Source organism: Apus apus, chromosome 13 (genome assembly GCF_020740795.1).
Source record: "Apus apus isolate bApuApu2 chromosome 13, bApuApu2.pri.cur, whole genome shotgun sequence".
NCBI lineage: Eukaryota > Metazoa > Chordata > Aves > Apodiformes > Apodidae > Apus > Apus apus.
The window spans coordinates 7012204-7151855 of NC_067294.1; the positions used below are offsets into that span (position 1 = coordinate 7012204).

Genomic DNA, 139652 nt, shown 5'->3' on the forward strand with positions numbered 1-139652 from the left:
ACCCCTGGCAGGAAGCCGGGAGCACCCCCTGCAGCCCACTAGCATCCTGCATGGTTAAAATAAATTGAAAATAGAGACAGCAAAGTCTGCTCTGCTAGCTCAGAGCCCTTGCTGGTGGAGACAAGAGAGTGGTCACACGGATGGGGTTGAGTTGTCCCCAGAGGCATGGTTGGGGCTGCAAAGCTGGGGCTAGGCTCTCGTTCAGTGCTGTGTGATTTTAGGAAACCCAAGCCTTGCCACAGGAGCACACAAGGGCTGCTGCAAGCAAGTAGAGACTCTCTGAGCCCACAAGTGCCTCGGAGCAGGAGAGGAGGTGGTTGGAACCCGCTGGGGATGCTGATGATGCAGGATCTGAAGCCCCTGGTGCTGACCCCCCAGCAAACATCTCTCTTTTGCTCCCTTCCTTTCCTCTACCTGGAAGCAGATGAGGACATTTCTCAAACAGGGGCCTGGGGAGAGGGAGGGAGCACCAGCACTGACACTGTCAGTTCCCAAAGGACAGCCCATGCAGGGAAGCCCATCATGGCTGCACAACTTCTTGTGCTGCACCAGCATCTGCTGGGGTGGGAAATTCCCCCTGTCAGAGACAGCCCCCTCTCTCCCTTGCCAGCCTTGCCTCCTGGGGTGCTGTGTTATCTCTGGCACTGGTGTCCTGGGTGCCTGCATCACCCCACCCAGCCTGGCTCACCAGAGATGCAGTTAAGAGCTGGGGCTGCCCTCTCCTGATTACACACATGGGTGCTGAAGCTTTTATCATGGGCAAAGCCCTGCTGGCTCACTCAGTGCCTTTGGCTGCTCTCAAGAACCCTGTGCTCAAAGCCTGGCCTCACTATCTCCTCTCTTCATACAAACCACACAACTTACAAGCTGCCTATCTGAAAAGCAACGTGGAACAGGACAGTGTCCCTGGTCTCTGACCAAGGGAAAGTGCCATTTGGTGCTACCTGGAGAACTGGTTCTTCGAGGGAGGGATGGATCCTGGTAACTCTCATGCTGGCATTGTGACCCTCTGAACAGCAGCAGCTTCTCCTGGGACAGGTAGAGTCCAGGAGCTGGCTCCAAGCCCTGTCCTGTCCCTGGGAATGGCATGAAGGGGCAGGATTGCCCTCCTTGAAGTCGGGATAAAAAGAGTTATCCAGTGTGTTAGAGAACGCTTAAATACGAGCATCCAACCTCACTGCAATTTCCCTGGGGGTTTTCCTGGTGTTTGGACTATCACACAGCCAAGCAGGTCACTAGAGGGTTGCATGGAGAACATCTTCACTAGGCAAAGCATCCAAACCAGCAGAACTTGGCAGAGCTCCACGGGAGCATCTCCCACTGCCCCATAAAGGATGGAGCCATCCCACATAGTGCTCAGTCAGCCCCTGCATCAGTCACTTGATCCCCTGCTTGGAAACGGGACAACACGGAAGTATTTGGTCCCCCAGGGAGCATGGGGGAGGGCAGACAGGTTGGAGAGCTCTGGGCAGAGGTATCTGTGTTTGAAGATCAAGCAGATGCCGTGCCCAGATGCCCTGCAGTTGGTGTGAGCATCAGCAGCTCAATGCTCTGGCCTCTGCCACTGTTATCAGCAATTGTAAGGTGCTGTCACCATGTGCAGAAAGGCAGCAGGTGTCTTAATGAGGCTCACTAAAGTCAATTATTAAATTAGCAGCTAAAGCAGCACAGATGTAGACATGACTTGTGCCGGAGCAGGAACTGTAGCAGAGCAGGAAGGCTCAAACCTGCTGAAGGGAGCATTTCAGAGAAAACCACCTTGGGACCTGCTGGGAAGAGGAACAGGGGAGCGGGTGAACTGGCAGGTGCAGGAGGGGAGGTATGTGTGCCCAGGGACTGACTCTGCCCTGTGTTTTGCCCTCTCTGCTGGCCCCACCCCACCAGGCAGGAGGGCAAGTCAAAAGCAGCCTCTAACATGGCTTTTGTCCTTCTCTCATGTTGAACTGGGGAGGTCTCGTTCCCCACCACTGTTAACCTTCCCTGGCTGCTCTGCAGGCTCCAGCTGTCATCCTGCTCCAGCCTCTGGGACACCATCACATGCTGCTCCCTGCTCTGATAAACTGCGCAGATGTTTTGGTTTGGCACGAGCTTTGGTTTTGTTTCTTTAGGAGAGGAACTGCAAAACAATAAGATAAGGCTGTGGGCTGGAAGCAAGCTTAAAACCCACTGTTTTAAGTGTGAAGAGCTTTCTCCTGCTTGCAGACTTGTAGGGGGATCTTGGTTTAGGACATAAATTGGTGCCGAGGGTTTGTGGCCTCAGTGCTGCCTTGGGGTGGTCCTGTGCTGACCTTCTGCTGGCTCTGCTGAAGCAGAGAAAAGATTTTGCTGTGGGAGCAGGAGCTGAGAAGTAACTTGTAGGGGTGAAGAGGGGCAATGTGTGCTTTTCCCCTGTTGTTGGCTGGGATTTTTTTTTTTGGGGGGGGGGCCAGGGGAGGTTGGGTTGTTTTTGTTGTTTTTTTCTGAGGATGGAGAAGACCTGAAAGGTGTCTCTCTCTGAAGAAGGTGAGGTCCTATCTGGCTCCTGTTGTTTCCATTCTGAAGTCCTTGCCCTGTTTGCTGCCAGATGAAAATGTGCTTATGCACAAACAGGGTTAGCTGAGAAGCATGAAAATCAAGCAGACTGAAACACAGGCGAGAAATTCTGGCTCTGACAGCATGCAGCTTCACGTTGCATTTATTTTGCTCATGATTTAACTTCAAAGTTTAACCACCAGCCTGGCAGGAGGTCAGAGTCCCTTACAGTTCAGCACCATCTCTCTCTGGAGGAGTGAAAGCTCCTGTATCACTGTGAAATCTGGCAGCGAAAATATAACAAAATCCACTTGTAAATTCTGCATTTCTGGCCTGAGATCCCTTTCACGCAGCACAGCTGGAGCTGGTCAGTAGCTGCTGCCACTGCAACAGCTTCCATCAGCTGCCATCATAATGACTTCTTAATTTGCTTGATATAATTGTAAAAACGAATGCATCAATGCAGAACACAGCCACTGCATCCCCAGCTTAGTAATTAACTTCCCGTCCCACACTCATTTCCACTGGCAGCGCTGGAGGCAGATGATGTCTCGGATCCTGGGGGTGGGTGTCTTTCAGGGGTAGGTTCCTTTTTCCCTAGTTACTCACCGGGCTGTCAAGAACCTCAGGAGCTCATTGGGAAGTGCAGGGGCAGAAGAGGCAAGGGCAAGAATAAAGTCACAAAACACAGTCTCTTGCAGCCTGGACTCCTGGTTCACTGGCTGTCTGAGGGCAGTGGATTCAGGATCCTCCTGGAAGCTTTACAGGAGCGTGTCCATGAGCATCCTGTAGTCTCGCTTGCCCCCTGGAGCTGGGAAAGCAGACATGACATGCTGCATTCTGGGGTTAATTAGAGGTACTCTGGTTGATGCCTTGCCAGCTGCTGTTCTCAGTGAGCCTTTCCTACAGCAAGAGCTTTGGGCTGACTTTTTAAAACCACTGATGGTGCAACTCCCTTCCATCATTCCCATTTCCAGGACCTGGTGAGATTTTCCAGCCTCCTGAGAGCCACTACAGAGCCAGGGAGCTCCTTACAGCCTTCCAAGCGCTACAGGATTATTTGACATCCCCAGTCCAGGTCTCTGCAAGGAGGTGATTGGGGGCTTCAAGGGTTCCCGTTGCCCAGGTCAACCTCACTCTGTTGTCCCCAGCCCTGTCACCCCTCTGGCTGCTCAGCCAAAGCAAGGGCTGACACTGATGCTGCACGTTCACCCCTCCACAGCTCATTCCCATCCCTGATGACATCGCTGGGGACAAAGCATGAACACGAGCCCTTTTAGCTGCCATGTTTGTATACACAGGCCTGCTGCTGACACAGATCTCTTAATCCCCCTGCCTGTGTCCCACGGGCCGTGCTTGTACAATGATGGCCATGGCTGGGTGCTGGCACTGCACTTTACTGAAGCCCTTTTACGTCTGATTCGCTGATCAGCTGCTGACAGGGTGTTATCAGGAGGCTGCAGTGGACTCAGTGGCTGTGCCACTGTCCTGGTGAAGGGGACTGTCCCCTGCTTGACTTGGTGGCACCAGGACAGGCTGACAAGGACACACACTGGTGTGTGCTACTCTGTGCTTTGATATTGCTTTCCTTCCAGTTTGTCATCTCTCCCACTTCGTGAGCCTTCAGCTCGGAGGTGGAGGTGGCTCAGCTCACAATCCAGCAGGCTGATGTTTCCTTTGCACCAGCAAAATATTTGGGAAAGCAAACACAAAGCTGGCAAGGCTGGGTGGGAGTTACGGCCAGAGAGCCCTGCTTGCAGCAGGGCACAGCTGAAGAGGAGAGGATGCCTGTCACACCGGGATGTGTTTTGCACACAAAATATAAAGCAGCTTTTAACTTTTATTCACCCTGTTTCTCAGTTCCCTGGCTATTCCAGGAGGACAACAGCAGCAGTGGGATTTGTACATATCGGTGCAGAGCACAGATCCCACCGTGCTGCCCAGCAGAGAGACACCTGGCAGAGATGCAGTTGTATTGTGGCTCAGGGTGATATTTGGATGGCAAAGGCCAGGGCTCTGCTTTGACTGCAGGGAAGTAAAACAATACTTAAATTTCATAACTTTGATGGTTGACTCTAAGCCTTTTTGCCGTTAAGTGTCTTTGGGTGCTTAGAGGAAAATATTCCAGCAATTCCACCTGTAAATCTTACTGATTCTCACCTTGAGCCTCTGGGAGCTTTTAGAGCACCTGCACAAGCTGCCAGTGCTTGAATTAATTGAGCTCTGTGAAGCAGCTGCTGGTTGTTGTCTCCTGGTACAGCAGGCATGAGGCAGGAAGATGTATGTCCCCAGCCAGCTCTGGTGCAAGGTGTTGATGGCAAAGAAACACAGACTCCTGGGACTCACAGCACGTGGCCAGTATGCTTTGTTTCTCCATGGGAATGGCACATCCCTGGCTGGGCTGAGCTGGGGGTTTCCAGAGCTGCTGTGGGCAGCTGGGAGCTGGGAGGGATGAATCTCTCACAGAGAGCTTAAGGCATTTTGAGGAAGGATGCTAGAGTATTTATACCTTGTTTCTCTTTGTAAAAGTCTCTGAAATATTTTTGCTTAAGGGATGGCATGGAGGGTAAATATCCATTGAAGAAAATATCAGCCTCAGTGATCAACTTATGCCATGTTTTCTTGAGCATCTGGAAACTGAAATGACTTAGGGGACATGTAAAGCAACTGGGGGCTAATATGTCTACAGTAAAACATACATGGTGGGAAATCATTGGCTGCAGAAGGCAACACCTCCTCCAGACCATGTCATCAATAACTAGGAAATGGGGGTGTTTTCAGAATTTCTCTTGAGCAGGCAAGGTTACTTAGTGACTTTGAGAGAGTCCTGCAAGAACTGTGGCTTTTGGATTAAAAACTTGTGATGATAAAAGCAGTCATGTATCCTTAGATATCCCCCCTTCTGATCCCTTTACCAAAAGCATGCAAAAAACTGCATAGCAGGTATCAGATTTCTAATTCTGGGATATTAACTCTTATTTAAGTCTAACTTCCTAATACCAGGGAAGTCCATGCACTCTCGACAGGAACACATTTGCAGCACCACTTCCCAGTGGAGCCAGCAGCTCCACGGGGCTGATGGGACCTGGTTTTTACCCCACGTGTGGTTTGAGTGGCGGCATCAAACTGCTGAGACCCTGAGCTGTGGAGTCCTGCTAGGTGAAAGCACTTTTTAATGGGGATGTAATGGAACTCATTAGTGTCTGCTGTTTTATTACACAGGTTGAAAATTACTTATTAGTGTGACTGCATTCACTCTTCATGCTGATTGTTCATATGCTTTGCTAGAAGGGTCCATCCAGGTGCATATATCTTGGAGCCAGGAAATATCTTCCACCTGTCCAGGTCACATGGCTGCAGAGAGGAAAAGCCTACAGGACTGTCCGTGAGCACTTGGTGTGTTCCCATCCCCTTGCCCTGGCAGGAGAAGCAGAGAGTTTGGTGCTCTGGCTGTATGTCATGTTTTTGTGCATGCTCCCTCTGCCCAGAGCAGAGTAGCAAGCTCTGGGATTAGGAACCACAAGCAAGGAGAGGTTAAAATCTGGGTTGAGGAAGGAGGTGTTGCAGGATGTCTCTCTGACAGAATCCTGCAGGAGTGGGTGCTTTCTTCTGGTTCTGAGCTAAGGTGGGTTGAAATAGCATTACTCGGGGTAGTAGAATAAGAGGTTTGAGGTATAATTTTAAAAATACTTGAGTCCTTTGTGATGACCGTGATGTGCCACTAATGTGTCTGCTGAGGTTGGGAGTCACCTGCCCTCAGCTCCAGTTACTGCTGGTGCTGCAAACTGAGACCAGCAGGGTGGGAGAGAATCTGATCCAGATTGAAATGGTTGGGTCAGAGTTTCTTGATGACAATCATAGAATGAAGAGCCAGGTATTTTTCAATGGCAAACTGTCAGGTTTTCTGAAATTGAAAATTCCCATTTAGGTCCTAGCATTGTAACTGGTGGCCATGAGACTTGGGAACGGTTCTGCAGCAGCACGATATTTCTCTTACAGGAATGAGCTCTGGGTGCCCTTTGCAAAGCTGTTCCCCCATGGATGCCAGAGGTAGCCCTGCCTTGTGGTGAGTCACGCTGCATTTGCAAGCCCCTCGGGAGCAGGACTGCTGGTTCAGCCCCCCGGGCAGCTGGGTTTGCTGGAGGGCAGCACTGCAGGGCTGCTGGAGGAACGTTTGCCCGACCTGGAGCACTTCCTCCCTGTCTGAGTTCCTGCCTGGCAGGATTCTTGGAGCAGTAAGGACTACAAAAAGAAGTCAAAGCACATGACTCAGGAAAGGAAGTTTGGGCTTTTATTGGCAAAATCCCCTTTCTCTTTGGCAAAGTGTTAAAAGCGCCTGAGCCTTAATGTTCTACCGTCCACGTGTAAAGCTTGGGCTTACATCACCTCATCAGGGAAGAGCGTGACCAGGGCTGGCTGGCAGTGAGAGAGCTGGTCCAAAGGTGCTGGGGAGTAAGAAGATTCCCTTTGGAAGCACACTCCTGGTCAAAGCTGGCTGTGAGGTCAGCACAGCCCTCTGATGCAGCAAGAAGAGATGTGACCAAGAGTGCTCATGTGAATAGAGACAAAATTAGGCAAGCAGAACCTGAGAAAGGAGTTGAGCTACCATCCAAACAGGATGGTGGGGTTCTCAGGGGTCTATCAGTCACCTTGGCCGTGTGGTGCTTCCCCCCATGCACAACACTTGCTCCAGGCCACTGAATTAAAGCTGTTCCCAAAGGGAGGGTCAGGACCCCACGTGAGGTCGCCAGCCTGGCAGAAATGAAACTGGGAATATTCAGGGCTAGGAGGGACCCAGAGATGCTCAAAGAGGATAAACACCACCATGAAAACATCTTTAAACCTCCAGGCCAGCATCAAAGAAACCAGACAGCTGTGATAAATATGCAAGCCACGCTTCAGTCAGGGAGAAAATAAGTAAGCTGTTGTGTACAGAGGAAGGGAGGTGGGGAGCTCCTGCCTAAATCATTGCTCAGCAGAGGAGTTTCCCTGGAGACTGCTTCCTCAGAGTCTGTGCAGCAGGCACAGGGCTGGGAGGCAGCACCAGAGCTGCTTGGCATGGCCTGGGTAGGCACAGGGACACGTCTGGGGTGAGGAGTGAGGTGGGGAGGCAGGTTGGGATTAATGGTTAGGTGTTTTTGTTAAATTTGGGGAAAGCAGAGCTGGATTCCTTCCTGGTGAATTGTGCGGCACAAATGTGGTGACTTAGCTGCTTCTCAGCAAGTCTCCAGAGCCAAGGAGTGGAATATCCCAGTGCTGCAAATGCTGGGCAGAGCAGGGGGAGATGGGCCTGGCAGAGGTGAGGACACCAAGGGAGGAGCGGGGTGCTTCGAGGTTGCTGGACACGGCCGGTGTGTTTGCACCGGCTGGAGATGGTGCACCCTGAGCTTCCCTTCAGGTGAAGGCTGGGTGTTTGGGAGCTGACCAGCCGAGGTGGTTTTCCCTGCGGCTGATGCAGAAACTTTTCACGGATTCTTCCCTTTCTGCCCCCTCACCCATCCATTTATTTTCTAACATTTAAAACTCTGAGGTTTGGCCTGGCTAGCCGCCGAGCGAGCGTGGGTGAGGCCTGCCCAGCTCCCTCCTGCCTGGCAGCCTTGCAGCCAGTTTGGCTCTCAGTCCCGAGCACGTGGCAGCAGAGCAGCATCCCAAAGGGACCAAGCAGCAGGAGTGCAGCAGGGGAAAGCACAGGGACCCCATTGGACTGCATGTCACATGCTGCAGCCACCTTCTTCAACCACACTGTGGGCCCCACCTGGGGATCCCCTCCTAGAGAGGGTAAAGGTGCAAGCCTGGCTGCCGGGGAAGGTGGCCCAAATGGGTGGGATTTGAGCAGCTCCTGAGCCGTGCTGGTGAGGGCCGCGGTGACCCCCTGGCAAATGTGAGATCAGGCTTTATGCAGTACAGGACATGCCTTGTGATATTGCAACTCAGGTATCAGAGCATCCCCATGGGACATTCGGTCAGGCAGCCAGGCCACTGGCCAGCTCTTCTGGAATTATAATAATCTTATATAAACTTATTTTTGGGATTTTACCATTCAGATCCTTAAATGTATTTGGGACGTGGTGATCCCCGTGGCTGCAGCCCATGAGGGTGCTCGCTGAGCCTCGGCCTGGGGAGCGAGGAACACAGGGAGCCAAGACGGTCCCACTGGAGCACCCCTGGGATTCCCTCTGGGATCCGCCAGGCCCTTTATGCTGTTGCTCCCCGAACAGGGTGCCGAGTTTGCCCCTCGGCTTCTTCTAACATCTGCCCTGTGTAAATCGGATCTTCATCCTTCTCCGTGCACCGTCAGCACTCTTCCCGCACCTCCCACCGGAGGCAAAACCACCCACAGCTGCCCAGTCCGTTATCCCCGGGCGTGGGCACGCGGGAGCATCCTCATCCTTCGGCTCCGGGTCGGGAACGGCGGGAAGTCCCGGTGCCCCCGATCCGGCCGCGCGGCCCCGGGACGGGCGCGGTGCCTGGGCCCGAGCGGCCCCTTTAAGTGCCCCCCCCGCCCCCCCGCCCCCCGCATCGCCCCCGCCCCGCTCAACCGGGCGTTGCATCAGGCACGTGCGCGCCGCCGGACGGCCCGCGGAGACGCGCCCCAGCCCCGCCCCGCCCCTCCCCTCGCCGGCGGCGCGCGCGCGCGTGCGGGCCGGCCGGCGCGCCCCCGCGGCAGTCGCGTGGTCCCCGCGCGTCTCCATATTGCGGCGGTAAAAGCGGGGGGGGAGGGGGGGGCGGGGAAGCGGGCAGCGCGGCGGGGCTCGGGGGGCGCCGCGTGGGGAGGGGAGTTCCCCAGCGGGGCGGGGGCGCGCAGATGGCGACGCAGGTGGAGGCGCTGCTGCCCGGCGCCCCGCTGCTGCCCGCCGAGGAGCGCGCCCTGGTGCTGAAGCCGCCGCAGGACGGCGGCCGGGAGAAGGGCGAGTCGCCCATGGGCCCCGACGGCGGCCCCGCGGCGTCGCGGCCGCCCAGCGCGAAGCAGCAGAAGGAGGAGAGCAACAACCAGGAGAAGGAGAGCTTGCTGAGGGCGGGCGGCGAGGCGGAGGACGGCGGCGAGGCGGGCGGAGCGGGGCGCCGGGAGTTCATCGAGGCTCCGCCGCCCAAGGTGAACCCCTGGACGAAGAACGCCCCGGCCGCCGCTCCGGCGGTTAACGGCCAGTCGCCTCCAGGTGGGTGCTGGGGCTGGCGGGGGGGGGTTGGAGTGAGGTTGCGGGGAGGCCGGGGGGCTGGTTGCGCCGCCGACCGCGCCCCGGCCGGCCCCGCCATGCGGCACGGCGTGGGGACGCGCGTGCGGCCTGCCGGGGAGCGGGGCCGCGGCGGGCGCGGGGGAGCGCGGCGGGGGCGGCGTGAGTGAGTGTGTGTGTGTGTGTGCGCGCGTGTGTGTGTGCGGGGGGCTTCCCTGGAAGTAGGAAGCGGCGGCGCCATCCCTGGCCATGAGGCGGGGAGCGCGTGTGCGGGGGAGGGGAGCGCGGCCCGGCCCGGGCAGCGGCCATGAGGCGGCGGTGGCGGCGGGGGGGGGAGGCGGGGGACGTTGAGCACCCGGCCGGAGGCGGCCGGAGGAGCCGCGAGGCGGTGGGGTCCTGTCGGTGGGCACGCGGCTCCCCCCCCCCCCCCCCCCCCCATCCCGCCCCGTTCCCGGCCGTGCCCCCCCCGCTCCCAGCATTCCGCCGCAGCGCAGGCAACGTGGTGGCTCCCCCGGGAGCGCGGCCCGGCCCCGCCGCTCCCCCGGAGGGCCCTGGCGCTGCCCACGTGTGCGGCGGCGGCTCCCCCGGCGCGCAGGCCGCGCTGCCTTTTCTCTGCCGACTCATGGCGGCGGGGCCGGGGGCTGCGGTCGAGAGCGGCTCTGCCCCTGCACGTTTGCAGCCGTGAATAGAGGTTGTCAGCAGCGAAACGTGCGCGGCTGCGGCGGCGGGGTGGGAGGGTGTCCCCGCAGAAAGGAGTCGCTTGGGGAAGCGGAGGGGCAGCGTCCCGCGGAAGGGACGGGGTGACGCTGTCCAAATCGCGTTGTAACCCGCTGCAGTCGTCAGCAAAGGCTGAAAAGTGCAGAACACCATTTCCTCGGAAGCTGGGCTAGGTGCTGCTTTTATCAGGAGGGCATCGCTCGTACCTGCTTCAGGTGAATCGTTACTAAGAGGAATGCAGAGAAGTTTTTACAAAGCGTCCTGTTTGGGAAAGACACTTCTAATTTTTCCAGCCTGCCCCATTTAACTCTGACATTGCACCGTCAGATACATCACATTCCCAGTTACTGTATGTACTAGTGTTTTGCAAGAACTGTTTCTGCTTAGTGTGATGATTCATCAGAGGTATTGATCTTTGGGAGATGGACAGCTCTGCAGTTTCCACCTGGAAAGCTGTCGTCTTAGTGGGGAGTGCAGAGGAGAAGTTAAATGTGCCAGGTAAAAGTGCGTGTTCAGATTGTTTGGTGGTTTGTCACTGGGTGCACCAACATAAGCAAAGCCTAACGAAATCCAGGACAGCGTTGCTGGCTGCATTTGCCTCTTGTGGTATGACACAAAACCAGTCACATTGCTCCTTTGTGTGAAAGCTGCACTCCATCGTGCTGCCTTCTGGGGTAACAGTCTCTAGAAATAAGCCAAAAGATGCAGAACAGCCAGACTGAACGTTGCTCTTTGAGGCTCATGTCTGAGGCGCGTCCAGTTTCGTTACCAGGCCTGTCGCAGAGGTGGGCGACTCGTCGGAGTGAGCAGAGGCAAGGCCATCTGTCCAGCACGAGGAGGGGGCCCTTGCGACCCCTGAGATGATTTTTTGAGGGAGAGATATCAGTCGTGTGTCTAGCTTGAGGTAGGGTAAGAGAGTAAGGCTGCAATGCTCAGGATTTTATTGGACCCAGTGCCGTTGTCCCAGGATTCCCAAAGGTGCTTAAGCTCTGAAATTGGTTAGTGGTGTGTTTGGGGACGCTTGGCAGCAGTGACTGGTTCCTGCAGTGCCCCAGACGCTGCCACTTGGTTCTCCTCTCTGGGGGCATTGTTTCTCTTGCTGCCTGTTCGTTAGCAGAAGAGAAAACGTGTAAAATAAACACGGCTGGTGAACTCCCACGAGAGGCAGGCAGGCAGCTGACCTTGCTTGGAGGCCCCTTGGCCCAAGTACCTTCTTGCAGAGTTTACAGCCTTGTGTCATGTCTTCGTAGCTTTTGGTGGAGGATTTCTTTTGGCAGATGCTTATAAAAAGAGACCTGGAGTTCAAATTTGTTACAAAGACAGTGCTGGTGAGGTGAGTTGTCGTGTTGTGACCTTCAGGAGGATTGCTGAAGGAAAGTCAGTCCTTTATATACTTGAAGTGGATTGAGAGCTTTTAAACTCTGGAAAGTCACCATTAGATGTTTTTGGTTTTTCAGCAGAGCTTAGAAAGCAGTGGCTCCACATCAAGCAGTGTTCCCAGAGCAGTGCTTGTGTGTTGGAGACAGTAGATGTTTCCAGCCCTGATCCTGCCAGAGGCAGTGAGGAGACCAAGGAGCCTAGTGTGGGCAGCTCTTGAAAGATAAAGGGATCCCTCTATGACTTGTTTTACAAGCTCTGAAAGCCCTAATTTTTTATAATTATTATATTAATTACAGGCCCGCCAATTTAATGTCCAAGACCTGCTCCTTAGGTGTTCACCCATTCTTTAATGGTCTGAGTTGGTATTGGTGCTTATAAAAGTAAAGACACTGAGCTCTGGCCCAGAGAAAATGGCCACCTTCAAAATCTTTGGGAGTTTCTGCTGTCTGTGTTGGAATATGGATAGCAAAGAGCTTAATAAATCCACCTCTGCTTCTTATGAACTCTTTGACTCGCTGCTGCTGGGAAAGTTGAATGCATTGGGGGGCTGATGTGGGGACTGAAGAGTGTCCTTTTTTGACAGACTAGGGTTTTTCTTCAGAATTTGATGTCTTGCCTGCTTGCTGCAGCATTTTTACTCTCAAGGTTAACATTGAGGTCTGTAATAGGGCGTTTTGAATAAATGTTTCTGCTTTTTCAGGAAGGAGGACTACTGAAGCAAAGCCTCTCCTTCCTTCTTAACCCCTCCTACCAAAAGTACAATGGCGTGGCAATAAATGGAGCAACCATTAGATCAAGTTAGACAACAGTGATGCTGCTTGTGCGGAGGCTGAGGCTCAGCTGGGCTGGCACACCAGAAAAATTTCGTGGTGTCTTGGCAAGATGCATGTTATGTTTCAGAGTCAGGGTGCAAGAGAGCAGAGGGCATCCTTTGAGCCCTGAGATAATGCACAGTCCTGTCTTGTAAGGCTTGTGCTTGACACTTTTACTGCTTGTGAGGGGTGCTGGCAGAGCTGGTAATTAATGATGCCTCATTTTTACTCTCTAGTGATCTAGTAACGAGGGCTGTGTGACTGTCCCCAGTTATTGCACATTTTCTTCTTATCATGCAAATAAATGCAGCCAGCAGCCTGACTGGCGAAGGCATGATGGTAGTGTGTGTGTCTGCAGTAGCAAAGGAAATGTTTTCTGGCAAAAACAGCTTTGCACTTTTGGCTGTAAACCAAATTAAAAGTATTTTCTCAAATTCTTCTATGGAGGAGAAGTGTGGCTTGCAGTTAAGACAGCTCGACCTTCTGGAACACGTTGTACTCCTCCGCTGTGCCCTGCACCAGGGCTGGTGCTGATGCAAGCGTTGGTGCAGACAGGTGTTAACAGCACCCCAATTTGAAAACCAGCTGGATTTATTTCAAGAAATGTTGCATCAAGGCACTTGGCACTTCTTAATTTTTGCAGCCATTTACATCTTGGAAGTAAGAACACGCAGACCAACGCTGCATTTGCCGAGCCTTGCCTGCACTAACTTCTGTGCCCGTTTTCATCCTCATTGCAAATGCTCAGCCAGGAGAAAGTGGTGCATTTCCTAGTGGAGATGCAGGAGGTGTTTTAGTTTCTTGAGTGTAGAGTTTCTTGTGTGCCGTTTGGCAAGCACACTGGGTGGATAAGCAGTAGTTTCCAGAAGGCACACCTTAGTTGCTAGCAGCAAGCACCAGAGGTTAGCTGACTATTGTTCAGAGAGCTTGCATGTTGCTTTATGCCAGAGCAGAGACTGGGTTGGCTACCCGTACTGAGGAGAAAGCAGGGGAAGATTCATTAGCTTCTCACCCCTCACTGAGTAACTCCCCATAGGGCTTTCCTTGAAACCAGCCTCTAGTACAGGGAGATAAGATACATGGGAAGCTTACTTTACCTTTGGTGTTTCTTTGCGTTCAGAGTTAGACGTGTTAGGTATCCTGCTCAGTAGTGCTGCACACACCTATTTCCAGAGTGTTGGGCAATTCTCTTTCTGTCATGGCATGTTATTGTGGAGCTTTTCTGGCTGCTTGTTGCAACAGAGCTATCACAGCAAAAGTCGTTGTCTTGGTCCCCCCCCCCAAGTTTGCTCTCTGAAACACTGTTTTGTTCCAATCCCCAAACTCCTGTTGGAGTAACTCTTCCCATCTTGTCAGAGAGGACGAGGGTAACTGGAACTTTCGGCTCCAAAAAACTGTGAAGGTTAGTGTTTTACCTCCCCCACATACCTTTGCCCTTCAGCTTTGTGCTGGACCTTTGCCCTGTTCTGCACTGTTTGTTTCGGGAAGGCTGGGGAATGAATGCAACGTAGCTCCTGAGAGCTGACTCACTGGCCCTGGTTGCTGGGCTTCAGTCGTTGCTTCTCCTGCGACCTCCAGTTTCAGATTGCTAGGTCTGAGGCATTGCTGGAGGATTTTCACCAGTCACCTCTTTACTTCCGTAACTCTTCCTTTAAGCTGTTCACTGCCTGTCGTGCTGTGGGGATTTCCACCAGGATTTCATCTGAGATCCCTGGATTGGGCAGCAGAAGGACAGACTTCGGTCAGATGTGAGGACAAATCAAGTGCAAAAAGCAGGGCTGGGAATGGGGGCACTGAGGCTGCAATGCTTTGCTCTTCCTTCCAAATTATGGCACCTGATCCTTTCGCTGTGCTCGAATAGTGTGAAATTATGCTCAGGGGCATGCCAGATGCCAACTTGGGTAGAGTTAGGTTGCTCTTTGCATACTTGAAACTACTTTGTAGCGAAACTCTGACACCATCTCAGTGGTAGTGCTTGTTTGGCTAAATAAGGAATTTTAATAGAAAGCTGTGTTGCTTAGACCAGGTTGGATGTTTTTAATCCTTATAGTTACTATGGCTACGAAGAGCAAGGGTTTTAAAATAATATTTTAATGAAAACTTAAATACACTAGTATACTGCCTGAGGATTGTGGTGTCCTTTGCGGCGGTGCATCTCCCAGCGGAGTTGTGCTCCCATCTGAGTGACCAGGTAAGCAGAGGTATGGTGGCCTCACTGTAGGTCTGGCAAATAACTGATAAGAGAGTTGGGAAGGCTTTTCGCTCCACTCTTACCGTAAGTCCAGTTGGGATTGGTGAGCTTTGTTCTTTCCCAACCACCATACTAATTTACATTATGGTCTTTAAAATATTATTTATCCTCTGGTCATTTTGGCATTGGAACATTTGCTGACTTCCAGCAAGGGCTTAAGTCTACACACTGCTTGCTCTGTCAAATCCCTGGCTTGCTGTGCACACAGGAAGCTTGGGGAATGGGGCGGTGCAATCTTGGTGTTATCTGTTGGGCTGTCGCACGATGGTAAAAGTTGTCTTGGTGTAGCTTTGCATGGGCAAGAAGTCATCACCTGGGATTGGGTAGAGCTCTGGGTACTCTTTGTGAGTGTGTGGTCTCTGACATGGCCAGCTCTGTATTTTTTCCCTTTATTCACTTGAGATTGGGCCTCAGATCCAAACTCCTCCTGCAGGTTGAGGTCCTTGTTAGTGATCTTTGAGTGGAGTTGAGAGACTTCACTTTGCATTGAGGTAAACGCTAATCTGAACATCTGGTAGCAAATGATACACCTGTGTGACTTGAGCAGGGTAGAGGAGAGGCAAAAGAAAGGTTTAGAGAAGTTTAATGCAGTGCCATGAGAACTTAAAGCAACGGCTTGTGTATTCAGGAAGCAACAGTTGGTGCCTAAAACAAATGGGAACTGAATTTGGCCTTGAATAAATCAATTACCAGACCTCTTTGTGGAGATAGTCCCAGGTCAGGATTGGTCTGGATTGCTTGGCAGAAAGGAGAAGTGAAAGCATGTGCAGGTCCTGCAGCTGTGGAATAAAAACTGGCATGAGGACATGAAGATTTGGTGAAAATAGATTTGCTCATGGCAATTCTAATACTGCTCTAGATGTAATTTTTTTTTTTTTTGGGAGGGGGGTGGGGGGGAAGAAGGATTGTGAGAACAGTGGTCAAGTATCAACATGTTTCTAAACAGAGGGTCATTCTGTAATTGCAGGTTCCCAGAAGATCCTCCAAACTGAACTTTCCTCTATCAACGTTGCATTTAGTTTGAGGGGCTTTTGGGGGCAGGCATGAGTGGATGACCTTTTTGCTGAGCAAATCTGCATATGATGTGTTGTAGCTCTACTGGTTTCAGTGTTGCACTGTGCTGCTGCTGCCACCCTTAGCAAGTTGTCCAGCCTAGCTTCGCTGTGGCACTCGCTGTGGGTTTTGCCAGGATCAAGAGCTCTTCCTACAGCATTAAGCTACATGTGCTGGGGAATATTCTTCCGTGACGTCCAAGGAGAGGGAGGAAAGGCTGTGAAGTGGCTGATGTAATACCTGCATCGTCAGTGATTTACCTTCACTGTCCTTCTGGAGCAAAGCTGACTTAGGAGCAGCAGCTTGTCTTGACTCTTCTGTGTATTGTAGCACTGTACGGGAACACGCAGTGGGCTTCTGTTCTCTTCAGTGGTTGTGATTTAATTTTTGTTTGTTTTTTGGTTTGTCCCAAGCCAGAAGGTTTGGTAGAGATCTCTGCTGCAAATAGCTTGGGACTGGTGGTATATGGTAGATGACTGTGGTGGCCGTGGCTGGGTTGGATGCTCTAGCACGACAGGTCAGGTGGAAGCCTCGGTTTGCTTTAGAAGTGGCCAGTGGAGGTGGCTGTTGGTGCGACTGAGGTCTGTCAGTGCCACTCAGTCTGGTTCTTGAGGCGCTCAGAGGTGACACATGCACCCCTTCTTAGCTTGTTCTAGAAAATGGCACTTAGGTTTCCTTCGGAGCATGTGTGGCACACACAGTGTGCTGGCAGGCACAGCTTGCCCTGACCTGTGCTCCTGGGGAAGCACATTCACTTCCTGCCGGGCACCTCTTGAAGTGGCTGGAAATGGGTCTGAAACTTGCAGCTTGAGCAGGCAGAGCTGGCCTGTGACCTGGCCACATGCCCACAGGTGCTTCTCTCCACTTCTGACTTGCTCCCCAAAGTGTTCCTGGCCACTGTGACGGGATCAGGAGAGATATCCCTGCCTCACGAGGAAGGTGGTGGAGGAGAGCCATCTCTGGTGTTCCACAGTGTTACTTGTTTGGTCTCTGGCAGGCTCTGCAGACATCCCTTGGTGACAGTGAGAGCCATAGCCGGGGGGGCACTGGGGAGACACTGGGGCTTGGATGGGCCTTGTGGACCTCACGTGTCCTTGACACACGAGCCAGAGTTAAACCATGATTGGAAAGCTGGGCGGGTGGGGGTGGGGGGCGGAAATGTGCTGTGTGTCCTTCCTGCTGGGCAGCAGTGCAGCCAGAGGGGCTGTGTAAGCCTGGGAGCCTGGTGCTGCTCCTCTCTTCCTTGCCCAGGTATGGGGGTGCAGCCCCGGGGGCTCGGGGGCGGTGGGAGGAAGCAGAGTCCCTCCCGAGCACTGCTGAGCGCGTTTTTCCAGCTGAGCAGCGGCGTGTGCCGTGCTCCTGCAGAGTGACTCTGCAGTCTGCAGGGCATGGCTGCTGGAAGGGAGCTGCTGGCAAGAGGGAGGGCGTGGGGGGCTTCTTATCTCTTCTCCTTTCCTGGTAGTCATTTGACTTTTTTGACTCACCTGCTTGGATTCGTGTGTGGAGAGAACAGAGCGTTTTCAGGGCTAGGTATGTTAGGTTTTAAGAAGTCTGTAACACTGAGAAAAGAGGTGAGTTTTTCCTGACCAAATATGTGGGAAAACAAGTATGAAATTGGAAAAACCACAAAAATGAGGAAGGGGTAGGGTTTTGTTGATGGGAAAGTCAGAGAAAAGGTGTGTGGGGAGATTGGTGTCTTACCTGCCTGGTAACTCAGAGGTGCTGCCAGAAGGTGGGTATGTTGCTAAATACTTAGCACTGTCTCTATGCAGATTATTTGTAATTCAGCCTTCACACTAAATTAACTTTGTTCTTTTTTGTTTTTACTTACAACTGTGCTTTTGAAAGCTTCTAGTTGGTGCAGATGGGTGATTATTAATTTACCAAATGTTAGTTACCAAACTATCTGTTTTGCACACTTACAGATAATGAAGCTAGTGGTGGGATGAGATTGTGAGAACCTGTGATTAATAAGGAACGCTCAAATCTTTGATAAGTCAACATTCACTTCACTTCAAACTACAAGAAATAAATGTCTTTAGATTCTCCAAGGTCACATCTTCCATTTTTGTATTAAATGTTGCAAAAGAAGCACTGAGATTATTCCTGCAAGACACACAGGATTCTCACTACAGTAATTTTATACGTTCACTGTAGCCCTTCCAAATAGTCACAAAGTCAGCATAGCTCAGGAGCAGTGTCTGTCTGTCAGCTCTCAGCCTCACAGAACAAGTATACTGAAAATAAAGACTTGACCTTAATAACAAATAGCAGTGCTTTTGGCCTCATCTAGCACAAAAAGAGGTATTTAGAGGAGTGACAAGCATTTGCCCTACCTGTGTAGGCCCAGATGGGCTCATGTTTACAGTTAAACTACAGGGCTTTGCAAGGGGGCAAGTAAAGAGAAAAACAGCGAAGAGTTAAGTGTAAAGAGTGACACCAGTATGCACAATGCTGAGAAATCATGTGATTTGTAGCAGCAGATATTGAAATGTGAAGAAATAGGTCCCAAAAATAATGTTGGTAGGTTTTACTCTGACTGAAACAAAGTGATAGGATGTTTGTGCACAAGATCCCACCCAACAAGACAGAAAAGCAAATCACAGAAGTGCCTCCACCATGTGCTTAGATGACAAAGCATGAGACTTTGCTGGCTGTAATCATATTAAATTTCGCTTCCCAACTCGCAGATAAACCTTGAGAGCTTGGGGGAACACCCAATACGATCTAACACATCTGAGTGCTTAGAAATCCTGTCAGTGCAGAGGGGGTCTTGCACTGAACAAAAGGGGGACTCATTTATTTTGACTACCTAATCTTAGATTAACTCTTCTAGCTCCCCTTATTTTAATCAGAGAATGACGGAACATTTGCGTGCTATGCAGGAAGGAATTAGCTGTAAGAGACCCGTTTTTTTTTTTTACTAGGTAAAATTAAACCTGTGAGTACAACTGTGAAGATGATATAGAAGGGACATGGCAGATTACAGGCAGACAACCTCTTAACTTCAGTTGAAGCTGAAATCTGAGTTGATCTAATTAACAGCAGAGAATTGGAACCAAGTGAGGATGGAGTTTGCAGGGTGATTGGAAAAGCTGTGTGTTTGATTAAAACCAACCAGATACCCTGGACCGGAGGGGGGAACATCTCAAATTGTGGGTCTGATGATTTCTAACTCAGTTAAGAGATTTAATTATGTTGTCTTCACTGTGCTGCCTTGTGTATCCTACAGAGCCCCTGCTTGGCGCTCTGCCCACAGTCCTAAGCTGGAGAGTGCCTTGCAATTTTCAGTTCCTGGGGTTTTCACATGGGTAGATGGCATCCCTGCCTGATATTATAGGGCATACCTATGATACTGGTGTTTTAAAGGAGGTAGGGAGAGATTCTGGATTTCTGGCTACAGTAATGGATTTTCCTCTGTAGGGAGAAGGATCCATCTTACCCACTGCTTATTGAGTGGGCAAAGCTTCACTCTGGTGTCTGAGACTGCCTCCCTGGATGTGCATGTAGAAAATAATGTTGCAGCGCAGTGTGCCATAACTCTGTCAGAGGGAAACACCATCTTGAATTGCTTTCCACAGTGTGGGATCCACTTGGCTATTGGGCCACACCAGAATGGATCCTGAAATTTTACTGCCTGTTCAATATCCAGTAGCTTAAAGAACAATTTAGGAAGGGTGACTGTATTCATTGGGCCCAGGTTCATGTAGGGTTGGTCTCCTGAAAGGCTGGAGACTTCCAACAGTGTCACTTCAGGCTTATTGGAGATGAAAGGATATGAGGCAGAGAGCTGGGTCACCAACTGCTTCATGGGAACCGTAACCAAGCACCTTTAAGGTGCCTTGCTCTTCCCCTGCATCTTTTTGGCAGGTTTGTGATTAGGAGCATTAGGACTCATGCTTAAAGCAGTGCTGCTTCTCCATTTTGGAGATTGAGAAGAAGGGGTTAATGGGAGAGAACACCCAGTGTTTGTTCTCTCCAGTGCAAGCATTGATAAGTGGATGGGAGAAAAAACAGCCATGACCTTACAGTTATTCCTTGTGTGCCTGCACATATGTGAGTGTTGGATTCATAGGACTATCTGTTTGGAGAACTCTCATTTTTTTCTGGTCAGGCTGACCAGATGCGTTCCCCAGAACCCCACTGCTATCTCTGATGCTTGGAGAAGAGACTTGGACCCTCTTCTAAGAGGTTGTCTGAAAGGTGCCGGTCCCACTGGCACCACTGACTGTATGTTGTGCCAGAGTAACAGCCCTACTCGGTCAACTCTGCTCCCTTCTGTCCAGAAGAGACGGAACGTCAGCATTAAGGTACTAATTTAGTTCAGTGTGTGGTGTGAAGTCAAAGCTAGGGAGCTTTCTCAGGCAGATAATGCTCAGATTTTGGAGTAGATGATTTTTTTTTTTTCCAGGGGAGTTTCTTCTTGCAACTTGGTGATGCTGGAAATCTTAATTCGAGTACATAAAGTTAGCACAGGCACCCCAGCTGGACTTCACCAAAACCACAGTCGTTAATACACTGGAAACCTATTTCAAGTATTTGTTTCCATGTGATTTGTGGGAAATCTATGGCAGAGCTCACACTGGCTGCAGCTCTTTAGCCAGCGTAGGTGATGGAGGTGTCTAAGAAGCAACCAAGCCTCTCTGGATGGAGAGTACACCAGATACCAGGGTCCGGTGGTCTGGATACCCTTGCAGAGAAATGGATTTGGGAGCTGATTAAAGCTTCTGTAGCTTTTTATAATTTTCTTGTTCAGACCTTATTGTTGTCCTAGTGCTTAACTAGCATCAGGTTAGGGTTCATCCATCTGGCTTGGATCTTTCACCTGTCTCCAGCTTCAGCTTGTCTTTGAATAGGTAAAGATACTTATTACAGTAGCCGAGCATGGTTAAGAGGCATGGGAAGTGTTTGCCTGGACCTGGCAGCTGGAGAGGGTTGGGAAGTTCTGGGTGGCTGGAAGCCTGACCCTCCCCAAGCCTGCTCAGCAAGTAATGAAGGAGGAGGAGCAGGAAGCAAGCAAGATCTCGGGAAAGACATAATTGGCCATGCTAATTTTTGGGGTTTGGGGTTTCTTGCTTTGCTACTTTTTCCTAGCAGACCTCGCCCCTTACTCCTCTGAGCATTGCTTTGAAGAGGCATGTAACTGTCTCAGGAACCTGTACAGACACTGCCTTGTCTTCTGAGGGTAAGCCAGGTGATAGAGATTTGATCTGAAAAGTTGCCTGTGACAGGGGAGAGATTCAAGCAGCACTGCTCTCTTTGCAGCAGACATTGGACTGTGTAACTTGGACCTCTTCCCTGCCTGTGCTGTTTGCACTGGGAGCATTGCTGTTGTAGCCAGAGGAGCAGAACTGAATCCTATGTGCTGGGCAGCAGGTCAGGTTAGGAGGAGAGATCCCTGGAGATACTGCTGTCCTCCAGCATTTCCCTTCCCCATCCCTTTCGTGGGCAGCCAGTGGAGCCCTCCAGGTTTCGAGCCATCACGACTGAGCTCTGGTCACGTCTCTGCTGCCGAGTCCCTGCATGACCTTGCAGAGGTCATTTTTTTGCTGACGTCCAAGTCTTTTGTCTGCAAAACGTGGAGGATGATTTAGTTACAACTTCATGGGTTGAAAGCCAGAACAAATCAGCTAGTGTCTTCCCGTGGCAGCGGCAGTGTGGATGGGCCCTGAGTCCTGTTGGGAGCAGCCGAGGGCTGTGCTGTCATGTCTGTTTGAACCTGTGCAGAAGGAGCAGTCCTTGCTTGGCACCACACCGGTGCAGCGATACCAGGCAGTGTCCTTTAGCGACAGGCAGGTGACATAAAGCACACCGAGGTCCTATTTCCCTCTGTTTGGAGAGCAGAAGAGTAATTGCAGGTGGTGTGCAGGGAGCTGGCTCTCAGCCTGCGGCCGTGCTGCCCCTCTCGGCAGTTGGGGCTGCGGGTTGTTGTAATAACGAGTCAGCGTTTCTCTTGCGTCAGGGCTAATGAGCTGCTCTCCAGCCACTGCTGCCTGGGCCCTGCTGAGAAGAGGCAGCATCTGTGATGGGATAATGGTGCTGGTGGCAGCGGGGCTGGGGACAGGCAGTGGATGGCAGAGGTTCCCCTTCTGGCCATAGCTCCTAAGCAGGGAGAAGGCAGGGTTCCTGTGAAGGGGTTTGGATTCCACACAAGTGTGGCTGGTGGAAGAGCCCGGGTGGCAGTGTGCTTCTGCAGTGAGCAGAGGAGCAGTGGAGGGGAGATGTGGGCTTGTAAATGGGGTAGCCTTTTTGGACCTGTCCCAGATACCTGAATAGCAGCAGTGGCCAGATGGTCCCTGGGGAGAGGGTATGTGTGTGAATGCATCAGCTTTTCTCTTTAAATGTCCCATTTTAACATACGCTCTCCTTGTGCATTTAAAAATACCATCAGGTAAAAATTGGGATTCTGTATCCATCCCCAGCACCACCTAAAATAAGGACGACTGCCCTCAATTTAGTTATGTCTCCTGGGCTTCTTGTGCAGCAACTCTGGATTTTGGTGTTGAGAGCAAGCACCTCTGCACTGTGTCTGCACCTGTGCATGACAGTCCCGAGAAGGATGCTCCAGGCCTATCCTGACCATGCACCCTTCACCTTCTCCTGCTCACTCCTTCTTTCATCTCTGGCTGCTGATAACAGGGAGACTCACGAAACAGTTTCTGCTGAGATATTGTAGGCTGTATGAATAATGTATAAAGCTGAAGATGGTGAAGAGCTTGGGAACTACCTGGCTTGGCAGAGACTGGTACTACAAGGAAGAGCTCAGCAGTTCTTGCAGTGGTTGTCATCCCTCTATTTAGATGCCAGTTCTTCTCGGTTTGGGTTCACACTGTGAAACAAATTGTCTGTGTGCAAGAATGGGAAGAAAATCTGATATCACAGGCCACAAATTTCATTATTCTTGCTTGCTTGCATTGTGATATTGTTAATTCTTGCTCCTTACCATTTGGCTGCCCAGGGCCTATTCTGTGTTGGCCCAGCTGGAGGCTGGATTTGACTGGGAGGTTGACAGGCATGGACAGAGCTGCTGCAGAGCATCATCCTCCACAGCATCTGGATTGCATCTGGATACTTGTCTTTGGGCTGTCTTTGGGGGAAAGCAGGTGGGAAGGCAGTGTGTGTGGTGGGAAGAATTGGTGGGATTGGTTTGCTGGCTTTGTCTTTTCATGTTGGGCAAAATCCCAGCCTGGTCTCTGTGCTTGGATTCTTTGGGTTTGATTTTAACCTTGGGAGTGCTGGAAAGGGAGCTGACCTGAGCAGGCAATCTCAGTCCTGCAGTGTGATAGATGAGCTCCTTGGAGAGCAGCCCTAGGGATTTATCTTTGCCTAGCTGATCATGTGTTTTTCTGCCTCCTTACCCACCATGGCTTTCTTGGGAAAAGAAAGTGCTGCCTGTTTTAGATGTTTCTTGGGCATCTCAGGTGCTGCCCTTAATTGTCAGGCTAATTTCTAATATAGTCACTTGTGCTTGCAAGTGATGATGGCGTCCCAAAGGGTCATTGTGCCTGGTGGTCCATAACCAGCCCTGCCTCGTATGTGTCCTCCCAGCAACCCTTGTTTTTCAGAAGAGCAAGTCCAGCTGTGGTGAGTTGGGCAAGCTCAGTCTTTCCTGGACAAGAGGGCTGAGGACAAGAGGCAAGTGCTCTTCATGGACAGGAGTTACACTGGCAAACCTCTTGGAGTGAATGTGAGCAGTATGTGCCACTGGCCACCGCATGCGGTCCTTGCTTGCTACTGACCTAAGCCACTGAGGAGATTCCGTTGCTTTTCTGGTAAATGTGGTGGCAAATAAGCTATCAAGATGATGTGGCTGAGCTCAAGAAAAGCCAGGTGAACCTTGCTGCACATCTCTAGAGCCAGACAGGACAGTGGGGAATATAGCAGTGAGCTGAGCAGAGGTTGGAGTTGCATTGGTGGCATGACTGATAGGAGACATTCCTGAGGAGTCACCTGCAGTTGCTACCTCATTTGGTGGCATTTGTGGTTTCTAGAATGGGATAATCTGGACCTCTCGTGGATGGCTGGTTGTGCAGATGGCTGACCAGGCTGCCTTGTGCATTTGATGCAGAGTTGGTTGGACAGCTTAGCAGGAATTCAAACTAGAGAACTGCACCTGGCAGGGGTATAGCAAGGGGAATGGTTGCCAAGGGCTGTAATTCTTGGCCAGCAAAAAGAAATTCCTTTTCTCAGCCACTGTATTATTAATTAAATTTTGTTTCTTGGTAATAGCTGTTACAGCTAGCTGGTCCAAACAGGTGGGCTGTGCATTAACTAGTGGTTCCGCCTTGTTTCTCTGTGGAGCAGTTGTCTGAGAGTTGCCCAAGCAGGGAAGTGCAGAAATTGCCACTTACTTGGTTCCTGTTGGATCAAGTACAGGATATTTCTGCTCTCTATTGTAGGAGCCTGACCGTGTCAGCCATCAAAGAAACAAAAGTTTAGATTTGTCTGAGTGATGTGCTGATGCAAAGTTGCAGTAGAAGACACAGTCTGCAAAGGATCCAGACTGTTGCTTGGAGGCTTTTCTGGATGTGTTGGCTTTTACCAGTGATTGTACATTCAGCATGGCCTCAGACCATAACCCTGGGTAATGGTGGAGGGATTTGTGATTTATTTCCCTCTTCCCACTTGCACTTGCTGCTGCTCTGTGAGATTAAGTATCCTTGCCTGAGGGTGCCTTGAACATGGTGCACTGTAAAAAGGTAGATAAATAGGAGCTTTTTGGTAGAGGTGTGTTTTTGCTGTTTCTGCATTGGTTGGACCAGGCCAGAGAGCATTGCCCTGTCCAAGGGGTAGTCCTTGCTGCAAGTCTTGTGACTATACAGCTGAATGTGTGTTTTGGGCAGCTGATAAGCAGGAGCCAGGGTCCTGCCCCTGGCCTAGGAGGACCTTGGCTTACTGGCAGCCTCCCTTCCCCCTGTTACAAGTTCCTTGAAGAAAACACTGTGTTGCTCTCTCAAAAGTGCTGTTTTCATAGCTTCTTTCATAGCTTCTTTTATCAACACGGTTTCTCCAAACATGGTCCTTTGTATCCCTCAAAAGAACAAAACTTGCATCTGATCCTTCCCAGCTACTTCAGTGAATATCTTCCAGCAATAAATAGGGTCCATCTGGAGAAGGACCTGTAACTCTAATGGGAAAAAGAGCTTGGGGGTGGAAAGGTTTCGGGATATTAAATCCTCCAGGCTCCAGCATCTCTGCACAGTGGCCTTTGCTTGCTGGGAGAGCCAATGTAGATGGGAAGGTGAAGGCCTTCTCCCCAGATGATGCATAATGTGCCAAGGCACCAGGTGCCCATTTGGATGATGGATGTGTGCTTCTGGCTGCCTGTTCTCTGGAATAGGTGCTGTGTTGGAGGCAGGCACAGCTGTTGATCTCCCTTGTGGCTGCAAAGACCAAGAACCATCAGGAAAATGCTCATTTTGCATTCTCTTTGGCTGCCACCTGCACTCCCTGGCTGGTCACCATGTGAAAAACTCTCTGTGCAGGTTTCCATTTGATAAAATGCTGGCCAAGGGGAGTGTGGGGATGCCACTGACTAGCTCATGGTGTGGAGCTTTGTACATCTCACAAGCTTTTTATTCCTCACTGCTGTCTGTTAGGAGTTAATATAGAAGGTTATTTATGAGAGCAATACATTTGGGTAAACACTGTCTCCTTCAAAGTCTTTCTAACAACAAGTGGTTTAATTGCGGTGGGTTCCAAGCTGGATTGATGTTTAACTTGGGATACTAAGAAAATACTTCCTCTGTTTAGCTAAAACAAACAAATCAAGAGGAGGGGCCTTTTTGATTTGCATTCCAGCTGCAACCAGTACTGATTTTTTTGTCTTTTTTCTTTTACAGATCTATTTCCAACTGATGGCCAGTCTGGTATGTATTTTGTTTTAAATGGATTTCTTCAAACCTTCCTCTCTGGTGCCTTCCCTGCACTTCTCTTTATGCACAGTCAGCCCTAACCTGACTTAGAAGACTGCTACAGGAATAGGCAACAGATATTACTTAAAAAAAAAACAACAACTAAAACAAACAAACAAAAAACACTAAAAAAAAAAAAAAAAAGGCCCTGTAATAATTTATCTGTTCCTGTGTGGCAGTGATGTGTTCTGTGCTTTCATGTAGTGATGACTACAGCTGCTAGAAAGTTACTTTTGTCCCATACATTGTACCATGGCAAATTTGGGTGCCTAGGGTGAAAAAGCTTGGTAGCTTGTAGGTCTTGATTGTCACACATGGCTGAAGACATTGACATGTAAGTTGGAATTGCTGCTGTTAGTCTGTGTGGTAGTTGCATACAACTTGATGTGTCCATGAATCCGAAGATGTATATTTGAATTTGCAATACTTTAAAAAGATGCAGACTGCTCCTTTGGTCTGTATGTTGCTGCTGAGTATCACTGTTAAGGACAACTGAGATAACTGTGTTGCCATCGCTACAAGGCCAATGAAAACTTCTTGGTCCCAGTAGTGTGTGCAGGAGCAGGAAGGGCTCTGCTGAAATGTATTGGGGTGCTAGGGAAGGTGAGGAGGCTACTCGGGACAGAGGTCCCAAGTCAGGAAGGGGATGTAGTTTTTTAAAAGCAGGTATCAATGATCAGTGCCTTTCCCAAACTGTCTTCATCCAGGTTGATGTTAATGTTGTTGAAGTGCTACGGCTGAAGGAAAGGTTTCTGTGTTACCCAGTGATGCCAAGGCCAGACAGTAAGATCCTGTTGTGTCACAGCTGTGATCCCTTGTGGAGATGTCCCATAGCAAAGAAATGGGGATCAGGGCCTGGCTTGGCCTTGTGTGACCTCAGACATGTGTGTCCACTTCCTACCTATCTTTGGCTTTGCATGGGATCCTATTTCCCCAGTTCACACAATACCATGAGGATAAATTGCTGCTGATTGTGGAGGCATGGTGTGGTGAGGATTTGGAAGCATGAAAATCAGCTGCTTTGTCCTAAAGCTGATTTCAGTAAATAACTTGCTGATTTTGAGCAGTCTGGTGTGACATGGGAGACAGTGTAATTTGACTTCATGAACTGAACAGAGGGCTGCAAGTTGTGCATGTGTATGGGTTTCCAGGGCTCTAGCCAGCTAACAAGACTGTGGTATATAATTAGATCCGCTGCAGTTTTGCCTCTATAGGTGTTGGAAAAGTAACTCAAGTAGTAACCCAACCCATTTGCAAGTCTTCTATAATTTTCTTGTTTTCAGAACATGTGAGAGTAAAATATTAAGATTGGTTTTGAGGGAGCAAGGGTGTATTCCCATGTGTTGAGTACAATAGGTGTGAAATCAGGATGAAGCAATGAGTGCTTATAAAAGTTTCTGCTATTTAGAGGGTTCTTCCCTCCCCTCATAAGAGGCTTTTCTCTACCCTGCTGAAGATCTGCCTTCATTAAGTGTTGCCTTTTGTCTGCCTCTGCTGCACACTCGGAGGTGTCCTCTGGTTGGCACAACTTGGCTTTTCAGCTGGTTGGAGACCTTCACAGCTGCCTCTCCAGGGTGGGGCATGAATGTGTGTCTGCTGCAGATGATAGCATTTCAGTGTGTGCATGTTACATGTCAATAGTGTTGCAGAAAGCTTTACCTCTGGATCTTGGGTTTTGGTTTTTTTGTGGATTGTTGGTTGTTTTTTTGTTTTTTTTTTTTTTGTGTGTGTGTTTTTTTGTTCTGTTTGGTTTTGTATTTTTTTACAATTGTATAAAGAAGATTCCTCTTAATGGTAGTTGGACAGGACACTGCACAGTCCTATCTTATGTCTTTCCCAGAAAAGCCTTAAAGCTGGTGCCATGGTTTTTCTTCCCATGCACTGAGCTTATCTGGAAGCCCTGATATCTCAAAACACAGAAGTGTGAAGGCAGCAGGCGGGGAGGCAAGGTAGCACTGCTGGCAGAGGACAGCAGCTTGCCTGGAGCAGAGTTTTATATTCCTGAGGCTGTTGGGTTTGACTCCCTCACCTCCTTTCATTGCTGAGGTTGTTTAATGAGTTAATATGCTCAAGTCTGTTACTGCAAGTCACCAGGACTCTCCTCTCTCTGCAAGTGCCTACTTTTTAGGATTATTCTTGAAAAGCAAGGTGGGTCTGTAAGGCTGGTTTCCCCTCTTGGAGAGAAGGCTGCTGTTCTGCCCAGAGAAGCAGTTAGCACAATGACAGAGGATGCTGAGTTGTGCTAACAGAGTTAGGACTTGCATAGGTGGGGAGCCTGAGCCAAAGATCAGCCATTTTGTAGGCATGGAAGTTGTAGTGTGCCCCAAAGCATGTTCCTGCATGTTAGCATATGGATGCTGGAGACATTCTACCCTCAGCCTGGTGTCACGTGCAAGCTGTATGGAGGTGGAAGGGCAGCAGTGTCAGTGTTTGTGTCCTGGTTACCTAACAGCATTTGGAAATAAAGCTGGCCTCAGAGAGAGGCGACTGACTTCCCTTCTTTCTAGCACAGAAGTTCCTTGGTCCTCTCCACTTCAACCTCCAGTGACTTGGATTTGGCAGCTGTAGGGTGCTTTTTAGAAGAAGCCACTTCAGACCTCGTGATCTGGAGTTCAGGTGGAAAGCTTGAGAAATTTCAGCTCCCTTCTTGAGAGATGCAGTGCTGAGCTTGACAGTGTGGTAGCAGAGCAGAGGGATGGACTCCCATACTCCCCACTTCTGCTGATAAAGGGAAGCTGTGAAGACAGGTCTCCACCCGGACCTCTGTGGAGGAGTTTGCTGTGAACAGCTAACACCTTTGTGGGGCTGTTGGTGGTATCCACATACCAGGAGTTGTTGCAACATGGGTTGGCCAAATTTGCTGCCTGCTGTTTAAGGAAATACTTTTGCTCCCTTGAATTGGATCTTCTGCTAGCTTCGTGTGCCATTCCTGGTTCCAGTGGGTGAGGAGGTGCTCTCCTGGCATGGTGCACTGCACCCAGCCCTCCTGAGTGGTGAGGGATCCTTGTCATTTTAGCCTCACCTCTTAAGGGCCTGGCTCTGGGTGATTTAATTGCTTTTCTCTGTGCATCTGTAACACTGCTGTGCCCTTGCTGAAATACAGAGACCAGAGCTGAGCACAGGGTGCTGAGTATTCCTCACTTTTTGGGAAAGCCCACTCTGATCAGAGTGCTTTTACTCTTGTGGTGTGTATTGAAACAGAGAAGGTAGCCATCTGTGGCACTGGAATTACCTGGATTGGTGAGTGTGCAGCAGGATCCACCTGATTGTGCACCCAGGAAAGAAGTTGGCACCATTTGTTATATCAGTTACTTAGAAAAATCTTGACTTTCACTGCCTCTGGCTTAAGGTGGGTGGCATAAGTGAGGATATTGTATCTTATGCTTTGAGACTGTGTCCTGAAATCAGCTTGGCTGAGGTACAGTAATCCTTAAGTAGTAAAAAAGGAGCCTTTCTGCCTGCTGTAAAAGATTGCAAGAGTATTTGGCTGCCTTGTTGTTGTCACAGTTTTAATGCTCTGGATTTGCCACTGGGAAGAAGCTGCCATACCCATGCTTCGCTTAATGCAGATGGTTATGGCACTGTAGGCCTTCTTCAGCCCGTTTCTGGAGGCACCCTGCTTAGTGGGTGACCTAGGTCTGGCCTTCCTTAACTCCTTGGAGTGTTTGTTGCACCTGTTCCTGCCACCAAATTGCTGTTTCTTTCCCCTGCCCCAAGAGATGGGACTGGATTTCTGCCCAGTGGTGGCTTTGTCTTCTGTGGCCTGGCAAGCTGAGCTGCTGCTCAGTCTCTTTTTGTCATAGGCAGATGGGGAGGCAGGTTTGCAGCTGACCTCGTGCAGGCTTCAAGGGCCAGGTCTAGTGGTCACTTTGCAAGTCGCCGCTAGACAGAGGACATGCTCATCCTGTGGAGATCCCACTGCAGAAGCAGTCAAAGTCACGTACAGGAGTCACAGTGGGGAGGTGATAATGTTTAAATTGCCTCACAGTCTCCTTTCTAGAAACCCAGTCTCTGGTTCTTTTCTTTGAGATGACAGGTTTTCCAGAGACATGTTTGGTGCAGAGTTTTCCCCTTTGCCTGTACGACCCCTCAGGTCCCCGGTGCGGGCGGTGGGAGCTGCACGGTGCCCTCCTAGACACCGCGATCGCGTGGAGCTGGAGGGTCTCGCAGCAGGCACTTGGCTCTCAATTCATGTCTTTTCAGTGTTAAATATTTACAGTGAGATGTACCAGATGCTACCCAGGAAGGGTTTTGTCAGCTTCCAAGGCCCCAGATGCAGCTGCAGAAGAGGCTGACGGCCATTAGAGGGATCACATCAGTGTGATGCCCTGGGTTCAGCAGCAGCGTAGTGACCTCTTCTTGCTCATTCTGCAGGCACTGCCGGTTGTGCTGTCTTGTCAGCTGCAGTGGGCTGTGAGCAGAGAGCATCCCACTGCTGATTACAAGAGATTAATGATGTCCGGTTCTCAAGCTCCCTGCCCCCCCCCCACCTTCATTCCTTATTCTTTGAAGCTCTTCCACTACGGTGGGAGGGGATGATGGTCTTGGCTTTTGTAGCCGCACATGTTTCTTCTGTGACCTTCTCTCCACAGCCATGGCACATATGTGTGACCACTGCATGGCTGCCTTTGCTCCCTCTCTGTTCATGGCACAGCCATGTCTGTCTTGTTCACCCAGCCACCCTGCAGGGAGAAGGGTGGGCTGATCCAGGCGAGGCAAAGCCCTGTTACCAGCTCTGACCATCACTAGCTCTGGGCTTGCAGAAGCCAGAGCATTGCCGCTGAATGCCACCTCTGCACTGGTCACACTGGTCAGATTCCTGGTGTGCCTCCTGCTTTCAAGATAAGGTCCAGGACCTTGGGTTGGGCCCTGTTTGTTGCTCTTGGTGCTTATCAGCTTTTGCTGCTGACAAGGTGACCTGCTGCATAGCGCTGAGGATGGGGAGGGAAGGTGCCCCCAGCCTGGGCTGCAGACTGCTTTGGCCCATGGCACAGCTGGTGTGTGTCCATGCACACCAGGCTCGTTCCCGTGCTGGGCATCCTCATCTTGGTGGTACAACTCCTGGCTGGATGAGCAACTTCCTCCTGGGTGCTGTGGAGCTGGGATCCCTGGAGGTGGCAGCTTGGGTCCTCCAAGCCGAGGCCAGGGAGGGGCAGGCTTGCTGGGTCATCGTTTTTCCAACTAAATATAGTTGCCCATGCTTTCATAAGGCTGGGATTTTTGCATCACGTGACTGTCTTATCCCTCCTGCCTGCAGTCAGTCAGTCCATCAGAGTGGGGATCTTGTGTCTGAATGGGTAATAATTAACTGTTAACTAGCCTTTCATTAGAGCCTGGCAGAACAGGCAGAGCCGTGCAGAGGAAACTGCTCCTGGTCCCTCCTGGAGGCTGGGCACCCCCCTTTAATTGGCAAACCAGTTGGCTTCAAAGGTGAGTGGGTTTTGGGATTTTTTTTTTTACTGTGTTTTACAAGGAGTTTCGAGTCCTACTGTGCCTTGTGTGTCCATCCTTGCTCTCCTGTACTTCCCACTCATGTCATCCCTCCCTCTCCCCAACCCTGTTTTGGTTTTTTTTAGGTTGTGAGCTATCAGTTGGTCTCTGAGCCAGCTTGGAGGAGAGCCTGACCCTCCAGCTCCTCCACAGTTTGGTCTGCCCGCATGCCCAGGGCCCCTGCAGCCTTGCCTCAGGCGCCCTCCTCTCCCAGTGCCGAGGTGTCCTTGCTGTGCCTCGTGTGCCTCGCCGCCCTGCGTGGCAGCTGGATCTGCTCGAGCCTTTTCTCAAGGGCCCCAGCCTGCCTGTGACAGACAGAGCTGGTGTTTGCCTGGGAGCTCTGCCAGCTTTTCCAGCCCCTCTCCCTGAACTCTTTAACCTGATGGGAGAGTGTTTGCAGGTGTCCTGGGAGGCTTTTCTCTCTTCTGTGATGGCAGAGGAATTGCTGGTTATGTGCTCTGCCAGATGGAGACTTGTCTGCACCAGATGGGCCAGGTCAGGCAGTGGTGCTGGAGGAGCCTCTCCCGCAGGGCTGGTGGGGTGATGGGTGCCCAGGGAGAGCAGGGTGGCTCAGTAGTTGGGGCCTGAGCCAGATCAGCTCCCTGGTTTTGACAGTTTCTGGAGTCTCATCAGCCCAGTGACCTTGGCTGTGTCCCTAGTGTGATGCTTCCTGGGGTCTAGGAACCACCAGAGAACCCTTAGTTTAGAGCTTGGTTTTCCTTAGAAAACTGGGGGCGTTCCTGTGCTGTCTTGTTCTGCTTGAGCCTGGGATCTCGGAGATCAGTGCAGTGCATGACTGGATCGTGTGTCAAAAGTTTCCTAGAAATCCTCTTTGGGGAAGAGTGTTGCTTGAAAAGGCAGTGGGAAGATGTCACTTGCCCTTGAGAGAGTTTGTTTGCTACCTTTAATAGTAGCTGTCTGTGCCAGGAAGAATCCACAGTGCCCTCGCTGGTGTTGTTAACATTAGAAATGCCTTTTGGCATTTCTTAACCTGCTCCTTCTCAAGTGCAGCTTGGCCACAAGTTGAAGGGATTTTGTCTTGGGCTCAGAGGCTACAGGGAGATGGGTTATGCATCTTTGGTAAGTTCAGACCCTTCTTGCCCCTCATCTGCCCTGGAAATAGAAGTCAGACCCTGTAGGTAATTTTTGTGTGCAGACCTTTTAACAGTGACGTGCATTTATAAAGCAGTAATGTGACCAGAGCTGTGTTACATCTGGTGCTCCTGCTTGCTCTGAAGGTTCGTGTGCAAGTTTGTGCTGTCTGTAGGGTTCTGTCAGCAGAGAGACAGGCTCTGCAAGTGTCTTGAGCTGCTTTACCTCCCCCTGCTCCAGGGCTGTCTTGGGAGTATCAACTGAGGGATGCGAGGGCTTGCAATGTAGCTCGAGTGCCCACGCTCCCAGCCCGTGACGGTGCTGCCCTGGCACACTGTGTTGAACCTGCCAGTACCCTGGCCTCTCTCCTTGCACTTTTTCAGGGCAAACTCCTGAGCTCTCAGAGCCGGCCTAGGACACCCAGGTGGGAGTGTTCTCATGCTCTCTGTGGCGCTGTCAGATGCCCTTTTTGAAGTTATTTTTAGCGAATGATCTTTGCAGCAGTTGCAGAGCTTACATTGCAGAGAAGTGTAGGCAGCTCCTTGCTTCCTTTGCTGTTACAGTAGGGCTTGTAAGGTGGAGCTGTCTGCTGAGGAGCTGCAGAAGATTGTTTGAAGGCTTTGAGCCGTGGTGTCTGCAGCTTGCCACTTGCTCCATGCTGGACTGGCTTCCCACATGCTTTACAAGCCCAGATCCTGCTCAACCATGCAGTTTAAGGATCTGGTCTTCTGCTGGAACTGGACATTGCCTGTTTTACAGCAGTTTTCCTTGCACATGCAAGAAACTTAAGGTTTTGCAAATACCCCTCTTACCTTTGTAAACATGGCCAGATGCTGTGCTGCTGGCTCTGGGAGCTCTGAGACCATGTGCTGCAGGTGCTGGGGCCAGCTGTGGTACTGCATGGTCCCCAGGAATGAGTGGGAGGTCCTGTGGTGGAGAGACATCTTCCTCTATGTTGGAAGATGTCCTGGTGATAGCATCTCATTTAAAGCTGCTGGAGGACTCCCTCCCAGTGCTCCCTCGATTTTCCCCTCCATGCAGGCACTTCTGGCTTACAACTGTGTTTTGGTGGGAGGCAGAGCTGTTAGCATTGCTAACCTAGAGGAGGTGCCTGCCCAGTTTGCCCTGAACCTTGCTGGTTTTGTGCACCTTAAAACGTCTTCAGCAAAATGTGAGCTTGCCGGCAGTCAGTGCTGTAAATCCCAAGCTTTTCCACTAATGCATGGAGTTCCAGAGGCAAGTGTTTCCAATCTCAGTCAGGCATTAGCTCTGACATGTGGCTGATGTCAAGGCTGGAAGCAGTTCCTTGGAAGCCAGGCAGAGGTGGAAGCTGCTGCTTGATCTCTGGGGGTATGGGAAACAGTTCTTCTTTTACCTCTCTTATAGAGAGGTGCTATGAAATCATGCCCTGGGGACACTGTGGTCCATTCCCATCTGCCTATGCTTCCCAGCCCCTTCACAGCCCTCCATAGGACACACTGAACAAGAAAAAACTTACAGCACCATCCACAGCAGGTGAGCTGCTGGTCGGAGGGGGAAGGCAGTTGTCAGCCTGTAGGTCACATCTGGCTGCAGGACTGATGTTGAAAATGTCTCTGGAGAAGGTGTGGTGGTGGTGGACATGAAGATCAGCATATGTGTCTTTTGATGGCTTGATCAGGCTTAAAACTTAAGTAATGGAATATGAGTGCATGAGCAGTGATGGGTGCCATGGGAGAGCCTTTGAATCAATGTCTTGCCCCTGCTGCTCTCTGGATCAGGCTTGCTTGAAGGACAGGAGCAGGGTTGGTGCCCTCAGTTTCTCTCATTGTGTATATACAAATGGTCTGAGCAAGTGGTAGTCCACCTGGGAGGTGCCAACTATCCAATGGTTTCTGTCTTATTTCTCATAAGTTGTCATATCTGAGTGTCCATTGGTTTCTCAGGAGGTTAATCCAGTACCTTTTCCATGCTGCATCACTTTGACTGGAGCACGATATCTCCCCACCTCATAACTAGTCAGACCCCCAGGGTCTGCTCAGGGTTCAGCTCACTCTTGACCCTGCTGCACTTGCTCTTCCTCACCTGGAGACCCTGAAGAAGCATTGTTGGTGCAGCTGTCCATGGGCTGTGATCTGTGCACGCACCACAACCATCTCTTGGAGCCCAGGGAGGAGGAAGGATCATTTGGAGACTGTCAAGTGGTGAAGTGGATCCTGCTGGATTGCTGGGCACCTGGCCAGCTGTCCTGCATGGCACCCTTGGGCTCCTGCCAGGCTTCAAGGGAACTGGGGATACTAGTTTGGCCCTTCTAGCCCTATCAGGACCTGTGAACACAGCTCATGCACCCCTGGCTCAGCCTCTCCAGCACAAAGTCTGGGCTCTTGGCTTCAAAACTGTGTCCATCAGCAGTTTCTCCAAGGTGTCAGGCTGTGGGCTGGAGCAGCTTGGGGGCAGGCCAGCACCTTTCTGTTGACTTGGCTGCTGGGGAAGGAGGGATGTGCTGTGTCAGGGACAGAGTGTGTGCTGGAGCTGAGGACTCTTATATTCCTGCTGGGGAACTGGGCTGCCCTCTGAGGCTGTCCCAGTTGGTGCTGGGGTGTTGTATGCGTTGTATGAGCCCCTGACTGTGTTGTATGAGTAGTGCAGCAGGAGCAGGCCTTGCAGCTTTCTTGCTAGAGGTGCAGGTTTTTCTGCAGTATAACACACACGTCTCAACCCAGCCCTGCAGATTTATTCCAACTCTTCATTTTCCTTCTCTAAAAATCTATTGCAAAATGCATTGGATTAGAGAAAAAAGGCAGGAAGCCAGGCTGGCAGGCATTGGGTTTGATTTTCCCAGGTAAGGTAGTAAATGTCTCCTAGGCTTAGCGTGGTGGCCCTCTCTTGGTGGGCTGTGCACTACAAGATGTGTTTTGTCCTTGTAGGAAGGTTTACTGCTGAAGCCTGAGCACCGGAATTAGCTGAAATGTGTTTTGGTTGGTTGGGTTTAGGTTTGTTTTTTTAAACACTTGGGTTTGCTGGAGTCTCTTCAGTGGAAGAGGAAGAGCAGTTTTGGTGTCTGTCCAGGAACTTGACTACAGAATCACTGATGGGTTGGGTCTGGGGCCCTTGGTTAGGCCAGTGGGCTCTGGAAAGTGCCAGGCAAGCATAGCTTCTGCTCAGTGTCGTTCCTTCCTCTGCAGATGATGAGTCTGTCTGTCCACTAGCACAGTCACACCCCCTTGATCTTCTGCCTCTGTCCAGGCAGTCTCCACAGTGACTTGCAGATCTTGACGCTGAGAGCTGCCTTCGCTCCCTGGGGCAGCCTCCCCGCCTGGCTGTAGCTTTGCTTTGTGTCTTCCACAGCACTCTGCAAATGCTAATTAGTCTTCTCAGCACCTCAGCAAGATAAGGGATCCCTGTTCCTATCTTGCAGATAAGGAAAGTAGCAGAACTTGTTTCAAACAATCTCCTCCCTCCCCCGCAAAGAGGCTGTGGCAGTCACCCCTGCAGCTTGTACCCCTGCATCCTCTTTGATTTGAGGTTGTGAGGGGGCTTCTCTTTGACCCCAAAAATAGCACAAGAACATCTATGCCTGTGAGGCTCCTGAGCTGAGCAACTGGAGAAAAGGGCTGGATGCCATTGCTGCAGTGTGTGGGGAGCAGGCACCTGGGTGAGATGCTCACAGTGAGGGAGCCCTGCTCTCCCCCAACCAGAAGCATTGGTGGCAGGCAGGGGTGCTCCATACCTGTGGAGAACCGGGCTGGCTGCAGGTTTGTACTGTAGCACTTGGTACCTTTTGAAGCTATATTTAGTTGATAACATCTGTGGGTGTTGAGTGGAGGATTCTAGGGGCTGTTTTGAAAGCACTTGCTCTTCCTACGCTAACAGGATAGTTTAAAACCTTGTGCTGTGGAGCCAGGATTCTTGATGAGGTGCACGTGGAATAAATGAGGGACATGTGGAACTGCTGCTTCTCATGGGGGGAGATAGGTGGGACGGGGAGCTTCTGAGGGGAAGAGGGAGGGTTTGGGCATCCATCTGAGAGCTTGGGTTCTCCCTGGGGTGAAATCCCCCTGTAGGAGTCTTAGGGAAGGAAGCTGAAGAAGGGGAGTGCACATTACTCCATCACTGTGCCATGTCTGAGTCTGCTTTATTGACACTTCAAAGCCTCCAGCTCTGAGCAAGGCTGGGCTGGCAGGATGAATCACAGGTTTCAAGGCTAGGAAGGGGACCAGTTGTGATCATTAGGCAAAATTGTCCTGCCTGACGCAGGAGATCAAAGCCAGCTTTGAGTGATGCTGCATAGGCTATGGAGGGTGTTTCCTGGGGCTTCCCCATATAGCCTGTGCCATTCCTTAGGGCTCTTCACCTCCCTGCCCCCCCCACTCGCTCCGGTCTGGGGTGCTTTTCTTTGAAACAAAGCCAGCAGAGTCAGCAAAATGCTTGCTCCTGCTGAGTGTGTGGCACCTGGCATGGGCTGCCCCTAGAGGCAGAGCCTGGTGGGTTCTTCCTTCCTTGTGAGGCACTGCTGTCATGGAGGAGACCCTCATATGTGGTACTCATGGGGTGACATGCTGCTCTGTTGGACTCTGTGTGTGCTCTGTATGAGCCTGCTGCTGATCCACAGACCTTGCAGCCAAACCCCTGAGAGAGAAAACAAATCAAATTTCTTGTAAGGTGGTGGTGTATGAGCAGGAGCCAAAATAGGTTGTGGTGGGGCTGAGGTCTTCACTGCTGAAGGTCTTGTGTGAGGTCTGTGGTGGTGTGAAACCCAGCGCTTGCACTCTGATACCTTAAAACACCCCAGAGGCACTCAAGTGCCTAAATACTTTTGGCTGTAGCAGGATTTAGGCACTCCCCAGATCTGGCTGCTTCTCTCTATACATTCTCTCTTGTGAACTTACTACCCTGTGCTGAGATGTGCTGGAGATCAAAGCAGTGCCCAGGTGCTGCAGATGTGTGCATCCCTCCACCTGCTCCCTGGGGAGGGCTGGCCACACTGGTGCAGCGATGGGCCTTGCCCGTTCAAGGGCATGTTTGTTTTGCTGTGCATAACAGCAGATCAAGTTCTGCATGGTGCTTCACAGAACAAGCTGAACTCCTTGCCACCCTTCCACACTGGTTGGCAAGGCCAAGTGAGGAGGGCTGAGCTAAGTCAGGGAGTGCCTTCCTGTGACAGGATGGGGTTAAAAGTCCATTTCTTGGCCACCTGGATTGATCGGGAGTCTTTTGATCTCGATGGGGCCCTTCTGAAACCCAGGTCAGAAGTTGGCTCTGTTTCCTGTTCACCATTTCCTCTTAGCCCTTTGCTGAAGGGGGAGCAGTCTTGCTTCCCACCTGCTTTCCCCTCCAGAGCTCACTCTTCCACAACCCTCAGCTGTGTTTTAACTGTTTTGTTCTCCTCTTGCAGAACACACAACTCCGGCGAAAGTGGTGAGGGCTGCCAACCCAAGACAGCGGAAAGGAAGCAAGGTAAGGCTGTTCTTGCTGTCCCCCTCGCTGGTCATCCAGCTTTTTCTGCAGTTGTCAGCACAGCATGAGCATCTCGAGGGTCTGGTGAGCAGATTGCTTTCTTAACAGACCTGGTTGTGGAGGGGCTGTTGTGTTGGCCTGGCTATTTGGAAGAGCATGGAGGAGAACATCCTGATTCTTCATCTCCTCTTTTGTGTTTTAGTGGTCTTCCATGCTGCCTGGACTGGCTTTCTGCCCAGCTAGACTAGGGGAGACCTTCTCCCCTTCCCTCTTGCAGGGAGGCACTTGGAGTGCAGTACTGGATGTGGAAAGCCTCTCCTTACACTCCCAAGTCTCGTGGGCTCAGCTGGTGCCCTGCTTTGCAGTGCAGACAGGGTGGTGGTGTGGCAGAGCGGTGTGTCTGCAGGTCCTTTCTTCCCTGTGCAATCTGTTCTTTACTGGTACCTGGAGATTCTAGGGTAATTGATTTCAAACAAAGGAACTCCTTTGGAGGAACCAGGGCAATCTGTTCCAGAGGATCAACGTGGGATGGAGGAATAGTTGCTTCTGAGGATATTGCAGCTGGGGCACAAACAAGGACATGGGCTGTTGGTGTTGGCTCCAGCAGCCAGTGAAGACACATCTGGAACTTGATATGACTTCCCTTATCTGTTCTATCTCAGGGAGAGGAGAGCCCTGGGGATGGAAGGTACTCCTGTCTGTGATACAGGCATGGTCCTGCACTGGAAGTGGTTTTCTCAGGAAACCTGCCTCCTGGGGAGAAGAGTGTGGCACCTGAATGTAGAGATGTGATCTTCTGGGGAACGTGGTGACTGCAAATTAATTTAGAGATTAATTGGCCACAAGGACAAAAAGGAATTTCTGTGCCCTTATAATGTTAAACTCGGTGCTCAGATTCTTTGTGTACCTGGGTAGCTGTTTTGGGTCATTTCTTCTCTGTCCTGCAGATTCTCTCTGAAATTTGGAAGAGGTAGAAATGATGGTAGTGGCCAGGTCACTCACTCAGCAGAGAAGTGATGGCGATTCCCCATGTGGCCATGGGGTGTCTGGAATGAGGGAGCTCCCATCAATGTCCATACCTGAACTATTCCCACCAGTTCCACCAAGCGGTCCCTTGCTTTGTGGTTGCAGTTGGGCACTTAAATGAAACGAAGCCTGTCTCTAACCTGCCACTAGGTGGAGGCAGCTTCTTTAATAGGATGTAGTTGCTTTGGGTGGATTTAGGATGCTGAAAGCTGTGCAATGTGTCTGTCCAAGGGATGGTACCTGTGATTAATGAGTTTACCTTGGGCAACTTGGTGCCAAATGCTGCTGCTGGGGGAGCTGGGAGGCTGGAAGCCTACGGGGCTGGTGGCAGCCTCATTACAGTAAACTTGTCTGCAGTTATTTGTAATTAATCTGGGGCTCTTCTTGAGTGGGAAGAGGGGCTGTGTTTATGCAGTTTGGGTGTCACCCCTGAGCATCCTGGGGACAGGACACTGATGGATGGTTGCTGTTATGGTGTGGCTGGAAGGGCTTCTGGCTGCTGATGCAAGGAGTGGTACCCACAGTTTGTGCACTAATGAGACCTTTCTCTTTGGATACAAGGTTGGTGACTTCGGTGATGCCACAAATTGGCCAACACCTGGAGAAATAGCCCACAAGAGCGTCCAGGTGAGAACACAGAAACTCTGTGGTGAGCAGGATTAGGCCCTTGCAAACCTTCCTATCCCTCTGCCATGCTGGGAGTGCTAGGCTGTTTGGGGTCCTAAGTGTCAGCACAGAGGCAGCCAGGAATAGCGTGCAGGGTACAGGGGATTTCCTTTTAGGGCTGCCTGCACATTGGACTCTCTCCCTTGGTGCTATTCTGGGAGTCTGGAGTCCAGTCTGAACCCCTGGGCTGGGTGAAGCAGGTAGGGCAGCTACCAGATCTGCTCGCCTCAGGGCTGCTCAGTGCAAGAAAGGGCCTGGGCAAAAGGCAAGACTTCCACAGGAGAAACTGAAAATGCATAAGAGAGAGCTTATGTGTCCAAGGGGCATTGGCCTTCCCCTCCTGCTGCGGACATGGGTGTTGTTGAAACCTTTCTATTTTTGGGTGCTGCTTTGCCAGGTCCTGGCTGTCTATCAGGGCTCACTCACCCTTTTGCTATTGGGTTAGTTTGGTCCCTTGTAAGACACCCCTGTCCAGGAGCACCAGGCCTCCCTGGCAGTCTGTCTTAGTAACTTATGTGCCTGGGGCTTGAGCTGTGTCACAGCTCAAGGACTTCTGAGCATCTGTAGAGCCCCTTGCTCTGCTCAGATATAATCACTTCCCCAGGAACAGGACAGCTCTGGGAGGCATGCAGCAGGGATACCTCCAGCCTAGGGCAGAGTCCTCCTGTTTTCCTGCCAGGACAGCTGGCATCTGCCTCTGGCTCTTCATTTCTCTCATATCTTTCTCCCACTGCTGTGTCTCCAGCAGCCTCACAAAGCACCATCCCTGCGGAAACTGCCTGTCAAGAAAGACATGAAAGAGCAGGAGAAAGGGGATGGGAGTGATGGCAAAGAGAGCCTGAAAACCAAATCAGATGAGTCTGGGGAGGAGAAGAATGGTGATGATGACAACCAGAAGTCAGCCCAGAAGAAGAAAGGTAAGGCAGGACCTAGTGGGGACAGTTCTCTGGGCTCAGCCTGTCTTCGTCTCTGTGACCCTCAGCCAGGTGGAAGTGTCCAGTGCTTTGTCTGGGATCCTTGCTGCAAGACATGGCCCCAGAGTGAGCACAGCTGAGGTGAAAAGGTGTTTTCAGGCTTCAAGGGAGCGAAGTGTCATTTTGGTGGAGCAGAGTCAAAGTAGGGGTGTCTCTGTGTCTGGGAAGCATGGCAGTAGTCTGCCCTCTCACATGCACTCTGTGGTGACACAGAAAAGCCCCTGACTGGGGGTTACATCAGGAGTGGTTGAGATATGGACTTGGTCTGTCCTGAACCTTGGCAGGCAGAAAGGAGCAGAGGAAGGACAAGTGCTGTAAAGCAACAGGAGAGTTTCATGTCATGTCCCTCCATACCTGAGAGTCCCGTTGGAGCCTTTCTGCATCCAGTGAGGCCTACAGGGATGTCTGAGGACAGGGTCGGTCTAGAAGGACCCCCTGCTTTCTCTCCTCCATGTTTTGGGGCTGTGTGGCAAGAAGGGGCACCGCGGGGGAGGAAGCAGACACTCTCTGAACCTGTGTCACACCCAAACCCTGTCCTTTTGCAGGCAACAAACACAAGTGGGTCCCTTTGCAGATAGACATGAAGTCAGAGGTGCCTAGGGACAAAACGGCCTCTCGGAACAACCGGCAAAACGAGCAGCACAGGCACCCCTCCAACAACCGCAGCGAGCTGAAAGGTGGGGGCTTGGGCTGGGGACCCGATCTCCCTGCCCTGGCTGTGGGGCAGAGCAAGCCCTGATGCCTAAGCATGGCATGGGATGGTGGGGATGCTTCCTGTGTTCAGAGGGTTCTAGATGCTGTTGGGCTTCCTCCAGGAAGGTGCTTTCATCCTCTAACACTCTTCCTGCCTTTCTTTCACCATCTCCTGCAGGCTGGCACCCAGACAACAAGCATGAGCGCAGCTGGCAGGACCATGATGAAACCTCCAGCGTGAAGAGCGAGGGAGGAGCCGTACGAGGGGCCTTCCGGGGCCGAGGCCGGGGCCGGGGCAGGGGCCGGGGCCGTGGCAGAGGAGGTGATGACTGTATGTGTGGTCTTGAGACAGCAGGGAGAGAACGGAGTGTGTGCTGAAGTGTGCAAGGCTCTGTGTGTTTGTCTGAGTCTACAGTGGGCTGAGGAGGGCAGAGTGCTGCAGGGATATATTGTGACAGATCATCCCAGCTTCTAAGTCAAGCTGCTTTTAATAAAAGCAAATTATTCTGATTAGTATTTTAATAAAGGCAAATCTCTTTCCGCTGCTCAGACCAAGCTCTTCCACCTGCTTTCTACCCCTTGCAGTGTCCCTGTATGCAGGAGTCAGAGCATGCTTTGATACTCTGTGTGGGCTTTCTCATGTTGAGGGAGCCAAGCAGGATTCTTGGCTGAGATGAGGAAGAGCATCTGTGCTGGCATTCGTCAGGGCAGTGTCTGTGCTAACCCTGACAACAGCTTCAGCGTAGGGCCTCTGTGTGTCACCTGGGCTGCCCAGTTGCTCTCACCTAAGAGGGATTCTGACCTCTATTTGGCCTGGTGAGTTGAGGCTTCACTAGGATCCCTTCTGTGGCACAGGTTGAGAGCAGGAGCACGAGGGAGGTGGGTCAGTGATGCCCCATTGCAGGCTGCCATGGAGCAGTGCAGAGTTGAGCCCCATCTGGCAGCGCAGCCTGTCTAGCAGGTCCCAGGGGCTCTGTGCTGACCCTACTGGTTTCCCACAGGGCACTTCGACTACCAGTATGGGTACCGGAAATTCGAGGGCTCGGACGGCTCCCGCAACCAGAAATACGCCAGCAACATCACTTACTACTTCGACAACATCAGCAGCGCCGAGCTCTACAGCGTGGACCAGGAACTGCTTAAAGACTACATCAAGCGGCAGATGTAAGCACCACCTCTGCTCCTTGTCCCTGAGCATTGGTGGTTGGTGGGGGATGTTCACAGATGCCCTCCCTGGAGACTGTGTAGCTAATCCTGTGGGTGGAGTTAGAGCCGAGGCATGTTCACCCTGTGCCATGCAGAGTACAGCACCAGATGGCCTCAAGTCTGGGTTCCCCATGCTGTCTCTTCATCATCAGTAGTGGAAGTGTGGAAGTGTGTGTGGGATTATTTCCTTGGGATGCTCAGGGGAAGGTGTCTTGGAGCTGCCTCTGACTAATGTGTTGTCTATACAGAGAATATTACTTTAGTGTGGACAACCTGGAGCGAGACTTCTTCCTGCGTCGCAAGATGGACTCGGATGGCTTCCTTCCCATCACCCTGATTGCCAGCTTCCACCGCGTGCAGGCACTGACCACTGACATCAACCTTATCATCAAGGTGAGGGCAAGGAAAGATGAACGTTTCTTCTTCTGCTTCTTGCCACCCCTTGCCTGAGGCCTGTTCTTCAGATGGGCTGTGGGCAAGATGCAAAGGGAGCCTTCCCTTGTCCTTGACTTGCTCCCTCCTCCTTTTAGTCCTCCTAGAGAGGGAGGGCTGGAGCTGAGCCACTCAACATGCCAAGACAGGGGTCTAGGTTAACTGAGTATCACTTCGTTCCAGGCTTTGAAGGACAGTAAGGTGGTGGAAATCGTGGATGAGAAGATCAGGAGAAAAGAGCAGCCAGAAAAGTGGGCTCTGCCTGGCCCTCCTATGGCAGACTACACACAGACAGACTTCTCACAGTTCATCAACTGCCCTGAGTTTGTGCCCCGGCAAAGCTTCCAGAAAGAGACAGGTGAGTACTAGGGGAGTGTGGAGGGAGGTGTGGGATGTAGTGTTCATACTGCAGCAGAACTGAGGCCCTGAGTCAGAAGTGTTTCCCCAGGGCAGGACTCTGCTGTTTGCTTTCTGCTTTGTGGTGGGCTCTGTCCTCAGACCCCCAGAGTGCTGCTGCCTCTCTATATGGGGAAATAAGAAAGAGACTGAGTCTTTGGCTTTTCCTTTGCCAGGACTGAAGGGATTCAGGGAGGGTGAGTCCTGCTGGAATTGTATTTGCTATGCCTGGAAGTACTCTGCCACTGCTGGGCAGAACAGAGGATGCTTATGAACCCAACTTTTCCTTAATGGTTGAGGAGATACTAGGCACAAATGAGGCAGCAGGTATAGAGTTGTCAACTGAGTGTTGGAGAAAGGTCTGCTGTCCTCCATGGGCTGCCCCCTGCTCTTGTCAGCCCATGCTGTGGGGGCTAACAAGCTACCAGGGCTGGGTCTGAAAGGCCAAATGGGGGATCTTATTGGTGCTGTGGTAAGAGTTAGTTTTGGCTGGAGATCTGTTCCCACTGCCTCCAGGCTATCTTGGGAAGGTTTCTGCAAGAGCAACAGAGTCACCACCTGCTCTAAGGTTTTGTGTGGCTGGGAAACTGTCACCTGCAGAGCTCTGAAGCCACCACCAGCATCACAGCCTTAATCAACAACTTTGCTTTACCCCCAGCACTTTGTGGGCAGTGCGCAAGTAAGCCTTGGCCACTGGATCCCAGTTAGTCCCACAAGCGGTACCATGCTCCCAAAATAACTCCCTCTTTGGTCAGGTGCTTTAAATACACAACCCCCCAGGCTCCCTCATTCCTTCTAAAGCACCTTGTGGCTCCTTTTGGCTCTAGAGTCTGCTCCTGGCTCCCCACGTGCTGCCAGCCCAGTCCCCACCAAAACGGAGGAGGTCAGTAACCTGAAGACGATGCCCAAGGGCTTGTCTGCAAGTCTGCCAGACCTGGACTCAGAGACGTGGATTGAAGTGAAGAAGAGACCTCGACCCTCTCCAGCCAGACCTAAGGTAGGTGGTGATGTAGGAGCTGTTGGGGTGTGGGTCACCCCGTATGGGTGACTTGAATTGTGAGTAGGCAGGTTTCAGATCAAGTAAGGTCTGTTGGTCATGGGAGTGATGTCCTAGTCTCTCCAGGCTCCATCCAGCCCTCTTTGGAGCTGCTCCTAAGTAGCATAAATTAGGTGTTCTCCCCAGCTGGGCAGCCTCTGGCTCCAGTGAGGAAACACGGGACAATGGTTGGGTCTCCAAGCAGTAGGTGTGTGCTGCTATGTGGTCTTTACTTTGTGTCACCCTTGCTCTCCTACCTGTAGAAACCAGAGGAATCAAAGACACCACAGCAGCAGAAGCAGAAGGACCAAGATGAACCTGAGGAGCTAGACTTCCTTTTTGATGAAGAGATGGAGCAGATGGATGGCCGCAAGAACACCTTCACTGACTGGTCAGATGAAGATTCAGATTACGAGATCGACGATCGGGACGTGAACAAGATCCTCATCGTGACACAGACGCCTCCTTACCTGCGCCGGCACCCCGGCGGGGACCGGACTGGCAACCACACATCCAGGGCTAAAATGAGCTCCGAGCTGGCCAAGGTGATCAATGATGGGTTGTATTACTACGAGCAGGACCTGTGGACAGAGCAGTTTGAGCCAGAGTATTCACAGATCAAGGTGAGAGCAGCTGATCCAAGGAAGGGAGTGCATGTGGGTTTGGGGCTGGCTCCTCATGCAGGGCTTCATGTGCAACAGACTGGCTGCCTTGGTGGGGTGGAAAGGGCAGTACTCATGGGGTAGTGCTAAACTGGGATTAGTCTCTTCAGTTCAGGATTTCTGGCTTCCAGTGTCATGCTCAGCTTGTGTTGGGGATAAACAGAGCTCAGTAATGTGTTGTAAGGCAGGTAAGCAAAGTGCTAGTAACAAGGTGACCTGGAACAGGAGGTCCACTGCTCTGCTGTCTGCCACGTTCTTAGCAGACAATGTCAGATCTGTGGAGGGAACCAGGTGTCTCTGCAGTGTCTGTAGTGCCCAGTGCTCCATGGCATGGTCCCTTGGAAACTGCACCTATTGGAGTTGGGTCCAGTGATGGCTGGACTGCACTTAGCCTTTGCTCTTCTCTGCTTTGCTACCAGTTTGCATAGACTTGGGATTTTTATAGAAGGCACATCTGCTGCTTTGAAACATTTGAGTCCAAACTTGGTGATGCTCACAGCTGGGGACTTGCCTAGGCTCGTTCAGCAACTGAGGTTATTTTGGCTGCAAGTTGGGATGGCCTGTTGGATCTACCAGCTGGGCTCAGTGTTCCCACAGCCGGTACCTGGTACATTGCTGATGCAGTGCTTCTCTTTGAGGTGGCAGAAGCTGAAGGTGTGGGGCCTCGTGGCTGTACTCGGTACCCAGCATTGTGGCTGTTGCACAATCTGGGCAGTGGTCACAATGAGTTGATGGGATGAGGGCAGTTGGTTGCTTCATTGTCTTCCTCTTCCAATGCAGCAAGAAGTGGAGAACTTCAAGAAGGTGAATATGATAAGTAGGGAGCAGTTTGACACCCTGACTCCTGAGCCCCCTGTGGATCCAAACCAGGAAGTCCCTCCTGGTCCTCCCAGGTTCCAGCAAGGTAAGAGATGGGGTGCATGAGCAGGTGGAACTAAGTTTGTCCCTATTCCTCCTAGTGAGAGGTCCTCAGAGGTTTGGTAGCAGCTGGGGAGAAGGAATTTGGGCAACTGGTGTGTGGAATTATCCTTCCCAGAGCAATGCTCTTCTCCCAGGTGAATGTTTCAGGGCTCCAGAAGAGGAGGCCCAAAAACAAGGATGTCCCAGTATATTGAGGAAACTTGGGCAGACTTTGTAGCTCCCTGGATGTGACTTTTATTTTGGACCCTGTTTGATAGTCCGTTAAAGGCAGCTGCCCCCTGAGCCTCACTTGTCTATGTTTGCGGCCTGGTACCTACCCTGTCTTTCTCCTGAAGATAGGAGATTAGTCACTGCTGTTACCCACTGGGAAGAAGATACTTTGTGGAATCCCTGGAAGCTCAGTCCTTAGATCTGCTGTTAGGCTTTGAGCTGTCTGGCCAGGCTGGATTTCTCTCTGCTTGTCTCAGAGGGCTGGGTTGTGTCCCTGCATTCCTGCCCCTGCTGCTTCCCATGTGCCAGATGGGTGTCCTTTGGCTGTAGTGATGCTCCTGTGCTCGGAGCTCAGCTTGACCTGGACTGGGGGGTTTTCTCTGCAGTACCCACAGATGCTTTGGCTAACAAGTTGTTTGGAGTCCCTGAGCCTTCAACCATTGCCCGGTCTTTGCCTACGACTGTACCAGAGTCACCCAACTACCGCAACGCCAGGACCCCCCGGACCCCTCGCACGCCTCAGCTGAAGGACCCGACACAGACGCCCCGGTTCTACCCGGTGGTGAAAGAGGGCAGGACGATAGATGCCAAGGTGAGACCAGGGCTGGGGTGCAGGATGGGAGCTGGAGTTTTCCAGCTGGGACTAGGGGAGGGAGGGGGCACATCCCTGATGTACCATATCTTGCAGACTCCGCGGAAGAGGAAGACAAGGCACAGTTCGAACCCTCCAATGGAGTGCCATGTGGGCTGGGTGATGGACTCTCGGGAGCACAGGCCCCGAACTGCCTCCATCAGGTACTGGAGGTGGGCGTGTGGGATCGTGGAGGAGCAGGAGAAATGGAAAAGGGAACGAGTATGGGAAGGAGGGGGAAAGGCGGCATCTTGTCTTGCAGGAGAGGTCTCCTATTAGGTGACTGCGGAAAGGACTGGGGTCCAACTTGTCCCCCTGGGGAAAGTCTGAAGCCTTGGGATAATGAGATGAGATTTGGTTGGGAACATTGGTTTATTTTCTGGTAGGATACCCCAGGGCTCAGGTCCCAAACCCAGTGGGAGTTTGGGTCACAGGGAGTCAGTGGGACCAAGAGACAGGGGCTACAGAGTGGAGCATGAACACTGCTCTGCTGTCAGCTGGGTGATGCCAAGGAAGAGGGTTGACTGGAGTCTCTCATGCTCAGCTCCAGCCCCTCGGAGGGGACCCCAGCTGTTGGAAGCTATGGCTGCACCCCACAGTCCCTGCCCAAGTTTCAGCATCCTTCGCATGAGCTGCTCAAGGAGAACGGCTTCACACAACACGTCTACCATAAGTACCGTCGGCGCTGCCTTAACGGTAGGAACAGCTGCACTGCGGGGCAGGGTGCTGACACAGCACTAAGCAGGGTCCTACGGGACAACCTTGCTGGTTGCTGGTGTTTCCCCACAGTATGTGGTGAGCATGAGCACTGGGGGTGGGTGTAGTCACAGTGCCACAGAGCCCTCCAGTGCATAAGCCTCTATGCAGGACTGGCTCCCTGAGAGAGGATCTGCTTTGTAATTATCCTGAAACTTTTCCTGAAACAGAGCGGAAACGACTGGGCATTGGTCAGTCCCAGGAGATGAACACGCTCTTCCGGTTCTGGTCCTTCTTCCTCCGAGATCACTTCAACAAGAAAATGTATGAGGAGTTCAAGCAACTGGCTGTGGAGGACGGAAAGGAGGGATACAGGTAGGAGAGGAGGGGTGGAGTGGCCTTTCCTTGGAGGGGACTGAAGGAAGAAAGGGTTCATCGTTTTGCAGGGCTCATAGCGTAACAAAGGCAGCGTCTTTGCCTTGCTGGAAGGTAGGACTGGGGCTGCCCTCAGTCACTTTCTGCTGATGTGCAGCAGGGTGTTTACCCGAGGACCTGCTCTGCCCAGGGGTTGTGTGCAGCAGTGTCTGAGTACTATGTGCTGCTCTGTTCCCAGGTACGGTCTGGAGTGCCTTTTCAGATACTACAGCTATGGGCTGGAGAAGAAGTTCCGGCCAGACATTTTTAAAGACTTTCAAGAAGAGACCATCAAGGATTACGAAGCTGGTAGGTGCCTCCTTTGGTCTCCCTTGGGTTTGGCAGTGATGTAGCCCAGCTGTACAGTTGTCTCTGGGCCTCTTCTCGTGACTTTGGGGAAGACACATTACATGCTGTACATTAACGTGTCTCATGGGGACTAGCTGAACATTCTGTTGCTCACTTCACAGAAGAGGGTTGAGTGGATCCTCAGTGGCCTGAAGACTGCTGGGAGGATGGAGGGGGACAATGGCAGGCTGTATCTTTGCCAAAACATTTCTGTAGTGGCCCCCATTCCTCAAGGCCCTGCAGTGGCAGAGGCTTGTCACCACCAGGTCAGCTGAACCTGGGGATATCCCCTGTCAAGAGGGCTGCCCAAGTACTGATGTAGGTTGCTTCCCTCCAGGTTCTTCATCTTGCCTTGGTTGTGCCCACCAGTGGAATAGGAGAATCTGTGGGGCAAGCAGTGGGGAAGCCTGGAAGAAAGGGTTTTGAGGTCTGTTTTTTTTGTCCTGCTGATGTCTGGTTTGGTTTCCTTCCCTCCAGGACAGCTCTATGGGCTGGAAAAGTTCTGGGCCTTCTTAAAATATTCCAAAGCCAAAAATCTGGACATTAACAGCAAACTGCAAGAATACCTCAGCAAGTTCAAGCGCCTCGAGGACTTCCGAGTGGATGTGAGTAGACACCATGCCTGCACCTCACTGGTGGACCCTGCAAACACCTCGAGGATTTTGGGGGCGGGTCCCCAAGCAGTGCCAGGCAAGGGAACACAGTGACATCTAGTGTCAAGTCCTATCATTGCAGCTGGACCAGGAACAAACTGCAGGGTTTGAATATTGCAAATCCACTTCAGAGCAGCTCTCTGGGGAATTTGATGAGCCAGTCTTCTCTGATAAGCTGAGAAGGGAGGAGAAAATGGCTTGAGTAGAGCCAGACTTGTGTGGAGCTTCAGCTCCTTACATTCTGAACAGTGACTCTCTGTGGGAAGGATGTGCCTAAGAGTAAATTGTCACCCTTGTGCTTGATTGGAAGTCAGTCTGTCTTTCTGTCAGCAAACCTGGAAATGCTAGATTTGGAGAGGAGGGCACTGAGTATTCCTGTTTCTTGTGGGTCAAGGAGAGAAGTTGCAACTGGAGGTTTGCAGGAAGGCTGTTCTCTGATCTGAGGGGAGGGCATCTGCATTTGGAGGAGATTGTACTGATACTGGCGTGCTTCTCTTCCAGCCACCCATGGGGGAGGAAGGTGGACACAAGAGATACCCTTCAACGTCAGGGGGAGACGGCAGGAAGCGCTACCCATCCCAGTCTTCCAGCAAAACGGTCAGCCAGTGCCCATCCAGCCAAGCCCACGCCTCACCCAACCAACCTGCACAAGAGGATGCCAAAAACCTGAGCCAGCAATCCCCTGCCCCCTCCGCCGCAGAATCGCAGACAGTGGGGAAGTAGGGAGGCTGCAGCCTCTGCTTCCTTCCGGGGGTGGGGTGGGGTGGTGGGGGATGGCTTGGAGAAGGGGAGACGTGAGGGGGTGGGACAGGAAGGGAGCTGGAAGGTGGGTGCCCAGGAATAGGCTGCTCGGGAGAAACTTCAACGCACACGATGGTTTTTTTTTTCTTGTGGCTGGAAAGCAAAGACGATCTGCATCTAAAACACCATTTTGCTATTACAACTCTGACCAGAGCCAGACCTGCTCCCAGCAGACCCACCCTTTGCCTTCCCTCCCCTCCTGTGCACACTCTCATGTCTTAGTGTCTCTTCAAAAGAAAAAAAAAAAAAGTTCTGGCTGGGTTGGAAAGGGGAGATTTTTTTATTATTATATATATATATCAAGTTTTAAATTATTGCTAGAAGTTTGTCTGGATTTACCAAAACAAGTTTGCTCCGTGCAGCCCCGACAACTCCCCTCTGTGTCCCCCTCGGATCGCAGGGCAGCCTGCTTAGGAAGCTCAGAGGAGAGAGGTTCCCCCCCGGGGGACCGAAGCCGCAGTGTGTCGCGACGCTGCGGAGCCTCTGATCTCCACGACCTGGCTGACGTTTCCCATTCCACGTACGGCGGCTCCTCTCCGACGCTGACCGCTGCGACAGGAGCATCGCCCTGTTCTTCATCCTCCCAGACCCTCCTCCCCAGCATCTTCACCTCCAACCTTTCCGAAGGTCTGGCTCTTTTCTGTCTGCCTGCCTCTCCCTTTCATCACGGACAATTTGGAAGTCAACCAAAGGACCTTTGCCAAGGATAGGCTTGTTCTGACTCCTTCCTGTGAGGACAGCTGGTGGGAAGCCAGCAGGCACCTGGACTTGAGCCTGCATGGATGGTGCACCCGCTACCCCAGGAACACCCATCGCATGCAAAGACAGGACTTTGCTGGAGGTGGTTTTCTCTTCCTTTTCACTTGGAAAAATGAAACAACAACAACAACAAAAAAACCCACAAACTCTTCTAAAACGACAAAAAAAAACCACAAAAAAAAATCCACAACAAAAATAACTCTTTAAAAAGACACATCTTCCTTTGCTTTCTTCCTTGGAAATATTATTGAAGAAAAAAAGAAAAAAAAAACCCAAACGAAAAAAAAACCCTAACAAAAAAAAAACACAAAAAAAAAACCACAAAAAAAAAATGTTGCCTTATGGTGGAGCTGGACTGGGGAGGCTTGTTGGCTTCCCACACCCTGGGGCGTGCTGGGCTCTCAGTCCCCCTGGCCCAGAGACTCCTGACGGCATTGCTGCCGAGCTGATCTTCCCCACGGCCTTTCCTCTGACCCCACAGCTCGCTCGGATGCCTCCCCCCATCGCGGAGACCCCCGGCCAGCCCTGATTCACCTGGGGGAAGGTGCTGAGGGCAGTTAAATCCAAGACTTGTGCTTACGAAGTAGTTGAAGCCGCTACGTTGTGTATATACCATTGTAGCATCCTGCCTGCGACAGCGACTGTACGTGCTAATGGCCTGGCTGGGACCCCAGTTCCCTCTCTGGGCAGGCTGGAGGTTGGTCTGCTCCTCTCTGTGCCTCCAATGTGGTCTGGAGGTGAGCAGGGAGATTTGTTACAGCAGCTGGAGGGACTGGTCCTTGCTGCGAGCAATGGGAAAGGCTGGCATGTCCCAGGTGTCACTTAATGCTGTAGCCTGATGAAGTCATGCAGCCCTGGGGAGCTCCATCTCCTGCAGCCATCAGGGACCCAGGGCTGCTGGTGGGACTTGTGCTGCATGTTTGCAGGAGACCTGCCCAGCAAAGGAGGGCTCTCGTGTTGGTTTCCTTGTGCAGGGTGTTTGGTGGGCAGCTGTGTGGAGTCTCCCAGTCTGGGCAGCATCCCTGTGCGTCTCCAAGGGCTGAGATAATGCTGTGCCACTCCTTGCTCAGCTGAGACAAGGGGCTGGCTACAGAGTTGCTGTGGCATTTACTCTGCTCCTCTGCCCAGCACGGGGTGGGCTTTGGCAGGCAAACCCTCCCCAGGCTTGTGAGCTGCATTCCCTCACCCTTGGAGGGGTGAGATCTGCTCCTGGGGCCCAGAAGTAGCACTGGAAAGCCATTCTCCTGCCATAAGGGTAGAAACTCCTCAGCCAGAGCTGCTTGCCTTCCTGCTGCTGTGTCTCTGTCTCCTGGGTCGGGATACCTGCTTTGCAGCTGGCTTGGTTGTGGCTCCAGCACTGTGTCCTGAGCTGCAGAGCTCCTGGGCACAGTGTGGGGTAGGCAGCAGTGGGCTGCTCAAAGCTGCAGCTGATTGCATCGCTGTCCCTGCAAAATCACAAGCTGGTAATAAACAGCATTTTCCCAAAGTATCCAGCTGATCCTGTGCTCTCATAGCTGGGAGGAGGAGCCCTCTCTCCAGGGCTGTCCCTGTATGGCTGAGGGGTTGGTGGATGAGAGCAGCCATGAGCTGAGAGCAGAGATCAAGAGGGCAAGCTTGGGTGAGTTGTTGATCAGCACCAGCTGTGGATGCTCACGGGGCCCTGGCTGAAGTTACCACCTTCCCAAACTGACACTGTGTTGAAGATGCTGCTTTAGGTGGAGAGGAGGAGGTGGGCTGGTCCGCATGGAGCAGCTTGGTGAACTGCTGCTAGAATTGAAAGAGCTGGGTTTGAGTGAGGCTGGGACGCTGCTGCTTTGCCGTTTCCTGGTGGTGTGATCCTGCCCTGGTCTTTCCACCCCTGCCACATTGCCCTGCAGCTTTGGTACTGCTCGTCAGGCCTGATCTCAGTGTGCCAAGCTCTGAGCCCGTGCCTTGCTCTTTTTACAGCAGCAGTGCTCTGGGATTGCGGGGTGATAGCCAGGCAACACGAGCAAGTAACGCTTGAACAGTGCTGTGGCCGTGACTGTTATCTCTGGATTTTCCCTCTCTTGTGAGCTAGAGTCAGTTCTCTGAGGTTATGGATACAGTTGGATTTGCTCCTGATTTGGGGAGGAAGAGCCTTGGAGGCTGGAGATGGAGGTTGTTCAAGGACATTGGAGATGCCTTGCTGGTAGTTTGCAAGTGGGAGTGGGTCTGGATGTGCCGTGGCTGGTCTTTGCTGCTGTGTCCCTGTGCTCCTCTTGTTCGGTGCATGTTCTCATTTGAATCCAAATGTCTGCGTTTTAAAAACAAATGAAGTAGGAAATAAGGAGGAACGAGCTCCTCTGTGGAACAGCCCCTGCTGTGGAGTTGGTGCTTGTGGGGCAGGCTGTAGAATTGCTTGGATTGTAGAAAAAGTAAGAAATGTCCCAAAATCTGAGTTGATTTTAAATTATTGTTTTAATTTCAAAGTCTGAGACTCTGGTCTTGTCATGGAAGATTTTTTCCACACTGCTGAGTCAGTGGTTTGTCATATCAGTGTGGCTGAGGGCCCTGTGTGAAACCCTCCTGTTTCCCAGGGGAAGGTAGGTCAGAAGAGCAATCCCAGTGGTCCCTCCATCCTCCAGCTTTGCAGACTGTGTGCCTTGTTTTACTGTCTGTTGAACAGCAGCCAGGCTTGCTCCAACCTGTCCTCCCCCAGACCAAGGGAACACAGGCAGAAGGTGCATGTGTGCTCCCTTGCTGGGGATGATGGCCCCTTCTGGTGAGTGGTGGCAGAGGAGCAGGAGCTCTGCACTCTGGTTGCTGAGGAGGGGCTGACCACAGCAGGGCCTTCCCCTGTCTTACAGCTTGTGTAGGGGACAGGTCTGCAGAGGCACTTTCCCTCCTGCTCTGTAGCTGCATTCAGAAGGAATCACACACAGCTTGCTCCACTCCCGGACAAAAGGACAGCTGTTCATAGAGAGGTTTGACTTTTGAGGAAACTTGCCCTCCCGCTGAGGAGGGTGTTGGCCTTGCTTTTAGCTTGGATGCTTTGCTATGGTTATGTTTTGTGCTTTTTTTTTTTTTAATTTCAGTGGGCTGAGTGGTTGGGCTCATGTACTCCCCAGAGTGCTGACCCATCCTGCAGCTCATGAGGGCTGCATGGTGCAGGTGGCCAGCCACTGTCATGGCCACAGGAAGCCCCAGCTGGTGGAGGCCATCAGGCCTTCAGGCAGTGACAGGGGAGAGTTTGTCATCTCACACCTCTCCTCAGGAGGTCCCAGGCCACTACAGCCCTGGGCTCCTTGCTGAGGCTTTGGGATGCAGGCTCTTGTGATGGGTGCAGAGCTCTGGTGTGAGGTCAGGAGTGGAGGTGGAAGGTGTGGTTTCAGAAGGCTTTGTTGCTTTTCCATGTTCATTGGGGGGGGGGGGGGGCGGAAATTAAAGTAATAATCCTGCTGCTCCATTCACCTGTCCCTCTTCCTGCTGCCCCCCTTGCACCCCCATGGTGGCTTGTCACTGTAGCCCTTGGGGTCCCTCTAGTTTCAGCAACTGCTAGTCTTGCTCGGGCCTGGTTGACTGTACTGTAACAAAATGATGTGTTAACTTCAGTGTCCTGCCACATGCCTATACACCTTCCACATGGCAGTGCAGAGGGGGCCTTCTAGCTGTTAATGCCTTTCCAGTTGTTCTCTAAAGGAAAAAAAAAAAAAACACAAAAAAAACCCCTGTAAATGTAGCAAGCTGTGTTTGCAATGCTTATTTTTTCCTGTCTCCTCTGAGACTGGTTTTGTCACTTTGTCACTGTTTTGAAATGGATGCTCTTTTTAAGAGAGGGTTGCTACATTTGATGTTAAATGCCTCACTGACTCTTTTTTTAAAAAAACAAAGTTTCCAATACAGGTAATAGATTAATTACATTTTTTTAAAGAAAAAAAGAAAGACAATTATTCATCTCCGTGGTGTGGAGCAGGTGGCTGGAGGGCAGCATTTCAATGAGTAGTTTACAGTTTCACTTTCTGCAGACACTTGAACATAGGACCGATGTATCTGTGACAAGCACATCCCCTTGGTGGGAAGCTCCAGAGGAGCAGGGAGTGCCCTGGTGCCAGCCAGCCCCCCGTGGCCTGCCCGGTGTGCTCGGCTCGAGCCCGGGGTCCCTGCGCTGTCCCCCTGCGACTCGCTCTCCAGGCATCAGCCCCGTGCAGGGGCTGGCTCCAGCCAGTGGTGCCCCTCGCAGGAGGGGGTGGTTGGTCCCCTGAGCCTCCCCGGTGCAGCCCTGCTCCCACATCTCCTCTCCCAGCCTGTCCCAGTCCCATTGGGGTTGGAAACATTTGGATTTCTTGCCCAGAAACCCCCACGCTGAGCTGCACCCTGGCAAGGGTGCCCTTTGCTCACCCACCTGGAGCAAAAGGGGTGATGGTTTGATGTGCTGGCCCTTCTCAAACCCTCTGTGTCCCAACCTCAGCCTTCTGTTTCCTAAAACTAGAAAGTGTGTGCAACCTTCTTCAGCTGCATTTATTGTAGAGACAAACTTAAAATGACTCATCACAGACCATGTATCACTTGGGAGGAAAATCTTGTTAATATGGCCCGCTGTACATGATCCATCTTCCGTCAGTAGTACATAATCTTTGACCCATGTGCTAGGATCATCATCATATATGAAAGGAAAAGAGAAAAATGTAAAATACTTGAATGAGAGCTTGTATTATAACATTAATATTATTCAGAGTATCTGCTTTCTAGGCTGATGTGATTCATTATTCTAGTAATGCTTTAGTCCTTTGTAATTTGTGGTAATTATGCTTTTTTCCTTTTTAATACAAAAAAAATGTATAAAAATAAAAACTTCAAAAGACAATGCTGCCTGGGTTTTCTGTTCTGCTGACTTGCCCTCCCTGGGGACAGTGGGTGGATGCATGGGCTGGGTTCAGCCCTGTGTGGTTGTAGGGACTGGAGGAGGTCAGGGGAGAGAGTTGGCTTCCTCAGGCGGGTAAGTGCAGTGCAGGTCAGCCCTGCCTGTCCTCTCCTTGAAGGGGCTTGCTTCGGGTGTGGGTCTAGCAGTGGTGAGAGTCAGGTGTCCTTTTTGTCCCAGGCCTCCAGACAGGACTGAGACATCAAAAATAGCTCCTGGAGAAAATTCACAGTGTGTCTCAATTGGTTGTGTAGGTACTTACGGATGTGCATGAAGGCATTGGGGCTTTCTGTGTGGTCCTTTCTTCACTGACCTCCACACAGCTCAGGCTTCTGTTGTGTGTGCAGGGGAGAGTGTTTCTAAAGCTGTGGTCCCACTTACTTTCCATGGGGCTACATCCCATGTTCCAGGTATTCCAAGTCTCAGAAAAATAGTGGTTTTAGTCCTACCACATGTACCTGTAGTGATCTTGCTGGTATTTCTAGAGAGTGCTGCTGAAAAGAGGCCAGAGCACAGCCTGTGAAAATTGAAGTGTTTAAACCTTAATAAAGAGAACTCTCCAGGAACTCCCAAAAGCCCAAAACACATCTGGTTTATGTGCAGGCAGCTGGAACCAAGGAACAGTGCAAGTAATTAATAAAATAAAAAGTCTAAGCTTGGTTTAAAAATAGCTTTCTAGAGCAGTTTTCTTGTGCCTTACATTGAAAATAACAGGCAGCGAAAGTGCAGTCATTTCAAGTAGCATATTAAGTTCAGCTTTGGGTTTTGTTACATGTCAGTAATAACTCATTTCCCATTTAAAATACTATTTGGCATAAATCATTGTCTCTTGCTCTGCTAATCACTGGGCTCTGCTACAACCACAGGCTGCTGGGTTCACTCTGCCCTCTTGGGTGCGTCAGGGATGCTTTCTGAGAGTGGTGTGAGGCTGAGCAGGACCTTGTGTCTCTCGAAGGCTTTGGTTTGTCTGAACACTTTATCTGTTCCATGCAGATAATCCAGCACTCCTAGGACTCCATAGCACTGGTTGAACCTGGAAACCAAACGGAGATTAAACATCACTGGAAGTTACTGAGGTTGCTTACATTTTCCTGTTTCCATCTCCTTTCAGAGCCCTGATAAGCTGTCCATGGCATTTCTGCTGCTGCACCAGTCTCCCTAGCAGCCCTAAAGAAGCCTGGATGAAACCTCTGCAACTTTCCTCTCTGGTGCCATCACTACCCAGAAATGAACAACAGCCACCCCTCCTGGGCAGCTCAGAGCTGTGAGAGCAGCTGGACACCACATTGCTGTGTCTGCATGGTCCAGAGATCTGGTTGCCCTGGGATCCAGAGCTGCTATGCTTCCAGCAGTGGGATGCTGGCACAGCCATTACACCCAGAAGGCATCAGCTCAGCAGTGATCCATGTCCTGACATGAGCTGAGCTTTGGAGGAAATGAATTGACAGGGAGAACTGGCACCATGGCTTGGGTGTTGCCCAGCATTTGGGTGGTGATAGGACTGCAGGAGGGGAAACTGAGGGACTATGTATGAGAATTTAGTGCATATCTGGAAGATGGGAACAATTCTTCCACTATATCCCTGAACAACCTGCTGAAACTGCTCTCTTCAGTGTAGGAGGAGGCTGGGAATCTCTGCCAGGAAGGGTTAATTGTGATTGTTATCTGATCAGTATTACTAATCCCAGTGTATGGGAAAGGCAGGGAGGCTCCCTGCAGATTTATTTCAACTCTGTGATATGCCCTTGCTCTGTCTTTATTCTAGATCACATGCGGTGTCTGCTAAACTTCTAGGAAGAGTCTTGCAGAGAACTGTCTCTGACCCTGTGCTTGTGCTGGGAAAAGTCCAGGTAATTCCTGCTACTTCAGCCACTACGTGCTTTCCTCCCTTGTAATCCTAGCACATGTGAAACATCCACCCCTGGCTGCAGTGCTTGTGCTTTGGTATAGGATTCCAAGTCAGCTGGGGAAGGAGGGCAGGTGTTAAGGAGGTGGCTGGTGGGTCTGTGAGCTGGAGTTCTCTGGAATCCCCATCTCTGTTCAACTGCTTTAAGAACTGACAGCATCCAGCCTGTGGTGGGTGAGCTGGGCAGGCCTCTCTGTACCCACCCACCCCTCAGAAAGGAGCTTTGCCTATCAGCGGTGCCAGGGCATAGGCAGGAGGGGAAGGGGGAGCTGAGCAGGGCCCAGATGTACTTGAGGTGGTGGAAGTCGTGGAACTCTGGTGAGGGCAGGAGAGGCAGGTGGTAGCCACAGTGGGAGATGCTTGTTGTTATGAGAGCGAGAGAGAACCAGGCTGCGATTGACACGATGTGGGACCCCATGACCATCGGTCCAGTCATGACAGGCAGTGTGTTGGAGAGCTAGAAAGGAGAAGCAAACTGTCTCATTAATGGATCCACAACAAGCAGACTGTCCTCTAGGAGCTGAATTGTTTCACCTGGGTGGTATGTGACATAAGTTTTGTGCAAACAGCATAAATGAAAGATCCCTATGCAAACACCTTGCTAAAATTACATAATTATCAAAGAAATCATTTACTTTGAGCTCACTGAGTTTTACTGACTGCACAACATAGTCACAGCCCAAGCTCCCTAAGCTTGTAGAAGTTAAACATAAGAGCAAACCAGGGGCGTGAGGGCAGCATGATTCCAGTAAATCACCCTGGAGTCAGAGGTTTGTATTTCAGCTTCAACTTGGAATAATGCTGTCAGAAGGCATGGCCTATGGGCATGTGCAAAGGCAGTGATGTAATGATCCTGCCTGTGTCATCTCATTGTGTCCAGCAGTGGCACAATGGGTTGCTGCCCAGACCAAGCTTGCTGCACCAGCCAGGCTTTGCTGGACTCTGGAATGTAAAAAGTCATTCTGCTGCCCAAAGGCTGTCCATTAGGGAGAGAGAGCTGGTGCTGCAGCCCAGGACTACTGTTAACAGGGGCTAGTATTTAATAATTGAATCTTCTGAAGGTGGGATGTGTTTTTATGAGAGGTCTCAACTGGAGGAGTGGTGGGAGACACTCCTGCAAACAGTTCCCAGCATGAAAATCATGACCGAATTCTGAGTCCGTGCAGTAACCCAGACTATGCAAGTGTCACATTTCCTGCTGAAAGCACCATCTGTGCTCCTGGCCTTGCCTGTGCTCAAGGAGGCACCATTCAGTCAGTTCCTTATCTGTTGGAGGCCCTTGGATCTGTGCTCTAAAAGCTCGTGGAGTCCAGTATAAACAGGCACTGCAACCCTTCTATAACTAGGCTTCCTGGCAATGCAGCTCAGCTTCCTCTTCCTAAACCAGAAGAGTCTAAGGGCACGTTGCTTTTCTCTCCTTGTCACTCCATCTCACCCCATTGCAGGACGTGGAGCATGACCATGAGAGAATCCACTTACTATGTGCTCTACTGGGTGAGCATAGATGGAGACCACACCAATGGGGGCTGTCCAGTCATGGTGCTTCTTGTGGATGTGCTTATACAGGAGTGGGAGGTGGACAAGCCTAGGTAGAGAAAACAGAAATGCAGGTTTTCAGCTCTGTAAGAAAGGAATCTAGAGTAATGTAACACAGGATTTCTGCTGGGAACTTGCTCATACGTGTTCTTTAAAGCTTTCAGAGCAGCTGGGAGTAAACGTGGAGGACTCCAGGCTTCCCCATCTCTTTTTCTTTAGCACTGAGCCCTCACTCAATGAATGTGTCCACTGCCTGATGTTACGCTTAAGTCCAGATAAATCCCATAAATCTAAGTCTCTGAATAACTGATTTGCTCAATCCTGGAAGTCTTTGTCAGAAGACTCACTTTCACTGTTTTTTACGTTTTCGGTTTGCTTTTTTTTTTGTCCAAAAGGGATACCTACATATTTCTGAGAACACTGGGGTTGCTTCTAAGCAGCCTTGCAGGCCTTTTTCTGCCTTGCTTTAGTTTGGTTTAGTTGGTGTCAGGGCTCAGCCTGCAGTGTCAGGAGCCAGGCCTTGTTTCATAGGTGCTGTACAAGGGAACAGGAGATCAATCACTAACCTCTTTGTTTCTTAGCCTCTGAGCTGCTCCACCTTTGTAATTTTACTCATTTTTGCTCACTGTAGTTACTAGCAGCCTTGCAGCACCAGAACATCATGTTGCAAGTGTGGATTCCAGGGGGAACTAGGGCTATTGCTGTTGCAAGAGATGAGTATAAGCTTAAAGGCGCAGGGGCAGACCCCAGAGTCCTGTTCCTGTGCTCGGCTCACCTGTGTGTATAGTAGAAGAGAATTTCCTCTATAAGGGTGAAGATGATTAACTCCACAAGAAACCACTGGAAGGTGGGCAATTGCTTGCTGAAGGTGTTGCCCCACCATTGCATGATGTAGAACATAGGCACGAGCATGGGAAAGGAGATAAAGAACTGATTGAACAGTGCTGTGTAGATGGCCTGGCGCAATCTCTTTGTGTCCACCTGCAAAAGAGAAGTCAGGACTTAAGGCTAAATGTGGCTTTGATTTGGGAGGATAAGGAGCTTTCAGATTTGTAGGCTGGGTTTGTGTTAGTTTTGGGATCAACTTTTTAACAAGCAGCCAATCCAGATCTGATCAGTAGCATAATTACAAGGACTGCCTTCCTCTCACCAGTGGATAAACAAGACTCTGCTTGATTCTCTTTGAATACTATCTGGGTGCAAGAGAAAAGCATAACAGGTTCTCCTCCCTCCTCCAAGCATAAGAGACTGCAGGAAGTGTTTAGCCAGCAGAGAAGGCAGAGTGAGAAATACTTACAGGATCATTCTTGCCCAGCTGAATGCGATAGCGAGTAATGAAAGTTGGCTTTCCGGTTAGGTCAGCCACCATAAGGATTCCATTGAAGCACCAGAAAGCAAGGCCAGGAACCAATGCAGCCCCTGTGGCACGAGGAGAGGGCAGAGAAGTGTGAATGAATTGAGAACTATGGCTAAACCAGAAACAAAATATGGTGGCGTGGTATCTAGAGGACCTTACTGGAACCCAGATGTGCCAGGTGTGTATCCTCTGCCCTGAGAAGCTTTAAAACGGAATGTGGGTAAGTTCTGACATCCAGGTAAGACCTAGGGAATGGGGAGGGGGTTAAAGACAAGTGTTTCATAGGTTGAAACTTTTCACAACAACTGAGGCTAAGAAAGGGCTTTCCTGGGAGGTTGGGGGCTCTCTCTCATGGGTGGCTTTTAAATACTTATGGGCTAAGGTTGATTTGATCCCTGGGATGTTGCAAGGTCCCTACCAGGCCCATTCACCAGCTGTTAATCACAGACAGAGAAGAGTTTTACAGGTGCTACAGCAAGGGTAAAATTCACTACTTTTCTTTAATTTTCAGTAATTAGTTCTACTGAGTTATTAAGTTCTTATAGGAGCAAAATATAGGAAAGTTGTTTCAGCAGCAGCAAAAAGATAAATTCCTAATGTCTAGTGGTGAACCAGTCCAAAGGCAGCAGAGTTGCACTACATCAGCTGTGGCTGGCTTTGAAGTCTACATGTGCTTTTCTAGTGGGAGGATTAGTGAGTTTGGGAAGGCACATCCATGTCCCCCTCTTAGATGTAATACATGGATGGTTCCTCCTACAGCAGAAGGTTAACCCAGTAACTCACCAACGAGGAAGATGCTCCACTCATTTCCCTCATACAGGTCATAGAACTTCAGCCACATTGTTTGCCAGAAATGGCCTGAAGTGTCCCAGATATTCTGCACATACCTGTGGGAATAAGTGTTCTTGGTTGCCCATCTTTTTATTATTCACTTTTTCCCCTCTTCACAGAAAAGCTTCTCCTCAAGCCCCTTTGTTCAAACAATCTTACCAAGAAAAAGTGTTCACGAAGGCAGTGATGATGACCAGGACAGTACCAAGGACGTAGGCAGAGATCTTCATGGCATACCAGAGCTTCTCTTCCTGTGAGCAAGCAACAAGAGTAAGCATGTGCTGCTGTGTCCTACAGCATTTTTTATATTTGAAACACAGGAGGTCAAGGTAGTCCTACAGGGGCTCATTTTGTTTCACAAACTCTATAGAGAATAACAAAGCTCTTACAGGCTTTTGTGTGTAATTGAGGGGAGATGATACACACACATCCATCTGCCATGCTTACAGTGACCTGACATGTCACTGACGTGGAATTTCTCTGGAATAACCAAAGGGAGAGAAAGGACTGCTGATTTTTCCTTTTTTTATTTTTTTTTTATTTGGCACATTTCTCGGTACCTGGAAGACTATAATATAAGGGACTTCTGGATAACTCAGAGCAGTAGGAAAGGAAGACCTCGGAGAAAGGAATGGGGCTCCATCTCGGCATCTCCCTCACTCCATATCTTCTCTTTCCTGGAATGCAGTGTTTTTTCCCCCTTGCAGTCATCAAGAACTGGTGTGCTCAGATGACCTGCTTAACAGCTCCAGTGCATCCAGAACTACTCCTCTCAACTTTCCTCTTTGCTTTGAAGACCAATTCTGAAGTCAGGCTCACATGCCCAGAAGCTTGCCTTTTTTTTTTTTTTTTTCTTCCACAGTATAACAGAAGTTTATATAGGATATCACCATTCCTGCCATAACTCACTCATCTGTGCCTTTAGGCCATCACAAGTACAACTCAGCTCTAGTACTGAAGATACAACTTGTCTAGTCTAGGCACCATGTGCCATCTGTATAGAACACAACTGCACATGAACAAGGAGCTAAAATACTCTACTAAATGATAAAGTTGTCTAAATCCCTGCTCTCAGTCACAGGAGTATTACCTGCTGAAGACACACTCCTGTGTCCAGCATAAGGAAAGCTGTGATGTTTGCATGACTTACCACATTAAGAATTTTTACTCTACAAAGCAACTGCAAGAGAGTCAGCAAATCACCAGTGAGACCTTTTGATTCCAGGAGTAAGTATTTCAAAAAGCACTATTCAATATATTGGAGAATTTACATGTTCAAAAGCTAGTTGTTTAGTAAATATATGACAAATGTCTAATTAACTCTCTGTCTTTTAGAGTAGCCCAAGTTGGAATAGGTTCTGGAGTTCAGCAATCTTAGTTTGGGTTTTCTTGAGTGAATATGCATTATATTTATCTGCAGGATAAATGTTTTAAGAAAAAATCAATGCAATTCTAAAGTAATATTGTGTGATAACCAGCTAGTGTCTTGTCCATTCATCTGTCCTTCCTGTTTTTTTACTGTGTTGTTGTACTGCACAAACAGACTTCAGTAAAAATAGCATGATTCATAGTTGTTGTCCTGCTTGTCTCCTGTCAAGAGAGGACAAACAAGAGAGACAGCTTGCTAATGTTGAAGGTAGGTGTGTTTAGGGTAATGCAATATAGAGGAACCATTTCTACACAGCTTTTGGTGTGAAGAGCTTCTTTTAAGATTCTGTAACAGCTATAGAACATACAACATTGCCCAGGACTTATCAGCAATATTTATCTGTGTCAGGACAGACCTTTGCACATTAGCAGTGAAACTTTTTTCATTAAAACAAATAACTGGGGAGAAAGTACTTTAAAAGACTCTTGCCCTACAGCTTGATGTTTGTGAACCCTAGATGTTTATATCAGAAGCAACACAATCAGTTGCCAGGATTATCACTGGGTGCACTGAACTTCAAAGGCAAGGCTGGCTCAGTCATCTATTCCAGCTTCAGATAGTGCATGATGGAGACTTGCTCTCTTGGCAGTTTTGTACTTCCAGTTTCATCCATGTTATGCCTCGTGTGCTGACACAAGGCTTTCTTAATCTCCAGACCCTTGAACACCATCTATATATTCCTTAGGAAAAAAAACAAGGTTGCCCAAGCTATAAAAAGATTAGAGCTTTTTAACAGAATCACATCCTGTAAATCCTTATTTATCCTGGGATGAAAAAAGAACACACCAAAGAAAAGCTCTGATGTCCTACAATGTTTAGTTAGACCAAATAGTATTTCAGGTTCTTTAGCATCTTCCAGCCAAAGAACTGAAAGAATTTCAGTAACTCCTCATACAGATCAATGTGTATGTCCTGCTTTGAAACAGGACAGAGGGTAAGTAGCTGAAGCTCAGCACTTCAGCTAATTTAAAAGCCCTTTGGCTAGAAACTGTCTTGTTTAGAGGCTGTTTTTACTGCACATGATGAAGGGATTACTCGAATGAATCCCGCACAATATAATTACATGAGCTGTAGAAGCAGAGAAGTTTACACTGAAAAAAATAATCTTGTTCATCTAGTCCTAGTGCTAACACCCTGTTTCTTGCCTTGCCACAGTAGTTTCCAAACTTTGATCCATGGATTGCTTCAGAGCTTGTCCTTAAAGGACTTGTACATGTTGGCATGTTCCTTGGGTGCAGAACAGGGTTGCTGCTGGAAAGGTAAAGAGCCTGGGGCACAGCAGTGGGGAAACTGTTTAGAAGGACCACTTTGAGGACTGGGCCTAGTGAGGTGGCACAGCTGCTGGCTACAGGGGAGTGCTGTGGTGTCTTGCCAGGCAAGCAGAGATAACAGACCCTTCACCACTTGGTGCTGTAGCTGCAGTCCATTGAAAGGAAAAAAACGCTGGGAAAATGTTGCTGTAGCAATAAGAGATGAGGTGCTAGTTGTGCTAAAGCAGTCAGAGCATGGATGTGTCTGACACTTCTCTTAGAAGATGATTCAAAACATATAGCCTTCCAAAGCAATTGCATAATGCTTCCTCTAAAAGATGACTGTGAGCCTTTACCTGCTTCTGCTGGTCAGCCATGGTGGAATATCCAGAGTCTCTTGTCATCTGAAATAAGAGGTGATCCTAAGTAAGTGAACCTTGTTCAGCTGGAGAGTGGGAGAATACTCTGCTGACAATGACAAATCCCCTCAACTTCCAATTCCATTGCAAAAAACCATAAAATATTTACTCTCTGTGCGCTGTCCTGTCCTGGGCCATGGAGCAAAGCTGAGCTCTTGAGCAGAGAAATCCCTTTATTTCTTGATGAGCTACCATTGTCCCAGAAGACTAACAGGGATGGAAAAGCAACAAAGAAAAGTGGGAGAGCAGCCAAACCCAAAGCTTTTGATGGTGGCACTGGTGTGTGGTGGCACAGCTGCCTCCCTCCCTCTGACCCAGCAATGCAGTGCACCCAGCAGGAACTCCAGCCCTCCACAGACTGCAGGGAAATGATGCCATGGGACATGCATTCTTCTGTAAACTCATAAGGATGGAACCAAAAATCCAACTACAACAAAGTGAGTTGGTGCCACGAAGAACTGACACAGTAAAGCCCCACTCACGTGCCCAAACTACAGCTTAAGAACATGGTAAGTGGGAAATTCATCTTTGCTTCACGTTGTGCCAGTTTGAGGGCTAAAAGTCCTAAATGGACAGGTCTAACTCACAATAAACCTCCCTCCTTTTGGCTCTGCCTTGGCCATTTTGATTAAAATAAGTCAAACCCAAGGTTTAAGTAGCTGTTGGGGGCTTCACTGCTGTCCATGGCCTTGGAGAGGTCTCTGTGTTTCAGGGTGTGCTGTGGCTGTCCTAGAGATTATTGCATAGCTGTTTTTATATTGCTGCACCCTTCAATAAATTATGATTAGCAAAAGCTAAGAAAACATTCCTTAAGGTTTTCTTGGTTTCACCCAGTCTTTAATGATATGAAGGCCAGATTACTGAGGATTGCAGAATTTAATCCTTTTTCCTTCTTATGCTTAGAAGAATATTCAAGCATTGGCAAACTGTTAAATAAGGTAACAAAGGGAAGCACAAGGAAGGTAGAAAGGCACCTGAGGTACAAAGAAAAACAGCTGGAAAATTATTCATTAGGAAGATGATATTCTATTACCTTTCTGATGGTAGCAAGCCTCTTGGGAGTACCTTTGGAGTTTCAGAAAGGAGGAATGCACTGCCAAAAAGAAGTCCCAATGTTAGCCAAGAAGTTACATTTTAGCTGTAAAATGAGAGCTTTCTGGGTACATTCTTACAAATGCAACTGTTTATTTACAGGTGTTCCCAGCTCTGTTTCCCTATCTTATCCATTAGCATGTGGGTCAAGGGGGCATGAGATAGCAAAATTGAACTTCTTCCTGCTTGGGTTCCTGCTTATTCATGGACAAGAAAAGGACAGGGCCAGTCCACCCATACTTCAGTGGAAGAAGCTGATGCTAAGTGGCATCAGGCAAAAAGTGATTTCAAACTTGAAACCATGAGCCCAAACTCCCAACCCCTTCTTTTGACACAGGGTTGGATGTACTCCTGTAGGAAATGCCAACTTTTGGTAGCAGCCTTAAAAGAGAAATCAAACAAGTTAACTTTGTCACCCTGGGCCAAAAGATGTAGAGAGAGATGCCCTGGGGTGCGATTGCTTAAAATCAGGATGTGTTGAGGAACTGACAGTGTCATAGGGCTTCTCATCTTTCCCCAGATCTAGAGCTCCTTGCTGTGAGGAGGTCACAGAGCCAGTCTGTGATCAGAGATCTTCTGTATGGCTTTTCACTCCAGTACATCAAGTTTGCCAACCACAACCTTATGGAAAAAAAATATAGCTGGACTCCAACATATTTGGTGAAGAATACTTGTAAGTAGCAATCATAGAATCACAGAATAGTTTGGGTTGGAAGGGACCTTAAAGATAATTCCAACCCCTCTCCACACCAGGTTGCTTCAAGCCCCATCCAACCTGCCCTTGAACACTTCCAGGGAGGGGGCATCCACAGCTTCCCTGGGAAATCTGTGCCAGTGTCCCACCACCTTCACAGTAAAATAACCTGCTAGCCTGAATAGAACAGCATAAATAACTTGCCACAGGATAAATGGATCTTATCTGTATTTCTGAAAGATCATCTGATCATAATGATTCGTTTTATGTTAAGTAACAGAAACTATATGCCCATCTTGTCACACAGGTCCTCTCAGCACAGGTGTTCCCACTGTTTCCAGGAAAACATGACTAAGACTTGAAATTCATTAAACTTTGAATAGTCCATTCCTTTTTGAACCTCTGCTCCATTCCAGCTTTACTAACAGGTTGTCTGGAGCCTTGAACAGTTGAGTTGTGCGTATTTGCACGGAGGGAGATTCCACAGCTTCTCTGGGAAATCTGACCCAGGATTTGACTACCTTCACTGTAACTTTTTTTTTCACTCCTCCTAGTATCTAATAAGAACTTCCCTTGTTAAAACTCGTATCTCCTGCTCTTTTGCTGTGCACTTCCCTGTCTGCTCTACAAACACCCAGCAGGGAGCTGAAAACAGCAATGTGAAATCACTCCTCTGGGACAGTACTGCTGGCCACCAGTTTTTGTGGTTAAAGAGATTTTTCTACTCTCATGACCTCGTTGTAGTAGACAACATTAGGTCTTAGAGAGGCAGATATAAAAGGGGTATCTCAGCTGCCTGCTGGAAGGCTGATGCTCCAGAATGTTTCCTCCACACAGCAGTGCTGAGTCAAATCCTGCTGAATCTTTCCATGTGAAGAGCTAGAGAGCAGAGAACAGTAGAAAATATGAGTCTCCTTTGACTTTTTAGGAGGAGAAAGAGAAATTCTCATATTCTGTGAGTTTAGAAAAGAGTTAAAATTACAATCACATTTCTAGCAGTACTCCTTTAAAAATAACCAAGTTGTGATGATAGTCTTGCTTGGGCAAAAACTTCCAATTTTAAATGGTGCTGCCATGTCTGCTTGCCCTCCCTCTCCCCAAAAATCTCAGTATGCTGCCTTTATTGAGTCATATTTACAGAATAAAATTGTACATTATGTACATTAAACCAAGATAAATTCTGATTAGGTTTTCCCCAACATCTCATTGCCTATTTTTTTTTTTTTTTTTTATAATCTACCTTCTGATTCAGAATACACTAAGTACATTAAAAAAGCATTCATGTGAACATGGCTGTTTTGGCAAAGAAAAAAAGCCATTCAGCTGCTTGGCACTGATCTCTTGTTGGCAGGTTATGCAGCCCTGAGTTAAACAGTGAAGAGCTCAGCTGCCTGCAGCTATTTCCAAATATTAGCTAGAACTGGTGATGTTAAAAAAAAAAAACAAACACACAAAAACCCAGTAAGTTCCTTTTCAGTTATTTCAAAATACGTTAATAAAAAAATTAATCCAAACCAAATTCTGAACCCTAAAGTAAAAGTAATAGTTTTCCCAATCAGTCACTTGATGTTACAGGGGAAACATTCACTAGTCAATAAAGAATTCTAGTAAGTTTTTAAATTATCATTTCTACTTCATCATTTGTGTGACAACATTTCTTAAGTTACAGATCTGTTTTCATTTAATTTTCCCCTTCAGGTATCATAAACAGCTTGTTTATCTAAATCCTGTTTTAAAATGCTCAACATCATCTCAAAAGGAAAGAACTGCCCTATTGTTTACATCTGTTTTAACATTTACATTATTATTTATGTCCCATCTTTGCTATCCCCTTACATTTCTGTTGCCCAGACAGTTCCAAGCTGAGGCTGCACCAGTTGCCACTTCTCCTTTTGTTGTGCCCAATACTGTGTCATGTTGTTGTATCCTCCTGACTCCAGCCTCTGCTGTGATGGACTGGCTGCCTACCACAGTTTCTTGGTATTCTTTTTTCCCCCTCTTACTTGAACCACAAAATCACAGAATCATGGTGGTTGGAAAGGACCTCTGAGATCACCCAGTCCAACCATCAACACAAAAAAACCCCAAACACACCCAAACAACCACACACTCCACCAGAATATTCTGGTATAGCCCTTACTTCACTGGAATCAACCTTCATATTGTAGAGACAGTGGAAAACAACCATGTCTGAGAGAAAAAAAGGCTATGACTTTATGTAAAAGTATAGAATATATAGAAAATAAAAGGTAAGGATGACTTACCTGGTCACCCAAAAAGCTGCATATCAGCCATGCTGCGTGGACAGACACAGGACTAGATGTTGGTTTTGGTGGCTGTGCCAAGTCCTGCACAGATCTGAAGGCAACCACAGTTCCTGGAAAAGCTGACAATCGTACTTTAGACAGACACATGACATTACCTTTTAATTATTTCCTCAAAGTTTCTATCCTGTCTTTTGAAGCTGCTACACCCCTGAACTCTGGCTGCCCGTTCCTTGCTCACCTCCTGCTGATGGTAGCCTAGGAAAGGTCCTTTGTGTCGATTCAGAACCCAGAGTTCAACTCCTCACCTTTTGCTACTGCTGTGGAAACTTTATAAGGGTTTGGGCAAAGCAAGGGGGGTGTTTCCAAGCGGGAGCTGGCTGTCCCCTCCCAGACAAGTCATGAGGCTAGTGCCGTGTCACTGTTAGTGCTGGCAGTGTTCCCTGGGCATGTGCACATGCTGTCACCCAGTGAAGCATTTGGAATACGTACAGGTAAGGGGTTTTCATCAAGAGTCTGTATCTGAAAATAAAAAAGCCACCTACACCTTCAGTAGTTTTCATAGTGCCCTAACTCATGTTTCGAGCACAGAAGAGCTAATGTCAGTGCAATTGAGTGGGCCAAAAGTGTATTTGTTAAAAGCAGTAAGGGTTGCTGTGGAATTTGGCAAAAAAAGAAATAGCAGCCCAGTTTTTATGGTGTTGCACTAAATCTATAAATTATGCTGATGCTGTTTCTACAAAGTGTTCTCAGCCAACTGCAGGTGTTGGTTCCATCTTCAAGATGCAAAGAGGTTAGAATGTGCTTGGGCTCAGTTGTCTTTAAAGGCAATGTTTACAGGTCCCAAAGTCTGTAATTATAGTATTACAGAGAGCAAATGTCATCTGCAGTAACTAACATTCATCTTTATTAGGCAAATGTGGCCCCAATCTATGTTACTTGCCTAATATACAGTGTCCTATTATGAACTAAGCTCTGAGAACTCGCCATAACTTTCCACATTTGTTTTTCCACACAAGGAAAACCAACGAATTTCACCTCTGCCTTACAGCCAGCCCTGCACAGCCACTCACTGGTGCAGCAACACACGCTCTTGTTTGGGCAGCAACACCTGAAGAGAGCAGCAGTCAGAGCTGCAGAAAGATCAATAAGCATGAATAATGGTGCTGACTCAGTGTCTGTGCCCGGATTCTTCTACCTATCCCTACATCTGTATTCTTAACAATTCATTTTAATTTTTTTTTTTTTCTGGAGAAAGAGCATTCCCAGAACTCCCAACTTCACGCTGTTATTCCTCTTACTGCAGTAAACATTCTTTGTTGCTTCATTCCAGATTTAAGACTGTTACTATTTTCATTGACACTTTCTCTTGACTAATCTTAACTATTCCCTAGTGAGGAGTTAGTAATTCTCAGCTGTTGCTGCTAATTGTTCTTTATCACCGACAGACTCAGCGGAGAGGAATGCAATTCCTTAAAATATTTGGACATGTGCAGAGGAGGAAGTGGAAATGGGCATTTTGAGAGGAGTGCTGTATGGATCCTGTGCCTGTCTTCACTGGGACTGGAGCTTGCCCTGGGAGGACTGCTTGTTCAACAGCCAAAAGTGGGTGACAAGTCAGTGAATTTCAGTGACTTCAGTTTCTTTTTAACCGCTGGTCAGTTCCAGCCTGAGTTATGCCTGAAGTGTTTATACCCAACAGCAACAGACAGCTCAGCACACCAGATGTAATTTACTTTCTGCTGCAAGTCTGTGAGCACAGGCTGGCAGTAACCTAAAAGCTGTTTGGCTGGTTGGCTGTGCCCTGCACTGGCATCATCACCACAAACCCTCCAAGGGCAGCACAATCCTTGCTGAGGCATGCAAGAGTCTGTTTTCCTCTCAGCAGAAAGGCTTTTTGATCAGAAACTCCATAAGACACCTTCTCTTCACTCCCCATACATTTTGTAACCGTCACTGTGTGTTTCACTGTTTGAAAACACATTAGAATGAGAAAAAACTGTGAATTACCTCTCAGGATTGTACAAAAAACCCACACTGATAGTTCTTCCAAGGCTGAAGAGGAATCTGAACTTAGCACACCTCACCTAATCGTTACCCTGAGTTCTGAGTGATACTCCTCATCACCTGGCAGGGCACGGGGGTGCCACCAGCTGGGATGGCAGCAGCGCAAAGGTCAGGAAAACGGAAATGATGACTTTGCCATTAAGGTTCAAACGTGTTCAGCCATAGTTGCATCTTTTCACTCTCAATTCATGTTTTGCCATTTCCATAAGGAGGCTTTCTACCATTTGTGGAGCTGTTTACTAAGCTCTAAAGGAAACACACAACAGTTTCAACAGGGCACGATCCAGGACGTGCAGCTCAAGCTGACCAGTGTGACAATGTGGAGCTAAAGCCCTTTCTTACACCTGATGATGTGGTAGGTCTCCACATGACTCTTCAAGAACCTGCTGGAAGCAAGTTTGGTAACCTCCACAGACACAAGAAATGCTGGACTTTTTAAAAGAGCAGGGTGCCTTTTCCAGCTGTTCTTCATCTTTATTAGCCATGATAAAAAATAGCCATGATTGAAAAAACAAATTCTGATCTCCTTGAACAAAATACGTTTCCAGCTCTCGTGACCAGCGCTTGTAAACATCATTGAACAGCCTTTTTCTTTTCAAAGCTCATTGTTAAACGTGTCAAGCATAATTTGTCACAAGTGATTATTCCCTGCAAGACATGTTTTATTAGAGTAGCATAGCACACACGTTTTCAGTCTCCTGAGAAGATTCATCCTCCCTTTTCCCCTGTATTCACAATACCTTCAAGTGCTGGCTTCATGAGTAAGAAAAATGATTATGTGTATTTCACCCTGAACTCTTTAGGGGAAAAAAGTAATCTAGCCTTGTATTTACAGAGTTCTGTAGCCCAACCTGCTATATTTACCTGTTAGCAACATATTTTTTCTTGCACATAATCCCCCACTCAGGTGACCGTGGGAAGAAAGGCGGATGCTTTCTGCCAAGACAGCATACTGCTTAGTATGTAAATTACATAATGCTGCAGAGCTGAGAAATCGAAATGGCAACTACCTATGATCTATCAAGACAATCTTTGAATAAAAATCACGTGTAGCAATGGGATGTCTTTAAGATACTGACAGCACCAAGGTCACCCGATAGTGCTGGGCAACACCACGGCTGCAGCACGAAGGATACCAAGGTTTGTTTTCCAGATACTTTTATCCAAATGGCAGGCCAGCAGCTGCGGCTGCGGCTCCCAGCCGGCGGGCAGCTAACAGCTCTGCAGAAGCACCAGAACTGCCATGTTTTGTAGCAGATGCGATCCCGTCTGGCAGGCCGGCCATCCAGCGGGCAGGAAGTTCTACCTGAGCAGGGCTGCGGGTCGACAAGCCGCCGACACACGGTGCCCGCTGCCGGCAGCGCCCGGAGCCCCCCGCGCTGCGGACCCGCTGCGGGCTCCTGCTGCCTGGGCCGGGGGAAGCCAGCGCTCCAGGCCTGCGGACACGCACCCCCCGCGCACACCGGACACTCCAACAACCGCTTCTCGGCAGCCGCAGGAAAAGCGGAACCGCCGCGTCACGGGAGCAGCACGCGCCGGGGATCGAACCGCCGGCCCGGCCCGGCCCCGGGGCTCTGCCTCCCCGCGGGGGGCAGGTTTGGCCGCCGCTGGCTCCGGGGGTGCCCGGGCAGGGCCCGGCGCGGCCCCGGGACGCGCGACCCGCCCGGGGGCACCGGCGCCGGGCTGTGCGCATGCGCACCGGGGCGAGCCCCGCCCCCCCTTCCTTTCCCTTCCCCCCCCCCCCCCCCTCCGCGGGAGCGCGCGCGGCCGCGGGACGAGGGCGCGCGAGCAACGTACCCCGCGGCGCGCGCCCCGGCGGCTTTTGCCCTTAACTCTCGCGAGAGCGAAGCGGCAACCCGGAAGTCCCGCCCCTCCCGGAGGCCGCATCGCGCCGGCGCGGGGGCGATCGGGCCGGGCCCGGCTTCCGGGCAGGTAGCGCGGGGGCGGGGCGGGGCGGGATGGGCGGCGCCGGAGCAGACGAGTCGCGGGGGGGAGCGAGGGCTAGAGCGGCCGGGCCGCCCGCCGGCCGGAGCGCGAGCGGTGGGGTCCGGCGGCGCGCGAGCAGGTGCGGGCGGGGCGGGCCCGGGCGGGACCCCCCGGCTGAGGGGGCGGCGGGAGCGGCCGTTCCCGCTTCCCGAACGGGCGGGCCCGGCCCTGCGCTGGGCTGGCGGCGGGACGGGCTGCGGGGCCGGGCCTGGGGCAGCGGGGCCTTTGTGGGCGGGCTGAGGGAGCGGGGCTCCCCCGGCGGGCTGAGCTGTGGCGGTTGGGCCGACACCCCCCCCGGCAGCCCCAGTGCCGGGCGCCTCGGCTCGAGGCCCTGGCTCGCAGCACCGGGTCGGTGTGGCCGCCGGGGCTGAGCGCCCGGCGCGGCGCTGCTGGAGCTGCCCGCGGCACCGGCTGGAACGCGTCCGTGCGGAGCTGGCGGGAGGGCCGGTCCGCAGATGCGGTCTGTGAGGCAGCCGGGCACTGCTCCTCACGCGGTGCCCGAGCCGGCCGGTGCCAGACCCGGGGCCGTCCCGGGCGTGTGTCTCACGCCCCGAGTTTCAGAGCTTGTGGCGGGTGAAGCAGAAGGCTGAGGGGGATGACTGTAAATAACTGCACCGTTAGTTGTGCTTCCCCCTGGGTGACCTGAGCGGATGCTCTAGATTTTCTTGTTCAGCGTGTTCACAGGAAGTGACAAAAGCAAGAAAAAACTCGGTGTGAGCTTCAGATGGGCCACTTGAGTCTGGAAATGGAAGTGTGACTGACTCTGCCAGAGCACTCACTCCTGCGTGCAGCTCTGTCTTCAAATAAAGCACTGTTCGTTTCTCTCTCTGCTGCAGCACAGCGAGATCACACAGCCGGCAATCCCGGGCTGTCATCTGAATCCAACCCCAGCTGCCTTTACTCTGGTCCCTGCAAGATGCCAGCAGCCCTTGCAGAGAACAGCCAGGTTATCTGTGAAGTATGGGCAAACAATCTGGAAGAAGAGATGAGGAAAATTCGAGAGATTGTTCTAAGTTACAGCTACATTGCGATGGTAAATGTTTTATACCTGAGCTAGTTGTCCTAGTCAAGGGATGTTTCTGTGGAAGAGGAGTAAGCTGATTCTTGAGCAAGACCTTATTTTTCCCAGCCCTGTTCAAACTGAGCTAGAAATAGTGAAAAATTAGGAAGTGGTTCAGTAGAAGCTTTCCAGAATTTAATAAAAGTAGTTTTGACTATGCATTGAATGAAAGATGGGGAGACAAGCCACCTTAAAAACTTGAATTAGTTTATTATTTAGCTATTCATAATGGATTAGCTTATGCAACAGAAAATTAAACAGGTCAGATGTACAACTGGGTTTAAATATGTATTTTTCCTTTGAATGTCTTTGCCTGTTTGGTTATGGAAGATGCCACGGTCCTGTAGGACAAAAGACCTGCAAGTGACAAACAGTCAGCTGGGCTGCCTCCTTTTTAATGGGGTCAGATGTTGACTCTTACAGAAGAAAAAGAATCTGGCTGTGTGTTCAGAAAGCTTTGTTTGGGGATCTCCTCCAGGTGGGAGGAATCTCTTCCTGCTCTTTCAAGTCTTTATCTGCTTGGCAGGAGCCAATTGGTTACTTTAATAACTGGTTTTAATTATGATACTGTAAGTTATGCTAACTTGGCTGAGGAGCAGTAAACTTCAAGATATGAGAAGCCTTTAATAAAAACAGGGCATAAAAACTTGTGCCCCTGCAGAGTTTGTGGTTGAATGCTGTGGTGTGAGTTAATGTGATTTTTTTTGTTGTTACCACATGTCAATGGAAAATTAGATTTCTTGCATCTGTTTGATCTCATGGAAAATGTGGTGATGGCCTGTTTTATAGGTCATACAGATCTCTAGGCAGGTCTTGGGCAAGGGAGAGGTTTTGTCACAAGGTGCTGGGTTCTTCATGATAAATTTTTGCACAAGCTCTAGTCAGTAGAAGTTACATGGCCTGATCTGAGAGCAAAAATAGTCCAGAAGTTTGGGTTTCAGCAAAGACAGGACAGAGTCACTGGCAAAGTAAAAGTTTTTCTTCTGAAAGATGGTTGCTCTGCTGTTAAGATGTTTTGATTGGCAGGAGTTTTTGTTCATGTGGCATTGACTGTTCCTCAAAACCAGTGAAGTTTATCACTGTCTGGGCTGTTGAATGAACAGGGTCAGAGTGCTAAATTTAACTTGTATTTAGAACATGAAAGAACAATGCATAAATAATTAAAAAGTCCATTTTAGTGTATTCAAGGAAAATGAGAGAATCCTTTGCGAGTGAGAGGTGTTTAGATTATACAATAGTGCATATTGGATGACTGTATAACATTTTTGTTTTGGAAGAAAAACTGCAAGAAAGGTTACTTGTAATAAATTGCTTACTGTAATAGTTAACAAATTGAGTGGGATTTATTTTAGTGTCTGACTTGTAGCAGTTTAAAATCTGCATGAATATGGAAAAGGAGGGAAAAAAAGTTATTTTTCCAGAAGAATTCACAGAATGCAGTGCTGGAACCTGCTGAATAGATTCTTAACAGTGATAGTAATGACTCCTAACGGAGTGAGTGGTGAAGTGAGGTTTTCCCTTCTCTCCCCAGGACACGGAGTTTCCTGGAGTTGTTGTGAGGCCAATAGGTGAATTCCGCAGCTCCATCGACTATCAGTACCAGCTCCTTCGCTGTAACGTTGACCTTCTGAAGATTATCCAGCTGGGCCTGACTTTCACAAATGAGAAAGGGGAATATCCCTCTGGCATCAACACCTGGCAGTTTAACTTCAAATTCAACCTTACGTGAGTCTCTTGAGATACTGAGTAATTGCCTCCTCTGTTTTGCTGAAGTGGTGCTTGCCTTGGCAAATGCAGGTGTCCGTATCATGGGATCATAGAACGTCTTGGGTTGGAAGGGACCTCTAAAGGTCTTCTAGTCCAACCCCCCTACAATAATCAGGGACATCTCACACTAGACCAGATTGCTCAGAGCCCCGTCAAGCCTGACCTTGATATGATGATCACAAGTGCCTGGTTCTGAGCAATAAAAATTCAGTTTCTAAAACAGATTATATGGGAATGTATTTTGGCGTGACAGAAGTTTGGCCATATTTCTGGAAGTCAACCCATACTAATCCTATTCTTAATTACCCTGTGAGAAATAGCCCATCCTCAATGATTGTATGTGCCTTAAACTTTTTTTTTTTTTTTGCAATATTATAGCCTTAAACTTTATACATTTTTATATATATATTTAATATATCTATATGAATCCATCCCTGTCTGCTAAAAATAAATGGATGTGCTCTTTTCAGCAAAAAGGAAAATACCTTTTGACAGATCCATGCTAAAATATAAACTAGGTCCAAAAAAAAAAGTATAATCATCCCACCTGTTCAGGAGGATGGATCTTGTTAAGTGGAGTGTGGCAGTTTTTCTTGTCTCCTCCATACTGCAAAATATCCTGGGTTACAGCTGAAACAAGTTTCATTATCCTGTTAGCAATGATAAATACAAACTCAGTGTAGTTATCATGAGAGCTGCCTGGAAGTAGAGAGAGGGTTTATCTGGCTAAAATGTACATTGATAGGAAAACAATCAGTGTTTTTAGGGAACTGTTGCTTGGAAGATGTTACAAAAATTCAAGGCTGGCATGTGCAGATCATACAGCTCTTAAAACCAAAAGTTGCCATGTTTACTTCTACAACTTTGTGAGCCTCTTAAAAGTCAGAGTGAAGTGGTTTTCACAGTGTGATCACTTCATTTGACTCAATTATCATATTTGGCATGAATTTTGCTCTGGGTGTTATATCCTACCCTCCCCCCTGAACATGAAACAATCTTGTATAGAAGTCAGGTTCCTGCTCAGCTCTCCACCAAGCACATTGTCATTCAACCCTGTTGTCCTTCCTTAGTCAAGTATTACACAATTTTGTTTACTCCTAGAGAGGCAACTGGAGATGATGGGCTGGTGGTATGAGCTGTGAAAAAGAAAAATGTAGATGGGAATGATGCTGGGTGCTTTGGAGTTGCATGTCTTCCTGCTTGGGAGAATTCTTGTATCCATGCTCTCACCTGTGGTGCTTCCGTTCACCTTGCAGAAGTGATGTTTTTCAAAACATCAGTTCTGTGGAAGGGGATTCCTTGGCATTTGCACAAACAACAGAATTATTACCTAGTTTGTGGAGTAGCTTGTTATGAATGTGGGAGGTTGTGTTAGTGGGATCAAAACTGATTCCATTTGAATTTTCTAGAGGGACTAATGTGGAACCCAGAGAGAGCCTACTGGCCAGTCCAATTTTTAAAATACAGTGTTGGGGGAATTTTCCTAAAAGAACCCTGACTTGTTAGTACCTGGAGTGCAAAGCTGCTTTTCTCCTTCAGGGAGGACATGTACTCTCAGGATTCCATAGACCTCCTAGCCAGCTCTGGGCTGCAGTTCCAGAAGCACGAAGAGGAAGGGATCGATACCCTGCATTTTGCCGAGTTGCTTATGACATCCGGGGTCGTCCTTAGTGACAGTGTGAAGTGGCTGTCCTTCCACAGGTAGGTCTGAGATGGTCACTGGCACTGGGAAGTGAGAAACCTCTTTTTGATTCAAATGCTGCTGCTTTTGTCCGTGGAGACTTACATAGATTTAGAGGAGAGGAATGAGCAGCTCCAGAGTTCTTAAAAGAAGCTTAAAGTTTAAGAAGTAAGAACACTTGGCACATCATTGTGTACTAGCACTTTTTGTGGTCTGAATTTTGCTTATGCCTTTCTTGCAAATCCTTTCACTGTTCCATGCTTCCTCTATGAAGTAAGTTACTATGAAGTGTAGGAATCACATTTCAACTTGTTACCTTGTGTGCACTGTAAAGCACAGTTTTGTTTCTTCTTATAGTGTTGGTGGTGTTCTCAACTTTCATCTTGTGTTTGCATACAGAAAGACATCTGTGTAGTGAAAGTATCTTTCTTGTAGTGTTTCAGGCAACTTGGATGACAAAGCCTCTGGTCCTTGATATCATCTTAAGTGAAAGGACTTGAGGGAGCAGGAGGTGGTGGTGGTGGCAGGAGATACTTAGAGGGTTTGCTGCTTTTCCATATTGCCCACAGCTACAGAAACTTGCATTGTTGGGAAGAAAACTAGGTTTTTCCCCGTGGCTTTGCTGTTCTACAAGAGGTTAATGGAGGCACCCAGGGAGCATTCAGAAGTCCCACATTGATATATATGATCAGGATGAATTTGGGCTCTGATCCAGAGCAGTTTTATGAATGTGAGAAAATGTTAAGGTTTGAAAGCTACAGCATGTAAAGCTCTTGTGAAAAATGAGATACGGGTGTTGACTGAGTGTAGGTGTTGTCTGTTCATCTGGTTTCTTTGTTTTTGTTTTCAGTGGTTATGATTTTGGCTACATGGTGAAGTTGTTGACAGATTCCAGGCTACCAGAAGAGGAACATGAATTTTTCCATATCTTGAACCTTTTCTTCCCATCTATCTATGATGTAAAGTACTTAATGAAGAGCTGCAAAAACCTCAAGGTACTTATATCTCCCCAGCAAGCAGGTGATGGACAGGCAGCCACACTGTAAATGTACAGGAGGCCAAGTGACAGAGCTGCACAGATCAAGTCTTAAAACTGAAAGGTTATAAAAGCTAATGTCACACACAAGCTCCTGTGACTGAGTTTGTATCTAACAGATTCTGCCTCCTCAGTTTTAGACTTGGCAACATGTATATTTAATAGGGACATTCCCATAACCTTCTGGCTTGTGTCTGAGTAATTGTGTATGAGGCTAATTATAATTCAGCATGCTTATCTTACCTACACAAGGCAGAGTATTTCTTCTTACACAAACTACTACATGAGTGGATTAACCAGTGGACACTGAGCAGGTTGCAAGTAATTTATCTACTGACTCACAGCCTTGTGTGAGGGAAGGGGGGAAAGATCCAGCATTTGTAACCTATGAATGTACCCACAATCATCTCAAGTATCCACAGCAGGAAACCAAGGTACCTAAATTTGAGTGTTCATGCATTTTTAAGAGTAGTGACCACTGTGTTCACTCACAGCTGGTCTGTGTGCACCGTTGAAGTCTGCATCAATTCACTTTAGCCAGTGTTTGCTCTCACATTTTAGAGAAGTGTGGCAATTTTGGTAAGAGATGGGTCTTCCAAAATAAAATCTGTTCTGTTCTCATTGCAGGGTGGCCTTCAAGAAGTGGCAGATCAGCTGGATTTGCAGCGAATTGGACGACAACACCAGGCAGGATCGGACTCTCTTCTCACGGGAATGGCATTCTTCAGAATGAAAGAGGTACTGCAGTGTTCTCTACCATCCTTCAGTTCCTATCCATAAATGTCAGCATGCACAATGTGTGTTTTTGTTTTGGTTGTGTGTTTGTTTTTTTGAGCCTTGTGGTCATCACACTTCAAACTGTCAATAACCAACATTGTTGCTACTGGCACAGACTTGTTCTGTTTATTGCTCTTTCATGTGCTTATTTGAATTTGCATGCAAATCTAAGAGGTGGCTGACTTCATATGAGCTGTTTGTTTAACTTAGAGGGACAATTACACAACACCTGTTTCACAATACCTGTTTTGTTTTGTTTTTTTTTAATTCTGCAGCTGTTTTTTGAGGATACAATTGATGATGCAAAGTATTGTGGGCGACTGTATGGCCTTGGCACAGGAGTGGCTCAGAAACAAAATGAAGATGTGGACTCAGCCCAGGAGAAAATGAGCATTTTGGCTATTATCAACAACATGCAGCCATGATACAAGCAGTGCCCCTCAGCAGAACGTGGTGCCATATTGGCAGCTGCTCTCCTCAACCATTTTTCCCAATAGTGTCTCCAAGAAAAGGCATCTACAGAATCCAGCCTGCACTTTTGCTGAAGAGCTGCATCTTCATTTGAAACCCAGAAGAAGAGAGCTGACTGAATTCCCAATGCCAGCATTTGTGGTTTGCCATCTTTTTAATACCCAGGGCAAAAGACAGAACCTCCTGTGTATACCTCTGTTTTTTCCTCTTTATACTGTACAGAATCTGCAAGGAAGACCTTAACAGTAGAATATTTAGTAGTGCTAAGGGTCTGGAAATCCAGTGAAGATGGACACAGACATGCACACAAATTTGTAAATTGTGCTTTATAAAGCTTATTTTAAAACTTCTGCATGTTGTGAGGGTGACTGCTTCACCTCATGTTTGCTTATTTTATCTTTGTGTAGTCTGTGAATATTGCTCCCTTTGATCACTGCAGAGGTTTGGGAATGGATGACAATTAAAAATGATCCTTGCAGCTAAAAATATTCAGAGATTTGCTTTAACAACAGTGGGAATGGATATTACTGGAGCTGATTAAGCTCTCCATAGTTTCTAATTCTGTTTGGTACAGGTTTGACCCATACTTAGCCTCAGCTTAGTTCTTATGGGTATTAATACTGTTCTGGAAATAGACTAAGAGGCCTAAAAGTTCACCTTTGAAAGGGGACTGGACCAATATTCTGACTTCAGTTTTGCTTCAATTTAACCTATAAATTTTACTCTTCTTGCAACACAAGTAGTTCAGCAGATGGGTAAATATTTGTTCCTCTTCTGCCCCCTGCCCCACTTCTCCATCCCTAATTTTTACATGTGTAACAACAAAGCAGCTACTTTTCTCTTCATTACAGACATCTGAAAAGTGAAGAGCAACTTGGGCTTCTGACTTTTAAAAAAATGAGCTGTTCTATAGTATCTTTTTTTCCCCAACAGCTCTGTAATGATATTTCTTAAAACAAAAGGAAAAAAAACCCCAAACCCTTTTGGACATGGCAAACTTAAAATTTTAAGACTTTATCTTGCATTTTAAACAAGCCTAAACAATTCGTTATTGAGAGTTGAGGTTTAGGAGCTGTATTTAAAATGCTTGTAAATACTACCTGTTTTTAATTTTTGTAAAATAAATTTTTTTAAACCAGGCCTTGGTTTGGATTTTCCATCAAGCACTAAAATTGGCAAAGGTCAGGCTTTGGAATCTGAATTTGAGCTCTAATTTCTCAACAATGCTCAAGTTTCTTTCTTCTTTTATGATTTATTATGTTACTGGGGTAGGTCTTAGTAAAATCTGCTTTTGATCTTACTGTACAGTAGCGAATGAAAGTTGACCTTAGGGTCTCTTTGGGGGACTTTTTCTCTCTTGGCTCCTCCCTCAGCACTGAGAGTGACAAATGCGTTTTGCTCACCTGTCCTGTGTGAAGTTTTCCTGCTCCATCAGTGGTTCTTGCTTCAAGTGAAGGAGGGCTGTTTGGTTAAGCACTAGCTCCCTCTCCTGGTTTTTCTCTCAAGTACTTTGTACAGAATTTAGCAAATTCAAGTTAGTGGCAACAAACACATCTACAGATGGATCTTCTTTCAGCATCATCCCTGGCTTCCACCTGCTGCTCTTCAAGGTGTTCTGAGGCTTTACTCATCTTGGAGCAGGACATTTATCAGTATGAAGTCTGCATTTTGGCTGGTATAATCTGGAACAGCTCTTGATCTAAAAAAAAATCCATCCCTACTTTTTTTTCTCAATCTTTACTGTACTTAAAAAAACTTTGTAAATTCATGACTCCTCCCAACCTACCATGAATTTTTCTGCTGCATTTAAAAACTTGCTTCTAGAAATTACTAGAACTAATGCTATGTTCACTAAGGCCTATGCAACCTTGTTCTTAGAAGAGGGGTTTTTCTTCAGGTAAGTTGCAAGACTGGTCAAAAAGTTCTGTGTTCAGGACCCTAGACATGACTGGTTTTGGCACTTCTAGAAGAGCAGCCTTTTAGAGAACTCAATAGTACCTAAAATTTACCATCTGTTTCTTCAGCCACTGATGTTGCCAAAAGGAGGGACTTCTATAGGCCTGAAAAATTCCCTAATTTCTTGCTAGTCTTGCTGGAAACAAACAGATTATCTTGTCCTCCCTTTTTTTGTCCAGATGGTTTCACCACACAAAGCTAAGTCATAGCTTACAAATCATACATTTACTTTATCTACTGGATGTTTAGCATAAAAAAGCTACAAACCACGCTTATTTTTAATGCATTTGCCATTGACTGATACTGGTTTCTAGCCATCAAATTAAATACCAATTCACGGTGGTAGAAGTCTTTATTTTTAGGAGAGGAAAACAACTCACAATGCTTTTAAGAATAATAGTCTAAAGAGTCTGTTTGCTTACAGAAACCATTGTTTTTCCTGGGTGCAGCTACTCTTCCTCCTGTGCTGAAAGACCAGTGTAGCTGCTCAAAACTATTTATCTTGCATGTAAAAAGCAAGAGCTCCCATTAGCACAACTTCCAACAAATAAAAAAAGACTATACAGAAGTCCTGTATGCAGGATACTGCTTTTCAATTTCCTAACACCATCTCCCTAAGTAGTAGTAACTGACAACCACAAATGAGTCTTCATGTAAACCTGATTTTTTTTTTTGGGTAGTTTTATCCAAAACTACCACAGCCATCAAAACGAGCCTTCGCTTGCAGACAGAACAGCCTTGGTGTGAAGTAGCTGTAGGCAGCTCAAGGAAGACAGTTTGGCTTCAGTGTCATGTCAAGAACCTCCTGCCAGCCTTCTGGTGAGTATCAGCACTACCGTGTTTCCTGAGGAGATCCAATGCCTGCTCCTGTAGTTCAGGAGGACACTCGGATCCAAGGTGAAGGAGAACAAGGCAGCACTCCAGGACGTCGGGGAATGGGAAGACCTGCAAAAAAGGAATATAAGGTAATGCCTACTTCTTTAATTATAACTATTGGAATACAACATATTCAGGCAGCCAGCTCTCTAAAGACATTATAGTTTCTTTGAAACAGTCGTGAGTCAGATGCATTTTTTCCTCAGTGCATTAGCTCACCCTTAACCAGGTTTTCCCCCTCTTGCATCATCACATTTGGTTATATTATAAAGAATAGAGGGGATGAGACAATAGGAAAGATTGTTTTCAAATGTGTGATGTGTAGTTTCTACAGTTCCTACTTTATACCCTACATTTCTGATTTCACTGTTTATCAAAACTTTTTGCATATATAGTTCCAAGTAGCACGGGATTACTTTTAAAATGCATGGGAGAGATTAATACAAAGTATCCCATCGAGTTCTCCCCTGCAGGAATTCTACCTACACTTTCCAACTGCATGAATGAAGTTATGCTTGAAAGAAAAATATAATCCTAATGCTGTGGGTCAGTTTTGTCTCAAAATTGCTGTAGAATCACAAAGAAAGTCACTATTCCTTAACTTCCTGTATGAAAGGGATTCTGTGATGAGGCTGCCCTTCCAAAAAGACTGTCTTTCTTCAGAATCACAATGTCTCTTCTGAAAACTTACCTTTAAATTGTCTGGAAATTCTGCTAGTTTCTGCTTTGCTTTTAGAAGCTGCTTCGTTAGCTCAGGGAGTGTAATTGGTTCCTTTACTTCCTCTTTACTGTAAAGAAAAGAGCAGGTGTCATGAGCACCTCTTGCTTAAATGACTGCACAGCCTCTCTCCCGCATAGGGAGCACAGGAGAGCATCGGACAAGCGTTATATGCTCTAGCTTGTTCTTGGAAATTCCCAAATAATTGTTCCAACAAAAAGACAGACCTCTTGGATCATGCTTGTCCTTTTTATTACCCTCCCCTTTTCAAGCTGTCCTGTTTTTTCCCTGGCACACCAACACGCCCTGTGTATCAGGAAGTTATTCAGTTCTAGTGAGTTTATGCATGATAGTTCAGCCCCAGAGAAGTGCAAGACTTTTGAGTTCTATGTTGAAGCATCCCTGGGTGCCAAGCTTGAAATAAGAGGCAATTTGAACTACACAACAAATTTGATGTACAAACACAAAAAAAAGTAATGCTTTTCAATCTGTTAACTCCTGTTCTGAAGCTTACCAATTCACCTGGCTGCTGTCAGCGCATGGTTTGTCTGATTCAGTTTCTGTACTCTGCTGCAGGTTGGTTTCCTGGGTACTTCCATTTGTGTTTTCCTGGAGACTGTTCCTCTGCTGCTGATGCTGGTGGATCATATCTGCTAAAATCTCCTGGACCTTGGCTATATCTCGCTGGGTGTTCTGTAAAGCAGCAATCTCTTCTGAAAGAAGCACTTTGCAGCCACTCAGTTTTGACTGTCTGTCTACCAAATCAACTGAGCTAGTTCTTGAGTCACTTTTAATCTCACACTGAAGAACTTCAGTTGTGTTGCAGAGGTTTTCATCCATTGCAACTGCAGTTTGATCACAAATTTCTTCAGAAGAGGACTGACCTGAAATGTAAGTCTTCTCAGGAGCTGTCAGCTCACTGGGACACAGTGCAGGTTCTGAAACAGCCTTTTGCAAGACAAGGAAGTCTTTGAGTGGGTTCCACCACAGGTCATACAGCAGTCCATAAGCCACAAAGGCCTCTAAACTTCTGGAAGCAGCCATGCTCTGAGAATTTGTGCTGTCCAATTTGTGTCTGAGGTTATCACAGCCTAATAATGAAAAAAAGGATTACAAATGGCTTCTAGAGATTTCCACAGAAAAAGATCAGATGTGGTAAACAAAAGGCTTATCCTAGAGACCCAAACCAGAGATTTATTCAGATGCTGGCAGAGTGGTGCAGGAATCAGGAAAGCAAAGGCAGATATCTTTGGCATCTTATAAAGCACAATACTCTGTTCTAGCTATCATGAGACTCCATGTTCTTATAATCTACAGCAAACTTCCTTGGTCCCAAGCTCAGATCAAGAGCGACAAAACAAATGCACGCTGAAGAGAAAGGGAGGGGCTAGTTGGAGTGATCTGTAACTATGAGATGAACACAGATTTCCAGTGTCCCCATCTCCCTTACAGAACAGAATTTCCTCAGTTTCCTACATCAACCACACCAGCTGCCACTGCTGAGCTTCCTTCCACGGTCAGGAATTCTATGCCCAACAGACCTTGCACTAGCTAAATTCCACAGGTTTCCATATATATGGGAATGTCTTGCTTCTTCCCAGCCATGTGCCTATTAATGCTAATGGGCACACATCCGTGCCTACAAGGAAGATCCCCTTGTCTGTCAGTGCCAAGTGATACACAAGAAGAGCCTTACCTTCAGGAAGGATGATACTGCAAATGTCTTGCATCAGAGTGAAGTTACCAGCATCGTAACTGCGAGTCACAGCTCCAAGGATACTTTTCACTGCCTCATCCCAGGTACCAATGTGATAGCTCAAGGCTGCAAGGGTCAGGTCATGGGAGATATGGAAGAGCACCTGAAAGAAGCACCAGAGAGCATCAGTTGTACTGCAAAGTATTAATTACTTACAGCTTATTGCTGTTGTGGGAGAGCCCAGAAGCACATGACTTCAGCAACAGTAATGTTAAGGACAACTCAATTTACAGTCTCCTCCATGCAGGACACTGAGCACTTTTACATTACTTCTAACTGTACAGTCGGTGCGTGTGCAACTAAACAGATGAGAAGTGGGAGCACACCAAAGCTCAGTGACTCGTGGTCAAGAGGGAAGACCTGCAGAAACACCAGCCTATGAACAGACCTTCAAAACTCCAGGACATCTTAACAAGCAGCCCTGCCTCTCCTAACAGCTCACCACAAACCCCTGAATCACTGCTGAGACTACTCAGCTGTGCCAACAACTCTTGCTCAGCCAGCACATCTTGGTGATCTCAGTGCAACAAATGCAGAAACAAAACTGGTGGCTATGCCAGCCATCCTAGCTGCCCATTGCCTGCTCCTCCTGAACCGAAACCTACTCCTGCAGCAGGGTGCAGGCATCAGTCCCCTGGGAATGGCTGGCCCAGCATCCCACGGTGGCTGCATTTTACTGAGCAAGCTGTACTAAGGCCAAGTGTGTGTGCAGATCTACATCCATTTACCTGCTTTGGGTGCGTGTTGCTGGTAGAAGGAGGATGCTCAACACTGCACAGCTGCTCCCGTGCACACGTGGCTTGTTCAGTGGTGTCCATGCCCAGTATGTTCTGCCACACTTCTATCACCATGTCAAGAAATGAGGCCTCTCTGTTCAGCTCCCAGCTGTGGTAACAGGGAGGCACAGGGCTCTTCCGGTCACAGGGACTTCTTTCACTAAGGCACTTGCAAAGCAGTTCATTAAGGCAGAAAACAAGTCTTTGTCCCTTTAATAAGAAAAAAATAATTAAAAGAAAAATAACTAAGCTGCTGCTAAAAGAAAAACAATCCCAGCTAGACACATTTGGAAACATCATGGCTAGCAGCACCTTGTTGGTGATGGAATGTTTCCCAGCTGCAGCTACCAAAGAACAATGCTGATGGAGACCCTAAGGTCAGAAGGAAACCTCAGAACAAGCCAAGCTGCCTTCTGCTGCTCAGTCTGCATGAACCCGAGCTTCTGGAATAAGCCTCCAGCAGCTGAACACAGTCGGCTCTTCTGTTCCTTTAATGTAAGCAGCTACCTTCATGACCTTCTTCTATGATCAGTATTGCATACTGAAGTATCTCAAAGGACTACATGTGGACTCAACATGTGGGAAGTGGTGCCACGTTAATCAACTTATTTCGGAGATTGATAACGCTAAAGAAAGCAGGAAGGAAACAACCAGACTCACAAATAAAGATTTATGTTGCTGAAGGACTTCCTGAGCTCCCACCCAGTTCCTGGGTAACAGTAGGTCTTGGGCACATCTGAAAGACAAAGTTGCTGACAACTCCTCCTCTCCAGATATCAGTGCAAGCTCAGCAGCAGTTTTAAGGGATGTCACATCCCCCTTTTTTGCCAACACCTTAACGGCATCATAGGGTGAGGAAGCCCCCAAATAACTGAAAAGAGATAAAAGCAAATGGACTTGATTAGTGTTAAAATTGTATTGCAACACAATAGGACAAACATACAAATACCGAGAAACTTGTATTTTTCACAGGTTCTGAGAGCTCTCATCACATTGCCTTACCAAAGTTTACTATAAAAATGGCACCTCATCTGATTCAAAGGGAAAAGTCACACAGCCTAATAATCTGGACTGAAACATCTGCTGGTACATACCATGCACAGCTTGGATGAGAAGTAAATAGATGCAAGATGGAAAGGTTATATGCAACAGTTTATCCCTGCTGCATTTCTCTGGATTTCATCTGAATCCCTTCACAAGAATGGCCACCCTCAAAAATGCCAGAACTGAAACCAGCATCCAGCTAAGGACTATTCCATCCAATATTTTTCAAGCATAACTAGTAATTTTGATAGTCACAAACTTGAAACACTGTAGTGGAGGAGGATAACTCAGTGATGAGGCCTCAAGAAACTCCAGATGAACTGCTGCACTGCACATTTCTGGTGGAAAGGTTGGAAATGTCGCAGTCTTTGTATACATCCTAATCTTAGTCGTGCTCAACTGGTTTTCAAATATTTCTGGTATGTCTATAGAAAGAGGTGACTGCTGCAGTGTGGATTTGGACCTTCTGCTCTGAACTGGCCTCTGGAGCTTCTAGAGTCTCGTGAGATCAGACTCAAACAGCATCTTAGACAAATAACAACCAGACCACTTAACAGATTTCAGCTACTATAAAACCAAGGAACCTTCTTTGTTTCAGGCATGGAACCAATTCTGCCTTTGTCCCAGTAACACTCACCATTTGGCAGCCATGGAATAATGGCCATCTTTCTCTAACAGAGCTGCCCAACTGGTGTAAAGATCCTTCAAAATTGGATCTTCTGGACGCAACCTGGCCTTAGCAATTACAATTGCTTCCCTATTGCACAGAAAAGAAACAAGACAGAAAAGTTAATTGGCTGTGTACAAGTGAACTAAAATGCCAAATCCACCCCACTAAAAAATGAGAACAAATTGTAAACAAATATACAGCAACCTGTAAAAATGGTTCACTTTCAGGAGCTCGACAGCCTCGTACACTTTATGGATGGACAGGAGATGGGAGGCAGCCTTCACATACTGCTCCTGAAAACACAGCTGCTTTGCAAAGGCTTCTACTGTCCAAACCCAGGCCTGATACCCAACTGCAAAAGAGAAGGCAATACAATTGGAGGCAAAGTTTGAAAACTCAGAAGAATTCCTGTGGGATGTCATCAACACTGGTTTCTTCAACAGGTACCTTTCCTCTGCCCCAGATTAGCTTCCTGTTTCTTAACCATCCTAATACAAGTCACTGAGGCAATGAAGCAGGGCAAAGTGTGGGCTTGAACACAACTGTAGAGCTTCACTATCCATAAAGTAGCTTAAAAGCATATTTAAACCAACAGCAAGCTGGAAGGACTGCTACATACAACAAAGAACCAACTCTGTGCTTGGAAGGGTGGGCCTGCTCCTTCAAAAAGTCCCCAAGGAAACCAACTATTTTCCTGCTATCCCAACCTAAGAGTGCTTGTGGAAACATCCAGGTCTTTGTCATAAAGAGGATATGTGTTTGATTTTTTTTTTTTTAATCAGGCAGTTAAAGAAGCAAATTCCTTCCAGTCTGGAACAGTCATGAGTTTCCAACCCAGAACAAGGCTACCCTTGGCAAGTAATTCCATCATCTTCTGTTACAAGAACAAACATACCCATAGGTGACATTGCTACTAGCTGGTCTGTCAGCTCTCCCCTCTCAGCAGCTGCCTGGAGAACACCCTTCATATCTCCTTTCCACAACATGAGCTGCTGAAAGAGCTCTGGATGCCCATTCTCCAAGTGATTTTTTCCTGTTGGAAGCAAACACACCTCCTATCAGCATAAGTGCAATAGCATTATTTGTCATAGGAAAATGGTAAATATTACTATGAGATTATTCAAGTGAAGGTATTACAAGCTTGCATCTGAAAGATAAAAAATACTTGGGAAAAATATATCTTGTTTTCACGCAGACCTGCCTCCTTAATCCTACACTTCAATCTGTAGTAAAGAAAATTCAAGCATCTTTTCCAATTTGTTTTTCCCTTGAATGTAGCAGTTACAATAGACATACTGTCAAAGTGGATTCATTATTCCACTGACCTTCCACATCAATCATCTCGTGCAGAGAAGCCCTGTCTGCAAACAAGCCCAAGTGGATGCGATCCTTGAGGTCAGGAGACACATCTTCATTGTCACCTAAACAAGATAAAAAGAATGAATATTAAGATTTAACAATTTGCAGATCAACAGAACTTATATGTAAGTCTGAGTAGCAGGACACTGTGCAGAGCATTTATTCTAAATCAAACACGGCATGTTCCTTTGCATGCTCTGAAGAACAGTATTGTGAGAATACAAGTGTCTCCCTCAGGGCTTGTTCTTTCCTGCCCATATTACGTGTATGAAGATGGAAAACACTTGGCACATATGCAGGAAATTCCACCCTATCTCCACAACACAGGATCCTACTCAAACCCTCTCTGGAGTGGCTACAGTTTGCTGGAACACTGCAAGAGAAGTGATAAGAAGAAAATACGACTGCAACAAGTCACACATTTCAATAAAGGTAAGGATTTAAAAAAAAGAATGCCTAGTGGTCAAAATTGGGTCCTTGGACAAATGTTTCTGAATATCTTAGAGCACCTACCCTCAGTACTTTAGTTTTAGACTGATACCTTTGGTTTTTAGACATGTAGCCAGTCTCAAGCAGTCCTGATACAATTCATCTTTTGCTCTGTGATCCATGAATGTGCTGAAAGGTAGCATAGAACGAGGCTTCCTCTTCTTCAGAAAGGCATCAGGAGCTGCAAAATGAGACAGATTTTAGTCACTGCTGCACAGTTAAAGAGCCTCCTACAGCAGAGCTCTCCAACATGTTCCAAAACCTCCTCTTCCTCACACAGGAAAACAAAAAACAGATGCTTAAGTGGCACGTGCCTCTCTATTATGACCACTCTGACTTTGGGACTTTTGAATATTGAGCACTTTGCCTACTTTTCTGTCCATCTTGCCTGGAATGAAACTAGCAAGTAAAGGGCAGTTTTAAGCCCACATTAAACAAATAGTCAATTGACCTGACAAGTAGAAGAAATAAAAGAAGAAGGAACTTAAAACATTCAAGAGATCTTAAAAGCACATTTCTCTTTCTCCAGCAATTATTTGGTGTCACATTAGGAAGGGAAGCTGCAACCATACAGAAGCCTAGAATGAGGAGCTCTGTCTTGATGTTAAAAGTCCCTGAAATTTACCAACCTGGTTTCTCTTTAGGTGGATCCTTTTTCACAGTAGTGGCTTTCTGGGTCACAAAAGGCTTTGGCAAGCTGAACGAAGAATGATCATATGCAGATGGAGATGTATCCTTGGACACTGTGGAGTTATAGTGATTAAAAAAATGAAGTAAGTAATACTTGACATATTCATGGTCTATTATTTAATTTCAAAATATAGAGAAACTAAGCTTTGCTTTGCCATAGAACTTAATTTAATAGCCTTTTAGGGAAAGGAAATATTAAGCAAACATTACAGAATGGTCAGGAAGCTAAATAAGATGTCAACAGACACTAATGAAACTCCACCAGTGTTGTAAGATTTATCATCAGAAGGCAACACTGATGTTTCAAGTTAAATGCAGTAACTTTGTTCATTAGGCCAGAATCTTCTTATTTAAAGACAATTAACCCCAAAGTAGTTTAGAAAATTATGAAAGGCATTCCAGAACTGCATTTCCCAAGTGGACTATTTCACTAAAACTGTAGTATGATAAAATCTCCAAGAAAATATTAATATTTGGCGATGCTCTGAGGGGAAAACAGTCTGGGAACCACTGAGCTAAGATTAATTGATTATTACCAGTCATGGAGACTTTATCAGGCAACTCTGTCTCCTGAGCTTCTTTTTTTCCTTCATGCTCCAACACTCCATTTTCTTCTAGTAGTATTTCCTTCATGCTCTCATCTCCATTCATGGTATCACTTAGATCCTGCTTGGCTGGACTCTTTTCTGTAGGCTTCTTCTTCTTCTTGGATTTGACTTTTGGTTGCATACTTCTTTTTTTCTCTAATTCTATACTCTTTTTGCCTGTAAAACATTGCAAAAACTACCCTGATATTATCTGTAGAGATTTTTAGTGTATTAGCTGTCTGTCTCCCAGGATCAACATTTGGTTTCCAAACAGGGATACAACTCCATTTAAACCTAGACCAAGTTTATTCCTGAAGAGCTAGCAGGCAGATTTGGAATTCAACATAAGACCTTATCATACCATTTCCATGTAAAGACCTTCTATTTCCCAGCTCCAACAGCATTTTCAGGAAAGGATCTTCTCTTTGAATATACTTACCCTGAGGAGGCCGTGTATGCTCCTGCTTTGAAATGTGCCATTTGTGGACAGAAAAGTCATCTGCTCCTGTATAAACAGAATCTGAATCCACTGGTGACCACTGGACACTCAGTAGCCGGCCCTCGTGCCCTCGGTAGTTGCAGAGAGGCTCTTCCTTCATAACATCCCATACCTTCAAAACAAGAAGGAAATTCAATAACCCAGAGAGTCTCACGTTCCCCTAATCCTTTTCATTTCTCTTCAGTGATTTGCACCTGCAGGAGCTTCTCTTCTAGGGTGTTTGCACAGGCATTTCAAATACCAACATGCAGATGGAGAAAATTCAGAGCTTCCTTTGTTTGTATCAATATATTGGCATAACACCTTTCTTTTTAAGGATCCAAGAGTGCTCATATGAAAACAAGAATGGCTGGACTCACAAACCAATTTGCAAGCCACAAAAACATATGGATACCTGCATCAGAACCAGCAGATGGTCGCCCAGGGTAAAACTGCAGTTTTTCAGCAGTTTGTCTCTCAAAAGCTTTGCTGTTTAGGCAGAATGGATGATTTGAAACTAAAAGAAATACACTTCTGAGTGGCTGTGGAACAATACCTGTGCAGTGCCATCATAGCAAGCAGATACCAGTCTTCCCTCATGGTGGGGGCTCCAAGAAAGACTTGTGATTTTAGCTGTGTGCCCAGCCAGGGTTCGAAAAGGCTCTGTTATTGTCAAAGGACTTTCTGAAGTGCTCTCTGGAAGAAGAGAGGAAAGGATAAAGTATGGCCAGGAAGCCAAACCATGAGTGAACCAAAACACGATCCCAAGACTTAGAATATAATCTGCAAACTGTTACCTATGACACTCTTCAGATTATGCACATAAATAGTGGCATTGATGGAGCCTGAAGCTATCAAGCAACTCAGCTCTGGCTGGCTCCCATGCTCATGATGCCAACGAATAGCGTTGATTAATTTATGGTGCTGCTGGATAGTGCAGAGCAACTTCAAGTTTGGGGCCTGAAATATTTCAATGGAGCTGAAATGTAAGAACAACAGAGTAAGAATTCCAGCAGTCAGTGAAAACAGGAAATTTTTTTGCTATCTTGCATAAGCAGAATTACAGAACGTGAAATGGGAGTAACTAAATGGAGTTTTCTTTTCTGGATTCAACTTAAACCCTCACTTAGTATATCAGCAAAAGTGCATTTCAACCATGAATGGATCCTTGAAAAATAATTTGATGTGATGATGTGAATCCTCCATGCCAAGAGTGGCTAAACCAAATAACAAGGAATGCTGTATTATCACAGTTCAAATACATTGGCAGAGAAAGGACAGAAAAAACAGGACAACAAAAAGTGCTTTTGCTTCACTGCAGTGATTCTAGTCACTATCAGCACTGTACTACCTTAACCTCCAAGTGAAACATACCCATCTTCATTGCCAAGAGCCAGGAGTTTGCCATCTGGTTTCCAGCTGATCTCTGTATGTGCAGGCAGCTTGTGCTACAGAAAGAAGACATAACTATTGCCAAAAGCTCTTAAATCTTTCTCACATAACTTCAACAGATGAAGACTGGCAACCAGTGAGTAACAAAAGGGTCCATTGCTTTTGTGGCAGTGACATAAGCTTAAGCAATTAAGAAAGATGGAAATAACTGATGCAAGAACCAATTATGACTTTTATCAGTTCAGTGAAATGTCTGAAAGGAAGTTTGTCTACATTCCAGTAGGACCTTGATGCTTGATCTATTTATGCTCTTTGGAAAGCCCCAGACATTGAAAGCAAATTCCATTATATTTTAAAGTAAATCAAAAGTATACTTGCAATTATTTCTATTCGTTCTAATTCAGATGAAAGCTACTTCAATTTAGATGCTTGTGATGTTATCTCTTAATTCCTAGTGAGTCTTCTCCTTAGGGAAGAAGCCAAAACCCAGCTGATATCATATCTCAAAATCATACTCACTTTGATTGAATTAGTGTCTCGGATGACTTTATTGATGTCATTTGCCTCTCCATTAAGCTTCCAGGGGTTGTGTTGAAAAACAATACCTTCTCCAGCACAACTGTATAAAGTTACAGAGGGCTGTTCTCCTTCTCCTCCTATCCAATAGAGAAAAAAAGCTATATACACTATGTTCTTCATCAGTCTTAGCAGAAGTAATCATTCCCACTATAAACCAAAATACTATTTTAAACGACTGTATCTTTGCTTCCATTGCCTTTGATCCAGCAGCAAGAAATTACCACAGTACAATCCTCTGAAAGGACCTCTCACTTCTACCAGTAGATCTTGCCATAGTACTGTCACTACAAGCATTAAAATTCTCTTTAAAGTTCGGTCCTTAAAAAAATTCAAGGTATGTAAGAAGAGCTAATGGAGCTGAAGCTACTACAATTAAAAAACAAGACACTGTTTTGCTCCCTTGCAAAACTATTTCCAGTTCCTCAGCAGGATGCATTCTTAGCTGCTAGAAAGGATTGCTACCTAGCAATTGGGCTCCTTTTCCTAAGATGGAGGGCATAGGAACTTTGTGTCATCTGGGTGCTCTGCAGGAATGCTCTTTGTCACAAGGCACTGGAATACTCACCAGAAGACAAAGGAGGAGTTGGAGGCCCCCAGGCTAATGTGTAGACAGTCTTCTTGTGGTAAGTACTGGAGATCTGAGGTGGCTTATTCTTAGCACTGGGCAGGAAGACAAGGAAGCAGGCACAGTCAGATTTCAGCATAGGGAAATTCAAAAAACCCAACACAACAAACCCAAACAAAAAAAAAGTACTGTCATTTAGGGGTGAAAACAGACACCAAGTGCTTAATGCATACTAAGGCCATGGCTCAAGCAAGCCTTCTCTAACATCTCCTCCAGGACACTACTAAAATTGTAATAAAACTGTCCTGATGATCTCCACCTGCATGTTACTCTTCAGTCTTTGAAAATGTCTTTCAGTGATGTCCTCCCACAGGTGATCTCTGGTCATGCAATGCTGACTTTACCTTAAGTAAAGATCACCTTAGAATCTACCACACATCATGGAGAGATTAAAACATGCACTGAAACTCCAACTGTTTGACTAGTTTTAATTTAACCCTACTCTTGCCTAACAGTAAAGATACACCCCAGGAAAGACCACACCACCTGTGTGTAGTAACATACCAGCAGAATCTGACACTAATGAATTTGGAAGCTACTTTCTTACCTGGTGGAGAAGGTGTCAAATATGCCAACTTTTCCATCATCTGTTCCAAAAGCCAAGCAGCCTTCTTTAGTTGGATGCCAGGCTAACTGCAAGCAAAATAGAAAAAGGCCCATAATGACAGAAGCTACAGAAACTTTATTTCTAAATAGTAAACAAAGAGACAACATTAAAATTAATGAGCAAGCACCATCCTTTATACCTGCCCTTCCAACTACAGGCACTTGATTAGAACCCTCTACTATGAGTATCAAAGGGTCTCCTCCTACCAGCTACTGTGGGATGAGATGAAATGGACTAAAATAATTAAAATACTACTTTACATCTGCATTACAAAATACAAGTGAAGAATATTGTAGGATGGTGAGAAAACTTTTGGTGTGAACAAGAGTAACTACCATGTTTTACTGCTGCCAGCTGTTCTAGCAGGCAGTTGCTACTGGCCATCCACTGGACACACCCAGCCTGAAGGCATCCATATTGGTTTATGTGCCAGTCAATCTTCTGAGCAGAGCAAGGGCAACCATGGATGAACCAAGGAAGGATCACAAAGGAGAACAAAAAAATATAGTAATGTAACAGTCAGCTGGACTTCAGCTAATTTTCACCAGATGCAGTGCAAGCATCCAGGGTTGTAAAAACATCTGGAAATTTGTTGCCAGACTCTTAAGATGTCCCTTTGTCCTTGATTCTTTTGGTACAAAATACAACTTGGCTTTACATATTTTTAGCTGAGAAAAACCTTCTTCAGAGTGAAAGAAAACTACTCTTCAAAGAGAAAAATAGAGTGAGAAGAGAAAAAGAGGCAAGGAAAAAAAGTGAATCCAAAGGACACTTACTGCTGTAACCTTGGACTTTATGCTTTGCCAGAAGGTTTTAACATCATAAATATTATTCATGGATAAAGTATTCCACACCCGGATCATGCTGTCTCCAACACCAATGGCAAGACACCCTGTGTCCACTGGGGAGAAGGCAAGACTATAGACAAATCCTCCAAGTGAGGGCATGGTCCAGCTACATTCCAGAGTTGACAGGTCCCAGCACTTCACCTGAAGAATATTTAAGGAACAAGGAATGGTTAAACGTAGAGTGAGCAGCATGACAAGAAAAAACAAAGCATGAGTGAGATGAAGAATCGTCAAGGTCAAGGCTTGACATTGTATGTGATCCATACCCAGAAGTTTACATGTCACAGACAGGGCTACAACAGTTGGAAGACTGTAATGGAATGGACAAAATGGCTGTATTTTAATTATAGAATAGTCTGCTTTGGAAGGGACCTTTAAAGGTAATCTAGTCCAAACCCCTGCATTAAGCAGGGACATAATACTAAGGTCCTCTTCTGAACTGAAAACAACAGGCACTCTGCTGCCTGTGAAAAGCAGAAAGTTAAAAAAAATATAAAAAAATATAGATGCTTTCATTTGCACAAGCAGATTATTCTAAGAAGAGCAAGTAGGCCTTTTAAAAGTAAAACCCAAGAAAGAGATGGTAAACTCCCCTTATTAAATGCTTACTATTTAAGCTCAGAATGTCCTAACCATTCACTCCACTATGGTAAGAGCTTAAGCTTATAAACCAATGAAGATATCCACAACCTGTGCTCAGAACAAATTTTAAGCCATGATGTTATAAAATGCTGCAATAAACCCACTTTAAGAGAAAATCTGTGGCCCTGAAAAGGGTAGCCTCACTCAGTAAGTAGGACTATTTTTATGTTAATTGTAGAAATGGTTCTTACATCTCTGTCCATTGAAATGGAAAAAAGGAGCTCTTTGTCTTGATGCTTCACAGAGCTCAGATTGAACACAATCCGGGAGTGATTTTGTCCTTCTGAAGATCCTAGAAGTGTCCACTTGCGTTTTCCTGATTGGGTCAAATCCCAGAGTAGCAGTTCTCCTCTGCAGAATTTAAAGTATGTACTTCATTAACTTCAAAAGAATAATATGGGCTATACTGAGACTACATTACATGTATGCACACTGCAAGTAAAGGAGTAATAGAGTAGACTCACACCCACTACCTGTGCCTGTACACAGACACACTCAGGCAATCACCCTAGAAGTGATATCCATAGTTAACCACACTGAAAACTCACATCCTTTTCTCCCCATAGATAAGCAAACCCACAATTACTACCACTAACAGTCAATATTTCATTCAATTATCAGACAAATTATGGGATAAACAGTAGTTTTATACTAACTCGTGGCCTGTCTTCTCTCCAGTTATACTGGGAAGGAAGGAGGTGTCAAAGTTTTTTCTGACTTATTATTCTGCAGTTACTGACAGTGCCCAGGCTGCTTTGCTCCCTACTTACCCAAAAGAGCTGGACACAATTTCTGTGGAACGACCAGAAGGCCAGTGAAGAGTCAGCCAAATGCGCTCCTTAACAGCAGGATCAACAGCTCCACCTCTTCTCTTTGTGGGTGGCAACTTCAAAGTCATTACACCTAAAGAACCAAGTGGGATCATCTAGACCTAATACATCAAAATTCTCAGAGAAAACAGCCCTGTGAATCTCAAGTTCTAAGTGCCCTTCCCATGCTTTAAATTATTATGTTACCAGATGAAGGCTACAGGTAGAGAAGAACTCTTCCACCATATTGTTACTGTTTATCTCACATTGTTACTTACTTCTGCCTCTAGTACAGCTCCATATTCGTATGGTCTGATCTTTGCTTCCTGAAGCCAGGTAACAACCTTTCTTGGTAGCTGTGTCCTGCTCCCCGTTTGGAACTCTGCCATCCTCTGAAGGAACTGCTGAATACCATTGAAGTCATATTATTATACCTCAAAATTCAAAGCTTTATTAAATTAACTGAATTGTATCAGAACGTACTTTATTGAACTTAAGCCTTTGTGCTACTTACTGACTTTCTGTAAGGAATTCAATTCTCTAGAAAGATATTTAGATGGAGTAAACATCATTTCTGCATACCTTGGAGCTCATCCTGCCAAGCAGGTAACCTTTCTTCCCCAGGCACAGGGCACCACACCAGACAGTGTATTTCGTCATCGTGGCCTCTTAGCCGATGAATTATTTCTCTTTTCCTGCTGATATCAATGATAACCACCATGCCATCCTTGTAGCTGAAAACAGAGATTCAAATTAACAATGGGATTCTTGGATCGTTGTGGAGTAATATATGGCTGGATTTCTGAGCTCTTTATCTGGATCACTGTCACCAAGTAGAGGCAGAGAAGCCACATCACAAGCAGCAATGGGACTAGCAGACTACTGGGCAGTGCTCCCGTATAGCACTGGTGTAGCTGCAGCTGCCTTTTCAAGAGCAACCAGTACATCTGGCTTCAAGAATGACTGCAGTTCATTAATAATACAGCTTTCACAGTCAAGTCTAATTAAAAAATAGTAGTTTTAAGAAACTTCAAAGATGCAAACCAAACCTGGATCCGTACACCATTAGGGATTTCTGTGTCTTGCAGACCTACTGAATCAAAATGTTGCTGCTAATTTGTTGTACACCAGAAGAAAAGTACAGCAACCAAAACCACTTGCAATTAACTTTGAAACAGTGTTGCAAAAATTCACAATAAGATTCTTGCAGCCAAAGAATGGAAATTAAAACTTAATGAATATTTACCCAATTGCCACCAGATTTTCATTATGAGGAGAGCAGGTGAGACAAAAAACATTCCGAGGCTCTGGGAAGAACTGCTGGCTGTCACTTCTGTTGTGCCAGTAACAAACAATGACACCTTTTTCATCACCAGACACTATCAGATCTTTCACAAGAGGTGACCAGTGCAATGCTGAGATGGCATTCTGAAGGAAGAGAAGTGAAAATGTTTAAAGCTGTTTTGCCACCATCTAGCACAGAACAACGGGCAGAAAATCGTCTGTATTTCCATCAGTTGAGTTTGTTCTAAAGTGTTTCAGTCCTTTTGGGCTTTGGTACAACTGATGTATTTGCTAGTATGCTGCCCTGAGATACAGTAACTGTTTAACTGTATGTTCTTTGTCCTGTGTGGAACAATTACTTGCTGAACAAATGTTAAGTGAGCTGTTTCAGTGGCAATGAATGTGCTCGCTTTCCGAGGTTTTGATGGTAACCAACAGCTTATTAAAGTGATGTAACAGGCCTGAGGCTAGGGAAAAAAAGCTGGCCAGAACTGTTCAGCAGTTTTCATTTCACCACATTTGAATTTTACCTTTGGTTACAGAACCATCACCTTGCTCTGTGTGCAAGACCTACAAAAACCCACCCCACCCTGGGAGGATTTTCTGTCTCTCCCTCTCGGTCCCCGTGGCTCCCGGCCACCCCACCTGGAGCAGGCTGCACTCCCCACCTGGAGCAGGCTGCACTCCCCACCTGGAGCAGGCTGCACTCCCCACCTGGTGCAGGCTGTACTCCCCACCTGGTGCAGGCTGTACTCCCCCACCGGAGCCAGCGCCTCGGTGTCCCAGATCCTGACGCTCCCATCGTCCGAGCTGCTGGCGCAGAGGCTGCTCTGCCCGGGGCAGCGGCAAAAGGCGAACCCGGAGATCCTGTCCGTGTGCCCGATGAGCTCTCCTGCACCGAGAGCAGAGATGGCGATGCGACCCCCGGCACGGACGGGACCTGCCCAAACCCGCCCCGGGGCTCCCCCCCCCCCCCGGGGTCCCGCCTCCCCACGTGCCCCAGCGCTGCAGAGGGGCAGCCGCAGGAGGGGCGGCCAGCGGGGCTCCTACATGAGGCAGGGGCAGCGCTGGGTGCGGGCGGCCGGCGCTAGGCCCGGGACGCCTGCCGGCTGCGGCGGTACCGTAAAACGCCGGTGCGGCGGCGCTGACATCCAGCAGGCAGACGCGATGCCTCGCCGCGAAGCCGAAGAGGCGGCCATCGCCGCTGGCGTCGCTGCAGCGGCTGCTGTACCAGTTGGGCGAGGCGGGCAGGACCCGCACGGCTCCCGCCGCCGCCATCGCCCCGCGCGGCCCCCGGGCAGCCGCTGCCGCCAAGCGCAGCGCGCGCCGTCGTGAAACGGTCGCGAAAACGCGCCTCCCCGCGCGCGCGCCGGGGGCGGCTGCCGTGAAGCGAGGCGGGCAAGATGGCGGCGCGGCGGGCGGTGGGCGCCGGTGGGTCTGAGGGGAGGGGGCCGAGCGCTGGTTCCGGAGGGTCTTGCCTACTTATTCCTCACTCACCGTGCTGCTCCCTTTCAGGTGGTGCGTGGGCGGGCGGTCTCCTCGGCTGGGCGCGGCCGGAGAGGTGAGTGCGGCTCTGCCGTGGTCCCGGAGCGGGCCCATCCCTGCGCGGGTCGCCTCGCTCGGGGGGTCCCTGGGGCTGGAGTCTCGCTGGGTCGCTTGTCGGGGCCTTGCTGACTTCTCACTCCGCCCCGGAGCTGTGGGGAACAGGTCGTTTTGTGTCTTCATAGTGTATTTTTTCTGTGTGCTTGGAGATTGCGGCCTGATGGAGATGTCTCTCCTGACCCCTTTCGATCGGACATTCAGATTTCCTCAGCTTTTATGGCGCAAGTACCCGTTGCTCCCCTCCACGGTTGCCTCAGGCGCTGCTTTTCTGTAGTTGGGGTTCTTTCCCCTCAGTCCAGAGGAATGCCAAAGTTCTACCACAGGCATCTAAGAAAGGCTGATGGGGACTCTCAAAGTGCAGAGCTTTGGTCTCTGCTAGAGCCTGTGGAGGTAAATTGCAGAGACCTGGGTCACTGAAGGCAGAAGTAATAGATTTACCTTGGCTGTGCTTTGCTTACTGCTTTGCAGTTGAACAGTTACATGTTAATTCTTTGTTTTGCTCAGTTCTTCTAGTCTGTATGTCTCCCACTTGCTGCTTAAGCATGATTCTTTCTAGAAGGTGTCTCAGCTTTCTTCTTTCTTGTTCCCCTCCCATATACAATGTACTTTGGTCTGTTGTTTGTCACTGTTTTCTTTTGCTGACAATGTGTTTGTTTCTTCTCCTAAAGTTATGGTAGACTTGCTTATCATATGGAGTAGGATTATATTAAGATAGATGGAAAGTAAGATTCCTTAGTTTGTTGAATGTATTAATCATACCAGGAAGACGACACTTAGTTCATTACTGTCTAAGGTTTTAAACTGCAAAGTGATATTCCTGTGCTTGTTAAATATTTTCTTGTATTCATCATCACCAGGTACAATATCATTGATTAATTTTTTTTCTAGATGAATGGAATTTTAAGTATTAAGCAAATAAGATAGTTTTGGTAAATAGCTGAAAAAATGTTAACATCTTGAATGTGTGTGTTATACTACCCTCTACTGGTAGGATGTGAAAACTCCAAGGTGTGTAGTGCCCTCTTGAAACTAACCAACAGGTTCTGTTTGCCGGTCATTTTTTAAATACTTTGCACAGTTTATCTGCCCACAGGCTGTTCATGCCTCGATGAAATTCACAGTATCTGTTTTAGAATTCGTCTGTTTCTTGTAGTTTGGAGTGGCTGCCCGGTGCTGCCTGCTCTAGTCAGCAGGGGGCAAGATGTAGCTGTTTTTTTCTGAGTTTGAGGTGGGTGAACTGACTGAAAACCAGAGGGTTTTTGCTGTCAGCAGTCTTACATGGACTCGATTGTGTTCTGAAAGCTGTTTGGAATATTGTCACTTTAACACTTCAGCACATTTATAAACTCCTAGTACTTTGCTCATACTCAGTCCTTTGAAAAACTAGACATTTTGATTTCTAAATGTGTTTGTGGTAAAAGTTAAGCAAGTATTGACTAGTCTTGGAAAAAAAAAATTCATTGCATGGGTAATGAACCCCACATAAGATCAAAGCAGTGACTGTGTCTTTGTGTGACAAAGTAGGGACACTTAATGTGGCATCTCATGCTATAGCAATGCCATTTCTGGTTCATGGTTTGCTTTAGGAAGCCTGAGGCTGCTCATTGAATAAAAAAGCCCTTTCAAGGTAAATTCTAGAGGAACAGCCTTATCTTGTGAGTAGTCAGATGTGTCAGTTCTCTCTGTCAACACCGGTATGTTCACAAATTCGCAGATTGGCTGGGCAGGAACATAACTTCCTGTGTTCAGCAGCAAAGACTGAGGTCTTGTCTTTCAGGTGCCTGGCATCTGGCAGCCTTTTTCCTCTGTCCTGCATCCACACAAGCACATCTCTGCAGAAAATTGGGACGTGGGAGAAAAAGAACAGGATTGTTTACCCTCCGCAGCTGCCTGGAGAGCCCCGCAGACCAGCTGTAAGGATGCACCTGTGAACTTCCTTATCTGTTTGTGTTCAGCAGAGTCTGGACAGATTGTCAAGAGAGACTAGTTTGATAGCTTATTAATTTCTTAAGATTTTAATCATGTTGGCATATTTACAGGATAAAAGTTAACATCACTTGTGAGTGTTTTCTGTTTCTAAATGATGTTGGAGCTCCAAGCTGCTTGCAGCTGGTGACCTACCTAATGTGTGCTGGAAACTGCAAAGGGACCAGCTTCTTGAGTCTGACCTGCAAGGAGGTAGAAGTCATAGTGGCTGCTTGAAATTTTTGCTGTAAACTGAGGGATTCTGAAGTGATGTGGGAAGGGACATGTAAGGAAGACATGGGATATGATTGCAGAAATGTGTTTTTCTTAGGAAACCATTTGTTATATACTGGGCAGTGGGGTTGTTTCTTCAGTCTGTTGCATAATGACTTGTCTTTACTGAATCTTAAATAAAAGAATATAAAATCCTTTTGTAACCTGTATGATCAGTGTATGGCCTTCTGGCTGTTCAAGACAACTTTTGAAAAAGTCAGCCTAAGTAACGTGGTCGTTATTTTAAATGCAATCACAACAGATGAGTTTTTGGTAACAGCAGGCTTCTGCCTGTTTCTCCCTGTCCCCTCTTATTGACCATTTTATAATTGGGAAGTACCTTTAAACCTTAACAGAAGCAAGCCTCTTAACTTGCACATGGAAACTAAGTGGTGTGTATTTGATCACTGAAGGGACTGATCAATGCTGCTTTCTGCCCCTAAAGAATTAGGTGAATTTTGGAATTCTGTTTTTAATAACTGTTTTTCATTGGCAATTAATGTGTTGTGGTCTCTGTTAGTCATATTGCTCAGCAAAGTGAAGCACTGGCATCTCAAAAGGGTAGGGTTTTTTTGGGTGTGTGCTTTTGTGATACCTAAGCATTTATCAGTTCCCTTAACATCTGGGACATAGAAATACATGCTATGTCCTGGGCTGACTGATGCAGTGGATGTGAAAATGCTATTATCCACTGACTCACTTATTAGATCTGTGTTTTACCTGTTCATAAAGAATGCCATCTCTCTCAAATTGGTATTGATGTTGAATTTTACTAGCTGGTTTTGATCCCTCTTGGTGCAGTAATAATGTTAAATGGGTCTTTGAAGACAACTCTTCATGCCAATTGAACTTGAAACCCTTCACTTCTGAGGAGATAATTAAGTTCATTCTGGTAATATTGTTTAGTTGCTATACCAGTAAGTTGACTTGACAGGAAAGTAATGTTCAAGACTGAACGGGTTGTCAGTCTTACACTGCTTCAAAGGGTGAGGAGGAGGAAAGGAAAAGATGATGAAAAACCTCAGATTATCCTCTTCAGGGGGGTCTGTGTATAAGCTAATTCTCCTAAGATTATATTACAATGTCTGTGTGCTGGGTACTTTTCTTAATTATTTCAGTTTCAAATGTCTGAGGTATGTCTGATTTGGCATGTTCATAGTATAGTAGGGGGAGTCATTTTATGTCTAGTAACAAAATGGATTGTGAAGCAGACATATGCTCCGTTCTTGTTTCCACAGCAAAATTACTGGTCCTCTAACTTTTTTTGTTTGCACCTAGGAAATCTATCACTGTCGGAGGGAAATCAAATACAGCAAAGATAAGATGTGGTATCTGGCAAAACTGGTAAGCAAGAAGTACTTTGAACTGTATTTATTAGAACACAGAATTTAATTGCTGTATTTGCCTTAACAGCCTTGTTCAATCACAATCTAATCAGCATCTTCATAATAGAGTGCTGGGGAAGAGCAGGCATCTGTGCAGGCAGTTTGTAGTTTGGTTTAGCTGCTTTATCCCAGGATGCTCTCAAATGTGTACCCAGGATCATATGTGGATCATGCACTGAGGAGTTTTTGTGTTGTTTTCTGCTTAGCAGTAGATAGCAAGGAGAGCTTGGAAAGGTAGAAATGGATTGTACTTCTCTTTAAGGAAAAAAAGTCATTGGATATTCATTATTTAGCTCAGAGATCTGTATGTGACATTGAAAAAATGGTAATTGAGGAAACAAGTCTTTTGATTTGCTCTTTAAAATGGCAAAAAATTAAAATACTGTCTTGTGAATAAGACAAAGGGAATATTTGTAATTGTGGAAGTTAACATTAACATTTTGATTTGCAGATAAAAGGAATGTCCATTGATCAGGCTCTGGCTCAGTTGGAATTTAGTGATAAAAAGGGAGCAAAGGTGATCAAAGAGGTATGTAGTAGTGTTCTTTAACACTTCTGGTTTCAAGAAAACTTTAAAATCAATGTCTATCACCAGAGGTTTGGAGATTATTCTATTTCTGTGTTATTGTGTTGTTACTAAGCCTGTTAGGATCACATTCAAACAACATTTTTGAAGCACTCCTGAAAGAATATGCAGAGGTCACTTGCACTGGCTGTTTTAACTTGTAGTGATGTGGGTTCCCACTCTAATGATGCTTGGTGTTCATGGTAAGTAATGCAGAATCCTGCTGCTATATCTGTGTGCTTTGGTTCTTAATATTGTAAGAAATGAAGGATGTCATCAGGGGAAGCACTGAGTTCTGTAAAGCCATGAAAGCTTTTCATAGACTGTTCTTGTTAGGAGTTTCTAATTACTTATTTTCTTGGCTGGAGCATTGATTTCTGGAATAATAAGGACAAAGAAGTATCCTCTATTAGCTGGAAATATTGAATGGTCTTAGTTCATTTTGCCCACCTTGGAGTTCTTTCCAGTCTGATGTCTAATTAGACAAAGGTCCACGGATGAAAAGCTAAGTCTTTTTCCACTCCCTTTCTTCCCCAAAAGATGTAATAAAGTTGTCCTGAAGCTTTTCAGTCCGTATGCAGAGAACATACTTACGTAAAAGGCATTTGTCTTTTTTGTAGAGATTAAAATTGTTAATACTTTTTCTGTAACTGACTTAAACTTACAATTTCTTCCATGTCATCTAGATGTGAGAAATAGCGTTGCTTAAATTCCTGTTCAGTGTTTCCATTTCTTTTCCTTTTGTTACAGGTTCTGTTAGAAGCTCAGGAAATGGCAGTAAGAAATCACAACGTGGAATTCAAATCAAATTTACACATAGGTACTTTTTTTTTTTCTTACTTTAGTGCAGAAAAAAGTCATCCTACCCTAGAGGGTAGTTTTTAGTAAACTTATGTTTACCAAAGCAGGAAAGCCATGTGCTTCTGACTTGCAGCACAACTGAGGTCAATGTGATTGTTGAGCCTTCAACCATCAGTTTCACTGTAGCTGGTCCCTAACTGATGCTCCTCTGGCATCTAGATTCATTGTTTTTAAGATGCATTCATCTGAGAGAGGAATTTCTGCTCCTTGTGTGCAAACCAGGCCCTGAAGAGGAAGATGTTTGACATGATTATGAAAGACTAGACAACACAAAGCAAACTGTTGCTTCTTTTTTTAATCCTGCCAGTGAACACAGATGCTGGAAACTTTGTCCATGGGTACTGCTACAAGCCTTGCCAGATTGGAATAGAAGCTTCTGTCAGAAACAGTCTAAAACTAAATGAATATTGACAGTAGACTTCTTAATAAAAAGGTTTTGTTATAGATGATTACATAATAAGTTTGTACAGCGCTTTATTGCCTAGAAAAATGTTAGAGAAATGTTTACTCTGTAGGTGTGTTTAGGCCTAAAGAAAAAAAATCCTGTTATTGAGCTGAGCTCATAAGCTTAAAATAACCTGGATTGTAACACAGATTTGCTTAGAATTTTTTTGAGCTTTCCAGGCCCCTGCTGTAAGACATTTTATCTTCTAGGGCAGGACTGGATATGTAGATAATGAAAATGCCTGTGGTGAATGCAATAAAGGGAGAAAGGAGGGAAAATCAAGTCTTTAAGACTTCTCCAGAAATTCATGAGACAAACTCTTGGAAAGCAATGGAATTAATACCACCTTTAGAAGAGCTATATCATCTACTAAGTGCTCTGTGTAGCTTCCTTTGTATTTGTCCTTTACTCCATATTTCTCTTTGTGTGCATGCTTTCTGAACTCACCTTTTTGGGGCTCCTGAAGAGCGTTAATCCCACTCACAGGTTCCTCTGTAGTACTAATCTACTAAATGTGATGAAGGAAAGGTGGAGGACAGAATACCAAATAGAATTAACATTTCATATGCAGTCATGAAAATTATACTGACAAGACAGTGTTTCAGTTGCAGATGTGTAGTGCTTATTCTTTACTGAGTGGTCTTCTCTCCCCCTGCCCACCTTTTTCCTTCAGCTGCGTCAGTGGCAGGCAAAGGCCGGTACGTGAAGAGGATTCGTTACCACGGCAAAGGCATGTTTGGCATCATGAATATCTCCAGGTGTCACTACTTTGTGAAGCTGGTGGAAGGTCCTCCTCCTCCTCCAGAGCCGCCAAGGACTGGTTTTGATAAAGCAAAAGAATATGTGCAGCAGCTGCGAAGCAGAACCCTTGTTAATACACTGTGACAGACTTTTATGACTATATAGGTATTTCTTGTTTGACAATGTAATGATATAAAAAAATAATTCAAATCACGTATTAGTTGTATCTTTGGTGCCGCTGGAGCTGGGTGATGTGAGTGATCATAAGCTTTTTCCATATTTGTCAAGCCATATGTTTGGAAAAATCTTGGGAAAGCAGCAACAGATACTAGTTTTTCTGAGTTGAAGCATGGCATTCAAGCTCTACCCTGGACTGTCAAATCTAGAACATACAGTGCCATATTAAGCTTGTAAAGAACTCTGTTGTCCTCAAATTCATGCAGCTGTCTCTTTGTTATGTATGGTTGGATCTTTTATTGTAAAAATGTTCCTGATGTTCACACTGCAAGATCAAGACTTGGACTAAAATTCCTGAACTTGGACATCTTAAGTAGCTACAGTAGTGGAACAAATCAAGCAACAATAATAATTGAGATTAACAGCCATCAATTTATGGGTTGTTTTATCTAGGCCATTATGCTCTTTTCTTACAGCCTCTGTTGTGCATCTTATGGGTTGTGTTTGGGAGGGGGGAATAAAAAACTAATTTGAAGTTCAGGTTTTGACAGAGTCAGTAGGTGGCAGTGTTTAGTTTGTCAGAGCGGGAAGCGGCAGTGCAAACTTACACCGCTTTTAAACTGTGTTCTAGATTCTGACCGTAGCATTAACAGTCGGATATTTGCATGGAGTTCAGGGTGTTATCTGTGGAAACTCAGTGTGAGTAACAGGCACAATATGGAGAAAAGCTTCTCTTGGTGAACTAATTATTCTGCACTGTCTGGAAACAAATTGCTTTTGTAATGTTGAGGCAAGTAAAATGCTCACTGGATTTAATATGGAATGGCTTTTTGCATGTACAAATCAGGCTTTCAGTTCTCTGAAATCAATCCCATGTTTATCATTACTTTGAAGAGAAAAAGATTAAGGTCAAGAGGGGGAAATCTTATTTTACCCAGTCAAGCTTTCAACTCAGATGGCCAGAGATCATGAATATTGGCATAGAAAAAGAATGAATAGTTGCTTGTGTATGTAAATATCCGATATTTAGACTTCTTCTGTTCTGGAACATTAGAATGGGAGATAAATTGCTTACCTAACTTTCTACCACACCAACTAGTGGTAGCCTTTCTTACGTGGATTTACTTTCATCAGTACTTGAATGATGGCAAAGACACAGCTCCTCCAAGGAGACAAGTTATCTTTGTTGTCTTAATGTAAGTGGCATACAGCTGTTTCATTTGGCTACCAAAGAAAGGGGTCTTACTCTTTAAGAGTGAAGTTACACAAGAAGTACGTACATAGCTCAGTACCAGTAATGGGGGCTTATTTGCAGTCTCTCTGCAGTGCACTTACAGATGCATAATTTGCTTTAAAGCCCTGTTTTAGTAACTTCTGTCTGAAAGGTATGTTCCTGATGAAACTCAGTCTCTGCAATCCCTGACGTGTTTGAAGAACTGTTTCTGGTGTGCCGTGATAAGCCAGCTGCTGTTACCCTCTTGTCATACTGAATCTCTTACAAGTTGTAGCAAACTTGAATGACTTAATCTTTTTGGGGGTCAGTGATCTGGGAGAAGACTAAGGAATTGCAAAATAATCCAACCTTAATAAGCTCTTGTCAAGGTTAATAAGCTCCAGTCAAGGTTGTATCCTTATAGATATCATTGCTCTATTTATGAATCTGCAAACTAGGAGAGAAGCGAGAATGTGACTGATGTTTTACAGCTTCTTTATGAGATGGGCTTGACACTCCTTTAAACAAACAGAGCTGGGCTTTCCAATTTTTTCAGTCAAAAAGTAAGATTGTTCCTTGTCATTATTGTTTTCTATCTCAAAACTAAGTGGAAAGACTTTTTTTTAGACATGCTTTTCTGTGTCACTCATTTCCTGATACTCTTTTCTGCCTTCTTAAAGGTGCATAACCCGTAGTGGTTCCTTTCAGCTTGGCTTAAGGAAGCTGCAGAGCTGTGGCTGGAACAGTATGAGGGGAGACTTGGTGAGAGGAGGGGCTTGAACTGGTTTGATCCCTGCCTTTCACTGCTGGGACACTGAGAGTGTCTGAAGTGGTTTCTGTGATAGGTGCATCAGGAACCTGCACTCTTAAAATTCATTAAGATCTGGTGATGAAGCTTTAGAACTGTCAAGTTCTACATATAAATAAAATTTGAGTCTACTGCACTTTCTTGGTAATTAGTACATCTGCACTTCAGTTAGACACTTCATGCCAATTCAGACAGAATATTCCATGTTAACTGCAAGAAGTCTTTAGCAGAAGATAATTTTTTACTGTGACCTCCAATAAAAGAACGTTCTTAAATGAGCCATCACCAAAAGGGAGGAGGAGAAGCACTTAGGCCTCTACTTTATGCTAATTTTATTAGTAATGTCTGGGGGCTCTGTAAACTCACTACTTGTGTGTGTATGTGCTGATGTTACAGAAATTGGAGAAGGAGCAAGTATGCGTGAAGGTGTAGTAAGGCTACAGGGAAATCTGAGGAGAGCAGAATTGTGAGCAGTGCTCAGCACTGTGAGATTTAACTGAGGAAAACTTAAAAAAAACCTGTTGTTGGGCTTGCTCATAAACATTTTAAAATATTCAATGAGAAAGTCAAAGTACTTTTGTTAGCCTTATGTCTTTTTGGATGTGAGTGTTTTTCCTCTTAAAACTTGTAGTCAGTTATTAAGGAGATACTTCATCAAAGTTAGAGTTAGGAGAGAGCTATCAGTGTGGTTATAAAGGGATCATCAGCCTTTTTAAAAACATGGAAGATACAGGAAGTGAGTGTGGGCTGTGACTGAACAGTTAGAGAGCCCTGATTCTGGTCATACCTATACTAGAAAACACTGTGGTGAGGTGGATGGAATCAGGACTCAGGTGGTATCTACACACAGTTCTGCCCAGTGCTTCAGCTGTGCTGCTGTGCCTGGCATGAACTTGTCTAGATCAAGGTCATGCAACATAAATCTTCAGACTACCCCCCTCTGCGTAAAGGAGAGGTGTACACCAGGGCTGTCACCTCTGCACTGCAGAGATGCTTGGGAGATCCTCCAGTCACTGAAGTGAAGGAACAACAGGAATCACTGCTTTCTGCCTGTCCCTATGGAAATCCGATGGTGAGATGTTGGAAAGTAATTTGTGAACAGAATTTTCCTTTCAACAGAAATAAGGTTACTCCTAATATCCTTAATGAACCATAGAAACCAAGTATGACATTCTTCACCATATGAGCTATAGTCCTGCTGAAAATGCCCCTATTTCTAGCTTTTCAAAGAACAAGCCTTTATTTCTGATTGACATCTATTCAGTTGCATGTCAGCTATGTAATTTAAAAGAATTACTAATTAAACAAAATAAGAGACCATAATAGCAATAATAATCACATAAGTTACTGTTTGCTGGAGCCTTACCTAGGGAAAATAAAGGGGAAAGTTTCAGGAACTGACTTTTGAGTACTTTGAAATATGGAACAAGATATCTCTTGGGAGTAGTGAGCAAAGGAAGAGCTGATTTTGTATTTGCTCTATAACATCAACACTCTCTTCGTGTTTCAAGGAAGTTGTATGCTAATGCAGAGGACAGGCTGCCATTGAGCAGAATGAGCCAAGGAGAGTGTAACTTCACATGGGGCAAATTAGGCATCTACCTCAGAGTATTAGCTAAGGAAATTAATCTGAAAGTCTATGTAATACACTTAAACAGAGTGTTCTTGAACCTAAAGACAAAACTTTGGGCAAAGCATCTGAGTAACTGCTACATCTGTGGGTGTTACTTCTGTGTATTGCACAGTAGTGCAGCCATCAAGTTTTGTGTGGTAAGATGAATGGTTACATATGAACGCAGACTCACTCCCTTTCTCTTTCCCCCCCACAATAATACCATGAAGGCTTAAACCATCTTTGTCTGCATGTTATATCTTTATTTTAAATTAGCTTGGAGTTGGGACTGTTGTCAATGCTGCATCAAGTCACCTGTGTTTTGTCTAACAGAACTGGAAATCCTGCCACCTCTGTGGGGGCCTGTGATAATGCTTTGCTACTCCCTCTGTGGAAACTTCTTGCAAAGCCCACCCTGAACCTTCCAAGCTGTACTCTCTTGTCCTTGTACTTTGTTCTGTTGCCTGGTGCTGCCAAGAAGTGGTTGAATCTGTCACATTGTAAATCCTGCTGCTGCACTTCAACTTACTAACCACCTTTTTGGTGGGATGAACAAGCCCAGCTTCGGCCTCTTATAAATCTAGTTCTCTAGAACTCTCTAGCCTTTGTGCTGTACCCTCTCCAGTGCTGGCCACACTTCTAATGGAGCCAAGTATGCAGGTGTCTCTCTCTGTGATGAGAGTATGTTGTTGGCTCAAATTTAGCCTGAAGTTGATGAAACTCCCAGGTCCTTTTTAGGTTACTCATCAGCATTTGCAGTACCTGTGTTCCAGCTCTCATTGCTTTTCTGTACATACTAATGAGGTCTCCTTTACCACTCACAAGTTTTTCTGTTATGTCAATTATTTTCTTTCCTAATAGAAAAGTTGCCAGTTTTGTGGCTTCTGTTATTGATCGAACTCTTGGGCTAGCTAAGAGTCAGGTAAAGAAAGGCATTTGTATATCCTGTTGTGGTAAACTTCATCAATGGATGCAGCTAATAGGCAGTGAAATGTGTCAACATCTCTCCTATTGATTATCTTTTTCAGAGCAAGGCTAACAGGTCCTGTTATACTGTGTACTGGCCATGTAAATTAAAACTTTAGTTAAATAAAAGGGGTGTATTGTGAGGTGCACTGCACTGGACCGTGAAAGAATTGCTGTTCAAAACCAGCTCTTCTAAATACCCACAATTCCTTGCCACCTCTTTTCCCCACTGAAAATTCCCAGTAGTGACTAAGATTAACTTAGGAAATTTGTCCCTGGATAGTTTAGAAGCCCAAGGTTATGGGCTAGAACAAGTTGTGTCATGCTATCAAGCAGATGTAAAGGAAAAGCTTGAGGGAGCACACAGAAGTCCTTCTTTCCCTCAGTGAGCATCCTAAAACTCTGAAGGTAGAGTTGGCAGAAAACCAGAAACCCCCAGAAATGGCTTATTAATTCATTAATAATGAGCCTTCTGCTATTCTCTCTTCTGGAGTCAGAAGTCCCCGAGTCATTCCAGTGTACTGGACAATTCTTCAAAGGGCTGCAAATCAGAGAAGTCAAAAGCTTTCACTAGAAAGGGGGTGTATCTGCACCCCACTGTGGTGCAGAATGGAGGTGGGATACCTGCCCTGTGGTAGTTCTTCCAGCAACTGAGTGCTTTTTGTGAATGTGCTGTCTCACAGCTTACATGGCTTTAGCTTTCAGCTATTGCTTATGGGTTTGTTTCTCTCCACTGGCTTAAAAAGTCCTTTTCCTTTTTCTTTAAGGCCTGAAATGCATCACTACTTTAGTAAGTGAATGTTGGACTGTCTGGAGAAGAACTTGCCTGCACAGGCAGGGGAAGGGAAGTCCTGAGTTCATGGCCAGTGTCCTCCTAGCAAGACTGGGCCCAGGGTGGTTCACATTCTGTCTGCTCAGAGCACAGACACAGGTAACCTGCAGGGGTCTGTGACTGAGGTGCCCTGAGTTGGAGCCTGTAGCATGGTTCTTGAGAGAAAAAGACAAGCTGGAGGTACTGAAACTTGAGCTGGAAAGGTTCAGTCACCACGGATGACTTCTACATATAGTTTATAGTACAGTAGTAGAAGAAGTATTTTTTACTAATATATCCATGCATCTGCTCTAGCTTTGTTTTTTCTGCCCTGTGCATGTGAAATGGGGAAGCTGCCCAAGATCCCTGTTGGCAGGAACCTCTTTTAAAAACACTGTTGCTAAGTTTCATCCTGAGCGTGCCCAGGGCCTTAGGTAAATGTAGAAATGTGGTTGCAGTTAGTTGAATGAGGGAAGACAAATGGCACCTACTTGACTGAGACTTTTCTGGAGAAATTTGAGTGTGAAACAAGTGGAACTGTGGGGCCTTTAGAAGGGGACAGTGTTTTCCAAAGTCAGCAAAGGATAGGGACAAAATTATGTGGAACTTGGATTTACCTTGAGTTGACTGGAGTCAAGAAGGGTCAGAAGTCTGGTTAAAGCTGTCTTACCTATAAAAGTTGGTAAAAATGTCTAACTGAGATCAAGGCAATGCCAACTGAACTTGGCAAAGTAGCTAGAAATTTCTGAGTTTGTCTCTAGTGTGTCACATTTCAAAGCTGAGATTCCCACCTGTTCTCATCAAGTCCTAGATGTTTCAAAGATACTCTTCATTTTTCTTTTGCTTTTATTATCTCTCTCTTTTGGGGGCCTGTGCTCATTACTTTTGTAGGGATGGATGCTTGGAAAGCAATTATTGTTCATCTTCACCATCTGTTCTGATGCTGGGTATGCCTGTCTTCTTGAAGGCTTTCAGAGTCTGTGCTGGGAATACATTTCTCTTCCTAGTGTTGAGAGATTTATATTTTTAATGGGTATTTGTTTTATCTATTACATGCTAGATTTATTCGCTTGATAATCTTAATCTCTCAGCAATGCAGGCCATCTTCTCATGTCCTGATCCAGCACACAGGGATTTTATTCATTTAATAGTTTGGCTTTTGGATCAGATAGCTGTTAGAGGTAAATCCTGCAGTGTGCTGAGTATGCTCAGCACCACCTGAGCTGACAGCAGCAGTAACTTGCAGGGAGCCTGCAGCACCTTTCAGGATTGTGCTCTTAGATGTCTTCTTTACACATTAATTACATAAATAAGTTAGTGTGGTGCATGCCTTTCCTTCCTGGACCCTATCCTGCTTTAGTATGATTTCCATCTCATAAGTGAGACTTCTTTGTGACATTTTTTCAATGTCTGCCTGTGCTTAGTTAACCCCTTTTGGGTCTTCTAAGAGTTCTTTTCTATGTCCATCTTCTTTGATACAAAACAAAAGCATCCTTCCTTGTTCAAGGTGTGCTTTGTTAGAAGCACACAGAATGTGTTTTCCTTGTTCTTTGACACAGAAGCTTCCAACTTACTACTACTTTTTAGAAAAACCGACACTTGAATTCAGATCCTTTATCAGACAGCATAGTATCTTCATTTCTTGAACTAGATTTGAGATGTTATATTTTGATAACAAGCACAGGGTCAGAAATCTAGGTTTCAGAAGGAGGTTAATAATACATTTTCCTGACACGGTGCCCAGGATAGCAGGGGAAGAGGTGACAACCCAGGGGTACATCATATACCTACAAGGAGACATGCAACAGCAGCCCCAGTGGCAGACAGTTCCTTGGCACAGCTGTGGCTTTGGAAAGCCAACACACTCATGGCACTGACAGCGTAAACATTTTGTGGCAACTGTGCAAAGCAGGCAGCCAATTATTTCACTAATGATTGCTTCTCAGTGCTTCCTCCTCCTCCTTCATCTGCCCTAGAGAGGAAAACTTTCTCCCCTGTACTTTATCTTCTTGGATAATGGCATAAAGGGATTCTGTCTGTAAAGATGTGGTGCTAACACTGCAGCAGTCTGTGCCGTGTGGGTCTTGGCTCCGCAATTACGTTCCTCCCCTGAGTTTCCTCCTTTTCCAGACTTTATTTGTAGATCCTGTCTGTGACTGTGCTAACTGTTGCAGAGAAAGTCTGAGAGTTTGCATCTCCACAGACTTCTCTCTGAGCTGTATAACTGCTTCCTGTTAACCAAAGTGACAGAAGAAGAGTTAATGCTTCCAGAGCATTTCTAATATTCTCCTGATGATGCTCTCAGTGAGGACTTTGCATAAATGGGTGGTGATGTTCTGCTGATTCATTTGCATGGCTGGTCCAGGTTGACTCCAGTAGTTTCAATGGAGAAACATAAACAAAAATTGTTTATGTGCCCATTAAATTCTCAGAGTAGTCTGGGCCATGAGAAATTTTAGGGTTATGTGCAAACACAAAGCAAGAAAATGTTTGGTACAATGTTTGGGTATGTCAGGAACAGAGTAATAATTCTTCTTGCTTGACAGGATGTTCTTGATTCAGTGAGCTGAAGGTTAGTTGAGCTCCTGGCAGGAGTTAACATGGTAGGAATCCCAATTTTAAAAGCTATTTTTATTTTATTTTGGAAGCCAAGAATTCAATAAGTTCAGTGAATCCTGTAGGCTAAATCTCAGTGTTTAAGTTGTACTAAGTTAACTCAGCTGCCTTCTTAGCAGTCATCTAGTCCTGTCGTCTTAACAGAAGCTTGGAAGATTTCTGGGCAGGATTACCATGGCATCACTCTGACCTTAATTCTGACAAATAGAGTGATAAATTCAAACTGAGCTCCATCCTGCTGGTACTAGATTGCTACCAGCCTCTGAGCTACCTAGATTAAAACTAGCTGGAGTGTTCAGCAGTGAAAAGATAACTCCAGGTATTGTTTTAAAAGGAGAGGGAGGGGTGTAGCTTCCTAATTGAAGATTATCCTCTACCTTCCTACTGTTGACAGCTATGAAATCTCATGCAGCACTTCCATCTAGTGACAGTGATGAAGTGGTTATTAAATGCCATAGAAATAATTCATGCTTCTTTTCATTAAAAGCTTCATTCTTATTTGGCTTTCTATGTTTCTGGAAAAGAGCTCAGCAGAAATACAGAACTAGGGAGAAAAATGCTCCTCTACTTTGGTGTTTTTTGGGGACAGGACTTTGAAGCACACTAAGGAAGGCACTTGTATCCATAACAAAGAACTGATAATATTATAATCTAAATCTTAATCTTGAGAGGTTGGGGTATCTCCTCTTCCCAGCTTTAGTGCAGGGCTTTTGAGCAATTATCCAAGTGGATTAAACCATGTGGAAATGTCCTTTTCGGTGCTCATCATGGAATAAAGCACCAAACATTTGAGAAATAACCATTACTTTTCATATAACACATGCCAGAGAAATAGTGTGAAAAAATGTCAGTGCCCTTCTGTTAGCCAGCTCTTTTTAATACAAACATAAAATATTAATTAAAATCAACCAAAAGGCATTAAAAACTGGATGTTCTCTTTGCCCCAGAAGTACTCAGCTGATAAGAAACAAATTAAAAATGCAGAGTTTTCAAACAGCTAAAATGCTGCATATTTCAAATGAAGTTGGTCTTTTTTATGTGTAGCATTTTGGACTAAAAAAAAATATGAAATGCATATAAAAATGATTACTGTAAATGGCAAAGACATCAAAGTTTGGCATCAAAGTTAAGTGAAAGCACTTGGAAGTCAGTTTGTTTGATCAGTATAAATAAGCTTAAAAAGAAGCCAGACCTTTTTTACGCAGCTGGAACTGGGTAGTCAGTTCAAATTTCCCTGCATCCCAGGGATTCCCAAACTAGGTTAGATCCAAACATTGTCATTATTTTTTGTTGTGAGTTGTTTGGTTTGGTTTGGTTTTTTTTTTGCATTTGCCCAACATGCTTCTAGGTCAATGCACCAGGGAAAATGAGTTGAAAGCAGAGGTCGTATGAAGAATGGGCAGATTCTAGGATCCTGAAATGAAAGTTTCTTTCCTCTTCTAGTTTTGGAATGAGGTTTATCCAAATGAAGGTAAATTGATGAGTCCTTAACTTCGTTGAAACTGAGGCTTGTATGATTGACTGTAGTCATCTTGGTTGTATTTTACCAACAAAGATCCATTCCTGGGTTGGCAAGAAGGTGTGAGTTAGGAAAATGGTTCAGAGCTATGTTAATTTATATCAGCTAAGTATCTGCTACAAAGCTGGGTTACACAAGTGTGCATTTCAGTTTGCTCTTGGAAAGAAAGGTGGACTCTGTAAGAAGAAAATAGGACTTGACTTCCTTAGTGCCTTTCACCAGAAGACTAGTGGTTAGCTCTTACAGGAATCTGCCTGGTGCAGAAGGATTGCTCTGAGCTCTGGGAGCTCTCTTGCTGTAGTGTGCATGTAAGACCTTTACAGAGAGCCAAGTTTCAGCTCATTTAATTTGAAAGCTGCATGTTATAAACAACTAGAAACAAGATTTCAAGGAAAAAAAACACATTGGCTCCAGTAACTTTTGTTTAGTGGCCTGAACCTTTTGAGTTCAGCACTTAAGGGTACATGACACTAAAACATGCTCTCAAAACAGCTACAAATTTATTCTGTTCCTTTGGCCTCTAATCACGGCCTCTCTGAGCACAGACCTTTCTCCTAAGCTGAAGCTGCTTATGCTTCTGTAGTCCAAAGGAAGATGTAATGTTTTGAAGAGCAACTGGGAAGGCCATACTTTACCTGACAGAGGAGAACATGCTGCTGCTTCTTCACCCTGGCCTCTGTTTGTAGACCTGGAGTTCAATGTCTGTCCTCCCCAGGAAGTCAGGCTGTCTCAGAGGAGGCACGACAGAGCCTGTGCCATTGGAGATGATGGCTTCAAGGCCTCTTTTGGGACTGCTGTATGAAGTCACTGCAGTGCAACCAGCAAGGAAATTCTTAGAGGAGGACTCGCCCTTCAAAAATTCAGCCACAACCTCAGAGTGTGTGCCTCTGACTTATAAAGTTATTTTCTCTCTTGTGCTTCCTTCCATGTTCTTTTCCATTAAACAGTTCCACACCACATGCCTCCAAAACAATCCATTATCTTGTTAAGGTGCAGTTTCTTTTTCTTACTGGGAAGCTTCCCCTATCAAGTGCTGGAAGGAGAAACCTATAGTCTCCACTTTTCCATTTTCTTCCTGTGAATGGGAGCTCAGGAAAGCTGCTTTTTATGAAAAGAACAATTTTTTAAGTGCGAGAAATAATAAAAAGCCTCCCCTGGAATGAAAATACAGCCTGTATCCTCCCCAAGGGGGGTGGCAGCTGAGGTGGCAGGCTGTGATTGGGCACTGGGGTCTGCCCCTTGGGCAACATGCTGCTTTTTATGCTGTGAGCCCAGATTTCCTTGGAGACCTGGGAGAGGCTGGCTGTGCTTTCTTGTGGGTGGCAGTGATGTGGTCAGCCCCCCCTGTTGCTGCATGATGCTGAGGCCGTTGGGGTTACCTCCTCTGGAGATAGAAGTCAGCTTTTCAACCTCCTTTCCTAGCTCTTGCAGGGGTGTTTAATGTAGCTGTCAGTTAACAATGTCTGCTTTGTTTTAGGTCTTTGCAGGCTGTTGTCGTCTCCCTTGCTTCCTTTTAGCTCTGAGTTGAATTTCATGGGGGTCTGCAAAGCATCCCAAGGGAGGACTGAAGGGTGGAGGCTGCAGAACCAGACAATGTTGGTATGTTACTGTGCTTAAAGTGAAATCAGTCTTGGCATAGACGTGGGTAGCAGGCTCTCAGAGCAAGGTATGAAATTAGCCTGGATATTCGCATCGTTCTGCTTTGCGGACGAGAGGGAAACCAGCAGGACTCAATGTTATCACCTGCATCTCCCTTACCTGGCAGAGCTTCTCTGCCAGTGCAATAAATCTGTTTTCCTAAGAATGCAAGAGAGATCTTGAAATAATCTCATCTCAATCCCCCTTGTTATTTTTTATGGATTCCAGGATGAGCTGGTTGCTATGTATAGCTTTTTTACATACAAGTTTGGATTTGAACCCAGCTGAATATTCAGTCCAATAAAAAACAAAGTTTCTTTTAAAACAAAGGCAACATTGGGAAAGGCTTTCATCCAAATGAACAAAACAATAAAAACAGGAGGACCGAATGTTTGTTATTCATACATATTCTTAGAGGTAATTATAGTTATTTCATTCTTAAAATGCCTGGTTTCAGAAGAAATTATTATATTCTAATAAGTACTTGTTTATTAAACTTGCAATAACTGAAGTTGAACATGAATTATTAAAATGTCTCTGAGGTGCAGGGTTGTTTTTCTTTTGCCAGGTGTATGTGAAAAATAAAAACAACAGGAGAACGTGCAGCAAACCAGGAGAGGCAAAATGTGAGGCAAGAACTGGCCCTGGATCAATGGTCCTGGTCCTGCTGCCACGAGACGGGATTCCCAAAGCCTTCCAGCAAAGCCAGAGCTCCTAAGCCCTGTCACCTGCAGGAAAGTCCCTACCCTGGGGTGTGGGGAGGGGTCTGCACTGCCCAAGGAAGCAAGCTGACAGTTTACTGCTTTCATGAACCTGTGTAAAGCTGAGACTTATTTTTCTCTTGAGAAATAAGGGAAATTTGGGGAGGAACGAAAACGCCACGGAGGCAAAAGTAACAGCAGGTGGATTCCAGCAGATGACAAAGAGGAAAGAGGGAAAAGAGGATGGCCTGTGAGAACAGGTAACATCTGTCTATTTGTAAAGGACGTGGTCTAGCCTGCAACTTCCAAATACTGAAAAGGTTTCATCAGGGAAGCAAGAACAGAGCAAGGGAAGCCTGGAGAACTCCATAGAGTTAGCCTTGTAAGAGGTTAATGGTTTAACCCTTACAACGTACTAGAAAATTCAAGGAGGTTTATGCGATGGCTTTGACATATTCTGGCAATAAATGCAATGTGAAGATGTTTCCTCCATTTGCTCTAAGCCTTTGAATTTACTCTTTTACTCTGGGAGACTCGCTGTACATAAGAGAAAGAGAGGATGTGAATTTCCATGAAAAATATTTGTGTTTTTCTTTAGCATCGTTTACTACAGAAATGCAGCTTGTGCCTTTCCACTCTGTGTATCTCCCAGACTTCCCAGCACTGTGAGGACCTCTTGACCAAGTTTGACTGATGAAGATAAGTGTGGAAGAGAATAAAGTGTATAGAAAATCAGTGACAGGTAGAACAGAGATTACATAAGCACCTGAAAAAGAAAAGCTGTGATGACCTTCAGAAAAGAGACCTTGTTCTGGTACTACTCTAGGAAAATTTTCAAATGGAGTTCACATCTTCCTAGAGCAAGAACTCCCACAAGCCAGAAGAAAATCAAACTCATTTTTTTTTTCTTCTTTTTGTGCTCAAGTGAGTAAATTCTGGATAACTATGGAAGCAAAATGTCTTGAACAGGTGATCCACCTGATTTCCCTGGGACCTCTTGTGCTTAAAATCAGTTCTTGTTTGAACAGCACCTGTGCAATTGTAGTGTTTAATTCCCCCCTGATTCCTGGGAATTTGCTGCATGGTTGTAGAGTTTTGTCTAAGAGAAATGTAAGTAAATTATTTTTCTTTAAGCCTAACAACCCAGTGAGTGACAGAACACAGGTACAGTCATATATATATCTATATATTTGATTGCTGGTTATTCATGGGAGGTGATTTAGGCATATGTGCCTGTTTAGCTGAGCTCCCTGCTGCATAGTCCTGCTTCTGTCAGTGTGTCCCAATAGAAAAACATCCTTTGGCCCAGTGATGTCTGCATGTTACTGTTTTCTTCACAGTGCTCATATTCTTAGCATTTATAATTCAAACATCTTCAGAAAGAAGTGACAGTTTCTCTTCTATAAAATAAAGAGCAAAATGACTTGTGTTAATTATTCCTTCTCACTTACTCATTTACCAGGTCATACATTACTCCAAGGCTTTTAGTGCTTTGGGCCAAAAAGGGTCATTACAGCAAGCAGCCTAATGACCTGACCAAAAAAATATAAGTGAAAGGGAATGAGTCTTTCTCTGCTGAGCTTTCTGAAGTCATTAATGGATGCCTTGGGAATTCTACAAAGCAACAGCTTGGAAAACAAACAGAATTGTTCAGTGTTGGATATCAGTCTCGTGACATCTATGCTATTACAAAGATTTACAGCTGGAATAATTCAATCTGGGTTTTTCTCTTTCCCCCATTGACTCACATTTTGGAAGGCAGTCAGACCCTGAGAGTTGGGTTTTGCATAATTGAAGCACCAGAACATATTAAGTGGAACGACTAATGGGGACAAAGGTTTTCACTTCCTTCCAGACTGGGTTATCAATTATGAATTAGCAGCAATCTAGGATCAAAGGGGTTCCATTTTTGCAGCTGAATTTAAGGATTTTGGAACTGAACAGATGAAATGCAGTTAATGAGTCATTTCAGGAAAGCACGGACAGGAGATGACTGACAGGGGTGGAGTAAAGTGTTTGCTTTAATATGTTTCTGAGTATGGACATACCTGCTCAAATGTACAACTGGACGTGAGATCAAGTTACTCACATAAGATGATGCTGTAACTTCCTCTTGTGGGGCATGGCAGATGGGAATCCGATCTGTAGCATTTTTATTAATGCTATATGTAACCTAGTTATTGTGACTTAGTACAGAAATGCATTAGGGTTACCATGTGTTAGTTACACAAAAGGCAGTTCTGCATACAAGTTGCATTGCTGCAGAGGAAACACATCTCTCCAGCACAAACGGTTCAACACATGCTTAAAACAAAAAATCATGAGACTTTTAATTTCCAAGTGGCTACATCCTAATGGAGGGACATTCAAAAGAGCAGGTCAAGGCTGGACTTAGCTACAGGCTCTCAGAATCAGCAAGCAGCAAAGCTATTGGTGATTCAAGGTAGTAGATAGTGCCACAAGGATCTCAGAAGCCTCAGAAGGAACAAATAGTAACCTGTGATTTTTGCAAGGAAAGCACATGAACATGGGACAAAGCAGAGAGGCACATCAGGTGCCTATTGTTTAAAAGCCTTTTCTCCTTGAAAAGGTCTGGGTCTGAGTAAGCAGGACCCACGGCAGACCAGGTGAAAGACATTTGTAATTAAGGGCTGAGAGCTTCTCCCCACAGCTGCCCTGCATCTCAGAGATAACAAGATCTGTGGGGGTGGGAATCTGGGCGGGTGAGGCTGTGGACACCTGCTAGGGCTGGCAGGGAGAAGACACCAGCCATGGCATTTCCCTGCAGCTAGAGAAGAGAAATTTCTTAACCCTGAGGCTTGAAGGCAGCAGGAGCCTGCAAAGAAGCTTCCTGAGGAGTCTTGGCTGCCATGGCAAAAGTGAGTGAGTGACTGGTGTAATAACACCCTGAATTCAGAGAGGAAAATACTTGGGAGGGTGAGGCAGGCTGGGTGAGAGGAGGGGGCTCAGGAGGGCTGCTGTGGGCTCTGGGACCAGCCCCAGAGAGGTGAAGTCCCTGTTTGTTTTTGCCCTGGGACTGGCAATCTGTTGCTTCAAAAACACAGCAGAAAAAGTAAATTATGTCGTATGCTTTTAAGTAAAAATTTTCTTTTGGCCTTAAAGTCATAATTTTAATAGGATGTTAGATAAATTTTATGTTACATATTACTTATTTGGTTGGGTAATGCCTCCTAAGTAGGATTTTTTAGATTAATTTAAATTTAATTGTTTCTTGTTTTGTTTGGGTAATGCCTCATAGGAAGACTTTTGAAATTAATGTGAACCTATTACTAAACTATAATGGAGCAATTATGAAAATAATTAATTATCACAACTGCTATTGGAATTAGAAGAAAGGAGATTCTAATGACCTGATTTGCCTTGCTGATAGAAGAAAACATGGCTTGGAGAACTGAATTTTATATTCAAACAATTTAACATTTGGGAAGAAGCTTTTAGAAATTCACGCTTACTAAAATGTGAAATGAATATTTACTTTGGAACCAAAACCACCTTCTCTAATTGGGCTGAAAGCAGATGCCAAACTAATAAGACCCCCTTCAACTTTTATTCAGATTTTTTTTTTCTTTTGAAAACTTAAAACACTTTTTTTTTTTTTGTAGGATCTCTAATGAAAAATGTTTGTGTTTTTTTTTCCCTCCTTAAATTTTGCTTTTCATTTGAGTAAGCTCTGACTTTGGAAAGGTGTGTCCTGGTGCTCTGAGTTGCAAAAAGCTTTAGTGTTATCTATGGCTGTAATGATGAGCACCTGAAGATGAAAATGTCTCCTTCTAGAAAACAGCAAGGAATCTGTTTAAGTCAGTGGTTTAAGTGATCCTTTTTGTTTCTTTGGGTTAGTATCTGTATTTGTTTACACATTGCTCATGTTTTTACAAAGGCTTCTCTACTTCCTAGTCCAAACTTTATTTGTATATTTGATAATTGGTAAATCTTTGAGAGACAACAGAAGGCTTGACCTAGGCATGGCCTTCTAGAAAAACAACATAAAACAATGATTATAGGGGAAATACACAGAGAGGCTCAGCCCTTGTTTAAAGCTCTGGGCCAAAGTTGTCCCCAATGACTCTGTCTTCAGACCACAGTGAAAAGTTTGCTGCTTTAAAGGTTCTTCTTGTGGCAGCAGAGCTCTTGCTTAAGAAGTTACTGCTCTGGCTGGAGAGGGGCACTAACTGCTGCACTGAAAAGGGGGCAGTGAGAACTGTGGTGTGTTGTTTGTTTGTTATCTGGTGGTTTGAGTCTGCTCCAGAAATGAGCAGCTCTGCCCTCTCGTCTTTGGTGTGTAAGTGGTCCATCTAGAGGAGGGATGGGTGGAGATGGGGAGTCTGCAACTCAGGGGATCTTGTTTAAGAAGGGGAAAAGATCTCTGTGGTACCAAGGTTTTCACAAATCTGCCTGGACTCATGGGTTTGAGTGTTGTGAGGTGGAAGGGATCTGGCTAATGCAAGAAAAAAAATTGTACAGTCCCTTTCAGGCCCATTGAAAGGCTGCTAGTTGCTTTCCCCCTGGCAGTACCTGCAATCTTTCAAGCTTTTGTAAAGGGTCCTTTTCAGTGGTTTCTGGGCTTGGATCCTAGATGCAGGCTCCCTGTGTGGAGGGAGCCTTGCAGACCTCTGTGCTGCTGTCCTCTCTACCCAGCCTGGGCTGGAGGTAGAGGGATGCTGTTCTTCATTGTGCCTGATCCAGGAGCTTCTGGAGGGGAAAACATATCCTCACAAAGCATGAGGAAAGGTGTCACACTCGGTGGAGTGCAGGGTTGGAGGCTGGTCTGGGGACTTAAAACACATTCCTTCTCTCTGCCATTTCTGTATGGCTTCATGTCCTCTGGGCTCTTCCCTTGTGCTGCCAGAACATGCAGCAATTTCATTCCCTGAGGCATGGCAGCAACATGAGGAAGTAGGTCCTATCCCCTCTGTGCTGTTTATTTGGTGTGTTGTTAACCTTTACTCAGTGCACTTATTTACTTCAGGTTTTAGTAGTATGATAAGGTCACAACAAATTTAGTGGGAGGCACTTTAAGCACTTACAACGATAAATCACAATGTACATCACCCTTGTGCTTTTTATCCAGAACAAGAGAAATCCAATTTGGTCCATAATATGAAGGCCAAATAAAGCCAGGTATCATAGTGAGAAAGCTTTGACGTATGGCTCTGAAAGAACTTGCACACTGCTCCTCTATAAATTAACAGCTATTCTGCAGAGCTGACAAGTAGCTGATTTTCTTGGAGCCAGTCCTATTTATGGCTTCTCCCCACACCCCCCCTTCTATTCCAGCCTCTTCATCTTTCCCTTGAGAAAATCCGAAGAGAATAAAAAACAGTCTATTCTCTAATGTAGGTTTTAAAACACTAGTGGTATAGACACATCTCACAGGTGCAATGAACCTGCTGGTAGTGCATGAAAACCTGAAACCTTGGGGACTCATCTCTGCAGGAATATGTTCTTACCTATTCCTTTATACACTGAATTTATTTTTTTTTTCTTAGACAATACAAGCTTTGCAGGTCATCTTAAGAGCTGCAAAGTCCTAGTGACCAGAAATGAATGGTAGCAAGGTCTGTTCAGGAGCTGTAGATGAAGCTCAAGGGAATGTGTTGTGGGTCACTGAATTGCACTGGCTGGGAAATGGGCTTGATAACCTGGCATGTAAATCCCACTTAAATTCCTATTGGCCTATGGCCTCTGTAGTATCCCAGGAGTCTGGCTGATCATCTGACCTCACACCTGTCTGCAGTCCAGCCAAACTGGACGAGTGTTTGAGATAGGAGGGAAGAGGAAGAGATTAGTTGCAAGCAGTATTGTCAGACCCCTGGACTCTCTAAATGACCCCAAAGGAGATTGATTTTGCTGATGAGTAAAACCAGCAACAACCTGGGTTTTAATCTAACAAGAAAAATTAAATGCCAGTTTCTGTGTTAGTAAAGATGGAATAAAAAATGTTGCACTTTACCACATTCAGAGCAAGAAAGAGATGGAGACTGTAGAGCTCAGCAATGGCACAGATGTGAAGTGCAAAAGCAGTGTGAGGAGCAAGGAAGACTGTCTCCTCAGGTTTCTCCTTCATCTGGGTAGTGAGATAAGAAAAAACACCTTGAGTGAGAGACAACACTGTGAGGTGTGCCAGACTTGCCAGGGAGCAGAGTCTAGTTGGGCTGTGTGAGCAACACACCTGATGGCTGCTCAAACACAGGCACCAGAAAATTAAGTAAGTTGGGTTTTTCCAGGCACTGCTGCTCCTCACTCAGTGCCAAGAGCAAGAGCAGCTCCCTGAGTGATTAAAAAGAAAAAAGAGCTCATAAGAATCTGGATATATTTTTTTTAGGTAAATAAAATCTTTTCATTGTGGAAGAATGGAGGGACCGGATGAGTTTTTGTGGGGGCTGTGGGCAAGGCAGATCTGCCTCTTACCACCAAGGGGGGTGTTTTGGGTACGTGTAACCATTGCTGGTTCTGACATCCTTGCCTGATGTCTTTCTGAAGGCTGCAGCTCCTAGAAATGTCTGATGTGTTTGTTTTTAAAGGCACGAGCCTCCTACCTTCATCTGTGTGGGTGGATCATGTCGGATCATAGGACCTGTCAGCATCAGACTGGGAGCAAAAGCAAATATTTTTTTGTCGTCAAACCCTAGGACTTTTATATATGTGCATGTACTTTTGGAGAGAATACTGAATAGAGCAACAGCTGATACACAGGACAGGTGTAACTTGGGAGAGCAACCAGGTCTTCCAGGGGAAGTGGTAGATTCCCCCATATTGGACAGTTTTAAGTCTCAGCTTGACAGGGTGCTGATCCATCTCATGTAAACTATAGTAGTACCTAAAAAGGTTGGACCAGATGATCCTTGGGGTACCTTCCAACCTGGCATTCTATGATTCTATGACCCTGTGGCAGAACATGAAGTTAGTCCCTGCTGTGAATCTTGGGAACAGGGCACAAAGGTTTAAATAATCTAGATGTGCCCTTGCTGCAACCTACCATAGGTGCAAACTCTACAGATGTTGCTAGGAAATACTAGATGAGAGCAACAGAGTCACAGGGAAAGGGGGCACTTGCCTTTAAAGAGGGTCTGTGCCTCCACCCAAAGCACTGGGCACCAGACATCATCACTCTGCACAGACTCAAAGCTGCAGCTCCAGAGCACTTTGCATGCAGAACAGTCTCTCTCAGTCTTTAATACCTAACTGTTCTGATCATCCTCTTTTAATGTTTTGCTGACTAACTGCATTCATAACTTCTTTGCTCTAGTAAAAATCTGCTTAATGCACAACCATGTTTTAAAGTCAAGCTGCAGTTCCAACATGCCTAATCCTAAAAGAAGCATTTGTTCAAAAAAGATCCATTTCTCTAGGAAATGTGCTTTGATTTGCAAAACAGAAAATGTATTCATTTAACTGAGCCATTCATGTGACAGGTCACTATTTCACTCTTTTGGTGCAGTAGAAGTTTATTCTTTTAATAGTTTTATTTTTTGTTGGTTATTTGTTTCCAAAGGACTTACTTAAATGCTGCAGCTCTGATCTGGAGTACATAAAATTAATTGTTTTTATGGTAGCCTGTTAGTTTCACAAGTCCTCATTTTAAGTGCAGCTCAACTGTATTACAAAGAACAATATGTGGGCCCAGAGGGAGTACCAAGCCTCTCATTTAATATTGTACTAGAGGCCTTGTAATGTCAGCTTTTCTTTTGGAGTCCTCCTCTGTGTCCCAAGGGAAGTCATGAGATACCAGGCTGGCTGTTCTCGTGTGTGTGGGTGCTGCTGGGTGTGTGCATTCATTCTTCTGGTTTTGGATTGTCTGGTCCTATGCCTCATTAATAGACATGAATGGCTGGACTGAACACTGATCTCAAGACTCTCACAGGTGTTGGACCAGGTGACCTTTAAAGGCTCCTTCCAACCCAAACCATTCTGTGATTTCATGACTGTGTAATAGATAGGAAAGCACTGTGTGCAAAAAATAATTTGTTAATGTCAGAGTTTCCTTGTGAGATTGTCTGCTGTGAAGGCACCAGAACCCATGGACACATCCTAGACTCCCTCTGGTGATGTGCATGGTCCCTGGCAGACCATGCCAGGCTTCATCCAGTGTCTTGGGAGAGGATGCCTGAGTTTCCAATGTTAGACTTTGCCATGGTGCTGTGAATGCCATTCGCTTTGTGTCTGCTCCTTCGTTCAGTGCTTTGAGAGCATTCCAAGGGTAAAACCTTCCAAATCCTGGCTAGGTACCTGCAGAATAGATTTAAACAGGAATGACAGGTTTACCAGTTATAATAGAAAATGATGCACATTTGGGAGTGGGGTTAAAACCACTCAGCATCTCTCAGTGGCACCAGAATCCTCTGTTTCATTCATCTCTAGGATGAGTCAAAGCTCTGGAGAGCTTTTTCTTCTTTGTTTTTGCAGAACTATTCCACCTTCCCTTCCTAACTTCCTCCTCCCCTGTCTAATTTTCTCTGGGTAGGTTTCCTCCCTGTCACTGACAGATGATGATCTAGATTTGATGCATCTTTCCTGGAGAAAGCAACCAGGCTGATTCTACTTGTTCTTCCTGCTGTTTAAAGCTAGGCATGGTTCAGCAGAAAACCACTTTGCCCATGAGAATAAATTCAAGGCTCTGAGATGCATCTTCACTGTGGTGTTTCATGGTCTGCAGACTGAAGTGCCTGTCAAGATTTCTTGTGAGCTGTGGGACTGAGGTGATACTCTCCACCTTGCCTCAGCATGCTGAGAAGGCACTAACCTTTAAATGCCAACTGGCTCAGTTTTGCTCGTGCCATGTTGGTTTCTCCTCCTGTGTGAAATCAGAGGCCCCAGTTATTTTGCAGTGCTGGATTCTGTATGTACCTACAGAGAGCAGAGTTTGGCCTGCAGGAAAGAATGATCTGGGTAGCCAAGACAGAGGGCAAGAAACAAAAATATTCCCTTTTCTGTAGGGAATTTAAGATGGAGAGAGGAGCAGCCTTCCCTAGGGAGCTTGCTAGAAACTCTAGCAATGATCTCAAGGCAGCTATGGATGTTGGTGGCAGTGCAGGAAGCAAGTGGGATGCTCCTGGTTGGAGGTCTGTGATCCTTCTCTTGTCTGGGGGGGGAGTAGAAAATGGAATTCAATTGTCTGAACAGCACAGGCTTCCTTTGAAACTATTTATCATTATATTTACTCTGCTAGTATTTCTGCACTGTCAGCACTCAAATTCCCAGACTTCAGAGGCAGGATGGGAGCTCCCTGTTCTAGCTTGTGGGGCTGCTGAGCTCCAATGGGAACATGTGGAACCTGGGGGTGATGCTCAGTGGAAGAGGAAAATGGGACAATTTCAGGATGTTAGTTGTAATTATACTTGTAATAGTTACCTTGCTTTGAAAGACTTTGTGAAAGTGTGGACATATGGACTCCCTCAGCATTCAGTGATTTTCAAGAGGCATATTGTGAGTGGGTGAGTGCTTGATAAGATAGAAATAAGGAAACCAGAATATTCTCCCAAATGGTGAGTCACTTTTGGTTCTCCTGTTAACAGAAGGTCTCCCTTTCAAGGTGACTTTATTAATTGGGCCCTTTATCATCTCTCACATCACAGAGGAAAGTGAAAAGAAATCAGCAACTGTGTGTGGCCCTGAGTACAGAAGAAACAGACAGCTACCATCTGCAAAATTGAGCACTTTTCATCAAAAATTAATTAAATTAGCTCAGATTCCATAAGTAATACAACTAGATCTTCCTGGTACCTCCCAAGAGAAGCACATTCTAAGTCAAGTGCACCAGGAGACCGTATTTGGAAATGAGGCAATTATTAGTTCAAATCAGTCATCAAATTAATTTTACAGAAGCAGAAAATGCTGGTGGAGGAGGTGGCAGGAGTGTGCAGCACACGCACTTTGGGGGGGACTTTAGAACAGTGTCACAAATACTTCATGGATTCACGTAGGATCTCTCTCTTCCTGCAAAGCCAGGGCAGTCTGACAGGTGCAAAAAGTACCAGTATAGGTGAAAGATATGGTATCTTTTTTAAATAAATCAATACAAATATTTTAGCCCCCAAGTTACCAGAATAAGGGGAGTCCATGCTTCCTGCAATTGTCAAACTCGATCTGGTGCTGAAAGGCTCTGTTCCAGTTAAAGTATCACTGGCTTTACTGCTTATTTTGTTAGGGGGAACCTATAGTGTCATCCTTGGAGACTTTTTGGTAGGTTCTGAAGCACATGTATGCAAACCTTTTCTTTTTTTTTTTTTTTTTTTTTTTTTTGCTGGCTTGTTCTGCATCTCACTTTTTTATAGGAATCAGAACTGGATTTAAATATTTCCATTTAAATATCTGTATCAACTGTGCTGCCTTCCTGAGAAGGTGCCTTTTCCAGGTTCTTTGGGGGTGCTGGTGTTTCCTTGCACCAGTGGATGTGCTTGTTCCATCCATACTCGGCTTGTCCTAATCTTGATGTATTTCTTGAGTTCCTTTACCTGCTGAGAGACTGTCTCTGTTTGATGCCTAAACTTTAGACAGTTACTTTCCAGAAGGCATTTTTTTTCCTGCCTAGCACTTGCAGCTATATTTTAGCATTGATGTTAGGCTCAAGTACTAGTTATACTCTGTTTCAATCTATCCAGTGTTTATTTGGGGTTTTTACCCCCCCAAGAGACTGAGTTGATTGATCTTCACTCTCCTTATATTTATGTCTCTAGGAAGGTTTCTGTACATACAGTTGGTGGGTTACCTCCTTGAAATACTTTCTGCCATGATGATGTTTCTTGATATCTGGACTGCAAGGATTAGACTTCAAGAAAAGTACCTTGAGATCTTCATGGACAGAAAGAACTTCTCTTGCTTTGAGTATTTTCAATAGGGTAAAGAAAAAGAAACTCAACACTATAGATTTTCCTTCACTGTGTTTTGCATTAAAGAAAGTCTTAGATCCAGACCTGTAGCCAGAGATGTGATACTGTGACCTTAGTGTGTTTGAAACTGAGTTGGATAACCTTTCCTGCCCAGCACCTCCAGGTTTGAAGTGAAATAAGACAGGAAGGAGCATTTGAAGGTAAATGTTGAGTGCTGTATGTGGGGAGTTTAGCCATCCACATGATTGCCATTAATGGTGATGATGGTTGTGAATCTACATTTTCATGCATCAGGTTGCACAATTACCCCTTTGGTGCTATTAGAGCATCTCTTGAGGTTTCCTCTTCACTCCGTGCCATCAGCCAGAGCATCTGCCTCCCTTCCAGAGCCCCCATGGGATCCACTTCATCACTCTCTTGTAACTGGTCTCATTATCTGGGATATTTCATCAGTATTTACCTTAAGGAGATGATCTAAATAATCCTGCCAAGGCAAGATAATAAAACCTGGAAGGGGCAATTAAAAAATAGCTATAAAACAGTTTCTGCTCTTCTGGTACACAATACACAGCAAGGCCCTGTTGAGTTCACTCCCAACCTCCTCCTAAGTGACCACTTCTGCAAGAACAGTTTCCACTGAAAATTTAAATACCTGTGTAAAATTTGGCCACTTGAGCAGCATGAGCTGCAGTGGGTGGCCAGGCTTTCCACCCAGGTTAATCCATGCATGCGAGGTCACAAATGGTGTCCATCTCTTGATCAATTTAACCTTTGAGTTTTGTTACAGATAATGTCCTTCAGTTAGACTCTAGATGTGATGAGATGAAGCCTGTTTGTAAGAAACTATGGTAGTGGGAAGGGAGTTTTGCTTTTGGGATGTCCAGGCCAGCTTCATGCTCTCCTTCACAGCACTGGGGCTGACTCTCTTTGGTGCAATCTCCTAAGCCCATTGGTGGTACACCACGAAGAGATCCTAGCTGCAGTCATCTTGTCCACTTAAGTGTGTTTACTTAGCTTTGCCAAAAAGATGGTGCGTGAAAATTGCTTTTATTACCAGAAAAAGAAGTTTGCAATAAAACCTGTCTCCTTGGGTGCACTAATTCTATTTTACAAAGAAAGAACGTATTGTTTTAATTAATCATATGAAACCAAAATTAGCATGATTATGTGAAAGGTGCTGTAAATCATTCTGATCCACATCATTGAACAAGGACCACTTAGTTATTCCGGAGTTGTTAAAGATTTTATCTACCCAAGTGAAAATTCAATTAGCACAAACCAGTCTCATATAAAACTAAGGATTCTGACTGCAGGAAAAACTTTGTGTGTGAATACCACCTTGTGCCAGTTTGATAAATTACTGTAATTAACTGTATCCCACGCAAGCTAAACAAAATTTACAGAAATGTTGTTGTACAGAAGGAATATCTTCTCTCTCCTTCTTAAGCAGAAGTTCAGGCAGTCTCCATGATATAATTCTGAACATCCTATTCTGCATCAAGGTAAAAAAATACTGCCAAAAAATGCAGACAGTTCTGAAACTCGTTGGTTTAGGTCCCCCCTGCCTCCTGCTGAATTAGAAACAGGTACTGCACTTAACACGTTTCAATTAAGCAACTTGAATTTGATTAGTTAACTCAAGACATTAGCAGTGATAGACAAACTAGAAAAGAAATGAGATTGCTTAGAAAAAGAGCTGTGTTCCTATTCCTGGTCTAGGAGGGAAGCTTGCAGGGGTGTTAAAGAAAGGGGCAGAAAAGCTGGGTGTGACAAGTTATGTCAGATTACACCATCTTAATTGAAAAATAACTATAGAAATAGATGGGTTTGTTTTTCAATATGTCTTTCCTCCTCTGTTAACTATGTTTGTCAGGTTCTGGCTGAATTGTTCTCCTGTAAAAAGCTGCTGTCAGTGACTGCAGGGTCAGCCTCTTTGCTGGGACATGTATGGGGCAACATATTGATACAGTTCTCTGGTCTGAAATTGGTTTCTGTGTCACTCTCAGCCTTTGCTGCTTTTCATTTGTCTTGCAAAACACCTTGTTAAGCAAATGGTAGAGGCTATTCTAGTGAGAGTAGGCAAGTAGAGTCAAAGTGGCAGCTTTAAGTGTTTTAAGATTCCAGGGAGGGTTATCTGACTTCTGTGTACATGGGATTAGGCAGAATATCCAGTGTCCCCAAGTCAGTTATAACCATGTTTGGGGAAGATAGTTGTTACTGTAGAATAGTCTATAGTCTACTGTCTTTGCACTGGCCCATGTGTATCAAGGAAGGCAGAGTTTCAGGGTCTTGAATGTAATTGCTATATGTTGTTGCAAATGTGGCTGTTCTAGGTATGATCAGTTAGTATCTGGTGTCCCTTCTTCACCTTGTTTTGGTCAGTCTTTGCCACAGACAAACAGGAAAAAAACATGATAAAACTGCTATCTGAAAGAGGGGGGAATGAAAACTGAATGAAAACACACCTGTCTTCATGTGCTTGAGTGTGAAATGTGTCGCCTCTTGTTTCAGTGCTTTGCTTTGATGTTCTTAGTGTCCAAATTGGATCTGGAGATGGCTCTCTTTGCCAAAAGTGCCACACAGTACAGGTGCAGCAGCACCACACCAGACTGTCTGACTCACAGGGTCTCTCTTGCTTTGTAGACTGAAAAGAAAAATCCTGAATGCAAGTAAACCTTGCATAGCAAAACAGACTGGTGTGTGTCCCTGGACTCCTAAAGCTGCAATGAAGCCTTATGGCAGATCTTGGCATGTATGTTAATCAAGAGGTGAGCTTTCTGATGAAGATCCCTGTGCACCATAGCCATTGTACTGATCAACCCAGTTTGTTGCAGAGAGGGGAAAAAACATCTTAGGAACTGCAGAATTGCTGGCACTGCTTTCTGTAACACCTGAAAGCATCTTGGACATCTCCCAAACATGTAATGACCTGGTCTGATTCTACTTCTATTAGAGGTCAAGTACTGGAAGTCCTGGGTTCAGCTCCTTGGCTGGAATAAGAAAGCATTGTTCTGATTACAGGCAAACATCTCTGCTGTTCTGCATCGGCTCTGAAGCTGGCTCAGTTTTCAAATGGAAAATATGAGCAAATAAAGCTGGCTGTAGATTTAGACAAGGCAAATAAAAGTGTGGCAGGGGGAGTGTGGGGGAGAGGATGATAGCAAACACTTGAAACAGCTTTTGCTGCTGTCTAGATTATTTAAATTAAAACCTTTCCCACAGCATGATCTGTCTGTGTGGCTAAAGTTACTTTTAAGCTCATTCCCTTGGAGGTGAACAGGGAGGTAAATCCTTTTTCTACTTAAAAAACAAAACACAAAAACAACACAAAACAACACAATTAAAAAAACCTAAAGCAACCAACATGCAGAGATGAGCAAACCCCCACGCAGGCAAGGGGATCATTGGGATGGAGCTGCTACACCCCCTGTACACCCCACACCCCCAGCAGCTCCGCATCTCTTTTCAGAGCAAACTGCTGCTCCTCAGCAGCTCACTTTCCCTGCCAGTTTAATTTCAAGTCTGTGGGATTTCAGGCTTCCTCCTTTTAATCCCCACTTATTTCTTTAAACAGAAATGGTCAGCCTTTATGGGGAGAGGGCGATTAGTGGCAGTGCTGTGTGTGCTGGCAGGGAGGGATCTCTTAGTGCAGGAAACCCCCCAGTGTGTTCCCTCCCGGTGCCAGATGAGCTCTGCTTTCCCTGTAGAGTGAGGAAATGGGTCATTGCTAATGTTGTTTAATTTTGGTTCTGTGAGATAGGCTGTGGCTGCCTTAGGTCCATATAGCTCAGCTATACTCTGTCTATTGCTCATAAGCCTCCGTGCCTTTCAACAGCAGGATGACAGAGGTGACACTTTCACAGAGCTGAAGTGGGTCAGTTGTGGGGTTCTTTTACCCTTTCCAGGTGTCAGCCTGCATTCCTTGCTAAGACAAAAGTGCATTTGGTCTCAGTAAGACTTGTTGTGTTGAGAACCTAACCTGTTACCCTTTTGCTTCTTACTTAAAGCCCACAGAGGCACCATGGTTGCCCATCCTATCTTTTGCACTGGGTTACAAGTCAGTTTTGTATTGAGTAGTTTCTCCATCCTTTCCTCTTTGTCCCCCTTATGCTTTCTTGGTCTCTTTTCTGAACAAACATTAACTCATAAATTTACTGACTCTCAAGCTGTGGTGGATTTTATTTGGCTAGTTGCTTTTTTTTTGTGCAAAACGAAGCAGATAAGGATGGGTTTAAGTGACTGTGGAATCAGCAACAAAATGTTATGTTCTCCTGAGCTGGAATGATACAGTCGCTCCCTTACCCACCCTGTCACTGCAGACTTCCCACTGAGGAAGGTAAAAATTGTTCCTTCCTTTCCAAATAAAGAGGAATTGAAGGCAAAAGAAAAGGAAGAGGAAATGGAGAAAATCAAACGGGACAGAAGATCAAACCACAGTCTGCGTAGCAAAGTGGAGCTGAGCCTGGTGTGTTCAGGCATGTGTGATTTTGAGCACTTTGAGATGCTTTTTGCCATCATAAGTGCTACCATGATAACAATAATAAGGCTATCTGTTGGGATGAATAAAGAGCCAAATTAGTTGTGCTTCTTTTAATAGTATAAAAAATAGGTTCTCAGGACCCCACCTTTAGCCATTGAGAGTACATAGCTCCATGTGGAAATGGCTGTTGTGGAGGTTAAATAGAGATCTTCTGTCTGGAGGGATGGAGCTCTGCTTCTGCAGTGAGGATGAGCTGTCATGAATGCTGAGCTGCAGCCTGCCAGCAGAAAGGTGATTGAATTCCTGGGAGACAAACAGCTGGAGCTGTACTGACATATGGCTGGGGTCACAGATCTGGGGGTGGATGAGTCCCTTCTATAAATAATTGCTGAGGAATATAGCACATGGGATGCAAAGGACAGAAAACAATGCCAAGGACAAAAATGCACAACTAGGGAATATGCCAAGAGTGAAATGAATCATAGAGTGAAAAACAAACCAGAACAGGAGGAGGTTCTGGGGTTACTGAAAATAACAATGCACCTCTCCTGTGGAGTGCCTCAAATGAAAAGCACTTGGTCAAAGTGGTTTATAAGCTGTACACTGGATTGAATTCCCACTGAGACCCATGGAATTGCTCTCATTTATTTTTTTTAATGAGTTGATTTGGGCCTTGTGAGCCACTTTTTTGAGGCTTTGTGGATGTTTTCTTACTCTGTTGGGCAAATGCATCAATTGATTTCAGTTGGACTGTTGAAGCACTAAGACTGTTAATTGTGAGTTAGGATATTCCTGTTGTTGTTTAGGATAGAAAACTTCCATGGGATCAAGAATGTCTTTCCCTCCCAGAGTTTTAAAAAGGACTCTGTTACCAGCCCAGAGAACATCCTTGTGCAGGGCTAGGTAGGGCTGTTGCTGGGGGAATAAGATGTTAAAGAAAGATGGGGAGCTGAGAGAATTGAGCCTACTTATAAACATGTGGAGAGTTCAGCAGCTCCTTTTTAGCTGAGAAATCAACACTGAGGGGGAGACTTGTCAAAGCAAGACTCTCCAGCCTTGCACTTCAAAGCAGCCTAAGAAATTCACCCAGATTAATGTTACTTAAGTCATGTGCCTAGTTCTTTTAATCACCAATGATACCAAGTAATTAGCTTGTCAAATGTTTGTAGCTGACTCAAAAATATCTACATTTTTTAGCCTGGAAACATAAAAGACCATTCTGCCCTGCTCTCCTGAAGAGTGCCAGACATTCAGCTGACACTAGTAGGAAAGGAGGCAGCAAAATGCTGTTAGCAGAGACCAGGCAGGGCTCGGGCTTGGAACCCTGTCTCCAAGGTGCTGCTGGATCTTTGACTCTTCCAGGTTGATGGTTGATTTTCACCAGACCCTCTGGTTAGGGTAGTTCCAGAACACAGACATCTCCTTGCATTTTACTACTTTCCTTCTAAATGACTAACCTAAACTATCTCTCTTTCTTTTGAAATGTATTAATTGAAGATTTGAGTATAAATAAGGGGAATACAGAAGGGGCTTGGGTTTTATTGTCAACAAGTAATCAGGAGAATCTGGGAGCTGCAACTTGGTGAGGAGTATCTGTGGGCCAGAGGGGTAGGACACTAAAAATGCAGTGGGAGAAAAAAACCCCAAACTAATTAATGCTTATTGAATAAAACTATTTTGCTTTTGATCTGTGAGAATTAGATATAGAAAGAATTAGATCTAGAAAAGACTCGAGCAAGCTGATTTGGTGACATGGGTTTTGGTGCAGCTCTGGGACCAGTGTTGTTTGCAGAAGCACGGACACCAAGGTTGTGTCTTTGAACTGCACATGTTTTTGATGGGAATAAAAATGAAAGATGTTCCTGGTGGTTTTGAACTGGTATCAAAAACACGAACTAGAGGTCACAAAGTGACAGGGAAGGAGTGGATGCACCCAAAATATTTGTGACAAAAATTTTTTTCAGCTGGGCAGAGCTTGGCACTGCACAAGAAATCAGCTATGAGAAAATTCCCTGTGAAAAACAAGCAAACACCACTCAAAGGGAGCAGAATGTGTTAGGAAGACAGTGCTGCAGCATGTAAATTAAATCTTGCCTTGAATTTGGAATGAGGCACCTCAAAGGTTGGCCGTGGAAAACAACAGTAGCTTTGTTGCTGGAAGACACCAAAAGAGGATGTGGGACCTGAGAGATCACCTTCATACCATTGGTAGGGGATGGATATTCCTCTTCTGTGCTGCTGGTAGAGAGTACTGGTGAATTGATGGGTTAGGTGAGAGGCAATGGGAGGTATGGGACAAGCTTACTGCTGGTTTCCATCTTCCTCCTGATTTTCTGCATCTTGTCCTGGAGTTTTCAGCCTTACAGGTGTCTTGAGTCCCAGCAGCACAGCTGTTTGGCATCCCTCTGTGCAGTGACACGTGATGTGCCTGTGCCCAGCTGTATGAGGAAGGACAAGGGCTCCCAGCATGAGGTTGTTGCTGGGGATGTTCCCTTAACTGGGATCCTTCCAGCATGGCACTCTGCTGTGTTCAGGGGTTGTCAGCAGACAGAATGTGTCTGCAGCAGATGGGCCTGGAATAAAGAGACTCCCAGAGTTAAAGGCTTTGCAAGGAGGGTGTTTGAGGTGTGGAAGACTGAGCCACATGGCTTGAAACAATTTATAGAAGTCAAATGTCTAAAATGCTCAAGTATCTTCTCCTTATGCTGCAACAGGAGTCCTGCTGAGACCACTGGTGTTTCATCCAGCCAGCCTCAGCCAAGGCTCTTCCCTTCCTGAGTGTTAAAGCTCAGCTGAAGCAGAGTCCCTCTGAACTTAGCTGGGCTTAAAGAAAAAAGTTTGCATTGATCATGGATCTGATGTTGGTTTATTCACAATTCCTGACCTTTCCTAGCCACTTCCTCACCCTTCCCTGTTGTGTCTTCTCCATGTCTGTGATTCTGTCTGTGTTATCCATCCATCTAGGCAGTGCTGTTGGAAAGGGCTGTCACTCTTGATGACTGACAAAAGGAAGGGCATTTGTCCTTTTGTCTATCAGCATGATAAGCAAATCCAGTGCCAGTCATTTGCATGCAGAGAGGACCATTTCATTAAGAATTTCATTAAGATGGTAATGTTTAATGTTTCCTGGAAAAAATGAGTTTTTAGGTTGTTCAATTATATAATTAAAGTCAGAGAATTAGGGAAGATTGCAAGCTGCTTGCATAATGTGGGCAAGTTTAGTGGTAAAACTTGTAAATAAGTTCAAAGGAAATGAGCTTTCTTTATGTTACTTGCCTTGAATGAAGTTTGTCTCCTGCAAGAGTGAGGGAGACGGAGGAGGGCAGATGGGGAGTTAACAGGCTTTGACAGAGGAAGGTATTAGCAGACAGGCCTCATTTTTCTCTGAGTTTTAGCAACAGGTGACCTGGTAAAAATCAGAAGGTGCTGCCAGCCAGCCAGGCTCAGCCAGCCTGCTGTGGGAGCCCTGCTCGTGGGCTCCCTGGGAGCTGTGCCTTGTGGAGCCTGAGGTTTAAGAACATTTCTTCCACTTTATTTAGCACAGCACTAACATTCACCGAGTATTTTTGCAAACTTGCATTGATTTGTTCCCTGTGATAGTATATCTCTGTTCCCACCACAAGTAGGGTTGAAACCCTGCACAGATGTTGTGCTAGAACTGGCTGCCTGCTCCGTGTGTGTGTGCAAGGGAGGAGCATCCAGTGGTGACTTGAGTGAAGGCCAAGAGCCAGGTGTATAACCAGGCTTGTAGGGTGAAGTCAAGGTATGTGAGATGTGTACAGACTTGTATGGATGTAGATATGTACAAATACATACACCTGTGTGTCTGAGAAGAGGAAGTTCAAACACTGTAGCATTAATTCCTTAAGCCAGCAGAATATTCCCTCTCTGCTTTGCTATAGGTTTCCTTCAGGTCTAAGCTTAAGGCAATGGGAGTGGTGGAAGAGGGATCCTTCCTCTATAGGTGACAAGTTCCTCAAGATAACTGTGCCCCATCACCACAGTTTCCACCCCAAAAAGCTGAAGTCCTCCTGTCTCCAGTTTGTCCAAATCCTGCTTGCTAGAAGGGGCTCTCCCAGGTAGATCCTGAGTTTCCCAGAGCACTAAAGGGACTAAACATGAAGGTCATTAGAGTCCAAACAGCTCATTAGACTCCCTGACTCCTGTCCTGCACCAACATGTTATCATTTAGGTGATGCATCTGACAGAGAGCTGCTGTGCTCCTGTCTCTGAGGGTTACCAGCTCCATGTAGTTATTCCAGAAGATCTCCAAATCTTTTCATAGCAACCTTTAAATGACAGTTCTGGAAAGGGTCATAAAAATGGAATTTATTAGGAAGAATTCTCAACAGGAGCTCAAGCAATGTAACACCTTAAAAAGAAAATGGTGACCTGACAGCACTGCAACAATAAGTCATGTATTATGTGCTTCTCCTTCTAGTGCTGTATATAGCTTATTTTAAGGACATAACCATTTTGGAGGCTCATTATTTTTTATAAAGAAGATCTATATTTGAATGATTTGAGAATAACAACTGCTTCCTCATTTTTTTTTCCTGTTTTTCAGTGTTTTTGTTCATTGTAAGGGTGTTGGGTTGTTGTTTTTTTTTTTTTTAAATTTGTGACTTTTGAAAGCTGGCCAGCATGTTAATATTTCATGTGGAAAATAATTTATATTGATTAATTTATTCAATACTCTTTTCTTCATCTTGTGAAAGAATCAAATTGTTTCCTTAAATTTCTTAAACCCCATCATTATTTTTGCTTCAATGTATATTTTGAAACCACACCTGGGATAGTTTGGAGCAATTCATCTGGAGTGTTGGGATGCTACATTTTTGGACATGAGCTCAGGCTGGATATTGGCCAGTGAAGTCCATTTAGCCCACTAGTAAGCTAAGCCTCAATATCTATTCCCCATTATTGCAGATTAACACTTTTGATCGTTTTCTTTCCCTCAACGTCTGTGCATTCAGCAAATCTTTTCAGCACATTGACAAGAATAATGCATAGGACTTTCATGATTATTTATCTGTGATGTTTTATGAGTCAATGAATCACATATTTGCTGTCTGCCTGATAAACACTTGCCTGCAGGGAGAAGTATACCCAGTCATTAGTAGTCAAAGAATGGTGATTCCTATGAATTTGCTACTGGGTCAATAAAAATTTGTCTAGGCATTATACTGGACAAAAGGGGATTACTGGGTTATGGAATGGGAGGTGAGTGATTATTGATTGAAATATTTGTGTTTTGAGATAGCTTTGGATAAAAACATATGGTGCATGTTGTCACTTGCCAAGCTTTTGGGTTGTCTCTGTGGGAATGGGTAACACAAAAGGAGGATTTTTATGGATAGCAGTGTTATTTACCTGTTTTGCAATGGAGCCTGCCCACAGCAGTTCAGACTTGACTTGTTGGTCAGGTCTGAGCTCTTCCCAATGAAACTGTGGGAATACTGGGCTTCACAAGATTGAAAATGTGCTGTGTGGATTTGCCACAGACCTGTGGGACCAGCGAGGGCCAGTCTTGTCCTGCAGCTCAGTCTGGAAATACCGCAGTGATCTGGAGCATCTCTCTGCTTTAGTACCACTCTTCATTTAACATTTCCATTTTTACTGTTGTCATAGCACTGAGAAGAGTGGGAATGTATTTTGCTTCCCAAATTCCCTGAAGGAATTGGCTCTCTTACTGCAAAGTAGTTGAGGGTACTGCATATATGGGGAAGATTGATGAGCAGTAAGTAAAATATTTAAAGATGTGTGTAAGACAAGCTTTGTATGGTATCCATTTATCATCTTGAGTGAATTTCATCTCCAAGCTGAGTTGAGACTTTTAAAGAAGAAAACATGAGCTTTTGCTCTTGGAGCTGTAGACTATTTAGAGAACTTCAAGGAGCAGCAGCCACTGCAAAATTAGTCTATCTCTGGATCTTTATTGAACTGTTAGTGGTTACACATTTATTGCTGCAATGGCTTGGTGGCTGCTGATGGCAAGAGAGACACAATCAGACATTTCAACAGTATAATTATTCTGGTGTGGAGGCAACAAAGTTGTTCCAAGGTCGTGTTGTCACATCAGAGCAGGCTGCTTCCTGCACCTCCTTTTTATGCCCACACACAGACACTTTTCTGGCTGACACTTATAGAGAAGTCCTACAGTCGTTTTAATTATGCACAACATACTGATGCCTGCTTCACTGATCATAATTGCAGCTCTGACCTGTTTTATTTTGTGATTTAGGTGCCATCTCTTAAGCATTGCTCTGGGATATGATTTACAGTGGCAGGTACTGGAAGTGAGGAGAGAGCCATTGATAGTTCATCTTAAGCTGGTGGAGGCTGAGACGTGCTCTGAGTTGTCACTGGAGGGATCCTGCATGTTCCTGAGGAAAGTGTTGCCAAGCTTCAAACAGCTGAGAAGGGAGAGACAGAGACCTGCCTGTCCCAGATATTTTGTTGTGTCCATGCTTTCCAACTTTTTTTCCCCTCCCAGCATGAAAAGTCCATAGTCAAAACCTTCACTGCCTTTTGAAAGGCTTTTTTTTTTTTTTTTTCTTTTCTTGATTGGAAGGGTCACACAAAGACAGGTCCCAGAGCAAAGTGAACTCTCTTTCCTAGGCAGCCTTCTGCATTGTGGTGTCTGAGAAGAGCATTCCAGCACTACTACTGTGGCCCTTCCTTTTGTCACATTAAAGATTCACTAACCAGAGAAATCCCTTTCTTGTAAAACAAGGAAATGTGGGAACATGGCATCTTGTGAACAGCAGCCCTGCCAGCCTCCCTATCATAGCACAGATCCCCCAGGGAGAGTCTGGGAAGACTTAATTTTTTAAATCCCTTGTCATGTTGTTATGCCACTTGTTCACTTACCAGCAGAGGTATCAGAAGACAAGTCCCGTGGGCCTTGTGCAGTGCTTGGCAACAAAACATCTGTCATCTAATGCTTTGAAGTGATTATGCAGGGCCAGAAAGGCACAAGTATTTGGGACAGGTGTCCAGTTTCTATCTTTCAGAAGTCTTCCTTAGATGAAAGCATTGCTGGCAAGGATTTCTGCTCATGAGAGAAAACAGGGAGAAAACAACCCCTTTGGAGAGATGCTCTTCTGTAGAGCACTATCTGGATAACACTTTTTTTGGTCACTTTAGCCCTGTTAAGTCAGGGCTTGCATCTGCTGTTTCACTGTGAAGAAGTCCTTCTGTGTTCAAATCCACTAGAACCAGTGCATGAGGACATGTACTGTTGGCACTCACTCTGGTGGTTCTCATGAGCTAAGGCTGGAATTCTGAACCCCAAAAATGAGTAATCCTATGTCGTGGAGCTAGAGATAAGGATCTTCGATCTGCAGAAAAGACTTGGGGTATTCCTACTTGTTTCAGAGCTTAAA

At 46.2% G+C, this 139652-nt stretch overlaps 5 protein-coding genes across 14 annotated transcripts; 3 read left to right on the plus strand and 2 right to left on the minus strand.

Annotated features, from left to right (window-relative positions):
• Window positions 1-9283: 9283 nt before the first annotated feature.
• On the plus strand, window positions 9284-55177 carry LARP1 (La ribonucleoprotein 1, translational regulator). Of its 6 annotated transcripts, none has more exons than XM_051631389.1 (20): window positions 9285-9668; window positions 25739-25765; window positions 37767-37828; window positions 39416-39481; window positions 40266-40437; window positions 41040-41171; window positions 41366-41509; window positions 42189-42351; window positions 42642-42786; window positions 43009-43183; window positions 44049-44218; window positions 44521-44880; window positions 45700-45823; window positions 46437-46642; window positions 46739-46845; window positions 47226-47377; window positions 47608-47752; window positions 47991-48100; window positions 48617-48744; window positions 49294-55177. In XM_051631389.1, the coding sequence occupies exons 1-20, from the start codon at window positions 9317-9319 to the stop codon at window positions 49513-49515; spliced, it is 3162 nt and encodes a 1053-aa protein (XP_051487349.1). In that variant the 5' UTR covers window positions 9285-9316; the 3' UTR covers window positions 49516-55177. The 6 variants fall into 6 exon arrangements, with proteins under 6 accessions (XP_051487352.1, XP_051487349.1, XP_051487350.1 ...); XM_051631390.1 differs by having other exon boundaries at window positions 40269-40437; XM_051631393.1 differs by lacking the exon at window positions 9285-9668 and adding an exon at window positions 14190-14340.
• A 629-nt stretch (window positions 55178-55806) lies between these two features.
• Window positions 55807-68085, minus strand: FAXDC2 (fatty acid hydroxylase domain containing 2). The gene is made up of 10 exons (XM_051631396.1): window positions 68010-68085; window positions 64993-65052; window positions 63897-63944; window positions 61021-61112; window positions 60814-60917; window positions 59971-60092; window positions 59449-59654; window positions 58617-58722; window positions 57428-57594; window positions 55807-56264 (listed from the first exon to the last, which is right to left on the minus strand). Exons 3-10 carry the CDS (start codon window positions 63942-63944, stop codon window positions 56108-56110), a joined length of 1002 nt encoding a protein of 333 aa, XP_051487356.1. The 5' UTR covers window positions 64993-65052; window positions 68010-68085; the 3' UTR covers window positions 55807-56107.
• Window positions 68086-71162: 3077 nt separating this feature from the next.
• On the plus strand, window positions 71163-79994 carry CNOT8 (CCR4-NOT transcription complex subunit 8). 4 transcript variants are annotated; one of them, XM_051631399.1, is made up of 7 exons: window positions 71163-71216; window positions 72899-73095; window positions 74654-74847; window positions 76429-76590; window positions 77421-77565; window positions 78234-78344; window positions 78659-79994. In XM_051631399.1, the coding sequence occupies exons 2-7, from the start codon at window positions 72979-72981 to the stop codon at window positions 78806-78808; spliced, it is 879 nt and encodes a 292-aa protein (XP_051487359.1). In that variant the 5' UTR covers window positions 71163-71216; window positions 72899-72978; the 3' UTR covers window positions 78809-79994. The 4 variants fall into 4 exon arrangements, with proteins under 4 accessions (XP_051487359.1, XP_051487358.1, XP_051487357.1 ...); XM_051631398.1 differs by lacking the exon at window positions 71163-71216 and adding an exon at window positions 71970-72008; XM_051631397.1 differs by lacking the exon at window positions 71163-71216 and adding an exon at window positions 72045-72141.
• Window positions 79995-81143: 1149 nt separating this feature from the next.
• GEMIN5 (gem nuclear organelle associated protein 5) lies at window positions 81144-98335 on the minus strand. 2 transcript variants are annotated; one of them, XM_051631388.1, is made up of 28 exons: window positions 98161-98335; window positions 97777-97931; window positions 97002-97183; window positions 96338-96489; window positions 96034-96156; window positions 95717-95849; window positions 95138-95297; window positions 94233-94445; window positions 93397-93482; window positions 92790-92884; window positions 92165-92301; window positions 91628-91701; window positions 91051-91232; window positions 90810-90949; window positions 90215-90386; window positions 89725-89952; window positions 89128-89241; window positions 88551-88679; window positions 87976-88071; window positions 87546-87683; window positions 86855-87002; window positions 86618-86737; window positions 85597-85807; window positions 84889-85146; window positions 84101-84263; window positions 82919-83495; window positions 82378-82474; window positions 81144-81755 (listed from the first exon to the last, which is right to left on the minus strand). In XM_051631388.1, the coding sequence occupies exons 1-28, from the start codon at window positions 98315-98317 to the stop codon at window positions 81600-81602; spliced, it is 4596 nt and encodes a 1531-aa protein (XP_051487348.1). In that variant the 5' UTR covers window positions 98318-98335; the 3' UTR covers window positions 81144-81599. The 2 variants fall into 2 exon arrangements, with proteins under 2 accessions (XP_051487348.1, XP_051487347.1); XM_051631387.1 differs by having other exon boundaries at window positions 96034-96159.
• Window positions 98336-98410: 75 nt separating this feature from the next.
• Window positions 98411-105869, plus strand: MRPL22 (mitochondrial ribosomal protein L22). The gene is made up of 7 exons (XM_051631063.1): window positions 98411-98470; window positions 98555-98600; window positions 100419-100554; window positions 102158-102223; window positions 102716-102793; window positions 103580-103649; window positions 104809-105869. Exons 1-7 carry the CDS (start codon window positions 98443-98445, stop codon window positions 105018-105020), a joined length of 636 nt encoding a protein of 211 aa, XP_051487023.1. The 5' UTR covers window positions 98411-98442; the 3' UTR covers window positions 105021-105869.
• Window positions 105870-139652: the final 33783 nt, after the last annotated feature.

Bases quoted from the DNA above. Each gene is read 5' to 3' on its own strand.
- LARP1 (XM_051631389.1), top strand. From the start codon at position 9,317: ATGGCGACGCAGGTGGAGGCGCTGCTGCCCGGCGCCCCGCTGCTGCCC. The intron at 41,172-41,365 runs GTGGGGGCTTGG...CATCTCCTGCAG, and splicing joins CAACCGCAGCGAGCTGAAAG to GCTGGCACCCAGACAACAAG. The intron at 44,219-44,520 runs GTAGGTGGTGAT...TCCTACCTGTAG, and splicing joins CCTCTCCAGCCAGACCTAAG to AAACCAGAGGAATCAAAGAC.
- FAXDC2 (XM_051631396.1), bottom strand. From the start codon at position 63,944: ATGACAAGAGACTCTGGATATTCCACCATGGCTGACCAGCAGAAGCAG. The intron at 59,655-59,970 runs GTAAGTATTTCT...TCTCTTTTGCAG, and splicing joins AGCTGGGCAAGAATGATCCT to GTGGACACAAAGAGATTGCG. The intron at 58,723-59,448 runs GTGAGCCGAGCA...TTCTCTACCTAG, and splicing joins CTCTTCTACTATACACACAG to GCTTGTCCACCTCCCACTCC.
- CNOT8 (XM_051631399.1), top strand. From the start codon at position 72,979: ATGCCAGCAGCCCTTGCAGAGAACAGCCAGGTTATCTGTGAAGTATGG. The intron at 77,566-78,233 runs GTACTTATATCT...TTCTCATTGCAG, and splicing joins AGAGCTGCAAAAACCTCAAG to GGTGGCCTTCAAGAAGTGGC. The intron at 78,345-78,658 runs GTACTGCAGTGT...TTAATTCTGCAG, and splicing joins CATTCTTCAGAATGAAAGAG to CTGTTTTTTGAGGATACAAT.
- GEMIN5 (XM_051631387.1), bottom strand. From the start codon at position 98,317: ATGGCGGCGGCGGGAGCCGTGCGGGTCCTGCCCGCCTCGCCCAACTGG. The intron at 96,160-96,337 runs GTATGCAGAAAT...AATGGTATTCAG, and splicing joins TTGGCAGGATGAGCTCCAAG to CAGTTCCTTCAGAGGATGGC. The intron at 95,298-95,716 runs GTAAGTAGGGAG...TAAATTCTGCAG, and splicing joins ATTGTGTCCAGCTCTTTTGG to AGGAGAACTGCTACTCTGGG.
- MRPL22 (XM_051631063.1), top strand. From the start codon at position 98,443: ATGGCGGCGCGGCGGGCGGTGGGCGCCG. The intron at 102,224-102,715 runs GTAAGCAAGAAG...TTTGATTTGCAG, and splicing joins TGTGGTATCTGGCAAAACTG to ATAAAAGGAATGTCCATTGA. The intron at 102,794-103,579 runs GTATGTAGTAGT...CTTTTGTTACAG, and splicing joins GAGCAAAGGTGATCAAAGAG to GTTCTGTTAGAAGCTCAGGA.